At 48.6% G+C, this 120,252-nt stretch overlaps 2 protein-coding genes across 4 annotated transcripts; both read left to right on the top strand.

Annotated features, from left to right (window-relative positions):
- Positions 1–15,704: 15,704 nt before the first annotated feature.
- Positions 15,705–54,603, top strand: LOC110292533 (stimulated by retinoic acid gene 6 protein-like). Of its 3 annotated transcripts, none has more exons than XM_021159876.3 (19): positions 15,705–15,857; positions 24,761–24,836; positions 26,661–26,761; positions 31,532–31,662; positions 32,821–32,941; positions 33,867–33,912; positions 36,216–36,344; positions 36,680–36,750; positions 38,107–38,218; positions 40,988–41,141; positions 46,081–46,156; positions 47,567–47,648; positions 47,868–47,916; positions 48,350–48,467; positions 49,593–49,712; positions 50,843–51,006; positions 52,117–52,263; positions 52,699–52,736; positions 52,825–54,603. In XM_021159876.3, exons 1-19 carry the CDS (start codon positions 15,838–15,840, stop codon positions 52,876–52,878), a joined length of 1,809 nt encoding a protein of 602 aa, XP_021015535.1. In that variant the 5' UTR covers positions 15,705–15,837; the 3' UTR covers positions 52,879–54,603. The 3 variants fall into 3 exon arrangements, with proteins under 3 accessions (XP_021015535.1, XP_021015533.1, XP_021015534.1); XM_021159874.3 differs by having other exon boundaries at positions 52,699–52,740; XM_021159875.3 differs by lacking the exon at positions 52,699–52,736.
- Positions 54,604–57,881: 3,278 nt separating this feature from the next.
- Positions 57,882–118,261, top strand: Ccdc180 (coiled-coil domain containing 180). Its single transcript, XM_021161543.2, has 38 exons — positions 57,882–57,960; positions 58,419–58,516; positions 60,600–60,790; positions 63,593–63,681; positions 65,952–66,055; positions 67,504–67,632; positions 67,709–67,819; positions 67,938–68,033; positions 69,984–70,147; positions 71,402–71,521; positions 72,081–72,160; positions 73,550–73,638; positions 74,385–74,507; positions 76,808–76,981; positions 78,856–78,971; positions 80,261–80,387; positions 82,053–82,092; positions 82,219–82,712; positions 84,025–84,248; positions 85,321–85,496; positions 88,281–88,461; positions 89,336–89,482; positions 90,564–90,708; positions 90,882–90,998; positions 94,652–94,750; positions 96,574–96,693; positions 98,168–98,340; positions 98,583–98,635; positions 98,747–98,822; positions 101,175–101,252; positions 107,791–107,857; positions 108,672–108,813; positions 111,038–111,198; positions 111,641–111,778; positions 113,553–113,664; positions 116,214–116,319; positions 116,931–117,066; positions 118,085–118,261. Exons 2-38 carry the CDS (start codon positions 58,448–58,450, stop codon positions 118,238–118,240), a joined length of 4,923 nt encoding a protein of 1,640 aa, XP_021017202.1. The 5' UTR covers positions 57,882–57,960; positions 58,419–58,447; the 3' UTR covers positions 118,241–118,261.
- Positions 118,262–120,252: the final 1,991 nt, after the last annotated feature.

Raw genomic sequence — 120,252 nt, 5'->3', positions numbered from 1 at the left:
TAATGCTGCATAAATCCATGCATCTTATAGTTGACAGGGCCTTGTGGTGGTTAGATACAGTGATGTATTTTGGACTTTGTGTGGATCAGTCTTGATTGTTAGTGGCACATTATTTAGATACACAAATGGAAATTAATCACTTGTGTTCTGACTTTTAGCTACTAAGAATGTTGAGACAGGGTCCCAGAGCACAAATCTCAGGACACCCATATTGAGGTTTGGTCTTTTGCTATGTATTGTAATGCTAAATACTACACCCCCACCCCCCCCACCCCAAGGCCTGGTTGCATGTATACAAGTGATGCTATGTAACCTTACCCACCAAGTTATCCCTGATTGGCGAATAAAGATGCCTATTGTCTATAACTGGGCAGAAGAAAGATGGGCAGTGAGTGATTGGTTTCCCCAGGCTGGGGTCTGAGGAGAGACCACAAGGAGGAGAGGGGAGGACGTGCAGAAAAGAGAGATAGCATGTGGTAGACAAGTGAGTCATGAAAACATGGCCACGAGGCTGGGCAGTTGGAGTTAAGAGCAGCCCAGATGAAACATAGCAAGTTATAACTCGGGGTTATTGATATGGAAGTAGACATAATAGCATGGTGGGTAGATATCTACTCAGCTCTAGTGCTGATTAAGGTTTATTAAAATATAAAAGCTGCGTGTCTTTTATCTGGAAACGGAATGATCTAAGGTGTGATAGAAACCCCGATTTGAGATTAAATATCTACTACAACACACCTATGGCATAGCTGGTAAAGTGTGTTTAAAGATAAGGTCTGGCTGTGGGGTATCCATACAGGCTACTAGGCAGTCTGCACACCTCATCCCTGACAACGGGGACTGTTGCTGGACGCTGATGTGTGGCTAGGGGCATCTACCCAAGGGAGAGAAGAACTTAACAAACCAGGCTTCCCAGGAGCCGTCCCTACTGCTCCGAGTTTGCTCTTTTGTATATTTTTGGCTTATGTCTGGAGATGGAGAAAGCCTTTCCGCGCCTGGGAAGAGCTGCTGCAGACCTCAAAAGTGACATGCTGTTTCCTTTCTTAACTCAATTCCTGCCGAGTCTGCGAGTCTGCGGTCCTCTGAGGTGGGGAGGTCCTTGTCCCCGAAGGAAGCCCTTGTGGAGGCCACTTTATGTGGCAAGCAGAGCAGAGCCGTTGAATATAGCCACGTGGTCATCCATTCAAGCTCTTACCTTACAATGGCCACATGGAGCAGAACCAGTCAGGGGCCTTGGGGAACGGAGGTAAAGAGTGAGGAATGAAGAGGGGAATGCTGGGAAAGCTCTTCGCGCATGCTCAGTACTGAGATTCCAGTAGCCTCAGACACCTCTGGCTTTACCTAGAGCGGCCTCTCCACCTGTTCACACCTCCTGACCTTCTGATCTCATCTGTGACTCTTTCCAAAGAAAATAATCGCTCTGCGGATGGAGAGATGGCTCAGTGGCTAAGAGGACTGACTGCCCTTTCAGAATCCCGGGAAATCTCCTCACACAGATATGTAGGTAGGCAAAACATCAATACACATAAAATAAAAATAAATAAGACATGGTTAGAAAAGAAGGGAGGGGGGGAGGGAAGGAGGAAGGAAGAGAGGAAAAGAAAAGAAATCGCTCCATTTGAAGATTTCATCTCTGAGTTGGCCACTGTATCAAAAACTTGGAAACATTCTTTTTTTTTTTTTTTTTTTTTTTTTTTGGTTTTTTGAGACAGGGTTTCTCTGTGTAGTCGTGGCTGTCCTGGAACTCACTCCGTAGCCCAGGCTGGCCTCGAACTCAGAAATCCGCCTGCCTCTGCCTCCCGAGTGCTGGGATTAAAGGCGTGCGCCACCACGCCCGGCTACTTGGAAACATTCTAAGGCAGGCAACGATTGAGTAAATTATGGTCCATCTGTCAATAGAGGTCTAGGTAGACATTAAAATGGGCAATGTGTAGGCTCGTGGAAATGCAAAGATGTTTGTAATGTATCGCTTATTGTGATGGTCCTTATGAAATGTATGTCCATGTATGGCATATGCACATGTGAATATAGATGCAGCTCTGTGTGTATGTTTGTGTGTGTGTGTGTGTGCATGCGTGTATGAGAGAGAGAGAGAGAGAGAGAGAGATCATTTAATGATGTGAAGGAAACAATGTTCACACAACAAAGCAGGATTTGGGGACAGAAGTGATAGACTGTGCACTGCCTTTCAGGAACAGTCGTCTGGTAACTCCATGCTTGGCTCCGTCACTGTCCAAGCAGAGGGCAGTCTGCTCCAAAGTGAGTGAGCTCCCTCTCAGTGGAAGAGGTCAAGGGCGAATCTTGGAGTTTATGGAAGGGATCAAAAAGTATTAGAGGTTGGAAGAGGTGATCGAAAAATCCTTCAAACTAAACCATCATTCCTGAGGTCCAAAGTCTGACTGTGAGACCAGGATGAACCAGACATGACAAATGTATACAGCACAGGATTTCTCTGCTTTTTATGCAGACACGGAGGGAGCAGGCGCTGAATGGTGTCACTATGAAATTCATGTGTGCTTAATGCAGGTTGGGATACACAATTCCACAGAGGCGCATTTACATATGATCTACATTCCTTTTAAATGGTAGGAAAAGCATTATGTATGCATAATGGCCCTGAGAATTAAAGCAAAGGGTTCATTTTCCAGCCCTGAGCCTGGGGCATCAAAGTCTGAGTGGGAAAATATACCAGGCTTTGAAGGTGATCAGCTCCGGCTCTTTTAGATTGCCCCAGTCCATAGCCCAGCAGAGTCAGTTATTTCTCTCAGTATGCCTCTCAGGGAGCCAACAAACACCGTGGGCCACAGATGGGGGCCCCATGGAATTATGGGAAAAGATGGGGGAGAACTCTCCTCACAGGGACGGGAACTGGGGCAGGTGGTGAGATGCCAGGCACCTAGGTAGTGATTAAGCAACAAGAATGGATGTGACTTTTCTGCCACACACAAGACCTGGGCATAAACACAAGGAAAGAACCAATTAATTGCCCGAAGTGGATGCATGCACACTCATTCATTCATCCCATGAATAGCAGGTGTTCCTATTTGGAAGGAGCACAAACAAGGGAGGCCTCTCATGAATAGCCCAGCATCAGGCCCTCCTGGAAGGCCTCTCTGTGTTTTTAGACTCCCAGCGGACCACCTCAGAGCAGAGGAAGTGTCTTGTGAATGATGTGCAGGAGCTTTCAAGGGACATGATTGCTTTCAATGATGTATACAGTGAGCACAGCAAGATGCAGACTTCTGCAAAGATGTGCATTCAGATGCCGAGCAGCGGAACAAAAGAACCACACAGGATCCCGCTTCCTGCTGGAAAGCTGGATAAAGCAATGAGACGGGCACTGGATGGGACTGTGTTAGGGCAAGGGGGCGCACAGTTTTCTCTCTGGGCATCTGTTCCAGGCCACGGTGCAGAGAGGTAGGCCAAGCAGATCCAAGAGGTCTGGCTGGACAGGACAGGAAGAGGTCAGCATTTAGAGCTGAGGTGATGGGACATTCAGAGAGCAAGGATATGAGTGAGGGCAGAGGTATAAAGAAGGAACTCCAAAATTCTCCCACCTCTGCCTGACTCTGTACTGTGGTCAATGCAGAGCAAGATCAGGACCTGGCACAGAATGGCTGCTGGGGCAGAGAGCTGAGCAGTGACCCTGTGGCTCTTGTATTGATGGGAGGCTGGAGTCCAGCTCAGGTCACAGTGGACTACCCCAGTTTCAGTGTCCCTTCTGGTGACACTCCTATCAGCTGAGCAGTATGACCCTGCTGAGGTGTGGGGTTGTGCACCAAGGCTCCTCTCCTCTGGGATTCCAAGTTGGAATTATTCCAGCCTCCCTTTGTTCTAGCCCTGAGGGCGGCAGCTGCTTCCTGCCCTTGCCTCCCCTGACTTACCTAGCTAACCATTTCTTCCATCAAATTCTCTTCGTTATCTGATAAAATCCCGAAGGACGCATTAACCGATACCGGAAGTGGTTCCGGGAAACAGCCCTCAAAGACACAATCAAACAGCCAAAGAGCTTCACTAGAAATAAGCTCCAATGATCACTTAAATTATTTATGAAAATAACAAGTGAGGAATGTATTTCTTAGCTGCCGGGCCAGCATTGCTGAAAGTGACGGATGCAGTTTAATTGTGAGGGCTGCATAATCACAACCTAAGCAGGATCCACAGCCTTGCTGACGTCCTGTGTCAAAGTCAGGACCATGGGTTTGGAAACAGTGAGCACCTGAAACTTGATAGGGAGATATCAGTGTGGATTCCAAAGAAGCGGAGCCTCCCTTGCTAGAGGAAGCTTGCTTGGCGCGTCTCTACGGAAGACCCTGCAATAAAGTCTTGTAGGCAGTTGCCCGACAAGGATGCTTTGCTCCTGAGACGTACTTCCTGTGACCCTCCGAGTCTCAACAGGCATTGGACATGCACGAACAGGGAAAATTTGGAATATGAAGTTGCATTTGTTGGCCCACATGCCCTGATCAGAGATTCTGGACTCAGGATCAGACTCATGTAGCAGGAGGTGACACTGCAGTTAATTCTTGGCTAGGACCTAGAGGTCTTATCACCTCCGTGTAGTAATATGGAGGTGCCAGAACTTCCTTAGTGTGTCGCAGAGGGAGCAATGAAAAGGCTTAGAGGGAAGTTGAAAGCAATCTGTTTTAACAACCTGCATGCCTGCCCACGCACTAAGTTTCCCCAGTGGGCTCAGGCGATGTTCCTGTCACCGTGACACTGAGAAAGCCACACGTGTCTGTACCACTCCTGGGAATCAACCCAAAGACATCTAAGGCAGCACATTACAGAGACACCTGCAGGTCTGTCACAGCACAGTCACAACAGTCAAGCTGCGGAATCAGCCTCAGTGCCCAGAACAGATAAATGGCTCAAGAAAATGTGGTATATATACATAATGGGACTCTATTTAGCCATAAAGAGGAATAAAATTATGTCATTTGTAGGAAAACAGATGGAACTGGAGTGCCCACATTAAGGCAAATGAGCCAGACTCAGACAAATAACGTATGCTTTCTCGTATATGTGGATCACATATAGAGATGTGTGTGTGTGTGTGTGTGTGTGTGTGTGTGTGTGTGTACATAAGCTTAAGCTTATGTAGGACATGAAAGTATACACTAGACTCTTTGGGAAAAGGAAGGGAACTCGTAGGAGGTGGTGAGGAGAAAGGGAGATTTGGGAGGGAAAATGTGGTAAAAATGCATGATGTACTTGGATGAAAATATCTTTCTGAACCCCATCACGATGAACAATGACTACACACACCAATAGCAAAATGAATCTTAAGGGACCTGCACACTGATTTCTGTGGTCTGTACTGGTTTCAGACCACAGAATTCCCCCCACGTACGTGTCTGCTCCTCTTCTTCACAGCCACACCAGCATTTGTATGTGGCCATTTTTTTTTTAATTTTCTGACTGGGGTAAGATGAAATCTCAGAAAATCTCAAAGTAGTTCTAATGTGTGTTTTACTGGTGGCTAAGGGTGTTGAAGATTAAAAATATATGTCTCAGCCATTTGTATTTCATCTTTGGAGAACTTTCTCTTTCGTTTCATGCCCCATTGTTAAATTCGGTTGTTTCTTTTCCCCACATTTAGGTTTTGGAGTTCTGTGCATGCTACCAGAGGAGAAAAGTCATTGCCAACCTTGCTCAGCTGTGAATCCTTTATTAACAACCATCCCTGTGAGACATGCCCACTGGTGCAGTAGTGGCCTGAGCATCAGGAATGTAACCAACCACTTCCTGCTTGGTTAAGCTGCACTCAAGATGAAACGGATACCTGGAGCTGTTATTAGGGCTAGAACATGTGGTTAGACGGGGTCATTGTCCCTGGGGAAAAACCTACTGCTATTCCTCTGCTCTGTGGATAGCTTATTAAACCCACTCCTAATGAATTACTAGTATACCCATAGATTAGTGTATCTCTCAACCCTCATCAGAGAAACTTCTTTCTTCAGTAGATGTCAGTTAACCCAGAAATTCACAGCTGGTCAAGTCCCAGAGAGTAAGAGACTTAGGAATACTTAGCCCCAAACCAGCCTTCTATATCACACTTCCTCCTTCCAAGGCTTAGGCATCATTGAGGAAGGCGGGGCAGAAAGGTCGGAAGGCCCAGAGGTGATCGCTGACACAGGCTGGCAGCTGCATACGGAAACCTGCTGCAGAGTTGAGACAGCAGAAGCAAAACCAGTGCAAGCTCAAGGCAGACAAAATCCCAGCGGGAGGTGGGAGGCTGAGGGGAAGTCCCTCCTCCCAGGGAGGAGCTATTGCAAGTGATAGCTTCTGGGAGAGGGAGAGCCAGTTTTCATTTACGTGAGGGGTCCCGGATAGGTTGATCATTCTCCAGTGAGTATACACATCCAAGAGTATATGGGCAGCACAAATGGAAGTTGTTGGGGGTTTTTGTTTTTGTTTTGTTTTGTTTTTAATGAAGTCACGGCACTGGGAGGGTAGGGAAGGAGGGAAGGAGATGGATGTAGATTTGAGGGTGGGGATAGGGGAGGGATGAATATGATCAAAATAAATTCTATGAAATTCCCAAGGAATTTATAAAAAATAAAGAAATAACAATTTAAAAAGACAAAAAAATAATAAAAAGAAAAGAAAAAGAAAAAAATCTCAGGACTGTAGAGATTACTCAGCGGTTAAGAGCGCTGACTGCTCAATCATGAGGCCGTGAGCCCAGATGCCAAGACCCAGACTGTAGCCAGGCTTGACCTTGGGTGTGTTTATAACCCCAGTGCTGATGGAGGGGACAGGAGGACTGTTGTCATTTATAGGCTGCCTGGCTGACAAAGGGAAGCTCTAGGTTTGTCAAGAGAACCTGCCTCAAAGGAGCAATGGAGAGAGACACTCAACATTTTCCTCTGGCCTGCACACATGGACACATATGGATACATATACCTGCACATGCTTACACACATACATTCACACATGTACACACACATACACATGTGCACACACTCACATATGCACATGTACACACATACACGCATGAGCTCACAAACCTACAAACACACACCTGCACACATGTACATGTGCACACACACACAGAGGTAAATATACCTACACATGCTTGCACACACACACATACATGCACACACACACACACAGGAGTATGCACATATGCACATACACACCTGCACACACACACACACACACACACACGTGCTCACAAAGACATGAACACTCATGTGCGCACGCGCACGCACGCGCACGCACGCACACACACACACAGAGAAAGCCTTTTTAAAAAAAAATTGGCTCCCCTTTGTTATCATATATGACAATAGGAGATTCTGCCATGAGGATGACTTCTTAAGTACCAGCCCAGTTGGCCAGGTTCCTAGAATAGCAGAGCCAAGTGAGCCTTTAACAACCAGATACTCCACAAGAGGCAGCAGAATGAGTGGGTCTCTGTGATGACTGCGTAACTGTGTTGTCAACCTGACTACATCCAGAAGGCCTGGGAGACGGGCCTCTGGGCACACTTGTGAGGGGTTATCTCGATTCCATTGGTGGGAAGATCTATTGCAGTTGTGGTGGGACTGTCTCCTGGGTAGGGGAACCAGAGTGTGTGTGTGTGGTGTATAAAGTGGAGAAAGTAGGCATGCACACAGTCATAGTTTTCTGTTTCCTCACCTTGGATGCAAGGTTGCCAGCTGCCTCCTGCAGGTCCTGCTTCCCTGACTTCCCAACAAGGAAGGGATGTCATCTCCAACTGTGGGTCAAAGCAGGCTTCTCTGAGCAACCTTTGCAGGGCTCTTTATCCCAGCAACAGAATGGGATCTCAGAGAATATCTCCATGACCCATGGCAAGTTACAGCGCTGGCTAGTTGTGCTGGTTACAAACGCTGTTTTCTGTCTTATAGAAACATGATGGTTTCGCTATGGAAAACGAAAGCTTTTAATATCTTCATTCTTACTAGTACACAAGCATCAGATTAGTACCTTTTTGGACTGTATTGTATTAGAATTTTTGATTTTAAAAATTGCTATTTGAATTGTTGATTTGAGTTTCATTTAAAAAAAAAGTTAAATACACATGGTTTGGTGGTGTTCTAGACCAGCCTGGTCTACACAGAGAGTTCTAGGCTATTCAACATAGTGAGACCCTGTCCATAAAAAAAAAAAAAAAAAGAAAGAAAGAAAGAAAAAGAAAAAGAAAAGAAAACAAAAGGAAAAAGAAAGAAAAAGAAAATCCAGCAATTTTTGAAATGGCTGAAGTGTATTTCTGCATTTTATATCACACATCTATGCAAAGCAGTGTTCTTAGCACTGATGATTATAAAATCAAAATATCAATGGCTGAAATGCAGATCGATTGTGAAAGATGATGAAGCAGGAGTCGGCACTCTGCAGCACGAGACACACAGACAGGGTAAATTCTGTATGGAAAAAATGAACAAGCATGTCGTGTCTGTGGTATGTAAATCTGCTTTAATCCTTAATAAAAGTTAAAGCCTTATGCCTACCAAAGGATGGCTTTAAAGGAAATTTCTGATTCATTATCAGTAAATGTTCGATTTGTATACCTGTTAACTGATCTAGAAATTTCTTTGGGAAAAGGCATTGTGAGGAGAGAGTTGAAGCCCTACTCTACAAAACGGAAGAAGCTCACATCTGATGTCCCAAAGTGGATTTGAATCAGTGCCGTGAAGAGCCTGGCTCTCCCACCCATTCAGTCTTCAGACTTAACCTAGATATGGCATCTCTGTTTGCAATGATGCGTGCTGCCCTCAGGGGCTCTGAGGAGATGCTTTCTGTGTCTCTCTCTCTCTCTGACCATTCTCCATAGTGAGCCACAGTCTGGAAGGGCTAATAGCACCCATGTTCCCTGGTTCAGATCACAGGGCCTCCACTCTGGAGCGACCTCCGGAGTTCCTGAGTAGACAGACACCCTTGACCCCCGGCAGGTCTCGTCTTGACCCTGGCACACAGAGTTCAGCTGTTATGGGACAGGAGACACAGGGTCAAGCAGAAGCCCCAGAACTTCCCCTCAATGAAGCTTGCCGCTTTCCTCAGTGATCTCTGGAAGAGAAGCCACATTGGCAGCAGGATGCATCTTCTCAGGAGGTAGTCCGCCTCCTGTGAGGAAAGTGTTGCCTCCTTTGAGCAGGATTTGGCCCTTCTTCCAAAGTCAGCGCCATTCGTGTGTGAAGAGCTGGATGCCCTCCTGGCCAGGCCAGTGGAGGAGTTGGGTGCTTTCCTTATTGTGTGAGGGTCTCAGCTCACCTCACTACAGCACACAACACACTGCCATTCATTCGTTTGCTTCTTTCTTTATTCAAGCAAACTTTCTGGGGGCTCCTGCTGCATGCCGAGCCTGTCCTGGACACAGTGTTTTACACACACACACACACACACACACACACACACACACACACACACGTTGTGTGCTCAAGAAGGTGGCCTGGGGCCTTTTTTTTTTTTTTTGGTTTTTCAAGACAGGGTTTCTCTGTGCAGTTTTGGCTGTTCTGGAACTCACTCTGTAGACCAGGCTGGCCTCGAACTCAGAAATTCGCCTGCCTCTGCCTCCCAAGTGCTGGGATTAAAGGTGTGCACCACCACTGCCCAGCCAAAGCATCAGTATTACTTTTATATGTGTCTGTTTGGAGACAGAGTCCCTTTATGTCGTGCTGGCTGGAACACTGTGTAGTTTAGGTGAGCTTTGAACTCACAGAGATTCCCCTGCCTCTATCTTCTGAGTGCTAGGGTTAAGGGTATGCACCACCATGCCTGCCTTTTTTTTTTTTTCAAGAAATTTGTTGTTGTTGTTTCATTTTATTTATTTTAAATTATTTTTATGTACATGAGTATTTTGCCTACATATATGCATGTGTACTGCATATGTGACTGGTGTCCTCAGAGGTCAAAGGAGCTGAAGTTATGGATGGCTGTGACAACATGTATATAGTTGCTGGGACCTGAACTTAGGCCCTCTGCTAGAGCAGCAAACGCTCTTAACTGGTGAGCCAGCTCTGCAGCCCCACCCGTGAGTATTGCAATAGAAAAGTATTGGGGAGAAGAGAAGTTAACTCCTCAAGTGACTCTAAGTGTCAGAAACTGTTTCCTGGGTGGAGGAGGGACCTGGGAGGGGGAGTTAAGCAGGAATCCCAGTAGTGGGAACCCCAATAGTGGGTGTTGAAAGCAGAGTCAGGAGGCCTGAGGACCACAGGGAGCAAGGCACAACCTGGTGTCGGAGAGAGGGTGGAGGAGGAGATGGAGAGCAGACTGGCAGGTCACAGGGGGGGAAGGGGCAGGGCTTTAAGGAAAGCTCTGATCCATACCGAAACAAAAATCTTTATGTCCCATTATTGGAGCAAGAGCCCAATGTAATGTGACATGTTTAATAAACAGTATCCTGTGTGGAAGCTATATATATCATCCTTCCAGGCAGGTCTTGGTTACACTTTGCCTCTTGGGAGAATTGTTAGTCTTATATATGGAAAAGCCTTGAATCAGGCCAGGCTAATCATCTCTGAAAAGGTGGCACATAAGTTTAACTCTGTCTTACTGGCCAGGCGGTAGTGGTGCACACCTTTAATTCCAGCACTTGGGAGGCAGAGGCAGGTGGATTTCTGAGTTCGAGGCCAGCCTGGTCTACAGAGTGAGTTCCAGGACCGCCAGGGCTACACAGAGAAACCCTGTCTTAAAACAAAAACAAAACCAAAACCAAACACAAACAAACAAACAAAAACAACCCTCTGTCTTATAGCATTACAAAGCTTATGCATCGGTATTCCCCAAAATGTTATTGTCTGCACATCAGCATTGGGCAGAAAGAGCGCTGCATCCCTCAGATCCACCCGGTCACCTCTGAGAACACTTTACCACACACTACTACTTGAGAGAGAAAGTGTTCCCAACCACCCATGTGAACTTCTACCTCCGACTGCATGACACTGGACACACCATACACTGCCAATGGAGACACCCAGCAGCTTCCCATGTGCACCTAGCGTTAGAGAAGAGGTCTGTGTGACTGTGGTGGCAGATACTATTATTTTAATGTCTAGGTAACTGAAGACCCATTTTTAAAAATGCCAAATTATTCTCTGTCCTAGACACAGCTTATGGTCATTGGCCAGAAGGGCCTCAGTTGAGGAATTGTCTAGATTGGATTGGCCTGTGGGTATGTCTAGCCGGGTTAACCATCTTGATTACTAACTGATGTAGGAGACTCCAGCCCACTGTGGGCAGCACCATCCCTAGGCAAGTGGTCCTGGGTTATATAAGAAAGCTAACTGAGCGTGAGCCAGTGAGCAAGCCAGCAAGCAGTGTGGCTGCTCGAGTACCTGTCCTCCGTTCCCTCGGTGATGAGCTGTAACAGAGAAGCTGAAATAAGCCGTTTCCTCGCCTCCGTTGCTTTTGGACAGTGTTTCAAAGTGAAACTAGAAGGTGCATATTTACCTTTCCTCCTAAGTTTTGCTGGGTTTCTACAGATTCTGCAGTCAGCACCTTGGAAAGCGCCACCATGTGGACAAAGCCAGAATGACTGACTGTTTCTCATTGGCTAGTTTCCGGTGATGAAGAGCCAGAGTTGAACAGGAGAGATGCTCAGAGCTGTGAGTCTTCCATCAGTAATGAGGCGAGTGTGGAGGCCAGCGACACCTTCAGAACGAGCAGCTGTAGACATAAGAGCGCTCGGATCCAACCGCCGATGCCTCCTTCAGCTACAGCCCAGGGCAGGGAGGGACTTATACCCGGTTGCTTAGTTTTCCCAAGAATAATTTTAATTTATAAACAAGCAGGTAGCTTTGTCTCACAGTTCTGCAGCTGGGGAACGTGGGAGCATTTTGCCAGCTTCTTCTGTACTTCTAGAGAGGGCCCACTGTGTTCCAGCTCACGGCCAAAGGCAGAAGGGCAAGGGGACCTGCCTTTCGGACACACAGGCCCCGGGGGTGGGGTGGAGGAGGAGTAGGGGGGGCGCGGCTTGCTTTGCTTTCTTGTCTCCAGTTGTTGAGTTGGAGTCTCATGGAGCCCAGGCTGTCCTAGATCTTACTATGCAGTCAGAGATGATCTTAAACTCCCAATCCCCTACCACCTCTACCTTCCAGGTGTTAAGGTTATAGACCTGAGGCCAGGTGCATGCTGGGTAAGCTCTCTACCAACTGAGCTACATCCCCCAGCCAGAGAACATTTGTAACAGCCAGCTACTAACCCAGTCCTGCATAGTGAAAACTCATCTGAGAAAGGTATTAATTGGCTCTTCCTCCCATTCCCCTCCACACTCACCCCTACAACAGTGACAGAGTTCACTGAGTTTTGTAAAGACTGAGCAAGACTCCACCCATAGAAGCCACATGGCTCTTAAGGGAGAGCAGGGTTGAAGACCTGGTTTCTGATTATCCCAGCCCAGGTCTCCTATTCTGTCCCTGCATGCCTTTAGTATAAGTGACTCTCATTCTTGATATTATAAAAGTATCCTTCAAATGAATTCTGGTCCTACCATCTCAATGAGTTCTTGAGACCTGAGCCTTCTCAGGACAGCCTGGAAAGATCATCTCCTTCCAGATCAAAGGTCATGGAAGGCCCAGCTGTGAGGTTTGGTTTTATTTATTTATTTGGTTCCCAGGTCTATTTGTGAACACAGAAGGAACGGAAGCCAACTATAGATTCTTTCTTTCTTCCTTTCTTTCTTTTTTAAAAAAGATTTATTTATTTTATATATGTGAGTATACTGTTGATGTTGCTGTCTTTAGACATACCAGGAGAGGGCATCAGATTCCATTATTGATGGTTGTGAACCACCATGTGGTTGCTGGGAATTGAACTCAGGACCTCTGGAAGAGCAATCAGTGCTTTTAACTGCTGAACCATCTCTCCAGCCCTATAAATTCTTTCCCAAAGAGAGAAAAGCATTTCTCAGTTAAGGATCACACCCAACCCCAGAAAGCATTTAGTGTCACACAGGGATAAAACCATACTAGGTGTCCCAGACGGCAGAGTTCTTTGTTCCTTTACTTAATAATTAAGCCATATTTCTACAGAAGGAATGGAGGTAGTCCAGTGACAAATTCCTGACCCTCAGAAAGCAAGTGCAGCCATTGTGACACACTGTTCACAGAAACACAGGGACCAAAGATAGTGACGTCTCTACTAGGTTCTAGTACATTCCACCATTGCTGTCCTTGCTCTGCCCATGTGCAGCCCCCCTCCACAGAGGTCTCTGGTTGAGGGTCATAGGGCTCTTTTCTATACAGGGCTCTGGCTTCTTGTTGCTTGTTTTGTTTTATAAATCAGTGACCTTACAAACTCAGAGAGACCTTTCATGTATCCCAAAGCTGGAAGAAGAGTCAGTGTACGTTGAATAGATGAAATAATATTCACAAAGGTACCCATAGGCTGGCAGCCTGGAGAGACATCAGCTGTGGGAGTATCTTAGACACATATCAACTTCTAGGTTCAGATTCAACATAGAATCTTCAGGGAAGGCAAGAAAATCTAAGGGGGTCATGGACAGAGAGGGGCCACAGGGGGCACATGGCAGCCCCTCAAATATGAAGGGGCTCACACATGAAACTCCCCTGAACTTACTCACCTGGGAACAAGTGCCTGGGGTTTTCTGCATTAGGTGGTTAGGTGGCTGCCTTCCCATCATGCCCTGGGCCAGTGACAATTCAACAATGACCTTTTCTTATGGGTGTGAGGAGAATGGTCACAGTCATCTAAAAGTGGAACACATTCACTTGCAGCCTGGCCAGGAGCCAGGAGGACCTGCAGTGAGCACCTCCAGAAGAGATAGCATCTAAGTGCTTAGCAATGAGCTGGGCACCGGCACTAGAGAGCTGCCAATCCATTGAAGCAACTGCCGTTCCCAGGAGGCGCTTCCCATGCCTCTCTGACTGCAGGTACCCAGGAGAGAGCTGAGTTGCACTGGGCCCCTCCTGTGTTCCTTTCTACCTTCTTTTTAAGTCCATCTTGACACCCAGCATTTGTGGAACCTCATCTGTATCCCAAACACTGTGCTTATTCAGATCTGATCAGGGGTCTGAACCGCTGTGATCCATCAGGAGTGCCGGGACTCAATCGACAGTATCTGTGGTGTGACTAGATGCTCAGCTGGCTGGGATTCACTGTCAGGCAACTCTACTAAACACCTGCAGTGTCCTTGCTCACTTTAGCCTCAAATGTCCATAACCCAGGTGCAGCGCACTCATCTTCAGATGGGATGCAGGAGACTGATGGCTTACCGAGTTACGAGGCTTCTTCTTCTTCTTCTTCTCTTCTCCTCCTCCTCCTCCTCCTCCTCGTCCCCCTCCCCTTCCCTTCCCCCTCCCTCTTCTCCATTTTATTTATATGAGTAGACTGTAGCTGTTTCCAGACACACCAGAAGAGGGCATCAGATCCCTTTACAGATGGTTGTGAGTCACCATGTGGTTGCTGAGAATTGAACTCAGGACCTTTGGAAGAACAGTCAATGCTCTTCATCACTGAGCCAGCTCTCCAGCCCCCTAGGCTTCTTAATGGTGGAGCTGACTCTCAAGATTTCAAACCACAGCACCCATCAGGGTTCCACACATCCAGAAGACTCACCTATGTGACAGGAGATGAATTTGGCCCAAGCCAAGATGGCATTGCAGGAGTGAGTGGGGCTGTTTCGGGCAGTGGTGAAAAGATCAAGTGGGTGAGACCATTGTCTGGGATATCAATGTCGGCATCTGTTTCAAGCCTCCCTCCCACCATAGCTTATTAGACTCTCTGGGTAGGCTCTAAGCTCAGATACCAAAGCATGGACTCCTAGCAATTAGGACATGACCATCTTTGGAGACGGGGCCATTAAGGAAGTCATTAGGCTAACTTGAAACCTTATTCTTAAAATAGGGGACTTGGGACTTCAGGTGCCAACAAGGTCCTCTGTACTCTAGGAAGTATTAGAAAGGGTCAGGTGAGCTCTGTGACAAGCCAGCCTATGTGTCATTGATGGTTTACAAGTAAGTCAACTTTAGTTTTTTGCCTGTGGGCTAGACTGTGAGGGGACAGCATGTAAGGGCCAATGCCCTTAGCATGGTGACTCAAGGTCTTGTGTTCCCCAGCTCTTGTGATTCCCCTCCCGTGGGAAAGAGGAAGTGGCGGGCTCTCTCAGTCCTTAAGCACACTGTGCAGAGGGGGCACCCAGCACTCCTGCACCTGTGCCACAGGAATCCTTGTGGGGCAGTTGCTCTCAGATGCCAGGGTGGCTGGAGTCTGGCCTTGACGAGGAAGAGTTACCAAGTAGTAGCCTTACTCTCCACGCAGAGAATGTGAAGCTCATGGATGAGCCGCTAGCAGGCTCTGTCATGTATCTCTGTCACGATCTCAAACCTGTCTCCCCTCATTTCTCCAAGCAAGAGGCTGGCTGCCAGTGTCCAAGGAGAACCTCTAAGCCAGCCGTCCTGGTTTATGGCTTGGAGACCTAGTTTATTACCTGTAATAATTTTTTTATAGCTAGCCAAAGGCACACAGCTGCCAGGCAAAGCCGGCAGACAGCTGGGGGTGGGTGGTCCTGGGACCACAGCTGGGGCGGGGGTGGGGAGTGGAGGGGGGTTGCTGTGTGAAAGGAATAGCAGCAAGGCCAAGGGGGAGGCAGCAGAAGAGAGGAGCCTCTGCTTGTGGATTGAGAATCAGAGGAGCCAAAAGTGTTGTGAAACCAGGAAGAGGGCTGCTGCCTGATTTCACTCCCAAGTAAATGTTTGACTGGGTATTTGCCTTTTCTCAGAGTCTGAGTCTATAGATCAAACTGGGGAGAATAGGAGCTCATGGGAAGCCGTCATAAACAAGCTTCCGAGGAACGGAGCAGCCCCAGGACCGCAGCATCCACAGTACCGCGCACAGTAGTCCTTCAGCAAGATGCTTGCTGCCAGCACAAGGTGAGCGGCAGAGACTGAGCAGAGATGGGTCACTCCTCCCGGCTCTTTTGATGTTAGAGATTAACAGACTGGGAGAAAGACACGGACTGGCTAATCTGCAGGCAGGCGGATATGAAAAGGCAGAACTACGGTAGATTTCCTCCGTGTCAGTCAGAGCCACGGTGAGTGGGCAGAGCCCAGGTAAAGAGTCAGAGGATCCTGACCGAATCCTGACTGCAGTCTTCTGACATGGTTTCCTCATCTGTTACTCTGGTGTAAAACTCCCCATCCTTCCTCGCCCTTTTTAATTGATATTTTATTTATTTTTTTTAAAGATTTATTTATTGATTATATGTAAGTACACTGTAGCTGTCTTCAGACACTCCAGAAGAGGGATACTCAGATCTCGTTACAGATGGTTGTGAGCCACCATGTGGTTGCTGGGATTTGAACTCCGGACCTTCGGAAGAGCAGTCGGGTGCTCTTACCCACTGAGCCATCTCACCAGCCCCTAGTTGATAATTTATAATTGTCCTCATTTATGGAGTACACTTTGATGTCTTCATATGTGTATGAAACACTGATCTGACCTCAAATATTTGCCATTTCCTTGTGGTAAGACAGCCCTTCCCCTCCCCGGTTTGCTATGTAGCCAATTGTTAATTCTAGTCACCCTGTTGGGCCACAAAACAGCAGCACAGCAGTGGCCCCTTTTCCTCATAGCTGTAACTTTGTATGGTGGCCAGCCTCTCTCGCCAGCCTCCTCCTTCTCCCTCCTAGTTTTTGTCCCACCCTGCGCTTGCATGTGTCAGCCTTTTCTGGTGGCCCTAGATGAGTGATGTCATGCATTGCTTATCTTCCTGTAATGCCCTCTGGGCTTATCTATGTTGACAGGATTTCCTTCTTTATTTGAGCCTAAATAGTATTCCATCCTACAGATGTACCTCATTCTCTTTGCCCCGAAGTTGGACCTGCTGGTAGACGCCATGTTTCAGCTGTTGTGAATATTAAGCACGGATGCATCTACCGCTTTGAAAACACTACTTTCATTTCCTTGGTCTATGTCTCCACTAGTGGAAATGTTGAATCGAGAGGAAGTTGCATTTTTAGTTTTTTGAAGACTCTCCATGCCCTTTCCCATCATGGTCAGGCTGATTTACCCCCAGCGCGCGCAACTCTCCTCTTTTCTCTGCCCTCAGCAGCATCTGCCATCTTGCTGAGAATAGCCTTTCTGACAGGAGAGGGTGAGCCCACAAACTTGAGAGCATCAGAGGAGAACTGGGATGGGAAGGATGGAGGATCAGGGAAGTTCTAGTCCTGCCCAGATGGTAGGAACTGAGACTCGCACTCTGACCTGAGAACTTGGGGAATCAAGAGCAGAAAGCAGGCCCACTGCCTTCTGGAGTCCCAGGATCTGGTCAGAATGCTAAGAGATCCCAAAGTAGACAGGAGAGAAGGGAGCCATGGAGACAAAGAGGGCAGGATGGGAGTTATCTAGAGGATAGGTAGATGGAGAGGGCTGAGCATCTCTGGAGGGTGTGGGAAGGGAATGGTGTGCTGTAGAGTCCAAGAGAGCCTGCCCCTCTCTCTCCAGTGGGCTCTGTGGTTGGGAGAGAACAGGAGAGGCTGAGGTGACAGGGCCTGATGCCATCAGATGTGGGTTTCTAGAAAGGTGGCTCTGGTCCACGTGGTGGTCAGAGATGTGGCAGAAGGATGTTGTATGGTCTAGTGATGATGATCATTACCTGGGCTACGAGCAAGGACAGAGCTGAGCGGATTCCACAGGGATGGAGGAGCCAACCAGAGTCGCTCTGGATCTGTGATGATGTGGCCAGATGGGCATGTGGAGCCACTGCTCCTGCGATGAGGACTTGGGAGGATGAGCTGGGTAGAGGGACAGGCTGGCCTGTGGCTCCATGGGACAGTGAGAAAGTGCTCCTCAGGAGGAAGGCACCTGGTGTGGCTGTGCAGAGGGGACTCAGTCCACCTTTGGGCCAGTTGCGTGCCGAAAATGTGTGTGTGTGTGTATACATATATGTGTGTGTGTATAAAAGTGTATATATATATATATATATATATATATATATATATATATATATGTGCATACACACAAATTATAATATATTTTTAAATTTATTTTCCCCCATTTCCTTTCATCTGTATGGATGTTTTGCCTACAAGTATGTCTGTTCACCACGTCTATGCCTTGTGCCCATGGAGATGATATCAGATCCTCTAGAACTGGAGTTACAAATGGTTGTGAGCTGCCATGTGGATGCTGGGAATCAAACCCAGATCCTCCTCCAAAGCAGCCAGGGCTCTTAGCCATGAGCCATCTCTCTGCTCCTGATCAAATAAACCTTCAGACAAAGAATGGTAGGGAGTAGAAACAAACCTCTTTCTTCTTCAGTCAACCTTTTTTTGTTTTTTCTGAGACAGGGTTTCTCTGTATATCCCTGGCTGTCCTGGAACTCACTTTGTAGACCAGGCTGGCCCCGAACTCAGAAATCCACCTGCCTCTGCCTCCCTCAGTCGACCTTTTTATTTTTTCGTGATGGCTGCTCTGAGCACTTCAGATACACACGACAGCAGCCATGTGTGCTCCCCACGGAAGGGCAGCAACCAGGAGCTGCCCATGCCTGGCCAGGAAATATAACAAGTAGAGAGATGGAGACTGGGAACAGATGTCTGCACACAGGGAAGAGAAGGGGCCAGGGAGAAAACAGAATGGGAGCAGAATGTGCATGTGTGGGCCCCTGGAATCTCTCTCCTGATTCTTAGGGGTTGTTCCCCAGTGGTCAGCTGAGAGCAGAGTGTCTCTGAGTCCCAGGATCCCAGCAACCTGCAATCCTGCAGCAGAACTGGGGTGCCACAGGGTTGTGGTCCTTGTGTGGCTTCTTTGATAGATGAGGCTGGCAGCTCAAGGGAGCAGCTGGGACATCTCATCAGAGGCATCCTGCCCTGACCCACATTGCTGGGCTGGCCGTAAGGCCAGAGAGAGCCAGGGCAGCCACTCTGGCTATTGGTTAACAAAGTGAGGACTGCAACCCATGCAATCCTGAGTATGGCTAGGGGCCCGGGACAGAGCTCTGACACTGTAGCCCTGTGACAGTGACTCACTGAGCAGAGGAGGGGAGGGGCCAGAGGGCTGATCCTGGAAGGAGGGGCACCAGGAGAGTTGGCCAGGTGCTCTGGGGAAGTGGCTCAGCCCCAGGAATCCCTTTCAGCTCGCCAACGAATGACCTAGCTAACTAGCTAACTAACTAACTTGCCTCCTCCCCCTCCTCCTTCTCCTCTTCTTCTTACGCTTCTCCCTCCTCTTCCTTCTTCTCTTCTTCCTGTGTTGTCTTCCATCTTTGAAGATCCTTTCACTCTGGAGCCCCGACTAGCATCAAATGCAAACTCCAGCCTAGGTTGCTCTCAAACTCCCAGCAATCCTTGCTCTGCCCCTCAGTTCTCTTTAGTGCTTTGATTACAGGGGTGTTGGTGCCCAGCTGGAGAAATTCTTTTATACTCAGAGCTGACCTTAGCAGAGGAGGAACTAAGAAACGGGAGCCCAGAACTTGGAGGTGAACCTCAAGTTAGAGGTTAGCACGGGCTGTAGAGTGAAACTCTGCCTCAATGTCACCCCTGCCCCCCCCCCAAAAAAAAACAACCAACCACCACACACCTAAATCTAAAACAAGCCTTATATGGGCTTGGATTCCTGAGTGTTGGGATGGGACGAACAGTCGCAGTAGCGGAGGGTCGAAGAGGGCAGCCGCTATGCTGCAGGTGGGGCACACTCTCCAGGACTGAGACATGTCCAGTCTTTATTACTTTTGCCTTTAATGCAACTTTTAAAATTTTTTTAATGTTTAATTTTTGACAATGACATTTAACATCTGCCATGCAGTGTGCCCCTTAGTGACAGCTGACCTTGCCCAACAGACTCAAGCCAGCCTTGGCAACACCTGTGTCTATCTCAGCTCTCCAAGGCCAGAGTTGGTGGATTTGTGGGAGTTCCCATAAAGCAGATTCCCCAGCACCAGGTGTGCACAGAGTCCTGTGCAGACAAACTGCTTGTGTCTGGTACCTCTCCCATGACCTACCTCTGCACTGGACCGGGGACCATTCTTTCTGCTGCCCACTCGACTAGCAAACTGAACTGGACCTGAAATGCCCTTGAACTGTGTGGCTGCCCTGATCACCACCTCTCTCTGGATGCCTCTAGAAAGAGATTCTGGGAATCAGTGACCATCTCAGGGCCCTCTGTGCCAGGCACCAGCTGGAATCTGCAAGAATCAGAGACAGGAAAGCTGCTGGGCTTCAGCTGGGACAAGAGGGACCCTGTCAACCAGGGACTGACATCCATCCCAGGTCCGGTTCCTTATTTTAAAAAGAGGCTAACGCTACCTAACCTGCAAAAGGTTAAATTATGAATTAGGACATGGTTGGGAGGGGTGAGAAGGGAAGGAGGATGGAGGGAAAGGGAAGGAGGGTGATACAGAGAAGCAGAGACAGACAGAGATAGAGAGACACAGAGTGAGACACAGAGACACAGGAAGAATCTGTACTCTAGTTTGTATCTCTAGGCACTTCTCCACCATTCTTGGCTTGTACAAGTCCTACAAATCCCAGAAGTGGAATTACTGTATCCAGAGAGGCTCTTGGCAGATAAGTAAGTGGTGCTCAGAGTCCTCACGCCGTTTGCAGCGTGATCCCAGTAAAGGAAGGTGAAGAAGATATCATCTCCTCTTGGCCCTCAGCGCCTCCGGCAGCTCCTTCCAGGAGCTCCTGGTCTAAAATGTCAGATGACATCTCCTCTCATTTCAGTGCTAGCTGAGTGTAGGGGTTTATTGTTTTTATTTTTAGCTTTAAAAAAAGACTTCAGGTCTCCTGTAACCCAGGTTGCCCTGTGTTCCAAGGACAGCCTTGAACTTCCGGTCCTCCTGCAGGTGCACCCTACACGGGCTTATTTTGATTTAAACTGTTCAGCTAACATGAACTAGCAGCAGATGATTGTGGGTGTCATATGACACATCCCAGACTCTGTCTCAGCAGTCCTCTCAAACCCTGGTCAGCTCTTTGTATTGGGAGCAGGCTCGATCCTCCCTTCCAGCTATCTGGAAGTATCCAGTACATTACTGCTGAGTGTGGCCGCTCTCTGCGCTTCGTAACACTCACCTTACCCTCCTCTGCAGCTGCATCCCATGCTCCCCATCCTTCCCAGCCCCCAGACATCCGTGGGGCCAGTTTTTTAAATGTATGTGCTGTCTGGCTTATTTCACTCAACCTGATAGCTACAGACTCATTCCTGTTGTTGCAAATGAAAGGATTTCATTATTTTGTTGGGTTGTTTGTTTGTTTTTTTTATATAACTGAGTAATATTTCATCACATACACATGCCACATTTTCTTTACCCATTTTGGGCACCTCAGCTGATTCCATATCTTAGCTACTACCAATAGTTCTGCAGAGAACATGGGAACAAACATATTTTCTTTCCTTTAGATGCACACACCCAGGAATGATGTAGCTGAGTGTGGCAGTTCCTTGCTTAGTCAGCTTATTTATTTTTAGACAGTGTCTTACTATGTAGCCCTGGCTAGTGGAGAACTCACTGTGTAGATCAGGCTAGCCTCTAACTCACAGAGATCCTCCTGAGTAGAGGGTTGTGCCACCACACCCAGCTCTGTGCTTAGCTTTTAGGGCCCTCTATCCTGTTTGTCTCCATGGCTACAGTCTTTATTCCCACCAACACTCAAGCATTACCATCTCTTTGCATCCTCACCGGCTCAGCTACTCCCTAACCTTTGGGTTCCCCAGGGAGACTCCACACTGGTGAACAGACCTGTGGCCCACTTAGGACTTCTTTTGAGAAATGAAAGCCCGAGAGGCTCAAGAGGAGAGATGGCTCAGCAGTTAAAAGCACTCACTGTTCTTTCAGAGGACCCAGGTTCAATTCCCAGCACCCCACATGGTGGCTTGTAACCATCCTTCAACTTCAGTTCTGGGGACCTGACCCTCCTCTGGCTTCTGCTGGCATCAGGCAGGCACACATACAGGCAGGCAAAGCACCCATCTACATTAAATACATACATACATACATACATACATACATACATACATACATACACACACACACACACACACACCAGGTCACTTGCCAATTTTGAATTCTAAGTATTTTGAAATCCCTCTTTTTTCCACTAGCAGCTTAGTTACCAATTTTTAGATGCCACTCACTAGTCCTGTAGCCTCTCTTTTTATATTGACTTCATTTTCTTTCTCTTCCTGGTCATTGTTCAAGTGATTTTTTTTTCTTTCATGTAGCTTTTTACTGTGGTGGCTTGTGTTCAGCCATCCCCTGCTGGTGGTCTGCCACTGGATCGTGACCACGCTCAGCTAGGAGTTCATTTCTACTCCTAAGCTGCAGAGGGAGGAGACAAGAGTCTACATCCCCACACCGCGGGAGACACAGCCACACAGTTTTATTTCTCTCTGTCTTCCGTTTGGATTTTGTTTGAGGCTTAAGTTGTTGCCGGCTCAGACATCCTATTCTATAAAGTTCAGACAACCAATTTCAAGGTACTTACCTGGCGATGGAGCACGATGGCACATTCTTCTGTTACCGTTACTTTTAAACCCTTCTTCATGGGTTCCTTTTTATTACCTGAGAATTTTTATAATGAAAATGTTTATTACCTGAGCGTGTTTGTAATGGAAAATAATTTTCAGTTCTTGTGTTTATACATATGCATTGACTACATTATTAAATGGAATATTACACGCTGGAAGCATTTGGTATTTATATATTTAAAATAAATATTTACATATTCAAATCCCCAGAGCTGAGGGATAGCAGTGTGTTCTGCCAATCCCTTGGCAGTCAGTCCTTTTCCTCTGATTTTTTTTCCTTGGAGAGCTCGCCCCCTAGCGTTCACTCATGAGAGGATTGGTGTTCCCTCCACAGTCTTGGGAGAGAGGTTCATTGAGGTTCCTGGCTTTCTTGGGGCAGTTTTTCCTGCAGTGTCCTGTTTTGAATGGGTGCTCATGTGGAGAGTTCCATGACCCTGTGCCGTGAGCCTGGCTGTAACTGATGCCAAGGGCTGGTTTTCAGTGGGAAGAGGAGGAGGAGAGCGTCCTGCCAGCTGGGGCCCTTCAGTGGCTGACCCCAAGTGCTACTTCTGGTCTGGCCATTGCCCTTCTCTCTGTGACCCATGCATCATAGCGCGCGCGCACGCGCGCGCGCGCACACACACACACACACACACACCATTGTGAACATGTGGAGGTCAGAGGACGACTTGCAGGAGTTCCTTCTCTTCTTTTACCCTGGGGATTGAACTCAAGTTGTTAGGCTTGGTGGCAAGCCCCTTTCCCAGCTGAATATCTCAATGGCCCTGCTCTTGCTCCCTGAGTGGGTGTGAAGCTTCTTCCATGCTGTCTACTCTACGGTCCTGCTGGTCTTTTCTCTTGGTCTTTTCTCTTTGATCTTGTCTCAGCTCTCTGACAATTCCCTTTTGCTTTCAAGTATGGCTTCTTCCCTTCCTTCCTTCCTTCCTTCCTTCCTTCCTTCCTTCCTTCCTTCCTTCCTTTCCTACACGTAAGGTTTTGCATGGGATGGAAAGACTGATGTTTTGTTGTTTTGTTTTAAGATTTATTTATTTATTATATGTAAGTACACTGTAGCTGTTCTCAGGCACACCAGAAGAAGGCATCAGATCCCATTGCAGATGGTTGTGAGCCACCATGTGGCTGCTGCAAATTGAACTCAGGAACTCTGGAAGAGAAGTCAGTGCTCTTAACTGCTGAGCCATCTCTCCAGTCCACTCTTATGTTCTTTTGTTTGTTTGTTTGTTTTGTTTGTTTGTTGTTTTTTGAGACAGGGTTTCTCTGTGTAGCCCTGGCTGTCCTGGAACTCACTCTGTAGACCAGGCTGGCCTCTAACTCAGAAATCTGCCTGCCTCTGCCTCCCAAGTGCTGGGATTAAAGGTGTGCACCACCACTGCTTGGCCCACTCTAACATTCTTAAGAGCCAAATCCTGTCTTACCTTTTCTGGACATTTCAGATCTGTGGTGAGATGCAAGCACAGGCTGCTAGGAGTTTAAAGAGTTCCAGGGGATAGATGTGAGTGTTTCTGTTCTCCCCTGAGACCTCTGAGCGAACAGGGGTCACTGCTGGTGAGGTGATGCTGAGGACATGGAGGGCTGGGTGTGCTGGAGTCAAGGATGCAAGAGCTGGAGTCAGAGAAGTGATGGAGTGGGCCATGGTGGTGCCCTGGAGTTAGTGCAGCAGGAACAAGGTGTGATGGAGCCTAGGAAAGAGGGGGTCCCTTGTTAGGGAAAATGTCCCTGTGTTTCTGACTTGAGATCCCACCAGCTTTGTCCTGAGGACATCTGCAGTGTGTAGTCTAATGGCTCCCCCTCCTGCCCCAGCACTTCATTGGTGTTTCCGACCCAGGTCCACAGCCTAACTTCCTCCCTGGGAACCAGTGATGCTCAGTCTCACTCTCCTCCCTGCAGACCCTTCCGGGGCCCTGGGAAGATGGAAAGGACTCTAGTGAAGGGTTTGCATGGCCATTAGTTTTCCTTAAAACATGAGAAAGTCAGACATTTCTGTAGTGTTCTGTAAAAAGAACTCCACACAAAACCCAAATCTACCCACAACTGTGCTGTCCAGATATGGATGGGGGGGGGGGGGGTGTCTTCGTGCCAACTCCAGGGATGCTGGAGATCATCCGAGCCATGAACAACGAAGATGAACGAGGAACTGCAGGAGAGCAGTTCACTTAGGAAGACAGTGAGCGAGCGGCTGGGTGTTGGGAATGCACGTGAAGAATTCAGATGCTCCAAACTTCTGAGAGAAATACTCCAGGCTGGAGTCAATGCTGTCCTGTGACTGTTGATATGGCTGACTCGACTTGTGGCTATTTTTCAGAACCAGGCAGATAAATATCACCTGTGACAACCCAGTGGACCGGGAGGTCTTCCTCCATTACTCCCTCATCCCATCGGTAAGTAAAGGTAGTGGAGCCCAGGGCAGTGAGGGAGGGAGGGAGGGAGGGAGGGAGGGAGGGAGGGAGGGAGAGTAGGAGAATCAAGGAGGGAGGGAGAGTCAAGGAGGGAGGGAGAGTCAGGGAGGGAGGGAGGGGAAGGGAGGGGGGGAGGGAGGCAGGGAGGGAGAGTCAGGAAGAGAGGGAGGGAGGGGGAGGGAGGGAGAGTCAGGGAGGGAGGGAGGGAGGGAGGGAGAGGGGGGATTTGGGAGGCTCCACCACACAGCTTTTGGGCAGGCCTGCATCACATAAGGGAGAGAGCCATTGGCTCTCCCAGAATCCTTACTCAGTGTCTTACAGTGTACATCCAAGCTCACATACAAAAGAAGCAAAGCATTTTGGGTTCTAGAGCCAGCGATATGGGACTTTTAGCAGAGTGAAAGGGGGATTTTCTTTTCCTTCCTTCCTTCCTTTCTCTGCCCCCCAACTCTTTTTTGTGAATGTGTGTACAGGTATGAGCAAACACATCTGTGCACACTGTGGAGCCCAGAGGCAATCCTGGGTATTGTTTCTCAGCTGCAATTAACCTTTGATTTTGCTTTTCATTTTTAAATTAATGAACATGCTTGTCGATATTTTGTCTGCATGCTTGTCTGTGTAACGCATGCATGTCTGGTAGGTACCCTTGGATGCCCTTGAACTGGGTTTGCGTTCAAGACTCTTCTGAACAACTTAATAAGACATTAGATCCTGTCTTAAAATAAAACGTCAAAAAGGGGACAAGGCAGTTAGCCGCCTGGGCTCAGTGGCAAAGCCCTTACCCAGCATATGAAAGGCCCTAGAGGGTGGGTGCCCGCAGGAAGCAGGAAGGGAGGTTCAGGTTGGGCAATGGGAAGATCATGGTTTCACATAAACCATGCTGAATTTGAGAAGTTGCCAACATTCCACCGAAATGCCAGCTGGGTAGCTTAACAGATCTAGAGCTACTGGGCGAGGAGGGTCAGGGCTGAAGGTAAAAGCTTGTGAATGTTTTGTGTCATTAAAAGTTGTCTCTAGGGAGGAGGACGGGGGGGGGGGGGGCAGGGAAAAGGTGGGGCTTGGATGGAGCCCAAGGAGCTCTCTTTCCAGAAGCCAGGGAGGGAATGACCTAGCCAGGGGCCTGGAGAAGAATGGGGAAAACAAGAATCCACAGTGGACAGAGCCCAGGGAAGAGGGTGTAAGGAGAAGGTAAAGTAGATCAGGCTGGAGTTGGTATAGCCTTGGGTGGTAAGTAAGATGGCTGTTGGTGACATCATAGCCCCTACAATGCAATGGCAGGGTCTGAAGGGCCAGCAGAGATAAATAAGGAAGTGGAGAGAGATACATACAGACAATTCTTAAGACATTTCTAGTAAAACTAGGATAAAGAATTTTCATCTGGAATACGACCAAATCCACAGAAATGAAGGGAAGAAAGATTTGAAATCTGACAGGCATGGCTGCCTTTCAAAAGACAGAGACCAAGGTCCAGGGAGGATGTATATGTGGAAATAAGACTCAAGCCTCTATCTGTGCACGGCCACACAGAGGAAGGGTCAGAAAAGAAACTTCTGGTGGCTCTGAGGGACATGGAGTGCCAGGTGTCACAGATGCAAGCTCTCTGCTTGCCCATACATTCTTTTCTGTGGGGACACTGAGGCCACCCTGAGGGTGACTGGGTCCCAGACACATTGTTCTCTCCTCATAGGAGACACTGAGGCCACCTGAGGGTGGCTGGGTCCCCAGACGCACTGCTCTCTCCTCACAGGGGGACACTGAGGTCACCTAAGAGTGACTGGGTCCCAAACACACTGTTCTCTCTCACAGCTCTGCATCATTTTGGTCTTGTCTTTCCTCCAAAGACGAGAGCATCGAAGACAAAGAGATGACACCTCTTACCTCCTGGGGAACCACTTTGGAATCATCGTGTAAGTTGACTCGAGGTTATTTCCTGAAGCTTGGTGTACCCTGGGGTTGGGCCCAACACAAAGTGCAAGGCCAGGTAGCTTGAGGATCCAATCTTCTCCCACTGTACCGATTCCCTAAACAATGCTCTGAGAGGCCTCTGCCCCCATCAGCACCCAGGGCTGCCCAGAAACTTCTCAAGGAGACCTAGACAGCCATAGAAAAGGGACCTCCATGGAATTTGTCCCCTCGTTGCTGTGACAAGCCACGAGACAAAGGCAACTTAAGGGAGCAGAGGTTTATTTTGGCTCACAGTTGAGGGGAGTACGATCCATCATGATGATGAAGGTGTAGTGGCTGGAAAATCTTGGTTTGTGGCAGCAGCAGTGTGTGGCAGAGCTTCTCACATGGTGGCCAGATCAGGAAGCAGAGGTCAGACAGGAAGCAACACTGGGCTGTAACCTTCAAAGGCTCAATCTTCCTGCCCTGCTTCTGTCATCTAGAACTTTCTCTGAAGGTCCATGACCTTCCAAACCACAGCAATGGCTGGGGACCAACTCTTCAAACACACGAGGCAGTGGGAAACATATTACCTCCAAACCATAATGCCTTCCCACTGAGGGGACTGTGGCTATCTCAGGAAACAAGAGTCAAAAGGCTCCCAGTGACCAAAAGCAGCCACCTTTCTGGTTGGGATGTCACTATAAAGCATGTGTGAGATCCTGCCCACCTTCTGGAGTCTTCCCAGTTAGGCTGTTCTGCATCATGGCACCCTTTAGAACATTCTTCTTGAGTTTTAATTATTCTGTCTCATGACTCCATCATCATCGTCATCATCATCACCACCATCACCACGAAGTTAACATTTATTGCACTGCTATTGTCCCAGGTCCTGGGCCTTTTTCTTTGCTTACATTAGTTCCATCAACCTGTCTCAAAGTATAGTGGAGGATGGTAAAGGAATGAGAAAACTTGAGCTCAGAGAAGCTAAATGATTTGTCTGAGACCACACAGCTAAGGTGACCCAAGATTTTCCTGAGGCTGGCTTGAAACTCTCTGATCCTCCCATGTCCCAGTCTCACCAGATCCACACAGTGAGCATCCTGAGATCTCAGTCTTAGGAAAAATCATGATGCCAGGACAGAGGCTAAGGCTAAGCTGGGATGCAAGAGAAGTCCAACCACAATATCCAAGGATGCTGGAGCTCTGAGGAGCAGCTGGCTTCTTTGCGGATGCCTCCCAGAGTCAGCCCCTCCCACTCCAGCAGCTGTAACTGCTTTGCCAGGCAAAGGGCTGAGAGTGGCTATGTTAGTTCCTTCTTTCTATTGCTGTGACCTGACAGGAGGCAACAGAAGGGAGGGCAGGCTTACCTTAGCCCACAGTTTAAGAAGCAATACAGTTCATCATGGCAGGGGAAGCATGGGCAGGAGCAGGAGAGCCGTGGTCACGTTGCCTCTGCAGTCAGCAAGCAGAGAGAGGTGGAAGCTGGTTCTCCTTTCTGTTCAACCAGGATCCAGCCCATCGGAGATAATACCCACATTCAGGATACCTTCGTGTATATACCCAGAGGCATGTTCCCATGGCATCCCTAATATCATCAAACTGACATTCAGCATTAACTGTCACACTGATTAGATAGAGACCCGTTCACCCCACTGGGCATGTGGCATCGAGGGGATGGGGCAGAACTTGTGAGGTAACCGTGCTCATCCTCCTGGACCTACATTATCAGGACTCATCTGACTGGCTCCTGTCACACCCTCTGGCCTCATTGTCACTGACTAATACTCCCTGCTATGGTTTAAATGAGAAATAGGCTCATGAGTTTGAACATCTGGTCCCCAGTTGGCACTGTTTGGGAATCTTTCAGGGGAAGAACCTTGTAGGAGAAAATATGTCACTAGAGGCGGGCTTTGAAGGTGTATGCCTGGGCTCTGTTTCCTGTTCTCTCTCTCTCTTTCTCTGTCTGCCTCTCTGTCTCTGTCTGTCTGTCTGTCTGCCTCTGTCTCTCTCCTCTCTGTCTCTGTCTCTGTCTGCCTCTGTCTCTGTCTGTCTGTCTGTCTGTCTGCCTCCTCTCTCTCTCTGTCTCTGTCTCTGCCTGCCTCTCTGTCTCTGTCTGTCTGTCTGTCTGTCTCTCTCTGCTTCTTGTACACGGATGAACTGTGATCAGAAACATGTGGCCAGCTTCATGTCCCTGGTGCACCTTCCACACCACAATGGCTTGCATTCCTTCTGGAATTATAAGTCTAAATAAAACTCTCCCTTCCCTGTTTGCCTTTAGTTAGGGTATTTTATTACAGCAACAGAAAACTAACTAACACATCCATCTTTGTGTGTGTGCTGCCCACAATGACTCTGTGATAAGCAAAGCAGGGGGTTTCTATTTCTGTTTTGAGCATGGGGAAACTGAGTCTCACATACACCTTAAGTTCCATGGTTGGGTCTTGATGAGATTCAGTTGGACAAGATGCATGTCTGCAAAACTGTACTGAGCTTGAGTTCTGTCGGAGGTCCTGTAGGGCCTGCCCGGCAGAGTTTATAGTTTCCTAAGCACCTGGTGACATGGCGGGGGGTGGGGGGAGGCAGTGTACTGAAACAAGAACATGAACTTGATGCTGAGTCAAACAGTTGAAGCAGCCTTCTGGGGCAGAGATGAAGATGGCTCCTGAGGCTGAGCCCAGAGGGAGGCAGAAGGGGTCACCAGGACTCTGATTTGTAGTGACAAGCTCTCGTGCCACCAGAGTGCACTGCATTTTTTCTCTCCTTGTGGCAAGGTCTCCAGTTACTCGCACTGGCCTCAAGTTCACTAGGAAGCCAAGGGTGACCTTGAACTCCTGATTTTCCTGCCTCTACCTTCTAAGTGCTAGGATCACAGGTGTGCTTCGGTAGTCCCAGCTCCAAGTTCTGGCTAAGGCCTATTCCAAACACATCTTCTGGTTGGAGAGCCCTCCCCCTAGGTGGGCCTTCTGAACTAGGTGAAACTCTTTTGCTTAGGAGAAACAATATCTACCCACATTGAACCACAGGAAACAAAGAGAAGGAAATTTTAAAGTGAAAGTTACAAAGTGGTCACAGTAACCAGTGGATTTCCCGAGACCCGAGAGCAGCCTCCTGGGGAGACTAAGTTAACCTTTCTGTCCCTCACTCACTGGGGCAATTCTGAGCCATTGTGCCCTGTTCCTTTTGGCCATGTGACTTAGGCTCTTGCTGCCACATGACCCTGGCTTTTCTGCAGCGTCCACTTTGATCCTGACTTGAAGTAACTGTAACAGCTTACTGGCTCACAGCCTCACGATTGCAATGATAAAAAGACAAGAGCAGACATTGGCTTGGTGCATCCAAAGTGCAACAGTCAGCCATGGCCAGGGAAGTGCAGCCATGTTAGGGAGGGAAACTTTCACCCTGCCCTCACAGGTTTTTCAGCTGGGCTTGAGCATTAAATTGAGGGCTGCAGAGATGGCTCAGCTGCTAAAGGTTCGACTCACAACCAAAATGTCAAGAGAATTAAATTGATAGAAGACAAACTGGCAGGAACATAAAAACATAAATTCACTTAATGTGACTTTAACAGGCACAGAGGTCCCATAGGGACATGAAAGTTCAAAGATGCAGTTAAAGTTGAACACACACACACACACACACACACACACACACACACATGCACTACACCCCTACTTTAGTGCAGATGCCCTCAGAGTTCAGAGATGTCAGTTCTCCCTGGTCCTAGAGTTAATAGACAGCTGTGAGCCCCTGACACGGATGCTAGAAATCAAACTCAGGTTTTCCACAAGAGTGGTATACGCTGTCATATAACTGCCAAGTCTGCTCTCTGGCTTCTCATTCTCTCTGGGTGTTTTTTGTTTTCTTTTGTTTTGTTTTCTAAAGTTTTTCTTTTTAACCTTCATTTTCATTTTATATGTATGGATGTTCTTCCCGCATGTATGTCTGCATACCATGTGCATGAAATGCCCACAGAGGGCTTTGCATAATCTAGGACTGCAGTTATAGATAGTTGTAAGCCAATCACATAGGTGTTGGAAATAAATCCAGGGTCTCCTAGAAGAACAACCCATGCTTTTACGCACTGAACCATTTCTCTAGTCCCATATTGTCTTTTTGTCTTTTTTTTTGTTTTGTTTTGTTTTTTTGAGACAGGGTTTCTCTGTGTAGCCCTGGCTGTCCTGGAACTCAGTCTGTAGACCAGGCTGGCCTTGAACTCAGAGATTTGCCTGCCTCTGCCTCCCGAGTGCTGGGATTAAAGGCATGTGCCACCACTGCCCGGACCCATATTGTCTTTTAACTGTCATTTTACCCTATATTTTAATTCAAAATATTCCATATGCCAAAGTGACATATTTTGAGGTGGAGTAGTTTTAAGTCCCACAGTTATATGGTACTTATCACCTTAGCCAATGATAGCCAGACCTTCCTCAGAGAATATATCAGAGAGAAAAGTCTTCATAGGCTATGTCCGGGTCCTTGCCAGTTTCCCTACAACTGGTTGAGATACATTCCTTGTTTGGTCTTCACATCACACTGTATCTCATAAAAGCTTGTTCTGTTTTGCTAGGTGTCATGGCTCCCAGCATCCTTGCTGTATCCCTACTAGATTTGGAAGTCCTCTATGGGAAGGACTACATCTTCCTTTAGCGCACAGAATCTGTGCTTAGCAGTGTGCTTAGACTGTGATTGCAGTGAGCAGCTCACTCTCCCACAATCCTTCACTCTCAACAGGCGGTATGGCTACTTTAGAGATGACCCGGAGACTCACACACCATTTCTGTTGTCTACAGGCCTCTGGACTTCGTGGGGACTTTTAGTAACCGATGGTCGTATGGAGCTGCCTTTGGGGCCACAGCCAATAAGGTCATGTTCTTGTTCTCAGAAGGCTACCAGCCCCTGACGGTTCCACAGTGGGCCCAAGGTACTAGGGCTGTCTCACACATTCTGGGAATGTCTCCTGGACATACTTGCTCTCAGAGGCCGTGGGGTTGTCTGGAGGGCTAAAACAACATGAGCAGCCATACTGTTCTTAACCTGTTACTTGCCCAAGGCCAATGCTTAGTAACCCACAAACACCACAGCCTGCCTGAGAGCTTCCCTGCAGTTAGAACTCAGAGGTGCTTTAGGCAGACATAACACAGGCCCCGGAAGTAGAGTCTTCCTCGTCCTCCTCAGCTGGTCTCCTGAGCCTGCTGTCTTCTAAAGCAGCAATTTCTGGGACTCCTCAAAGAATGACCCTTGCTTCTTTGTCCATTGGCCAGAGGCCTCTCTCCCTTTACATGAAGCTCTGTGCTCATGTAAAGGAGCTATGCTGATTGAAAGGTTTGGCGAGCTCCCGTACAGTGCCAGAACCATCTCTCCACTGTACAAGTTCCTCACAGTGCACTGCTGGGGCAGAGTCAACACCTCCAGGAAGGCTGCTCCATTCTTTGCCTCCCCGAGATGGAGTGTCACTAGCTTCCTTGTCTGTGTCCCTGCGGCAGGATGAATGTGCCTCTGTTGCAGCTCATTTCAGGCCACTCTCCTGTCCGCTGTACTGTCAATATCCAAAGCAAGAACCCTGGCCATTTCTGCCAGGCAGAGCCTAGCACAGAGTAAAGGTCAGCTCAGATGACTAAGCCTTTCTTAGAAGCTGTCAACCCATCTCTGAGCTAGCCAGCAGTAGGACCAATGTGACCATGGCTTCTATAGTGTGCATTGCTGGAGCAATGTGACCATCACCTTCCTTAGATTACTCTCCAGTACACATAACATACCTGTGTGGGCCTCTGTGATACATTTGAGCGCCTTCCTCTCAGCCATTTTGGTTTGCTGGTGGTCTGTCTGTGCCTGACATACTGTGAGCTCCTCAGGTATAAAGTCTTCATCGCCATGGTCAGCTGTCACTTGTCATGGCAAGAGGAGCAGGGATGGTTAACGAAGGACATTGCTGCATTCCTCCGCCATGGCTGAGAACTCTTCCAGTCAGCTCTTTGGGTCCCGAGGCCCTGGTTTGAGCTCAGAACAGACAACAGCTCTCCTGGTCACCTCTGAGTCAAGAGCAGAGGAGCCCACAGCATCTTGGCCTTGTCTCTCGCAGCCTTTGTGCTTTTCATCGGAGGCATGGAGGTCGGCCTCTCCTACTTCCCCTTCTTTGCCTGCCTGTCCTCAGAGTTCCAGCTGGTCAGCTCCATCCTGGGCTTCGGCTACTCCCTGACCTGGTAAGGTGACTCTGCTTGCCTTCTCCTGGCCATACTGGCCGTGGCTCAACTCTAGGCAGGAGGAGAGAGGTGGGTTGAGGTTCTTATGGAGAATAGCAAGGTTCAGAGCGGGCAGAGATGACTTGCTTAATGTCCCGATGTGGTTTCTTCTTGGAGGTAATTCTTCTTGGGGGTAGGAGCCCCATGTCTATGGTTTCTCCTAGAGAAAGTGTCATGCGTGGCACTCAGGGCCATCCTGGCCTGGCCTCTTCCTGCTCCTCTGGTCCCTAAGCCTGCCCAGCACATACTCTCAGTCACGTGGTTTCCAGCATCCCATTGTCCCTCCATTTACTCACTCAACAGCCATTCTTTATGATCTCATGCACTCTGGTCCCTGGGCCTCTGTGTTCCTATTCCTTGTGCAGGGCATCTTCCCTCTACCTGGGAGAGGGCTTGGCTCATGTTGAATGGCTTCAGCACTGCGCACTTATGCGGAGCTGGCACCAGGGATCATCTGCCAACTGAGTGACCCGCCTTGGGACAGTTCCACTCATGAGTCCCTGAGGCCCAGTCCTGGCTCCCTCTCCCCCATCCACCCACCCACTCCTACATTCAGCAAGAGTCTCAGTCTCAGTCAGGAGCCTGAGACTTTGCCCTGGCTCTGTGTGTCTGTAAGTGGCTTGGACAAATCACATGCTAACCCTGGACTTCCGCCTCCTTGAAAATGCTAGAGGGGGAGGGGAGGGGTATCTTGCTTGTTCCTCCCTTGTCCGCAAGGATTCTGAGATGTGTTCCCATCAGAGCAGTACTAGAAAATGTAGTATTCAGCTAGGCACAAGGAAGGACCCAATAAGGAAGGGACAGATACAGTCCTTCTTGGGGGTGGCAGGTGGCATCTGGGCTGTGTTGGAACAGAAGCCAACCCTACCCTGCTTCTGTTCTGCAGGTTTGTGGTTACTGTTCTTCAGATCTCACAGTGTCCCCATGGGCAGGTAAGTCCTCGCTGACCTTGCTCAGGATGTTCGGTCACCACCTCTGGGCCATCAGGCTCTGTGAGCTCAGAGGAGCCTGCCTTCTCTAGTTTTCTGTTTCCCTACCTGTGGGGGAGGGGAGCGGGCATTGCTCACCCCGCTTCTGTTTGTGTAGCATCTTTCCACTCACTGTGCCACTTGGTCATCAAACCTACTTTACAGGGCAGGAAACTATGCCAACTTTGCCAAGTAAGTCCCAGGAGTGAGCAGAACTGGGGGCTGAGGCCGGGCCAGGCCGTTGTCTAGGCTCCTTTCTACCGGCTCCAGTTAGCCCCAGCTCCTCTTGCTGTAAAAGCCGATCATAGACAGACAAAGCCTTTCCAGCAGGACCAGCCATTCATTGCCTCCTCAGAGTTATTGAATGTTGCAGGCTAGGTCTCCAAACCCAGAAAAGGAGCAAAATGAAGAGGATACTGTTAGCCAGGCCCACGCCATTTTGTAAAAGCTCCATTTGGTTGAACTGTGAAAATTTCTGGGGCTGTGGTAAATGAACATATTTCTCTAGATTCTTGCTTCCAGGACCCCAGTAAAGAACTCTCTTAAACAATGGACTCTCTTTAGCTGACCACCCCTAGCAATGGCCAGCTTGGAGCCAAAGCCAGAAGGTTTTCAATCTCCTTCCCCACCCTCGCCTTTCTGCCATGTAACTGCCCCAGCTTGTAGGCAGCAGCAGCGGGTCCTGATGCTTCTGTAGGCCTCCTCTCTGCAGGTTTCCCCACATACAGGCCTGCACTGTCAGCAAGTCAGCTTGTCTCTTGTCTGTCCTTCCTTCTCAGGGTCTTTCAGGTGTCAAGATGCAATTAGAGGGGTTCCCTGGAAGGTTTAGGGGTGTTGGGAGGTTATCTGAGCCCAGAACTCAGACCTTACCAACCCTTCCTGGACATGGGGGAGAAACACCAAAACGCTGGTCATGGTCAAGGTGGGCCAGAAACACGTGAGAGATGAAAGGAAATGGTGGGATCTCCATCTCAGGGCCTCTCTATCATGTCTGTACCCTTATATCATAGCATCAAGCTCCAATTCCCCTGGGGGAACAAGGTCCCCAGAATGTAACATGAAACCAGCCAGCACATTGTGAAAGCTGAGTCCCACTAGCATTGGTTTGAAAGCAGTAAAAATAGGAATTTAAAAAATAAAAATAAAAACAAAGAAAAACTATGAACACTCCCTTGAGAAGGCTGTTAAACTTTTAACCACCCAACTTCTGTTTTTTTTTTTTTCCTGCCCCCTACCACCCAACTACCAACCTTGTGGTATTATAGGTCCTTCCTCCCTCCTCCCTTTTGTTTCCTCCCACCTCCTTTTATCCATTTCTCTCTCCCTCTCTCCTTTCATCCCTCTCTGTCCTTCTATTTCTTCCTTTCCCCACCCCCACCTCCTCCTTCTACCCACCCATTTCCCAGTCTCTCTCACAAGTCCCCAACGGGACATTCACTTTTTTCATTAAAACAAACAAAACAAAACAAAACAAAGCAAAAACAAAACCAAAAAGCTGTTTCATAACATAAAAGGGCTCAAAATTTTCCCAGGGTTTGCCGGACTCCAAATCCATTTTTCCTTCTGACCATGAACGAAGTAGGTGCAGGAATTGGCAGCTCATGTAAGAAGGGGGAACAGAGATTGGCTGACCATTTAGTGGAGGAGAGCAGGATTGGTCAACCATTTATTTAGAGAAGGTGGATCCGCTGGGCAGGCAGAGTCCTGTCCTATCTGGCCTTACTTCACTGCTGACCCGTCCAGCAGGTCCAGTTATTTGAGAGTCTTGAGGGGACCTTTTCCTAAGAACCAAATGGAGGGAGGGAGAGACGAGAACCAAGTGCAATGAACAACACAGGGAAGCAGTCTGATTAGCATCAAGGTCTCCCTGTATTCGGCAAGGCTCAAGGCTTAAATGCACAAGCAAAAGGGGAAGTACTTCTCAGCAGGAGGAATGGGGCAGCAGAAATGCACAAGCAAAGGAGGAAGTACTTCTCAGCAGGAGGGATGGGGCAGTGGAAATTTTTCTTTTGGTGACTACACGGGGAAGCAGGAACTTGGTGGTATCAGGGTACATCTTGTGGTCAGGACGCTGACTTAGGGCTGGAACAATCTGTGGTTGTTCTCGGAGCGGTGTGTCAGTGGCCCGATTTTGACCCCCTTTTCTTCTGGGGGCGGGGAAGAGGCCCAATTCAGAGATCAGGACAATTGTGTTGTCTTAATAGCTCCCAATACACTGCAGCCTACAAATTCCCTGACCACCCCCCTCCCCTCTGTTTCTGTTGCAGTTTCTGGGGAGGTTCGAGACCCTCATTTTCTACTGGCCCTCACTGTTGTGCCTGGGTTTCCTGCTGGGTCGTTTCCTGCACATGTTCTTTAAGGCTCTGCCTGTCCACCTGGGCCTGGAGCCACAGATAGTGAGTGCTGAACGCTGAGGAATGGGGCTCTGTTACTGCTTCTCGCATGCTTTTCGGCACAGTCTCTCTGGTGACAGAGACGAACTTCTTGGAGCAGGGGCTGGCTCAGCCTGGGCTAGGAGGGTGAAGAAGGACCAGCTCTCTAGCTTTTGGGGAACGCAGAAGTCTGACATAATTGAAGCCCGTTCCTAGACATGACCTGTGCCGGGACCGTTGCGATGCCAGACCGGACTGCTAGGCTTGAGCCCAAATCCTGGCCTCCATGTCAATGGCCCCTTAAGGGACCAAACCCTAGCAAGCATCTGTGAACCAGCACACCCTCTCCTTCCTCCCAGGAAGAAAAGTCGATGCTGGAAGCCCACCAGGCAAAGCACGTGAAGCAGCTCTTGAGCAAGCCCCGCCCACAGTAAGCGCTCTTCTGCCCCTTAGCCCCTGCAGGTTGTACCAGGCCTCTCCAACACGTCCCTGGGATAGCGGGGTGGGGAGAGGGAGAGGGGGCTTGTGGGGGAGTGGGGAGCAGGACTCTAGAAAGACTTTGAGAGAGAGTCTGTTTCAGGCTAACTGGACCAGAGACTTAAGAAACAACTTAAGGACTATGTTTTCTTAGTGCTCCCAAACAGTGTTCCTAAGAGCCTGGGCCGCACTCTGGGTGAGCTCTCTCTCCTCTGCAGTCTCCAGACTTTAGGAGGAAAGACGTTACACTTTCCATTTTAAAAACTAAGCCGGGGCTGGAGAGATGGCTCAGTGGTTAAGAGCACTGACTGCTCTTCTGAAGGTCCTGAGTTCAAATCCCAGCAACCACATGGTGGCTCACAACCATCGTAATGAGATCTGACGCCCTCTTCTTGAGTGTCTGAAGACAGCTACAGTGTACTTACATATAATAAAAAATAAAAAAAATAAATCTTAAAAAAAAACAAAAACTAAGCCATTTGAGTACATTCCCTTGGATCAAATGCCAGCTGAAATCAGTTACTACGTCTAGATGATTGGCCAAGCCCATTTCTTAGGCTAGAAGAGAGACAGGGGCAACAACCTCACTTAGGTAGTAAGACCCATAGTGGGGATAATTAGCCTCCCCCCAGAGCTTCTGAGATGGTCCTGTCCAGCTCGCCTCTGCCTCAGCCACGGCTCATACTGGGTGGACCCCAGAGAAGGGATGTATCTTGTCCCAAAGCACAGAGTGGCAAGGTTTCTTCTGAGGTGAGAGTTAGCTTTGGAGAACTAGATTTGAAACAATACTGGCACTAACTAGACCCAGGTGTATTTTGTCATATGTAAGAACTCTGGAGGTAAGCAGCCCATAGTGACCCATAGGATGCTCGTGATATGGGAGCCCAAGCCACCTGTGTTCTCTGTTCCAGCATCTTGGTCTGTGCTGCCCACCCCGCCCCTCCCGCCAATCCCCCTGATGCCTCACAGGCTCCAGCCTGGACCAGCCACTAATCTGCATTTCTGAGGACAGATCAAGGGAAACAGAACAAAAGGAGCTCCTGTCTGTCAGCGCCACCTGGGCAGTCTGCCCCAAGTCCCACATCACACTCAGGCTGACAGAACCCAGTCAGAGGCTCTTAGCTGCTAGAAAAGTTGGAGTTTCTGAGTTTAGTTTGTATTATTTGTTTTTGTAGTTTTTGTTTGTTTTGGTGTTTTTGATAACCTGTTGCCCTATTCCTCAAACTCCAGTCTTTGTCCTTAAGGATGAGGGACGAGGGAAGCTCGGGGAACTTCCAGTGGTCCTTCCTGTGTGTTCATTCATTCACAGAGAAGGCGAAAAGTCTTGGTTTCAAACCAGGGTGTATGAGTGGGACCCCTGCTTCCAGTTTCCCAGCAGGATGGTCGGGACCCTGCTGCTGGCGTTCATCTGCCTCTACCTTGTAAGTAGCTCCAGGGAAATCCTTTCCTGTTTTGTAAACAGAGCAGAGTCCAGTCTGGGGTCTTTGGGACAAGCAGTGTGTGCCTGAAGTTTGAGTCAGACTGGATATGTGATGCGGTAAGGAAATACAGTGATCAACCCTTTGACCTGCAAGGACCCTTCACCCACGTGGTGACATTCACTGGAAAAATAAAACTGGTGGTGGCTCGCACCTTTAATCCCAGCACACAGGAGATAGAGGTGGATTTCTGTTAGCCCAAGGCTAACCTAATCTATATAGTTCCAGGATAAACGGGGCTACATAATGAGACCATGTCTCAAAAAAAAAAATCCATGTGATAAAATTTGGCATAGACTAACAGTTGATAAGGAAGTTGTATCATTTGATATGCTAAACTGACCCAGAAAGATTGATAGAAAGAAAACATATAATTATAGATAGTAAGTTATGCTGTGAAAAATTAAATCTCTCCCCACCCCATTTCTCTCTCCAAGACCAGGTTTCTCTGTGTAGCCCTGGCTGCCCTGGAACTTACTTTGTAGACCAGGCTGTCCTCAAATTCAGAGATCCTCTTGCCTCTGCCTCCTAAGTGCTGGGACTAAAGACGTGCACCACCATTGCCCAGCAGGTAACTGATTCTCACAAAAATAATTTATTTCAGTGACTTAAAGATGACAGTGGGAAGGTAGAATTGATTTATTGTATGGATCAAAGTTAAAATATCTTTAATTTCCTTTTTTCTCAAGAAAATGTTTTAAAATTCTCACTTCCATGTTTTATCAGATATAAAATAAAACCAATGTACATGCTCTAAATCATTGGAGATAAAGTTGGCTGACTGAGTCAAGGGCAGCCGCAGTATGCAGAATACAGGCGGCAAAGCCTCATTATCTTTGTTTCCAAGGCAGGGATGATGTTCTTTTAGAGTCAGATTTTTTTTGTGTGCAGGTTTTAAGGGGATGCATCAATTAGGTTATGAAGTATGGATGCTATTTTAAATGCCACAGTGGTTTGTCACTCTGCCACCCCCCACCCCCCCCACCCCCGCTGAGGGTGTGTGCAGGTCAGGGAGGCAGTTACTCTTTGCAGTCATTCAGTCACCCAGCATCCTCTATCCTGTGCCTTTCTATTCCCAGGACCTCTTGGCCACCTAGTCAATAGCAGGGAGGGAAAATAGCAAAATGCTCGCAGAGGGTTTTCCTAGACTAGATATGTACCATCTTTCCCTTCTGCTTCTCTTCCATTGTCCAAATGGGGTCATGTCACACCTAACATAGGGAGGCTGGGAAATGTAGTCCAGTTCTGTGACTAAAGAAGGGAGAATGTTTTGTTTTTTAGTTAATTTAGTGTTGTATGTGTGGTGTGTGTGTGTGTGTGTATGCATGTGGAGGCCAGAGGGTGACATCAGGTGTCTTCCTCAATTGTCTTCATTTATTTCATTAGGCAGGTCTTTCACTAAACCCAGGTTTTAGCAGTTGGACTCTTCTAGCTGGCCAGCTTGTCGTGGAGATTCTGCTCTCTAGCACTGAGATGTCAGCCATGCCCACCAGGCTTTTATATAGGTGCTCAGGATCTGAACTCTGATTATATTATATTATAAAATAAAATAATAAATGATATTTGTAATATACTATAAATAATTTTTTAAAGATTTATTTATTATTATATGTAAGTACACTGTAGCTGTCTTCAGACACACCAGAAGAGGGCGTCAGGTCTCATTACGGATGGTTGTGAGCCACCATGTGGTTGCTGGGATTTGAACTCTGGACCTTCGGAAGAGCAGTAGGGTGCTCTTACCCACTGAGCCATCTCACCAGCCCCTATAAATAATTACATTACAAGTGCTTTAACCCCTAAGCCCATCTCTCAAGCCCTGACTCCTTGCTTTTTTGAGACTGGGTCTCCCACTGAGACCTGGAGATGCTGAGAGTTAAGCTAGGCTGGGGATGGGGACTGAGCTCCTGGGATCTGACTGCCTCTGCTTCCCCAGCTCTGGGGTTGCAAGCCTGTACCACCACGTGAGCACTGGGGATCAAATTCAGGTGCTTGTGCTTGCTCTGCAAACACTTCATCCTCTTAGACATCTCCCTAGCCCCCAGGTAGGTTTCAAAGGACGACTGAAGCTCTCTGCAGCACTGAATAACTCAGTTGGCGCTATGGTGTGCTTTACAACGTTAATGAACGTCTACCATATATACTAAGCACTGTCTTAAGAGCTAGGAGAGGACGGAAAGATGATCCAGCCTAGTCTTAGCCAGAGAGAAGCTGTGGGTCCAAGAGAAGGAGTGAGACATGGGAGGAGAATTCTGCCATTCTAAGAGAGAAAGGACACGGGGAAGGCGTTCTGAAGTCCAGTGAGTTATTCTGGACTAAACAACTGCCTGATGATGGCAGCATTCACACCCACTCTCAAAAAACAAACAGGATTTGGTTGTTGGAGAAAGAAGGTGATGGGAACCAGAAAAGCAAGAGTGTGGTGGTGCGTAGACAGGACAGTGGGCAAGCATGCTATCATGTGGAATAGCTTCTCCAGTGTAGCTCCTGTTTAGATCAGTGAAGGGGGCCATGGGAGATGTGACTGCTCTTGCTCCTAGGGTCACCCTCTATCTCTGGATTCCATTATCTTCAAGTGGTTTTCGAGTCATTCTGGGTGAAGAACAAGCTTGCATCCTATCATGTTTAAGAGATGTCTGACTGCCTGGAAGAGGCTGGCCTCAAGCTGAGCTGGTCTCAGGAGACCTTGACATCTGTGCTCTGTGTCCACAGTTCATCGTCATTGAGTTTTGTGTGTTTCTACATGTGAGAGACAAGCTGGACATGTTTGAAGACAAGCTGGAGAGCTACCTCATCCACATGAATGAGACAGGGACCTTGACCCCAATCATCCTACAGGTGAAAGAACTGATCAGTGTCACTAAAGGTAAGGCTGCCCACTCCCACCTTCCAAGAAGCATTCACACTGCCCGAGCAGGTGCCTGGATTTCCTTTGTGTGAGAGTTGATCTGTGCCTTCCCGGGTCCTCTAGGACAAAGGGCTGAGGCTGATCTGAGCCTGCCAATAGAAGTTTCTCATTTTAAGTTGCTTTATCCTGTTGCGGTGATAAAGCTCACTTGCCAAAGCAACACAGGGGAGAAAGTTTATTCTGGTTTGAAGTTCTAAGCATAGTCTGTTACACAGGAAAATCAAAGTGGCAGGAGCTTGAATCTGTGGGTGGCAGCACGCCCACAGTCAGGAAACACTCTGAGAGGCAAGTGTGTTTTGGGCTCGGCTTCCTTTCTCCATTTAAACAGTCCAAGCATAGGAACGGTGCTACCCACAGTGGACAGGTCTTCCCATTCCATAGAATGCAATCAAGATGATCTCTCAGACATGCTGTGGTAGTTTTAATTACAGTCCTGCATAGGCTCACAGAGTTGAACATTTAGTCTTCAGTTGGTAGCCCTGTTTCAGAAAGTCTAGGAGGTGTGGCCTCGATGGAGAAGTATGTCACAGGAGGAGGCCCTTGAGAGTTTGAAGATCCACACTAGTTCCAGTTGTTCTCTTTGCTTCCTGCTTGTTACTGAGGATGTGAGGTCTCAGTTGCTGCTACACCCACCATGCTCAAAGTCTGCCACGCCTCTCTCATCATGACTTTAACAGCTGTGAAGTGACTTCTCATTGTGTTTTTAATTTGTATCTTCCGAAGATGAATAATGACCATCTTTTCTATGTATCTGTTGGGCGTTCGTGTGTCTCCTTTGGAGGAATGTCTTTTTGAGCCATTGTCTTTTTTTTTTTTAAAGATTTATTTATTTATTATATGTAAGTACACTGTAGCTGTCTTCAGATACTCCAGAAGAGGGAGTCAGATCTCATTATGGATGGTTGTGAGCCACCATGTGGTTGCTGGGATTTGAAATCCGGACCTTTGGAAGAGCAGTCGGGTGCTCTTACCCACTGAGCCATCTCACCAGCCCGTCTTTTTTTTTTTTAATTGGTAACAGGAAAGGTACTTATGAGAGAAGCTTTCTTAGAAAATGACGTAATCTAATGATATGTACATCATCTGGGGAGGAGGAGATGTCCACTTTCTCCTAGGTGAGAAAGAATCATGTCAGGATAAATGCCTGTGGGAGAGATGACTAAATGATAGTCTTTTTTTTTTTTTTTTAAAACTTTATCTGCATTTATTTTATGCTGAATTTATTCCCGGGCCATGAGTTTTGTTTCTTCAGTTTCTTCTGAGATATCTTTTTCTTCTGTGCAACCTCCTCTTCTGGCTTTGGAACAATCTGTTCCTTCTCAGTGAGGATCATCTCAATGTGGCATGGGGAGCTCATGTATGGGTTAATCCGGCCATGAGCTCTGTAGGTTCCTCAGGGCATCTTAGGTGCCTTGTTCACTTGGATGTGTTCAATGACTAGAGAATCTACGTCTAAACCCTTAAGTTCAGCGTTACTCTCTGCATTTTTAAGCATGTGCAGCAAAAATTCAGCACTCTTTTTTGGCCACCGACCCTGTGTCCAGCCCCAGTGTTTGGCCTGGGTGCACCTACCGACTCCACCATTATACCGCCGGAATGGCACACATTGCTTCTTTAAAGTGACATCCTTCAGATACTTGGTAGCTTTGTGGGTATACATACCCTTGATGGCCTGGGCAGTTTCCTGGGTGTTCTTAAAGTGAACACAAAGGTTTGACCCTCTTTATTTGCATGATTTTGTGGGGTTTTCTGGGTCAAGAGAGTAGCGAACCATCTTGGCAGGTGACCTCTAGCCGCTTACAGGAAGAAGAGCCTAAATGTTAGTCTTAACCAGTGTTCTGTCACTATGAAGAGATACCATAATCACAGCAATTCTTATAAATGAAGGTGTTTAACTGGGGCTGGGTTACAGGTTCAGAGTTTAGTCCATTATTGTCATGGTGGGAAGCATGGCAGAGTATAGGCAGACATGGTGCTGGAGAAGAAACTGAGAGTTCTACATCTAGATCCTCAGGCAGCAGGAAGAGAGAGAGCCACTGGGCCTGGTTTTAGGCTTCTGAAACCTCAAAGCTCGTCCCCGCCCCCTAGTGACACACTTCCTCCAACAAAGCTATACCTACTTTAACAAGGCCACACCTCCTAATCCCTCCAAAGTAGTGCCACTCCCTAATGGCTAAGCATTCAAACCTATGAGCCTCGGTGGGCCATTCTTACTTAACTACCACAATGAGTAGGGTACTTAACCATGCAAGTAGGACAATCCGAGTTCCTACACAAAAATTTAGGTATGATGGACTATGCTGTAATCTCTGGACTATGGCGATAGAGACAGGGAGATCCTTGGGGCTTGCTGGCCCACTAGCTCACATGTTAGGTTCCAGTGTGAGATACTGTCTCAAAATAGCAACAACATCACAAAACCTATGTGCACAGCTCCTAGGGAACAATACCCAAGGTTGACCTCTGGCTGCCCCCACACATACACATGCATGCATGCAAATACATGCACTCGCAAGCACACGCGTGCGCGTGCGCGCACACACACATACAAGCACACACACAGAGTGTCACAGGACAAGTCAGAACCGCCCTCTTGGTCTTAGTTATCTCTTCTATAAAATGAGACTTAGATAAATAGACAGCTTGATGGTTTTGTGGCATTGATGTCTTTGTGCCCCTAACCCACTGAATATCTCTGTCTTATTTCTTTTTCTATTGCTGTAATAACACACCATGACCAAGGGAACCTAGGTCATGGTGTGTTCATGTGGGCTTATGGTCCCAGAAGAATAAAAGTCCATTGTAGCAGGAAGGTATCAAGCAGTGTGGGGGCTGGAGCAAAAGCTGAGAGTTCCCAGTTTGAATTGCAAGCAAGAGCCTTTAAACTCTCAAAACTGGCCTGCAGTGTCACACTTCCTCCAACAAGGCCTCCGCTTTAAACTTCCCAAACAGCACTGCTAAGTGAGCACCAAGTATCCTAACAGCAGAGCCTACGGGGGACATTCTCCTTCAAACTACTACAATCCCTTAATCAGTGGTTCTCAACCTGTGGGTCATGACCCCTTCAGGAGTCCCATATCAGAGATTTACATTACAATTCATAACAATAGCAGGATTACAGTTAAGAAGTGGCAATGAAATTATTTTGTGGTTGGGGGTCACCACAACATGAGGAACTATATTAAAGGGTCACAGCATTAGGAAGGTTGGGAACCACTGGGCAAGTCATAAAGACACCTGTAGCAATGGGATTTTCTTCCCATTACGACTAAGAAGTGGGGAGATCATCAAAGCCAGAAGGGTACATATTTGGTATGAATTACTTTCTTATAGCTCTGTGGTCACAGAAAGAACTGAAGCAACAGCAGCTGGTACTTCTGTATTGCCAGGCCTTGCTGTGGCCTGTGAACATTTTACACACCATTAGTGTGATTTGTGTTAGGTATGACGAGTCCTTGAGCTCCACACCCAAAGAGCAGTTATGCTGCGATTTTGGTAGTGCCCACTCTTTTTCTCTTTATACTTATTTTTACTTTCGGTGTATGTTTACCTGAGTGCCTGGTGCCCTCCGAGGACAGAAGAGGGTCTCAGACCTCCTAGAACTGGAGTTAGGATGGCTTTGAGTCATCTCTCCAGTAACACCATTCTTTTGGGTGTGACCTTAGCCTCCAAAGACCCAGCTCTCTCTCAGCTTCATTCTTAATCTTCTGGCAGTGTCCATTCCTGCCTCTGATCTGGACATGTGTTTTGGTTTTGAGGCAAGGCCTCATGTAGCCTGGGATAGCCTGAGCTAGATAGAATGGAGGACCTTGAATTTCTGTCCTGGCTCTGTCTAGGACATACCTCAGCCGTTGTTTCCCTTTCCTTGTCTGCTTGCCTGGGTCAGAGTATCCTTTATAATTCTGGTAGAACTGGAGAGAGTGGATGCTGCTTTTTCTTGATTTACAGGTTATGGGGAGTGCTGTTCACACTAAAGGGTAATGTCCTGTGAGGCTTTTTAGCAGAAGCCCCTTCACAGGGGGAGGAAATCCCCTACTCTTTCTAGTTTGTTGTGTGTTTGTGAAAAAGGTTCTCTCCACCTAGTGAGAGTTAGCCCCACTGAAGCTCTGAGCTAAGCAGGTTGAGTTAAGCACGCGAACTTCCCCCTGTTTCTGTAGCCCTCTCTCATGAGCACTCAGAGTCTGTCTGAAAACCAATTAGAGCCCATAATGGTATGGACTGATTGTCATCTTGGCAGCATCTAGGATCACCTAGGAAAGGAACTTGTGGGCATGCCTGGGAGGGACGTGCTTTGTCATTTTACCTGAGGCAGGAAGACTAACCCTAAAAATGAATGGGACCATTTTATGAGCCAGGTCCTGGACTAAATAAGATGGAGAAGGGCTGCTTAGCTCTTGTCTCCCTTCGCCTGCTGGCTGTAAATGCCAAGGGAGCAGGTGCCTTATGCTTATGCTGCCATGACTCTCCACCATGACCAACTGAACCAACAGAAAAGGAGCTAAGACTGAGCCTAAACAGTGAAACCTGCTGAAAGACGAACCCTACAGCCTCTTGACAACAAAGGTCATGTGACCAGTGCCCCACCCCCGCTCTATCAGAAGGCAGCTCTCAGGGTATTTTCCATTCCTGGGGCCTACTGATGATGTAGATCATGCACAGCCTTCCCAAAATTAATTGAATGTAGTTGGAACATTTTGCCAGCAAAGGTTTCAGAAGACCATGTAGGAAATTCCCTCTACCAAGGATGTGTGTGGTTAAACTGGGCACCAGCTCACGCACAGAGGAGGTAAAGGAGTAGAAGGGGCTTGCCTAGGACCTTGCTGATGCTGATCTGTGCTCTGCAGTTCCACTTCTGGTGTGTCTTACAAGGCTTCTCATGTCAGCCTTCATATTTCAGGAGTCTGGGTGGTGACCATTTTGCCTGCCGCCCTCACATGTGTCACCTATCTCTTCCACATTTTGGCCTGTTACAGGTAAGAGAGTTCTAGGAGTCATTCGAATGACTTCAACCCGCCCCCCCCAAGAAAAAGCCTGACATTCCTTACTCAGAATCTCTGACCAGTACCTGCATGGCTTAGTGTGGCCATGGGAGTGAATAAATACAAGGGCCAGGTGTGGCCAAACACACCTTTGGCTGAGAAGAATATAAGCGTAACTATCAGGTTGGACATCTATGATGATCTACCATTATGCTTAGAGTTCTCTTGCCAACTTCACCCCACCCTTGGGAGGTGAGTATTTTCCTCTCAATGTTTACACTTGAGACAAATCTGAGACTCAACAAGAATAAAGTGACATGCTCAAGCTCTGAGCAGAGGGGCAAGTGCTCTGGAGACCTTGGTCTGTCTTGTGGATTCTGCTTCATTGTTGGGTATCAGATCTCTTTCATTCAGGCTCCTAGCAGGTAAGTCTAGCTCATGGGAACTTCTGTAGAGGTGAGGTCAAGAGGTGTGGGAGCATGTACCTCAAGAACAGTAGTGCAGGAAGAGGATGCACGCTTGCGTTTTCTCTCTGTGTGTATCTCTGTGTCTCTGGATATATTGTGTACCTTGCTAGGCGCTTCCTTCTTTTAGTTAGGGAATTTTTCTTCTATGATTTCTGTTGAAAATACTCTCTGTGCTTTTGATCTGGATTTCTTCTTTCTCTATTCCTATTATTTTTAGGTTTGGTATTTCCATAGTGTCCCAGATTTCCTGGATGCTTTGTGCTTGGGTGGGTTTTACATTTGCCCTTTTCTTTGATCAAGGTATCAAACTCTTGTAGTTTTTCTTTAGTGCCAGAGATTCTCTTCCATCTCTTGTATTCTGTTGCCGAGGCTTGCCTCAGAGGTTCCCATTGGAGGTGCTAAATTTTTCATTTCCTGTTTCCCCTCCGTTTGGGTTTTCTTTATTCTGTTTTCCCTTTTGTGTCTTAAACAGTTTTCTCCATTTCCTTCCACTGTTTGTGTTTCCATGGCTTTCATTAATGGATCTACTCATATCTTCTTTAAGATCCTTGATCATAGTCCTAAAAGCCATTTTGAAGACCTTCTCTATTTCTTCAACCATATGCCATCTCTCATGGTCTACTGTAGTAGGGTTGCTGGACTCTAGTGGAGACATACTGCCCTGGTTGTTATTGGTTGTGTGTTTATGCTGGCATCTGGGTTCGGAATGATTGCATTTCTAGGTGTTGACATCTAGTCTTGTCTTTGTCCGGTAGGTTTTTCCTTCCTTGCTTTCTATTGCCCTCTCTGGATCTTAGGAGCATGTGGTATCTATGGGCTGCCTGCTAGGGAGTGCTTCTGCATTCCAACCAGGTGTGGCCACTAGAGATTTCATTGAGCTCAGACCCCACAGAAAGCACCACAGTTATGAATGTCAGCGACTTTCCCTCTTCCCCAGAAAGCATATGAAGAGGCTATGGGCTGGAGACAAACACTTCCTCCCTCAGAAGTTCCACAGTCCCTCTTCAGCAGCAAGTGTGGTGAGTCTGTAGGGGAGCTGAGCCACACCTGACAGGGCAGCGGGTGAGCAAGAACACAGAGAAGTCAAGCCAGGCCTCCATCCTGAGACACAGCCATGAGAAGAACCTGCTTCGGTTAATGGGTTACCTTCAGATCAGGTGGGGTCCTAGGTATAATGCTTGAGGGGAAAGAATCTCCCATTCTACTCTAAGACCGCCTCTTTTCCTTTTAACTCTCAGGTGGCCATTGCAAGGTACTCTGGCTGGCAGATAGCCTACATCCTCTGGGGTAAGTGCCACCCTATGTGACACAGTGCATGTTTCCTGGGCACTTGCAGAGCCACAGCTGTGAGGAGAGACACAGAAGGGCTAGAGAATCAAGTATAGCTTTGGGAGTTTGGAGAACAGTGGAGAAAAAGCATTTGTCATCTCCCCTCCGTGCTCACCTCACTGGCTGCCTTTGTTAAGGGCATCAGGGAGCAGAGGGGGAAAAAGGTCCTCCATGCCAGCTCAGGACTCAAGGGCTTTCTAGGGGAATTGACATTTGAACTGCATCCCGGACAAGTAGGAAGATGGGAAAATCATGCTAGGCAGAAGAAACAGCACCAGCAGTTGTGCTGAGTGCCTCTGGTGGAAGAGGGCATAGGTCAGGTCTGCCTGCAGGGAAGAGTATGGGAGTCGGCCAAGAGGGACCCTAGTGATGCCTTCTACTTCGTCTCCAGGCTACCTCATCATCCATGTGGTTCAGAGCCTCTGTGGGGTGATGCTCATGTATGGCCTGGTGCTGCCCATCATCCACCACCGAGGCCTGGAGATGCTGCAAGGATTTGGCCTTGGGGTGTAAGTGCTAAGTAGACATCTTCCTTTTACTGATGCTGGGGACCAAGCCCTGGGTGACGGTCTTATTCTGATGCCCAAGCAATGATGGGTCATCACAGCTCAGGGAGGGAATCTTATCATTTTCAACAGGTTTCCTCTCCCATCATTTTGTGGGTCCTTCACAGTACTGTGCATGATACTTAAACTCCCACTTTCCAGCAAGGAAACAAGTTGTGTGTGGGAGGGACGGAGAGGTGGAATAGGAAGGAAGGGCAGGGATCACGGACAAGTCATCTGATGTGCTGAGCTACCCGGTGTAAAACCCCTACCCTTCTTAGAGCCTCACTCAGCTCTCTGGAGACAGTGAATAGCTTACTGCGGAGTGCTTGCCGTAATCCTTCTCCATAGAGCTCTAGGAGTTTGGTGCAGCCAAGGAGACACATTCTAGAAGACCTGACAGAGAGGAGCAGGCTGGGACCCATTAGTCACCACCAACACTGCCACTCATGCCAACTCAGCATGTGTCACCCTCCAGGAACCTTATTGCTCTGAACACCTTGATGCTATATTTGTCTAGAGCCACCTGTGTGTCTGCAGTGCATTGCCTGTCTGCGCTCTGACAGCTTCTCAAACTCATTCTTTGCTTTCATTCTCAACACGAAAGGATTGCATGGCTATAGGCTATGCTTATTCTTAGGGTATGATCTGGAGCTAGAGAGTCATCATGTGGCCTTGGGGAGCCACCTCCCATTAGTGACTCGTTTTTTGCCCATGTGCACCATGGGCTTGGGAGTGGGTGGGGATCACAGCTCAGAGCTTGTTCTACTGAAGGTTGGGGGTTCTTTCTCTCTCTCTCTCTCTCTCTGTCTCTATCTGTCAGTCTGTTTGTCTATCTGTCTCCCTCTGTGCGTCTGTCTGTCTCTGTCTGTATGTCTGTCTCTGTCTGTGTCTCTCTCTGTTTCTGTCTGTCCCTGTCTGTCTATCTGTCTCTCTGTCCCTGTCTCTCTGTCTCTTTGTGTGTGTGTATGTGTGTGTGTGTGTCTGTCCCTCTGTCTCTCTGTCTCTCTCTCTCTCCACTCAATGTGTATCAGAAGGTCCTGGAACAGTAGAACAGATATCTCGGATTGGCCGTATCCTGTGTTTCAGCCTCACCCTATCCATAGTCGTGGGCCTTATAATCCTACAAGTGTGGATTGCTGGCACGTTCTTCCTGCAGCCAAAGCTGGGCACATCCGACAAGCAGAAGCCCCTGGCTCTCAACAACAGGTGAGGGTGGAGGAGGGAGATGGGATATGTAGAGCTCCTGCACCTTCTACCTATTGGTGGGCAGTCTCTGGAGTGCTCTGAATTCTGTGAGTGGCTACAGATCTGTGCACAGGGGTGAGATCTGGGGCCACACAAATCGCCTTTTCCAGTAGTAGGAGAGCCACGTGAGGTTGTACAATCTCAGTAACGGTGTGAACCTCAGCTTCCCACTTATATGTTATTGTGCATTCCTTTAAGAGGTGTTTCAAAGAGGAAACACATAAAATATGGACTGCACAGCTAAGTACCTGCAATCCTTTGTCATTCATTCATTCATTCGTTTGTTCATTGAGGAAACCTTAGCACTGACAAAAGAGAGATAGATATCCCTATCTACCACCTCTGAGAGCTTTATAGCTTGTTATAGAGGACTGGCACATGGGTAAAGGCCGAAAACTCCTGAGTGATCTAAAGACTGTGAGGAGGGACTGAGGGGGAGGAGGAGGAGGAGGAGGAGGAACAGAGGCAGGGAGGAGGGGGAGCAGAGGCAGGGAGGAGGGGAGCAGAGCAGTGGAGGAGGAACTAGCATGGTTAACAACTACCACAGCATGGATGGAAGGACAAACTACATGTGTTGGGAGATCAGTGAGAGTCCCTAATGTTGACCAGACACAGAGTGACAAGGCCAGACCTCTGTCAGAGGGTTCTGTGACATTCAGTTTGGTCCTGAGGCAACAGGACCATGTCATCAGGTGGTTCTTTGGGACTTTTCCTCTGGAGGACCAGGGCCAGCTCTGGCTGAGGTAGGTCCCTCTGGCAATGACAACGGTGAACCACCGCGTCGTTCCAATCCAGCTGTAGCCCCATAGTTTTTCTTGACCTTTAAGAAGCCTCATGCAAGAATCCAAGGGCCACACAAAGCAAGAAAAACACTCACCCTGTGATATGCTCAGTGCTCCCCCTGCATCAGGGACCACACATCCCTCAGCATTGTGGGCAAACACTCAGCTCCACCTGCCACCAAGTGTGAAGTCGTAAACTTAGGAGACAGAATTGCAGAGTTTAACGCCCAGTCTGGATGAAGCCAGAGCTGGCTGTGTTGCCATTTTTGCCTGACAGAAGGGCTATCTCTTGCCTGCTTCTGTCTGCAGGAGAGCCTTCCACAACTTCAACTACTTCCTGTTTTTCTACAACGTGCTGCTGGGCCTGGGGGCCTGCCTCTCCAGGCTGCTCATCAGCTGCCTCCTGGGCACTTGGCTGATCGCACGCATCGACAGGACCATCATGCAGAGTGGCTATGAGGGTGCAGACATGGGTACGTAGCAGTTCTGCCGGCCATCTCCTTGGGTCACAGCCGGCTGCATCCCTTTGTGGAAACGCCTGGAAAAGATGGCTATGAGTTCACACCTTCACTTGGGCTTACAGTTGGTTTCTGTCAGAGGTCATAAAGCCAGGCACTTGGGTCTGGGCTGGGGAGATGACTCGGCCATGAAAGGACTTGCTATGTGAGCCTGAGGACCCGAGATTGATCCCCAAAAGCTATGTAAAACAGCCATGTGAGGTATGCTCTGATTGTAATCCCAGTACTGGGGCTGTGGAGACAGGAGGTTCCTTAGGGCTGACTAGACAGCCAGCTTAGCTTAGTCCGTGCGCCCCTATGAACACACACAGGAAATGTGTATTCTGTTGTAGTCAAAGGTTCAAGGTTGTAGAACTCTTTCCCTTCCACAGGCCATTGAGGATAGGTAACAGTTCAGACTTTCCAAATAGATTGGAGGCTAGAACACAGCTCCGCAGTGCCAGTACTGTGGCTTCAACATTTAGTGAAGAAAGTCTCTTAATGTAACATATTCTGAAACCAACGCTGTCTGTTCCTGAGGAAGTGAATTCGTGCTTCTAGCCTCAAGCCTGGTCACACCTTCCCACAGCTGTTTTAAAATCTGCACCGACGCATGCTCTCTCTTCTCGTGGCTGCACTGACATGTGCTCTGTCTTCTTCTGGCTGCACCGATGCCTTTTCTCTCTTCTTGTGGCTGCTTTCAGTCCCTTCAAGCTTTGAGTTCTCCATTGAATGGACAGAATAGAATGTTCTCGCCAAGAATCCTTCCAGATCTTGACACTCCCTCTGTAGATTCTCTGTGAAAACTTGAACCACTAGGGCCAGGGAGTGGGGTGGGGTGGGGAGTGGGGTTGGGGAGAAGACTAGCGGTTAGCCAGCATAGGAGAGGCAGAGGCAGGCAGATCTATCTCTGTGAGTTCAGTGCCAGCCTGTTGTACACAGTGAGTTCCAGGCCAGTCGGGGCTGCACAGGGAGACTGTCTCAAAAACAAAAATTAAAAAAAAAACAGCAATTATATTGTATAAAGTACTAATTGGGCGGTAATGGGAGGTGCGGCCTGGCTGACTGGCTTTTCCTGGGTTTCAGGCTTTGGTGCATGGATTGGTATGCTCTTTGTGGATCACTACCACACCAACCCTGTGTTGGTCAGCTTTTGCCACATTCTGATCACAAGCCACAAGGACAGGGAGCTGCAGAAGACTGTGAAATACTGGTGCCTGAACCAGTCAGCAGGTAATGCCTCCTGTTTGGACCTGTGCTGGGTTCAGAGTGGAAAATGGTACCCATGGACTCCCTGGGATCCTCAAGCGGCACCAGATACCCCCTCTGCTCCCCTTGCTCTGCATCTCTTTAAGCTAAGCCGCTCGGGAGGCATAGTTCCCATCATTCAAGCTGCGTGGCTTGTCCTGCAGACTGGCTTACCTACCGATTCTGGAACTGAACCCCAGTTCTGTAGGCACAGTTGTTTGTATCCCATTGACTTGGGATGCCATTACACACCTCAGGCTACCCAGCAGATGCGATTTCCAAAATGGAGATCGGTTGTAGGTTTTTCCCCTACTACTGCTTACAGGAAGTGCTCCTGCCCCTGAAAGGCTCAGATACACCGACTAATATTCCCTACAGGTCTGTGGTATAGCTCACATCCTTCTACCTCTCATTCCCCAGGAATCCTGATCCAGTGCCTCTTGCCACAACTTCGTATTGTTGGTAGCTGCTCCAAAAGTCTTTGAGAATAGCAGAGGTAACACCCCACCCCCAGCCCCTGATCTCTCTATTCCAATTCTGTCCTAGGTCCCCGCTTCTCGGCCAGAGCCAGAACGAGGTGGTTCCTGCTGCAGACGCTGATCAACAATCCCAGGCTTGTCATGCTCAGAAAATCAAAATCAGGTCATAGTTCGGGTGACTTCACACAGATTCTGCTGACCTGCTCAGACTGCTGATTGGGCCACCAACTTCTGCTCCAAGGCCAGGCCATCCCCTCTCACAAGGACCTCAGCTTACCTAGCAGCCATTCCCTACAATGGCACAGGACGACATGGGCACTGTTCCTGCACATGATAGACAGCACTGACCACTTGTTGGGTGGCCATATAGACCAATGGTTTAAGCCTAGAATGATCTCAATCCCTTGGCACAAAAGAAAAACAATATAAAAAGCAATGTCTGTGGAGCAAATTTTGCCCATCAGTGACCTCCACTATTTGTGGGAAGGCCTTCATGGGGTCACCTATTAAGAAACATGAAATAGAGGCTGGATAAATGAGACGGCTCAGCGGCTGAATGCATTAGATTTCACTTGCAGAGGACTCAAGTTTGGTTCCCAGCCTCTACACTGGGCAGCTCACAAGTGTCTGTAACTCTAGGGATCTGACCTGTTTCCGGCCTATTCAGGCACCTGCACAAATGTGGCAGACACATATACACATAAGTAAAAATAATTTTTAAAAAATGAATCTTTAAAGTAATTTTTACAAAGAAGTATGAAGTGAACTTTCTGCCCTATGACCTACTGGGAATGGAATCAGAGATGATCTAGGACTTCCTCCTAAAGATAGTCTGAGTCTATCTGTGGCATCACCTACAAAAGCCAAGCAGAGGTGGAATGGGCCTGCATTCCAGGTGGAGTGCAGCAACACTGATACTGGGTGAGCAGGAGACCCCAGGCATGTTGATGATGGTGTTCATGCAGCATGTTGGATACAATGCTGAAAGAAGATGAAGCTTGCTCAAGAGAAACAAGTGTCAAGCTGGGAGGTGTGGACATTGTCCTTATGTAAAGCCCAGTACTACCCGAATTTTCATACTCAAAATGGCCAAGACAGATACAGTCTGACCGTTGAAAGCTTCTCCTGAGCCTGAGCAAGTGCCGTGAGGACCCAAAGTCTCCGCGTGCTGGCACCTGGTTGCTGTGTACACTTGGTCCTGTTGGCGCATGCGTCAGGGTTGTCTCTTTTAGCTGAATCTTTACAACAGCCCTTTGACAATTTGTTTTGAGAAGCTGAGAAAATGAAGAGCCACCTCCCCCTCCCCCCCACAACACACATCACTGTGTGTTGTGTGTTTCCAGCTCTGTGGTCAAATAACTTTTTCTTTCTCTATTCACAGATATTTATATCTGCAAAAGGGGGCCAACATCCCAACTCCATGTATCATCTTGAGAATAAAATTATTAAAAGCACACAGACACTTTTAAGCTTGTGCCTGACACTCTAAACACTCAAAAGCAGACTCAGTTTTGATTGTCTCTATGGTTTGAGTGTAAACAATGTCTCCCACACATTCAGGTACCTGTTAAGACCTTGGTCCCTAGGATGGCACCATGCAGAGGGGTGGCACCTTTGGGGGTGGTGCCTAGTAGGAGGTCCTTAAGTCACTGGAGGCATGTCCTTGAAGGAGATCATGGGACTCTGGTCTTTCTGTTTCTTGGCTGATAGGATGACTATTTTTGCTTACTAGACATCCCTACCCCACTTGACATGATGCCTCATTAGAAGCCAAAATCAATGGGACATTCATTCTTAGACTGTGGCCTCCAAAACCATGAACTCAAATAAATTTTTGCTCTCCATACATTCACTATGTCAGGTATTTTGTTTCAGTAGCAGGGAACTAATACAGATCTCATGTCAGAGAAAGATCCAAGTGTGTGTGTGTGTGTGGGGGGCACGTGCGCGCCTTGTTGTGGGTATCAGTGTGTGTGTATGTACATGCCTGTGTCTGTCTGTCTGTCTGTCTATGCCATATTATTCATCAGGAAAATGCAAAATAAAACCATGATACTACACCACCACATAATGTCTAGGATAAAGTCAGGTGACACTACTAAGTGTTGGTGAGGACACAGAACACTAGGGTATGCTGTGGTGTGTGTGTGAGCTGTTACCACTTTCCAAACCTTTGGTAGTATCTTCTAAGATGTATACACTCATACTCTCTGACACGGCACGCTCATCATGCAGAGGAATGGTTAGAGCAGGACTGTGGATACATTCCCAGGTTGTAGAGAATGCTGGAAGCCCTGAGTGGGTGAAGTCCCAAGTAAACGTGTGTTATTGACATAGGACCCCACAGCCTCAGGCTCAGAGGGATTATGAAACCTTCCTTGGGGGTGCTGAGTGTCAGACTTGACAGTCAACATAGAAAGTGTCCACCAGAGCGGTCTCCATCCAGATGTTTATGGCCTAAAGATGACTATCCCTACAGAGGCTGCTCCTACCCAGATTAGCTAAGCCTGACTCCTTGTTTCAGATGCACACCAAGAACTGTGCATACCTGCTCATCTGCATGCAACCCTTCTGCCTCTTTGCTCAACTCTATATAACACACAAGCCAAGTGTCTGGGGTGCTGCGTTTTCTCCATCTGAGAGCCCAGTCCACCGCGTGGCTGGCTGGCTGTGTGTGTGTGTTGGGCTGGCTATCTTTTTTTTTTCCCTTCATTTCCTCATATCCCAGACAGGTCGAGTCCCTGGCTTATTGGCTTGCTCCCTCTGCCTCTCGCTCATCCTGCTTTTGTAAACCAGCCAGGATCACCTGCCTAGGGGTGGCCCTGCCCACAGTGTGCGCATCAATGTGTGCCCATAGTCACAGGTCAGGCTGATTTGAGCATCCCTCAATGGAGGTTTTCTCTCCTCAGGAGACTCCAAATTGTGTCCAGTGGGCAATAAAAACTAACCAGCACAATGTCTTTTATTTTATTTTAGAAAATATAATTCCATGAATCCAGTTAGTGCTGGTTCCATAGGCAGGGGTATGGGTCCATCCACTGGACCATGGTCAGCCTGTCAGATTCTACCGGAAACTCTCAGAAGTGATAGATGCTTTCAGCAGAGTGTCAGGATACAAAGTTAACATTATCATCAGTCGTGATGCTGAAGAACAATGGCAAACATATTCAGAAGTAAGGTGGGTGGGATTCCATTCACAGAAGTCTTTAGAGAAGGTACCTTGGAATGTGAAAGAGCCAAAAACTTAAAAAACAAAAGACAAAACAAACCCTCTAAGGAAAACATTAAAATCACCAAAGAAAGAGATTGAGGAAGACGCTTAGAAACCATGGAAGGATGCTGGATTTTTGCCAAAAGCATTTTCTACAATTAAGATGAACATGTGACTTTTGCCCTTTAATCCCTTTATACACTTTGTAACATTTATTGATCTACTTAGGGTGAGCCATCTTTGTGTCTTGATTGTGGTGAATGATCTTTTTGATGTATTCTTGAATTCTGTTTGCAAGTATTTTCTTGAGGACATTTGGACCTATGTTTGTTCATTGGGGAGACTGGTCTGCAATTCTCTTACCTTGTTACTTCTTTACCTGGTTTTGCAATCAAGGTAATACCAGCTTCATAAAAAGGGGTTAATGAAGTTCTTTACTTTTTTGTTTGATGGACTACTGGGATGAGGCCTGAAGCCAGGTCTTTTTTCTTTTCTTTTTCTTTCTTTCTTTTAATTTTTATTTATTTATTTATTTATTTATTTATTTATTTATTTATTTATTTATTATTTTTGGTTTTTCAAGATAGGGTTTCTCTGTATAGCTCTGACTGTCCTGGAACTCACTTTGTAGACCAGGCTGGCCTCAAACTCAGAAATCCACCTACCTCTGCCTCCCAAGTGCTGGGATTAAAGGTGTACACCATCACGCCCCGCTAGCCAGTTCTTCTTTGAAGGGAAAATCCACCAGGGCTCCAGTCCTCCTGGACTTTAGTTGGGAAATTTGATTAAATTACTGCTTGTTATAGGTCACGTGCTACTATGGCCAGCTCCCAGGTAGCTGTAACTGCTGGAGCTGAAGGTTAGGGACAAGTTTCTGATGTTAGAAGCTCAAGCCAGCAGCCTTTCCTGGGGTGAGAAAGGGCAGAGACTGAAAACCTCAAAAACAGAACAGAAAAAAACAAACAAACAAGAGTAAAAAAAAAGATTCCTGTTTTGAAAAACAAAACAAAACATATTTTTCATCCCCTCTATAGTTCACCTTCATGCTTTCTTTTCTTTTCAGCTAAAATGAATCCTGTCTTTATTTTACTTCACCCTGGACCAAACAATGAGTCTAAAAGGGTTTTGTATTCATCTCTTTATCATTCGCCTCTGTCAAAGAATGAGAGTAGCGTTTCACTCTCCGATGTCAGTGTGGGAAGGGCTTGCCAGCAGGTCTGTTCCTGGACTGCTTGCCACCGCAGGCCTTCTCTGGAAAGGAGCAGGGTGGCCCACCATACACGAGAAACTAGGCCAGTGGTTTTCAGCCTTCCTAATGCTGCGATCCTTTAATGCAGTTCCTCACATTGTGGTGACTCGCAACCATCAAATTATTTTTGTTACTACTTCCTAACTGTAATTTTGCTACTGTTGTGAATCAGAACGAAAACATTTTTGAGTACAGAGGTTTGTCAAAGGGTTACGATCCATGGGCTGAAAACCATTGCTCTTAGTGGTCTAGTGCACGCGGTTCTCATTAAGGCCAGGCAGGTCTTAAGCCTTGAATTCTGAGCCTTCCAACCTACTTTAAAGTGGGAAAGATCTGATTTCTTTCAGTGTCTTTCAGATTCTTACAGGCAAGGGCCACCTTGTGCTACCTGCCTGCACAGGTTGATTTCAGCCAGCGCAACAATGAGAGACTGGATTCCTTGTCCACAACAGTCAAGATCTGCACAGGCTCTCTGACCTCCTACTAGCTTTTGGGAACATTTTAAGGGCGCTCCAAGGACCCAACATTAAAAAGAAGTAGTGAGTTTCACTACTCCACGTGGGCCTCTGCTGTTGCAGAGTGACCTGGCTCCCTGAGAAGGAAGTGTGCTCAGGGACGGCCACGCCCCCTCGCGTTGCCCCGCCCCTCGCGTTGCCTAGGAAACCACAGCGTCTTGCTGCAGTTGCTGCTGGCTTCAGGGTGAATCTGAACTTCAGATGCAGGAGCCGAGCCGCCAGGCTTAGGTCAGTACCTCAAAATCGCTGGGCTTGGGGGACAGCGGGCTGATTGAGCAGATAGGAAGATGGGCGTGTCGCAAACAGTAGGCATAGGCCAGAATCAAACTGCTCCTTCCCTTTGCACCACTCCCCTATGTCTCCCAGAGTATGTGACTAGGGTTCCAGTTCCATCTGATTTTAGGCAGATTGAGGGTCCCTAGAAGAGCTCTAGTGGAGCGCAGACAATAATCCTGCCCTTTCCACAAAGTGCCTGTGGGATTTACACCCTGGGCGCTGGCGAAAACCCACTCTCTGTCTCTCCCCCTCCCGCTCCCCCCTCTCCAACCTAATTTTGTTTGAAATCTAAGTTTCCCCTTAAACAAGGTGTCCTGTGGGATCTAGTGCTGTCTTTAGGCTGGAGGTCCTAGCAAGAGGGTCCCAGCCTCTGACTAAAAACTAAGACCAAGTCCCAAGTGTATTTCCAGAACGAAGGGGAATTGGGCCAGCAGTCAAGATGTCGCCAGTGGGAAAGGTGTCCCAAGTCCAGAATGGCAAAGTCTACCAGCAGATCTTCCAGGCCCAGGTAGGTGTCCTGCTGGCCTCTGCTCCCTTTCCCTCCCCTGGTCTCCCCACAAACTTTCCTGGTCCTTTCTAATTTTCTTTGTTCTGAGAGTTTCCCTGTCTAAGATCCATTTTATTTTATCTTCTATTGAGAATAGACTTTTTCATACAGTAATATTCTGATTTCAATCCCCACCCCATCTTCTCCTAGATTTTCCCCCAATAAGCCGATTTTTAAAAAACAGTTCTCTTTGACAATTACTTTGATTTAAAAAAAATAATTGCTATTGGGTATATTATAGTGTACATATAGAAAAACATTGGGGCATTTGGTCTCAAAATTAAAAACTTAATTTTGGTGAAAAAATATTTTTAATCGAAATTATTCAGAATTAGTCTGAATTAACCATTTGGTGCCTGATTCTTTTGTAGAGCATAAAAGCAGTTCTTATTTTTCTGTTTAAAAAGTGAGTCTTGGCCAGGCATGGTAGCTCATGCCTTCAGTCCCAGCACTTGGGAGGCAGGGGCAGGTGTATCTCTGTGTGTCTATATAGCAAGCCAGATAGACCCTGTTTCAAAAAACCTATGGTGGTGGTGGTGGTGGTGTTGATGGTGGTGGTAGTGGTGGTGGTGGTGATGGTGGTAGTGATGGTGGTGGTGGTGTTGGTGGTGGTGGTGGAGGAGGTGGTGATGGTGGTGGTATTGGTGGTGGTGGTAGTGGTGGTGGTGGTGGTGGTGGTGGTGATGGTGGTGGTGGAGGTGGTGATGGTGGTAGTGATGGTGGTAGTGGTGGTGGTGGAAGTGGTGATGGTGGTGGTGGTAGAGGTGGAGGTGGTGGAGGTGATGGTGGTAGTGATGGTGGTGGAGGTGGTGATGGTGGTGGTGGTGGTTCTTTTTCTGTACTAGGGTTTTGAATCTCCCTTTTCTCCTTGGCAATCTCTCAGAACTCACGTCCATAGCCAGGGGTATTCACACACCTCCCTGGTACCCAGTGTCAGCCTCCATAGAGGACTTGCTTGGTACCCAGAGTTAAAGGCTTTAGTGGCCATGGCTATTGTAAAGATTGTTATCCCTTCTTGAATGTACCTTGCAGACCAAAGAGGCCTACAAGCTTCAAATCTAGTGTACTGTTATTGAAGTGGCATTCTTATTCATTTGAGCCATAAATCATCCTGCCTGTGTAACCTTCAAAAATAATAAAGGAATAGAGAAACCAGAGAACTCAAATTACTCATACCATTCAGCTCCTTATATATAGCAAGATATTATTCTCAACCTTCCATTGTTCTCCCATGTATTTTAAATTTTGAAACCACACTGTAATTTGGGTTCTTTTTTTTTTTTTTTCAAAAAAAAGGGGGTGACTTTGTTAAATGTACTGGAAGGGACAGAAGGTCTAGCAGTATCCAAAGTGCCACCTGCCTATAATTTTTAATTTATGTTTTAAAATGAGATTTATATTTATTTTGCGTGTTTGAGTGTTGAGCCTGTGTGTGTGTCTGTGTGTGTGTGTCTGTGTGTGTGTGTGCATGGCTGGTGCTCTGGAAGGCAAGCAGGGAATTGTGAGCCACGCCGCGGATGCAGAAAATGGAGCTCTGGTCCTCTGTAAGAACAGCAGGTGCTCCTAGTTCTGGAGCCGGCTCTTGAGCCCTGCAATTTGTGTTTTAATTGCTATGTTTGATGATACACCATTGGGTGATGGTTTCCTTGCCATAAGACATTTGTGGTCATTTCTGTCTCTAGTAAGCAACTACCCATCCATCAAAGGGTTTTTACTTAGCCCGTCTCCTATTACTGAATGGTTCTGGGTTATTTTGTTCTGTTTTTGTTGTTTTGTTTTCCATTTATTATCAGTTTCTTATGATTCCAAAAATAATTGTATACACTAAATGATCTTCATTCAAAATTCTCTACATATACCTTTCTTGAAACACCCTGTGCCAGTTAAGAGATCTTCTGCACTGGGTGGGCATGGAGTCTGAGTCCAGGGAGCCAGGTGCCTCCATGTCCTCCTCCGACGTCCTCCCACATGTCACAGTCGTCATGAAAGGCTTGGGCACCTGAAACTTTCACATTACCTTGTGTCTCATCTTTCCCGCACTCAGGTGCAGCTGGTTCAGTCTCTGGCAGCCACCAGGAAGCAGGCTGCAGAGCGTTCTGAGATTCCAAAGAATATCAAGACACCCATGATGAAGAAGGTGCCATTACCTGAGGGGGAAACTATGACCCCTCGCCAGAGGAAGTGGGTGCGTAGCCTCCCCAACGACTGGGTCACGGAAAACCCAGTTCTCTATAGGTAAGCCTTGCTACCAAGCCACACTGTAGGTCCCCAGTCTACAAAGACTCAGAAAGATGTATGCCCAGGGGGAACAGAGCCTCAAGTACCTTCTCCAAAACAGGGAGCTCGTCACATCTGCTTGGAAAGATGTTTCTCTCCTCCCTCAGTAGTTTCAATGGGGCTGCCTAAGGCCTCTGTCTGGGTAGAGAAGCCCACTGTCACAGAACTTGACTTCTCAACAATAGTGACTAGCCACATTCCCTCAACGGTGGGAAGATCACACAGAGGACAGGGCTGGGGAAGCTCCCTAGGGAGGGGCCACCACTGAGGGAGGATGCTGAGGGAGGAGGGTGGGAATGCAGCTTTTACTTGGTTTTTAACTCACTGGGGAAGCCTGAGGTCAATGGGTCTAGAGCAGTGGTTCTGAACTGCCCTGATGCTGTGACCCTTTAATGCAGTTCCTCATGTCTTGATAACCCCCAACCATAAAATTATTCTTGTCGCTACTTCACAACTCTAATTTTGCTACTGTAATGAGTCACAGTGTAAATATCTGTGTTTTCTGATGGTCTTAGGTAACCCCTGTGAGAGGGTCATTTGACCCCGAAAGGGGTAGTGATCCACAGGTTGAGAACCTAGAGGGAGAAAGGGCTGGAGCAGAGACTGGAAGAGGCTTTGCAAGCCAGTCATAACTTTGAACTTTGAATTGATTTGAATATCTGAAGTCCCCTTAGCAAGACTATGCAGAATTCTGTACTGAATGCATCTTGCCATCCCCCCCCCCCTTTTAATTTTGGTTGGGAGATTTTTAATTACTGCTTCTATTTCACTAGGAGTTACAGGTCTACTTAAATTGTTTATTTCATCTTGATTTAACTTTGGTAGGTTGTCTGCATCAAGAAATACTTCTACTCCAAAACTTTTAGGTTTCTCCGTTTGGTGGTATGCAGATTTTAAAAGCATCCCCATGATTCTCTGACTTCCCTTGGTGACGTTCATAATGTCCCCCTTCCTCTCTGATTTTCTTAACTTCCCCTGCAAGCCCTCAACCATCAACCCCAGGGTCTCTCGCTTTATTGGAAAGGGAACCTCCCCCAGTCCCTGTTCCCCTCCTGCCTTCAACCTGTGTCCCCCTGAAAGAGCCGCTTCCTTAGCAGTAGCCCCAATGCATTGTTCACCCCAGCTGCTTTTGGAGGGAGTTAGAGCTTCATTATACAAGCCAGCTCCTCAAACCCTGGGGGACAAGTGGCTGAGAAACCTGAGCAGATCTCATTGTCCCGTGGGCTCCTATGAAGCCACTTTGGGTCTGGGACATTTGAAATATCAAGGTCTGAAAGAGCCTCCCCATTTTGCATGGCTGTCTGGCCCCATCAGCTGCAGTCCAGATCTGTTGTCTTCTCCCACCTGTGGAACAGCGTGACGACTCATAAGAGAACAGATGACAGATACTGCTTGCCTAGGGCCTCTGGGAACTGTAGGGTGCTCTGGGCTTCTCTGATGGGGCATTTGTAGACTTTATCCCAGCGTTGATGCCACAGTCTTTCCTTCCAGGTCTCTCCGTGAGTTAGCTTACTGAGAGATCTCAGTCCACTCCAACTAGATCCAAACCCGATGGGTCTTGGCGTTCTGAGCATCCAGCTCTGCTTGAGACAATGGCTCCTTTATATCCCCTTTGCAGAAAAAGGGCTTACTCCAGCTGCCTCATATGATAATGTCTTGATTACAGTTTTAGAGGGTTCGAGCCCATGGTAGAGAGCAAGGCAACAGGCAGGCATGGAGCAGAATCTGAGGGTTTACATCAGAACCATATACATAAGACAGAGGGAGGGAGAGGGAGGTGAAGGGGAGGGGGAGGCAGAGGGGGAGAGAAGAGCTAGTTAGGAATGGCATGGGCTTTTGAAACCTCAGGACTTAGCCCTCAGTGATAAACTTCTTCCAATAAGGTCACACACACCTCTTAATACTCTGTCTTAGTTAGGGTTTTATTTCTGGAAAGAGACACCATGATCAAGGCAACTCTTAGAAAAGAAAGTATTTAACTGGAAACAGTTTCGCTTACAGTTTCAGAGTGTTAGTCCATTTATCATCATGGCAGGAAGCATGGCAGTGTGCAGGCAGACATGGTACAGAAGGAGCTGAGAGTTCTACATCTTGAGTGGCAGGCAGCAGGAAGTGATAGAGACACACTGGCCAGACTTGAGCATCTGAGACCTCAAAACCCACCCCCTAGTGACACACTTCCTCCAACAAGGCCATACCTACTCCAACAAGGCCACACCTACTTCAACAAGGCCACACCTACTCCAACAAGGCCACACCTATTCCAACAAGGCCACACCTCCTAGTGGTGCCACTCCCTATGGACCAAGAATTCAAACACATGAGTCTATTGAGGGCCATACCCATTCTAACATCCACACCTTCCCAATAAGTGAACCAAACATTTAAATATACGAGCCTTATTCAAACTACCACAGAGGGTCTGCTGAAGGACCAAATAAGGGTGCATGCGGAGAACTTCATTCTTTGTTGGGCTGTTCACCCATCATGGTCCTTACTTTCCATTTGGAAACAGTTCCAGTCCCAGACCCATGTTGGCCAATCAAGGAATTTCCAGCTTGTGTCTGGGGGAGGCACCCAACACTGTGTCCAGGTACCCTCAGAGACTAAGCTTGGAGACATCGCATCTTTGGTTGGGAGCCTGGGACATTGCCTACAAGGCTGTCTGGAGTAGGAGGAGGGTCTGGGCAGCGGTCAATGCCTGTGCTGGCCTGGGCAGGTGTGGGGGCAGGTCTTACTCTTCTCTACTTGCTTCCTCAGGGAAAAAGAAGAAGCCAGGAAGGAGAAGGAGCGCCTGACGGAGGACATGATTGCTTCCCAAGAGGTGCAGGGCCTCATGGACAACATAGGTGAACCTCTTGCCCTTCAGTTCCAAGGGCAGGCCTGCCCCAGGCAGGAAAGTCTCCAGATGGCAGTGTGTGTTCCACCTCAGGGACTCTTGCCACCCTCAGTGGGGTCCTCTGCTCAGTTTCCCAGAGGATGCCTTTTGAGTGTAACCCCAGGAGGGACAGCCAGTGGCTACTACACGGTGGGCAACTCCTAGGAAGGAAGGACGGACTAAGCTTACTATCTTGTGTGATTTGGCCCTTGTACTTTTCAAACCCCTTCTCCTCCCCACTGCAAGTCCCAGTTTCACATTATCCCCTCGTGGGCGCTCTTGCCTTTGTCCTTAGGGCTAAAAAGTGACTCCGTATAGAAAAACAGAAGATTACTGACCTCCTGTCAGCAGGAGCGCCTTTCTCTTGCTGAGAGCCCCCGGGTGGTAGCCAGCTTCCAGCCTCCTAGATAGACGCAGGGCAAAGCGCTCTACAACCCCCCTCCCCACCCCCACCCGAGTGCTTGGGCCCGGCTCTGCTTCTGCCCTTGAGGTATTCTGGCACCGGTTGAGCTGGGCTGGAAGGAAAGGAAGTTTGAACAGGTGGGTTGGGTTAGCAGGATCTCAGGCCTGGCGGTGAGTAAGGAGAGGGTGAGGGACTGGGGGCAGAGGGTGTTCTTTGAGATGTGTAACAGCTATCCTGGACAGTATTCCGTGAAACAGCTCTCTTTTATTCGGGGTGAACAGGGCTATATGAACTTTGGGAAGTGGGTGGGGGAATTGGGAGTGAGTGTACCTCATTGACTGGGGCTGAGGTGCCAGAAATGCTTCATTTACATGGAAAAGAATTCCAGGTGCTTAACTCTGGAATTTGGCCAAGAGGCTCAGGTAACTACCACAAGGTTGGTGGAGGTGGGTGGGTGAGAGGGCTAGGAACCCTGGGACCTAGAACAGGGAGGGATCTATCCTTACTCCAGTCTCAGGATGAGATTTTCAGGGATTGGACAGTCTTGACCTCACTTTTGCTCCAGGCTGGTCCATCTGTCTGTCTCCCAACCCACCCCCTCCTGCCATTGCACTCGCTCCAGATCAGAGCGTGTACCTTACAGAAGGCTGTTAACAGCACCAGCCTCCTGAGTTGATCCTTGGATGCAATACAGTTAGGATGCTGCCGCCGTGTGCTAAGCGAGCTCTAGTGTTGACTGATATTTCTGCAGATGATCTTTTCTGGTTCAAATGTATTTCTTGCTTCCTTTTTTTTTCCATTTTTCTTTTCTCTCTTTTTTTCTTTTCTTTTTCTTTCTTTTCTTTTCTTTTTCTTTTTTTCATTCTCTCTCTGTCTCTGTCTGTCTGTCTCTTGAGATAGGGTCTCTTTGTTATGTAGCCCTGACTGTCCTGGAACGCCCTATGTAGACCAAGCTGCCCTCACAGAGATCACTTGCCTCTGCCTCCCCAACACTGAGATTCAAAGTGCTCATCACTAGTGCTGGCTTTTATATGGTAATATAATGGCTTTTAAATATGGTTCTATTACAACTTCACAGTGGCACAAGAGTACACTCATAAACTATTACTGCCCTTTTCAAGCTCAGTACCGATTCCTGCTAAGATAGCCAACTTTGTGACACAAAGCAGGCCTGGTGTTATATGATTTTTGCTCAGTTGTAGACAAATGTAAATACGCTGGGCACATTTAAGACGGGCTGGGCGAAGCTTTGACCCTCAGGAGAGTAGGTGTGATTAAAAATATTTTCAGCTTATAGTACTTTCTATTTATGATTTCATCGGATCAGGACTCCTTTGAATTAAAAAGAATAAAGCACCTGTATGTGTATTTATTCTATAAACATTTCTTTTTATGAATTTTTACTAAGTAGCCTAGGCTGGCCTCAAGCTCCAGCTGTTTTTGCATTAGCCTTCTTAGTGCCATGATGAAATTGTTTTGAAGGACACCATAAACACTGTCATTTTACATACACCCGTTTGGGAATTTTGCCCCAGTAGTTGTCTGTGTAATCAGCTGTGGTGCAGGGGGTTGAACCCAGGGCTGTGAGTTTGTAGGCAAGAGCTAAGCTATCCCTGCCTCAGTCTCTTGCCTGAGAGTCTGAACCTTGGTCCCTACTGCACTCAAACAGGTTCATTTGCATCTTTTGTCATAATTCTCAAGTTTCTGCCCCTGCTGGCCTGGCTTTGGGGTCTGCCTCTGAGCTCAGGCCTGAGTGAAGATGCTCTCTGCCCTGCCGAGCTCTCTGGGAGCACTCTGCCTTCCCTACAGGCTCATGAGCTCTGTTATTTGCCCCACAGTCCCCGAGAGGGTGAGCGACCTCCAGGAACAAGAGGAATTCAAGAAGAGGAAGTACCTGAGCGCACTGGCGAGCTTTCAGGAGGAGTTGGAGCAGATTGGGGTGGTGAGGCCCTGCTCCTCTCTCTTCCGTTCTGGAAGCATCCCCTGGGTGGGGAGGTGTGCTTTCACCGCTCCCAGCCTCCCTCCCTTCTCCCAGTGTCCACCGTGTCTCACCATGACAGACAGATGGGATCGTGTTCAAGGGCTTGTTAGAGGAAAGGCATAAGCGTGGGCTCCCATAATTCTCAGAAAAAGTTAAAGGCTGCTGCCTCAGCATGCAGAGAGGCCCAGGGTCTTGCCAGGATAAGTTTGAAAGGGGTCCAGTCAGAACCTCACTTGACTCTGGCTCCAAAGCCCTGCCTTTGACTCATGGCCAGTCCTGCTGATGGAGGGGCCTTAGAGGTATCTAAGGACCATGTGTTCCATTGACTGAGACCATGGGGGGGGGGGTGGATTTCTCATTCAAGCCACCACAGACTCTTCCAGGTTCCTGAAGGAGACCAAGTTAAGCACAACTGAAAAGAGGGCATGAGTGCTCCTCTGTATGGTTGGGGAGAAGGTTTTTACTGTAGGTATGAGGAAGAGCACAGCCAGGGGCATCTGGAGGGATCCACACTGAACAGGGCTATGAGAGGAGAGGTGGCGGGGGGGGGGGGGGGGAGGGGAAACAAGGAGGAGAGAGGATCAAGAGCCAAGAGAATCAAGAAAAGAGGACCAAGAGGGCACATGGCTGAAATTGCAGGGTTATATAAGAAAGAGAAGCTGAGGGGCGGAGGAGAGTGGAGAGGAGAGGAGAAGGAATAAGAGGAGAGGAGAGGGACAGAGAGAGGAGGGGAGGGGAAGGAGAGAGGAGGGAAAGGGAGAGGAGGAGAGAGGAGGGGAAAGGAAGGAAGGGGAGAGGAGGGGAGGGAAAGAGAAGGGAGGGGAGGAGAGGGGAAGGGAGAGAAGGAGAAGGAAGAAGAGGGGAGGAGAAGGAAGGAGAGAGGAGGGGAGGGGAAGGAGAGAGGAGGGGAGGGGAAGGAGAGAGGAGGGAAAGGAAGGGGAGAAGACAGGAAGGGAGAAGAGAGAGGAGAAGAGGGGAGGAGAGGGAAAGAGAGAGGAGGGGAAGGAAGAGGAGTGGAAGGGAGGGGAGGGGAGGGGAGTTTAGGATAGGGGGTGTGGCAAGAAGTGTTGTGAAGTACTGAATGAGTCTTGAAGCCAAGCAGACACTTTGGTATGTAGATAGGCACCTCAGCCATTTGTCCTGAGTTTCTTTGGGACCTGTCAGGCTAGACTCAGTGGCAGCTCCTCCTTCAGCTTTAGAGGAGAGACTCAGTGCCCGCCCGGTGTGCTGCAAGGTGTCCTGGTCCTCTTTGCCTCTGAGTTCATCATCAATGCTCAGCCCCCCCCCCCCCGGGTTTAGATAATGATCTTTCTTGAGACAGGGTGGGGCCAGCACCTACCCCACTAGGGAGGGCTGCCTCCTATGTGGGGTGTAGCTGCCCTCACCCTCCACCTCCCGGCCTGCCACAGGAGATGGAACCTCTCATCCTGGAGAAAGGGGATCTTCTTTTGAGAAAGATCTCGAAGTCCGATGAGGACGTTGACATGCTCTTCAAGAAAGTCGAAGGGGAGCCGGACCTCGAAAGCCACACTATTGAAGTAGGGGCTCCCTGGCGACAATACCTGCTCCCCACCTCTCCGGGAACTCCTGGTCTGATCCTGTTCTCCTTTGCAGACCCTTTTGGAGCTGTGGGAAAAAGTGGCTGAAAGATTCATGCAGCAGAAGCAGGAGATTAAGGAGCTGGACGAGGAGCTGTTGGCCCTGGAGGTCTCTCGAGCCGACAAGGCATGCTGGCTGCAAATGAGCTCCTTCGTGGCTTTGTCCTGAAGGGTTGGTGGGCAGCCTTCTTTGTCCTGCTAGTGGTCTGGAAACTGAGAGTGACTCACAGCCTTCTCCTCTCCAGCTAAAGGAAGTGCTGAAGAGATATGTCGGCATCATAGAGAAAACCTCCTATATCCTGCAGCCCGATGTATATAGGCTGATAGATAAAGAAGCTATGGTGAGTGGTGTTCTGTGGTAGAGAGAGCATGACCCAGGGCATACCTAAGCCCCAGTGCGTCAGGAATGCAGGGCGTCACATCTGCGACATACCTTAGTAACTCAGGCAGGTTCTTTGATTGGGAACTAAACCTTTGTAACTGCATTTTCGGTAGCAATCATTGTGGACTGTGTTCGCGGTCTCCTGCTGTCTACAGCTGCGTGCCCAGTAGCTTAATCACACAGAGTAACCATGTCCCAGCTACTGTGTGGGTGGTACTATGGGTGCTGCACTCTCAGGTTGTCACCTTAGGGCTTTCCACTGTCCCTCCTATGCTTGCTCAGCAGTCCCAGCCTACTCTGGCTTTCTCTTGCTTCCTGACTCTCCTGATGGCCAGGGGCATCTGTGGCTGCACCACACCCACCTGCTGGATCTCTACTTCCAGTCTCCCCTCACCCCTGTCTGTGGGGGGAAGTAAGAAATTCAAGGTTGCTCATGATGTCTCCAGAAGAAAGCCCCACCCTCCTGCCATGTGAGATGAGAGGGCTCTTGGCTTGGGCTGCTCACAGGTGCGTTGTGGTATTTGTGCGGAGCTGAGCATGCCCTGGGTCTTGAACTGGGGATGGCCGTGCTCCCTGCCAGGGTGTGCTTAGTGGCTGACAGCAGAGGCCTTGACAGTAACAAACCAGGGCATTGGGTCCCCCAAAGCTGAAGTGACAGGTGGTTGTGAGCCACCCAGTATGGGTGCTGGGAGCCAAACGGAGTCCTATGGAGGAGCCGTGGGCACTCTTAACCACCAAGCCATCTCTCCAGTCTCTAAATTTTAATTTTTAAATTAGCATAACAAAATATGTTTCGTCATGGCATTTTCCAAACACGGTCTGTTTTGTGGGTCTCCTCTCCACCCCCTACCTGCTCAGCAGCCCCCTCTCTGTTTTTCTCGTCACATGTTCTGTCACCCCGCCCCTTCCCTGACACTCCTTTCCCTCTTCTCGTGGTCCCCTCTGTAGTTTAATATTTCATACCCAAACTCACACTCACTGACACGTGTGCATTGACCACATATAAACGTTAGCAGGGCCACATATGACAAGGAATATGAACTATTTGTCCTTCCGAAGTTTAAGCTCTGTGTGACTCTGGAGGCCCTCCAAGTCTGGACTGTGACCCAGTGCTGTGCCTGGTCTCCTCACTGTGGCCACCCGGCACGTGCTATGCACACTGTGTGCACTAATCTTGTTCAACTTCAAAACTGCTTTTCTGGGGCCATATACTCAAAGCACGGCTGTGGATCTGCAGGGCCAAGAAATACTTGCGTAGGCCCCAGCAGTACAGGGCTTGCTGGGAAGCCTCAGGCTCTTACTGCACAGCCATGCTGGGATTCCTTACCCATGAATCTGGCTGTGTCTTCAACTCCCTAGAGGACTCGGGAAGTGGGCGGCATAGAGGGTTTTTCGAGTGGTGTGGCATGGCATGAGCGATGAGGGGGAAGCTGTTCTCATATTAGCAGCAGGGCTAACAAAGGGCAGAAGCATGGTGTGTGATGGGGGTCGTTCCTGTCCTGTGGCGGGTCATGCAGTTGACCAGGTTTGGATCTGGATCGGACACATCCCTGGGTCTGGATCCCAAAGCAAGCCCAAGTGACAGGGGCACTGAAGGCAGGGCTCTCAGCTTTTAGAATAAGTTTATGTAAGGGTGGCAAACAGTCACTAGCCTGCTACCCACTCCCGTTTTCTAAGCAGTGACCCAGGGCATCTGCAGATCTGGGTTGGAGTTCCTGCTATCAGGAACACGATTAAGCCTTCCAGGAAGACCCCTGGCGAAGTGGTCCTCTGCACTCCTCACAGCCAACCACAGCCTCACTTAGCCCTGGCCTACCCTTCTCCTGACTTCTCCCCCGGTCCCGCTTATTGAGCCTTACTCTGGCCGGAGAGCCGCCCAGTCTAAAGCCCTACCCACCCCTGACCACAGGCCATGAACCAGGCTCTCCTGGGCAACCGGAGGGCCATCGCCCAGCTGTTAGTCAACCTGACTGAGTCAACCCTACAGCAGGAGCTTGACAACCGCCACCGCTGGCAGGGGCTGGTGGATACCTGGAAGGGTCTCAAGAAGGAGGCCCTGATACAGAGCTTCAGGTCAGTGGTGACCTCCCTCCCAGCCCTCATTCCCACACCCCAGTCCCCTCCCCCCACTCCCACCTACAGCTCTCTCCTAGCCAGGCTGTTTTTTTCCTGCCCTTTTCTTCATGGTTTAAAATTGCTACTATTAGCAGGGCAGTGGTGGTGCATGCCTTTAATTCCAGCACTTGGGAGGCAGAGGCAGGCAGATTTCTGAGTTCAAGGCCAGCCTGGTCTACAGAGTGAGTTCCAGGACAGCCAGGGCTACACAGAGAAACCCTGTCTCGGGGAAAAAAACCAAAACCAAAACAAAACAAAAAAAACCCACACCAAAACAAAAAAAATTGCTACTGTTTTCTATGCCCCTATATTTAAAGTTAGAAATAGATGAAAAAGCATCAAAAAGAAACTGAGTCACCACTGACTCTTCCTGGAAAGAGTTTAGCTAGGACTGAAACACTTCAGACCCACAGAGTCCATGACATTTTAGATAGGTTTCCCCCCCCCCCAACATTATTTCACAACTATTCTCCAAAGTGTTCATACCATTATCTGTATAATTCCCATGCTTTTCCATAACCCTTGGCCTGCAAGGACAGATGTCTCTCAGGTGGATACCTCCCACCTTTCTGGACCTCATCTCCTCTGCAGGGGAGATGGGGAGGAGAGGACCCATCTCTGCACTGTGTGCTGAGGCTCAGCCTTGCCCTTCCGTGTGACGTTGATGAAGTCCCCAAGTGTTCCAAGCCTGCCTCCTCCACATGACAGGACAGGCGCCCTACCAGCCCTGGGTTCTCAGTGATGACTCAGTGGGACACTGTAAACAGAGCCTGTCTGAGCCCAGGATTGGGACTGTTACAAAGGTCAACAGTGAATGGCCACAGCTGACTCTTCCTGGACGCTCCCCGTGATGCGGGGCACGGGCTCAGGGCTTTATCTGTCATCTTTCCGAGTCCTTACAACTTACCAATGAGGACAGTGCTGCCATTAGCTCTACGTTGTAGTCTAAGGCTTGGAGCAGAAATGGGACTTGTTCTGGGTCACAGAGTAGGATGTCAGGACACCATGGCATCTGAGGCTTCTGTGCTGAGAGATAGTTTGCAGTTCTTCCTGCCCTTCTTGTTCCCTTTACCTCCCTTCTATCCTCAGTGACCTGGATGGAGGCTCAGATGGGACCATTACGGCCTGGGGTGGTAGGTCATGGTTATGGGGTTCTGAGCATTCTTGTCTGAGTCTCCTGCCCACTTCTCCCCTCTGTGTCTGGCTGTCCAGTGAGTTCATGGCTAGCGAGGAGATCCAGGAGCCCCCAGAAGTGAAGAAGAAGCTTGAAGAAATGCAGAAAAACCAGGAGATGCTTCAGAATGTGAGGCTCGATCACCTCTGCACCCTCTGGTATGGTGTACAGGAAGGAGCGCCCCTGGGGCCAGCACCTTTGGGAGTCTAGTAGGAAGGCCATGTGGCTTAGATCTTCCCCCTGAAACCCTTCGGCACCAGGCTATCTCCTGGTGCTAGAGGGCTGGGCTGACCACCCCAGCCCCATGGCAAGGGAGGTCATAGGTCACTTGCTGTGGAGAAAAAAAGCTTAGGTTGGTCCTGCCAAAGAGCTCACTAGAACACAGTGGCCAGGGCAGAGGTTGTAAAGAGGAGGGAAGAGGGATGAGAGGTCTGATAAAACATGGTCCCAACAGAGCTTTGGCCCTCATGCTGAGGCACTTTAGAGGCAGATAGAAGACAACACTGGGATGCTGCTGTCACAGGGGAGGCTCCATTCAGAGTCTTTCTGACATTGTGAATAATGAAAGGCCTTTTGGTGAGGCTTGTTTGGGGCAGCCAGAGACCCCAACAGGTTCTTTAGCTTCTTCAGGATATTATTGACAGTATGCTAAATACGCTAACCATTTTGATGCATTTCAGGCATGCAAGGCTTACCTGTCATCTCTTCTTTCCCCAGTGACCTCCTCCCCCCTAACTATAACAAAACCCAGCTGACTGAGTGGTATGACTCTCTCACTTCCCTCAACAAGCAGCTTGGTGAGCAATGTCCATGGCACTTTCAGAACTTTCCAGACCAAGTAGTAACTTGTTATAGTCAGCCGTGTGTCTGAGGAGCTGAGGCCCCTCTACCCTGGGACTTTAGGATACATGAGCTCCAAAGACCTCCTCTGCTCACTACCCAGTTCACAGTCATGCTAGCCTCAAATTCTGACCCCTCACATCTGACCCCTAGCCCCTGACCCAAGCCTGGGGGGCGGGGGAGAAAGACACAGAGTCTCTGCTCAACTCTCAAGATGGCACATTGGCCATGTCCTGAGAGTCTTGCAGTTGGAGGTATGAGATTAAAGCCCAGCCCTGCTTTGTCCTGATTGCATAACCTTGGGAAAGCCATGTCATCTCATGGCCTCAGTGTAGAGCAGAGATGTGAACAGGACTAACCATGGCCCCTACCTTGTGGATTAACGGCTATTCATAGTTGAGTTCCTAGCTCACAGCCAGAAGGCTCAATCATAAGTGGTAACTATTTAGACTATCCCACATTAAGAGTGTCAGGTCACAGTCATACCCCAGCTACCTGGCTTGGAAATGGTCACACTTGTGTGCTTTCTTGTACTCTCAGGCTGCTTGCTCCTTGCAGCAGAGACCGTGTGACCACATAGATAGAAACAGTGAGCCTATCACTTTGTGGACAAAGTATGCCAAGCCGTACTTTTGAGGATGCGATCATTTTTCCATCTTTGAGGCTCACTACAACCCAGAGAGGTCAGTCAGCGGCTGTGTGAAAGTCACTCACATTGCTGTGACACAATATTTGATGAGCAACTGAGGAGAGAGAGAGAGCAAAGGTCTGTTCTGGCTCATGGCTGTAGAGGATGTCCAAGGTCTGACTGTAAGCAAGATGGTGGGAGCCTGTGGTAGAGTCTCCACATGTCACAGTGGACCAGGGAGGGAGCAGAGAGGGTACTTGAACCACAGGCAGAGCTGTGACCTTTAAAGGTTCACCCCTAATGAACTACTTCTGTCAGCCAGGCTTCAGCTCCTAAAGGCTTCCAAGCCTCTCAGATAGCGCCCCCTAGCCATAGCTGGCAAATGCGTGCTCAAAACTGGAGCCCATGGTGTTCATTTCAGATTAAAGACGCTCACAGGCACCATTGTCTTTGTGTCCCAGAAGACCCCTACTGGTAGAGACGAACTCCTCATATGAGGTCATCCTCTTGGGGGGCTAGGAATTCTCTGAGGAGGGAGATACCAGCCCCTGACCTGAATAGAGGCTCTGACCAATCTGAGCTGCGCAACCTTCGCTGCGGAGGTTCTTTGCTGAGTAGAGCTGATTCCCTCTGCAACAGGAACCCCTCTCCTAATTTTTCTCTACCTCTTGGGAGAAAGCCTGACTCATTTGACCCATTTTATGTTCTGTCCCTGGAGACACCTACCACATGGACTGCATGTCGCTGGTCCACTTCCTGTATGAGAAGATTTGGCAGCAGTGCCTGTCCCGAGTGCAGGAATGCAAGGTAGGCGTCCTTCTCTGGAGGCCCAGGGAGAGGAGGAGCTGTGTGCTGGGACCTTCTCTGCCTCTTCCACCCCCTTCAGTCTTGATCTAGGCTTTTCTTCCTCCCTGTCAGTCACCAGGTGCTCGCTGGCCATTGGGCATTCTGGTTCCCTCTACCTGGAGGATCCTGCACTCTACAGAGCTTAGCCCAGCATCAAAGCCTCCTAGGAAATGGAGCTGTGTATTCATAAACCATCTCTGTTGTTAACTCTTGGCCTTATTCTTCACAGCACTGGGCTTTGCCAAAGATGGAGGCCATATTCTAAGGGGACACCACAAGGTCCCTTTCATAGATAGTGCTGATCCTAGCTCCAGTCCCACCGTTGTCTCTTGGCCTGCCTGCCTCTGGGCAGGGTAAAGCAGCGAGCTTACTCCCAACCTATCCAGGACAGTGATATTGGGGAAATAGTTTGCTAAAATAACCCCTCCCTGCCTCCTTGGTAAAAGTGTCTAGATGAAAAGTCTACAAAAGCCTGGGCATTTTGAAAAGTTCTGAGCTCTGAGGGTTCACTTGCTACCCACAGGGAGTGTCCCCTATTCTCCGGGTACCTCTGGCAGGCTCTGCTCTGCACCTCACCCGTCTAGGAACAGACCCAAGGGGATCCACGTGGCAGTTGTAGCTGTCTTGGGGCCCTGAAACAGTTCATTGATAACTGCGTGTTTCTCTGCCCTGTTCTCTCCCGCCCCCCCTCCCCCACCTCACTGCAGCAGCAGCTGCTGAACTGGAAAGCTTTCTCTGAAGCAGAGGCAGAGAGCCTAGTAAATCCAACCTTCTTCCTGATGGTGGGGGAGTTCCAGAGCAAGGTGGAGAAGCAGCTGGAGCTCCTGGATGTATGTACAGGGGTGCTGGGGACCCTGGAAGTGGGGTGCATCTCTGGAGTACTACACTGAAAATCCTAGGGTGCCCCTGGTGTAGCCACTCCCTGACCCTTACCAGTTCCTTCCTGCATAGGCCTCCTGGGCTAACCACACCCAGGCTCATTCCCTCTGTCCCAGAAACCACCCTGACATATGGGTTACTTAGGTTTGGGAAAGCCACTTAGGCTATGGGTGTATCAGAACCACTTTGTTGAAGACTGGGGAGGGCAAGAGTGTCCAGTCCCAAAAGTATGTAGTCTTAACCCAGAGTCAGCATGCTCTTTCTGTGAAGGGCCAAGTATTGAGTGAGGCCTTGCAGGCCACAGGTGTCTGTCCCAGCCTGTCACTTCTATCAGCCTAAGCAGCGTGGAAGCAAAGGCCGTGGCTGTGCTCCAATGCCTGTATTAGAGGCCAGGGTCTGTGCTCCATTTAAGTTTCATGGTATCTTTTTCACTACTTTTGAATTAAAAAAAAAAACATTTAAAAATTGGAGAATCTGTGACTAGCTCATGAGTCCACACAAAAACAGGCAGAAGGCCAAATTTATCCCTCAGTCTAATCCACCAGTCTCTTTCCCAGACAGATGCATGTAACCTGTGTGGTTTTGTTTTTCATATGTGCAGTGCTAGCCATTCACTCAGCTCCTCACACATGCTAAGAAAGCCCTCTGACAGCCAACTATCTCTAGTCCTAACATGTAGAATGCTTTTCAAAAATTTTTATTTTATTTTATTTTATGTATATGAGTGTTTTTGCCTGCCTGCATGTATATGCACCATAAGTGTGCCCAGTGCCTGATGTGCTTACGCCATGCTGGCGCGGAGTGGGTGTCGGGTTAGGAGAAGCCACGGGATCCCACTCCGGGGGTGCGGGGTGCAGTCCGAGGTCCCCGGGGACTGCTGGAGCCAGCTTGGGAGTCCCCGGGCCTGCAGAGAGGCTGGGAATGTCTGGTTCTCAGACTCTTGGGTACCCCAGAGGCCGCTGGATTCCTCGGAAAAGCTGAGAACGGAATGGGGGCCCGAGGACTGGATCTGGCCTGGGGCCAAAGGGGAAAATAGGAGAGAGCTCTGACTGGGTCCTGTGGAGAGGAGAGAGCCATTGGCTTGCTCTGTGGGCTGCTTGGCTTGGCTTGGTGGAGGCTGTGACTGGGAGCACTGAGAGGCCTCTTGTGGGAGATTACACAGGGCTCTTTAGACAAGGACCTGATCCATTGCTCCTCTCGCCAAATCCTGATGAAAAGAGGCAGTCCATGGTTTTAAGGCATTGTCAGGGTGGAGAATGGCAATGAGCAAAACCGTACCCCACTTTCTTAGGGCCTGGGGTTAAATACCTTTTGCAGGGAGGAGTGTCTGGGAAGGGGAGTTTATTGGCTAAACCCTTCAGACCTTTAGGTACCTCATTAAATGGAGCTCTGTCCTGAGGCTATGTGACCTGTGGTCGAGTTTTCTACCTGTGGAGGGGCTTGGGGCCTTGCCCTTACGTGACTGATGGCCATAGACCTATGGAGAGCTGGGGTCTCGTGTCAGGGGCCTAGTGTTCAGGAGCGTGGCAAAGCGCCTACGGTCCCTTGCAGGGGACCTGTGGGATCCCCGGCAGGCTCACCGGGGTTTCAAACCTAGCTCAACCAGAAAGCAGGCTGCCTTTCATGGCTCCACAGGAATGTTCTAGAGAAAGATGCCCAGGTCCTACTACCCCATGCAGGGAAGGCCAGGAGCCCAGATGGAGCCTGTATTAGTTAGGGTTTCTATTTCTAAAACATCACAATCAAATCAACTCGGGGAACAGTGGGTCTATTTTTTTTACACTTCCACATTGCAGTCCATCACTGAAAAAGTCAGGACTGAAACTGAAGGCAGGAACGTAGAGGCTGGGGCTGAAGCAGAAGTAATGGAGGAACACTGCTTACTAGCTTGCTCCTGATGGTCTGCTCAGTCGGCTTTCTTATATAATGCAGGACCACCTGCCCAGGGGTAGATAGCAGCATCCACGGTGGGTTGGGTCTGCCCACATCAATCACCAATCAGGAAAATGCTCAACCTACTTACCTACGGACCAGTCTTATGGAGGCAATCATATTAGTTAAGAGTCTCATTTCCCAGCTTCCACCACGGCGACACAAAACTAACCAACAGAGAGCCTAAAGCGGACATTGAGGGATGGTGCCCAGGCTGTAGCTTGGAGACACAGGCCTCTGTGGCCAGGCGATCCTTGGGGCTTGGGTTAGTCTGCCAAGGTTAGGCTTGGGTAACTTTCCTTGCTTTCTACCATGGCAGAACTCCTTTGAGGATTTGGCCAGGGAGACAGAATGGCAGAGCTCGGACCTCTTCAGGTACTTCCAGGAGGCTGTGAGGCTGTGGGAGGGGCACCAAAGTGTTCTGATGACACAAGAGCTGGAGCTGGAGAAGAGGATAGAACAGCATCGGCAGAAACACAACCAGGAGAACCAGGTGCCAGAAGCCTGAGCTGTGTGCGCATGCGTGTGAGGAGATGTGGGTGGACCCGGACTCCAGCTGCCTGAGCTCAGCCTTCTTTTAGACAGGAATGTCGGGGGTCGGGAGAAGCCAACTGAACAAAAGCACCATAAACAAAAATGAACTGAAAATAGATCCTAGACTCAAATGTAAAAACATACAATATGGTAGGTAGAGACCCCGCGGCTTGTCTGGATCCTGGGGATGGAAGTAACAGGAAGAAGGCTCAACAATGCCGGAGTCCTGGGATAGCTCTTGGGAATCAAGCTTGTCTCTAAGAGTGTGCACAAGAAAGAGAGGAAGGACAGACAGACTGACTGACTGACTAACTGAATGGAGAGTAGTCTGCGTGGTTAAAATAACATGATCTTGGACTGGCGGGTGGTTTAGCAGGTCAGGACCCTTACAGGCAAACCAAATAACCTGAGTTCAATCACTGGGTACCATAAAGTGCCAGGAGAGGCTCCCAATAGTTGTCCTCTGACCTTCACACTCATGTGCCTACACACACACACACACACACACACACACACACACACATATACAGGGAGAGGAAAAACAAAGGAATTATATAAATAAAGAAAATAAACAAGATGCCCGGATATAATTGTATGAGCCATGGCTTACTGATCAGCAAAGAGAATGCATTCTTCTTGTCCCCACCCCCTAGTGTTGAAAGAAGATAGCAACGTGATACATCTCACAGTAACTGCACTGTCCCCATAGTGAACACCAGAATTATTCATATACAGTTGTTCTAGGGGCAGGGGAGGGGACACAGACCCTTGTAGGAAGTAAAGTCTAATTAAAGACATGATAAACCTTTTTTCTTTTTTCTTTTTCTTTTTTTTTTTTTTTTTTTTTTGGTTTTTCGAGTCAGGGTTTCTCTGTGTAGCCCTGGCTGTCCTGGAACTCACTCTGTAGACCAGGTTGGCCTTGAACTCAGAAATCCATCTGGCTCTGCCTCCCAAGTGCTGGAATTAAAGGCATGTGCCACCACTGCCCTGCTCATGGTAAACCTTTTTATGAGAAGTTTCTCAGGAGAAACTGGCCAGACCCCAATTCCCAACATAACAAGCAAGGTTGCTTCATCATGAGGAAGTGCCAACATTGATGGGTGGCTTCCCAGCTCCCAAGCTTGTGTCTCTCTACAGGGGACTAGCTGACAGCCATGCCTACTGAATCCTGAGCTCCCAAAGTAGCTAACTCTTGAGTCCATATGCCTTTTGAAGTCCGGTTCTGGAATGTGATCTGATCAGGCAGTATAGGCATAGGTAGAATTTCAGGGGACTGGCTCCAAGCTGTCACCTAAGGAATCTTGTAAGATATCAGTCGCCTTCTCTAGGGATGGTGAATACACCTCGAGTTCACAGTGCAGCATCACAAGTATCAGTCAGGTAGCGAGCTGTGTGTCCAGGATCATTCACAGCTATGTAATAGGGACATTGGAGCACACATCAGCCGTTCACCTGCCCGTGCAGCCAGCCCCAGCCCTGCCTGCCTTCATACGTGGGCATTCTAGGTGTGACTTGGAGCATGACCGAAGTGCAGATGCCTCAGAAAAGTGTAGTTCAGGCTTGGCTATAGGGACAAAGCACATGAGAAATGCTTGAAGTGCCTCATCTGAGCTGGGTCCTTGAGGAGGTAGATAGGGGAGAAAGAAAATTCCAGAAACGCAGAGGAGCCCGAAAGCGTGTGCTGGGGAGAGTGAGTATAGTCTGAGCCATGGCGGCCCTCACAGACTTCCTGCCTACCCCCAGCTCCAGAGGCAGTGGGGTCTGTAGGTCACTACCATTCTGTCAACTCTGGACACTCACCTGTGCTCCTCTTGCTTTGGGAATGGCTGCCAGAACCAGGAGACCCTCCTGGATAAGCTTCTCGACCAACTGAGACAGCAAAGCCAAGAGGAGTCGCTGAAAGCCCACATGGAAAAGGCCAGGACTTTTCTGAAGAACATGAAGTCCAGGTAGGCTGGCCAGACCTCAGAAGAGAGGCGGGGATGGTTGGGAGTCATTGTTCAAGGTCCCCAGCTAGCACAGGAGTCCAGGGGTGTGATCAGAAAACTCAGATAAAAGCCTCAGCTCCGATACCAGAGAACATTAACAACCCTTTGCCCCTCACCCAGGATCCCACAGAATTTCCCAGGGGGAATTGTGTCAAGTTTGCAGTGGGAAATGTCAAGGCAACTGAAATTCAAGGCCAACAACTTGGGCTTCTCTTTTTTTTTTTAAAAAAAAGTGTAAACATGGATACTCTTTGTATGGAAGTCAGCTTCTGCCAATAGGGATGTCCCTGTCATCCTTGCCCAGCTGCTCCTCTGTGTGAGCACACACACTTATGTATATAGATACATGCCAATACAGTGCTTTTACAATAATGCATGGGCTATATAATGCATACTATTCGGTATCTATAGATCTATTTCAGTTTTTAAGTGACCACATAGAATCTCTTACTATAATTACACACACACACACACACACACACACACACACACACACGATACTTTATCACAGGCTAGACATCTCGTGACAAGCTTTTTCCGCACTGGCTCCAGGTTCACCATACACAATTACAAACAGTGCTCTGTGAACTGCCTTACATTTGCCTGCCTCTGTACAGCGGATCCTATAAAGACCATTCACAGAATTAGACCCACCTTCTATCTGATTGCTTCACATAGATCCTGGGAGTTTATCTCTGGGCAATTAAGTAAACTCTGAGCCTTGTTCACTTTGCCCAAGAAACAGATAAAACTTCTGAGACGGATGATGTCTGAGGGGTTGATGGAATAATGTCGATCAGGTCCAAGGACAGAGGTGAGACCGCCAGCAAGAAAAGTAATCCCGCAAAGTAGGAAACCCCTGTCAGGATGTCAAGGATGAAGAGACTAAGCAAAGACCTCCACTTCAGAGTTTAAAAAGATGAGGGGCTAAGTAGATGGCTCGGCAGACAACATGCTTGCTTTGTAAGTGTGAAGGCCCGAGTGCAAATCCTAAGAAATTGCCTGACAAACAAAAAGCTCACGTGCTTGACAGAGTCCCCAAAAAGCAGGAAAATAGAGCAGTGGCCCAAGGTCTGCTTCTATGAAAACGACTAGCCACCCAGCAGCTCTCCACAATGCCAGTTGCCAGACGGAGGCAGGGGCATGTCTCCAGGAGACTCTCCCACACTCAGCAGAGTTCCTTCACACAGTGGTCTCATCTCCCTCCCTCTCTCCCTCCCTCCCTCCCTCCCTCCCTCCCTCCCTTCCAGGTACGAATGTTTTCACCTCCTGCTGACCAAAGAAGTGATGGAGTACCCAGGGTTGGTGCTGAAAGAACTCAACTGCTATAGCTTCACCCTCAGCCGACACTTCTTCATTCGTGAAATCTTTGAGCAGGTATGAGGGACAGATAGTGTACAGATACCGCTGCGCCTCTGGCCACTTGCCAAGTAGCAAGTAGGAGAAGGGGGAGGGGGGATGGCTTCCTATCTGATTGGCTGGACATCCGGAAGCCATCCTTAAGTCTGCAAAGTAGAATTCCATGTCAGGATGTCAAGGTTGAAGAGACTGAGCAAAGGCCTTCTCTTCAAAGTTTAAAAAGATTAGGGACTAGGTAGATGGCTCCGCAGATAATGTGCTTGCTTTGCAAGTGTGAAGACCTAAGTTCAAATCCCAAGAACCCACATAATGCAGGCATAGTAACTGTCTTCATTAGGGCTTTATTGCTGTGAACAGACACCATGACCAAGGCAAGTCTTATAAAGGACAACACTTAACTGGGGCTGACTTACAAGTTCAGAGAGAGGTTCAGTCCATTATCATCAAGATGGGAATATGGCAGCATCCAGGCAGGCATGGTGCAGGAAGAGCTGAGAGTTCTACAGCTTCCTCTGAAGGCTGCTAGCAGAAGACTGACTTCCAGGCAGCTAGGATGAGAGTATTAAAGCCCAAGCCCACAGGGACACACCCACTCCAACAAGGTCACACATACTCCATCAGGGCCACACCCTCTAATAGTGCCACTCTGTGGGCTGAGCATATACAAACCGTCACAATAATAGATAACTGAAGTCCCTGTGTGTTGCGTCCAACTTGGCCAGCAAGGAAAATGCAACCACCGGTTCTTCTTAAAGCAGTTTACTCAGGCAGCTTCTCTCTTCAAATCCCCCGCGCCTCGAGGTACAAGCGGTTTTTTATCCACTTGAGCCACAACCATGCCTCAACCAATCACCACAGGTCACATCACCTCACCAGGCAGGCTTGCTCAGTCAATCAGGGATTAAGGGCGAGCCATCCACCAAATATGGGCTTGTTTACTGCCTGGCATAGATTTCTGTCGGGCTGGCCAGGGAGTCCTGAATGGCTTCCCACACCTGTGTTTCTGTGGGGAGATGGAAGTGAGAGACAGGAGGGTCCCCAGAAGCTCAGAACGCAGCCAGGCTGATAGATACTGCAGTGAACAGTAACAACAACGTGCCTCAAGGTGGACAGTAAGGTTTGACACCCACAGCCATTCTCTGAAATACACACATGTGCATCCCCACACACATAAAGATCCCCAAACATACATACGATCAGTAGGTTTCAACCTTAAGATGAAAGGTCTAACTAAAATCTATACTGCTTCGAGTTTTACTCATAATATCTATTACCGCCATGTGATTCTGCTAAAATTAAGCCCATCCCCATTGGCCCTTTCCTGAGATTCTCCTTGCCCGCTCTAATCACTCAGGATCATGTCAATCAGGCTCATTCTATCCCCCATCCCCAGACATGGGTGCAGCATGTTCTCAGCATTCTACTCACCCTTATCTCTCGTTCACTTCTGAGACTGTCAGGAGCCCTGATTCCATCATTCAGTGCTTACCAAGCAGGTGTGGTAGCCTGCGGGGAACTAAGTGGGAAAAAAAAATGTTTACATGGACTCAGGACACACTGATTGGCCCAGTGAATGAAGTTGGTCATGGCCTGCATCTTTTAACCTAAAGAGACACGAAGCTTTAGAAGTAGCACTCCGGAGAAAGTCCTCTGGTGACTTGTAATCTTCTTTTTTCCTTGTAGAACTTGGCTGGGGAAGTGATTTTTAAATTCAGGCAACCAGGTAACACTCAGGACCTGAGTCCGGACCTTCCTACCACCTGCCCTGTGCATCTGTGGGTGGGGTCCCCAATCTGGGCAACACTGGTCACTGTCCCCGTCCTTACACTTTAATATTGGTCACCAACAGAAACCCATGAGAAACTCTTCATACGGAAAATAAGGAAAATGAAGAAAAAACAAAGGAAGATCAAAGGTTCCGAGAAGCCCACAGAAAGCATGAAAGAAGAGGGAAGTGGGGAATCAGAACCCAGCACTGCTGGAGAGGCACTGAACCAGGAGAGCAAGTCCCCGCAGAGTGACAGGATGGATGAGCCCAAAGAGGGGTCTTCTTCCCAAGAGGCTGAAGAAAAGCTGGGCATGAGGGAGACCTCCTCAGAGGCATCTCAGGACCAAGAAAATCTCAAGGTTCAAGGAGAGAAGGAAGAGATAGAAGAAGAGGAGGAAGAGGAGGAGGAAGAGGAGGAAGAGGAGGAAATAAAAGAGGAGAGAGTAGAGGAGGAAGAGAGGGAAGAAGAAGAAGAAGAGGAGGAGGAGGAAATAAAGGAGGATGAGGAGGAAGAAGACGAATATGAGAATGAAGACGTGCTAGAGTACTATCAAGAGACCTATTTTATGGGTCAGGTAAGCCAGCCACTGGCTCATTGTTGCGTGTGAAGAAAGTTTACTGTTTGTCTTATATATTCTCTTCAGATAAGCTAGGGCTCCCAGTGGCTCAGTCTCTACAGGGGTCCAGATAAAGTCCCACAAGAGTATTTATTCCTTCCTACTTTTGTTAACAAAACGTCAATTCTTCCCTCACAGCAAAGATTTTAAAAATTTGCCATCCTTTCTTCATACCCTGTTGTCTACTCTGGAGTCATCCTTCCCAAGGCTTTCTTCACATCCCCCTCCACCCGCCCCCATCTCTTTTTTACCTCTTGTTTATTGCACAGATTGCCTCATGTCTCTTCTACTTCAACCCTTCTCTCTTCCTGTTTACTGGATATGTAACAAAACCTTCACGCACAGGTCCCCTTGGTGGGCAGTTTTAAGTTGTCTACTTGTTACCACCCGGAATCATCTGGGAGGAGTCTCAGAGAGAGACTGTCTACATCAGAGTTGCCTGTGGGCATGCCTGTGGGGAAGTTGTCTTGAGTTAATTGATGTGGCAAGACTCAGCTCACAGTGGGCAGCACCATTCCCTAGGCAGGGCATCTTAACTTGTATGAGAGCAGAGAGATCATGCTGAGCCCAAGTCAGCAAATGAGCATATAAACATTCATTTCTCTCTCTTTTCCAATGTGGATGTGACGGGACTAGCTCAAACTCCTACTACCGTGACTTCCCACTAAAATAAGTCCTTTCTCAATTGCTTTTTGTCAGGATGTTATATTATAGCATAGGAAAGGCAACTAGGATGCTCTCATTTGAGGGTTAGTGATGATCTCATTTTAATAAACCTTGTCTTCAAACTGCATCCAAACACACAAGGCCATAGCTTGAACTCTATGGTCGTAGAATGGCAAATATATATATTTTGAATCCTCCTCCTCGTTTTCTGCATGAATTCCAAACTCAAATGTTGACATGTACTGAGAAAAGGGTTGGAAGCTGTAGGTCAAAATGGCAAGTGGTAAAAAAGCGTGCTGTCACTACTCAGTCTCAGCAGTGAGAAATAGCGTGTTTGGTGTTGTTCCAAAGGAAACGGAGAGCTGAGATCTATATACGAAACTTCTCACTTTAAAATCACTGAGGATGTAATTCAGGAATCTAGGGCTTGCCTGCAAAACACCCTGGGGTCAGCTCTGTGAGCAAATAAGCGTAACTAAAACGCACGCTCTGTGTGGGGAAGGAGGTTAGGGAAAACTCTTATTGGCAGCCTGGTACAAAACCTTTCCACCTGGTGTCACCTGCAGCAGCTGACATTGATTTTCAAGTCTCACTCTCTGTACAGGCTGAAGGCAGGGAAGAGTCCGAGGAGATACCGTACGAAGAGATGGAGTTCTTCACAACTGCAAGTGGGAACACTTACTTTGCCTTCCTGTCTGTGGAAGACGAGCAACAGATACACAGTCGGCCCCATTCCCACCACAATGTGCTCTTCCACGACTCTTTCTGCACCAAGTACATAGAGCAAGTGTCTATTCCTCAGAAACTAATCCTGAAGGTTAAGAAAGGGTGAGTGGACAAAGCACTGTGCTCACATCCTCTTACCCTGAACTTTCTCCGTGAGGTGCGAGAACTAAAGACTCCCAGTAGCCGGAAAGACTAAAAGCTCAGGTAACTGAGGAAGGGTAGGGGTGAGAAACATCATAGGAAAGATAAAATGTTCCAGACTGCCCCAAAGACATAGGTAGCCTTGGTGACTGTGACCCCAGCAACCTTCCCAGGGTGCTCTGTAGGTCTGGACTTTGTCATAGAAATGCGTCCCCTGCCACCTACTCTGACAGGTAATTCCCAGCTCATCCATAATGTTAAGGTTTATTTCTGAAAGATTTGTCTATTTTTATTTTATGTGTTTGAGTGCTTGCCTGTAAGTCTGTATTATATCGTATGTGTATGGTGCCAGAAGAGGGGACCAGAACCTTAAGAACTGGAGTCCCACAGGGTTGTTACCTGTCTTCTAGGTGCTGGGAATTGAACCAAGGTCCTCTCCAAGAGCAGAAAGTACTCTGAACTGCTAACCATCTCTCCAGCCCCCAACATTTCCTTTATTTAAAAATTCTAAAAAAAAAAAAAAAATTCTATGGATCTAGGCCAAAGGTCTGCTACATCTTGTGTGGCATTTTGTACTGACCAAGGCAGAAAAGAAAAAACAAACAAACAAAAACCAAAAAACTATAGACGATGAAGGAATGACCTGTGGTCTTAAAAAGGAAAAGGAAAAAGAAAAAAGAAGAAAAGAAAAGAGATTATTCAGCCCTTTGTATCCCAGTGCCCTGAGTCACTAACCTTGAGGAGATGAGAAAAAACTGTAGAAGCCCATGTCCTTTAACCTTTGAGCGCCTCTGTTCCTGACATAGGCACGGAGGTACTTATAGCAGCCTTCTCTGTGAGAATAAAAGACTGGAAACTACGCGGCCATGGTCTGAGTGGATGGATGGTGTCCATCCATTCAGTGAGATAAACGGTACAGTGAGAACAATAGTGAGGCACAGCAGCAGAAAGTGCGTTTGGTCTCAGTGTGAAAGATCTCTTACTGTTCTTGCTTTCTGGCAGAGATGACTGACCCTTGCTCGTCTCTCCGCAGGCTTCGAGCTGGCTTCTTTGAACATCTTGAGAAATGGTTTGATCAATGTGTCCTCAATGCTCGTATCATTGTGGCTTCCAAGGTTGATGAACTGGATTCCGAACTGGAGCTACGGCTGCACCTGCACAAGCCAAGACTCGAGCAAGTGGAGAAGGATATTCACAATGTCAGAGCAGGTTCGAGTCATCATGGGAATGTCCACCTGGTCCTCAGAGATCCCCTGCAGGGTCTGCTGGCCAATGGGCTGATCTTTTTTTTTTTTTCTTTAAACTGCCCCAGTTTACCCCAGGCAGTGCTGAATAGATTATCATAACACTCCGGAGGTGTGTTGGGAATCAGTAGATGAGATTTTAAAATCTTCCTTCTCCCTCCCTCCCTTTTCCCATCCCTTTCTTCTTGAGACAAGATCTCCACTTGGTTGCCTAGGTTGGCCTCAACTTCATAAAGTAGCCCAAGTTAGCTTCAGACTTGCGGGAATTTCCTTTCCTCACCCTCATGGGTGAGTCTGGGGTACCCAGGTTCATTGTATGTATGTAGGTCCCCAGTTCTGCTTCTCTTTGCCACTGCCAATACACCAGCAGGGCAAAGTCCGGGACCTGCCTTTCCCTTCACCAGGTCAGAGTGTGGCTGCTCACCAGACCTGAAGGGGGAAGCGGGATCTGGGACAAATGTGGTTCCTGGTCTCCTGCTAACGTACCACTTTGGAGAAGAAGTCAGGAAGGGGACAGGGGACAGGGGTACATCTCCCTTTGGGGCACGAGAGCACAGCTGCACAACAGACCTAGAGATGCAGGAGCAGGTCCAGCTGGGAGCAAGTGCCAGAGCAGTGGGAGAAGAGAAAAAGCCTTTGGGAATCTTAGTATCATTTGGTTAAGCAGAGGCTAACCGATCCTTAATGAAGCAGCCCCCTGAGACAATCTTAGCTTGTTCGTATTTCTTTATAGGGTGTGGATGTGAATCTATATCCTTTATTCTGGGTGAACCAGGGATTGTATATTTTCGGGGTGGAAGAGTGTGAGAATATCCAGGAAGGGAAGGTCATTGCCGGAAGGCTAAGGCTAAGATATCTCATTAGCATGGAGAGGTGTTTGAGGTGCTGCATTACAGGGCTGACTGCCTGCGGTCCTCTCAGTTGGAGGTTGAGGTTACCTGTTCCAGAGCAGGCACTAGAGGCAGGGCGGGGGTGGCTCCCCTCCTACATCTCAGATCCCTCAGATTCCCCACCTCACCAGTTCTTATGTCTGTCTGGTAGCACGGCCCACACACCCTACATGAGTCTTCCTCTCTTCCTCCCTCCCTTCCTCAGTAGTGTCAGGGGCGAAAGGAAGGGGGTCCTCCCGTTGTAGCTCTTGGATGTCTGATCTTCTCACATATCTGTCAGAGACACACCTGTATGATGGATGATCTAGCGGCAAGCCTGTAGCTTAGAAACCAGAGCTTTCCTCTACAGGAGAAGGTGTTGAAGTGGTGTGGGGGAGATGGTCTGCGGCACAGTGCCTCAGAGGGGAAGCCATGCTTTTCACACTGGTTTTACTTAGAATGCCACACCCTCTCTCTTTTGGCTGGGAAGCACCATTAATGGGGCAGGGCACACAATTTTAGTAAGATTCTTAGGTAGTCCCCACTGAAATTCCATAGGCATTTAATGCTCTCATGGAGCCTCCCACATGATCCCACCCAAACTCCAAGACCCGGAGTGGTGACGATGGCAGGCCCTCAGACCTGCAGGCTTGAGTTCTGGGAAATGTGTGAAGCAAGTGTGCTGATGAGGGATGAAAAGGCCACTCTGAAGGCTGACTCCTTTCACCCCTTTGGCTCCCCAGACCAATGCTCAGCTTGGAAACCCACACCACAAAAATTGAAGTCCCAGCTCCACACTGTGTTGTTTAAATTTTAAAAATTAATTATCATACGGAATGATGGGTTTCATAATGGCACATTTCTCATTTGTGTATATATTCATATCACTGTACTTTGCTTGTAACTATCCCCCATTACTGTCTCTTGTCCCCCACTCCTGCTCCTGTTGGTCTACTTCCTTCCTCCTTTCGTGTTTCATGTCACTCATAGATGATAGACAGACAGATAGACATAGACAGACAGACAGACAGATATCCGTTCATATAACAGCTAGATTCCACAAATGAGAGAAAACGTGTACTATTTAACTTTCAGAGACTGACTTGTTCAGCTTAACATAATCTCCAGTTGTGCCATTTCCTTGAAAAATTACACAATTTCATCCTCCTTCCTGGTTGAGTAATATTCCATTAGGACTATGTACCGTCATTTAGTTAGCCACTTGTTGTTGATGGCCATCTTAGCTATTGGAATGGTGGTGAGCTAAGCATGGGTATGCGGGCGTCTCTGTTGTTTGCTGATACTATTTTTTTTATTAAAACCACACCCATAGCCCTTCTACCAATTACTTTAGGTAGAAGCACACTCAGATGGGAGGTCTGTGGCTCTCTGCCTGCCACGAAGGTCTCTGGGGGCTCTGGAAACCTGATCCTTTCTCATTCCTCCTCACCGTGGAGCCATTTGGAATTTGGGCTGCTAGACATAGTGTTTACTGGTGCAAATCAACAGATTAAGACTTCCCAACTTTGTGCTTGTTGAGGTGCTCCCACCAATGTCACAGTGCTCCCCAAACACCCCCACCCACCTCTTTGCTCCCTGAGATTCTCTGTATTCCCAGTTTTGCCCTCTTGGCAGCTGGAAGGTTCCTCCGAGCGGGAAGTCCAGGCTCTCAGTCTCTCTCCAGTATGGGACCTTGAGGGGGATGCTCATTGGCCTTCCCGGGATCTCAACGCAGTTCAGTCCCACCCTGGAGAGGGCACTTGGGGCATAGCGAGAGACCTTCATTGACATGAGTGGGTTTTGCCCTGGGCTGGTCTAGAAGAGGCAGCAGGTGGAGGGGATGGCTGCAGACGGTAGCAGATGTCCTCACTGTCTTGCAGCTGAGCTCCTGCTTCACCAAGAGAGACTGGACAGCCACTGTGCCGGTGTGATCGAGACCCTGAAGAAGGAGAGGCTCATGTTCTGTCAGTTCCAAGAAGAGCAAGCCGTGCGGAGCAGGAACTTCCGCCGCAAGATCTACGACATGGAGCACATTTTCCTGAATGCCACCAGAAGCCAAAAGTAAGAAGGGGCCGCTCGGAGCATCTTCTTCCCAGTCCTGCTTCGAGATACCCAGCTCCTTCCGGCAAAGGAGCAGAAGGCTCCTTTTTACCAGAGCCAAAGAGCCAGAGTCCGTGGGCAACACGTGCTGTGCGTGAGGCAGGGTGGAGGGGACGTAGCCTGGGAGGGAAGAGGACCGCACAGTCCATAGGCGAGGGTGCAGATGCTGTGCCCCAAAATGTCCACAAGGAGAAAAACAACTTCCCCTGGGTGCATCTAGAAGGGCTTCCCGCAGGAGGGCATTGCTGGTGAACTCAGAGACTCCTATCAAAACGGGCTATCTGCAGGGCAGATAGAGCAAGGGGCTCCAGCAAGGAGAGATAGGTCAGGGGCCTGCCTCATTCGAGTGATAGAAGGACAATGCCAGATCTGCAGCAGCCAATCCCAGGGGCAGCTGACTCGGGTGGCCTTTGTTATAGAGAAGTAGCTTTCAGGGCATTATTTCAGGGGCGCGCAGGCTAAGTGCCGCACCGCACCGCCGGGGAGTCAGATGCTCCGATGACTCGGTGGAGCCTGGGGCTCATTTAGTAATTTGCTGGCGATGCCTTTTTACGTTTTATTTTGAGGAAGGGTCCTCACTAAATTGTCCAGGTAGGCCTCACACTCCCTGTCATCTAGGCTGGCCTCGAACTTGTGATCCTTCTAGCACAGCCCCATGAGTGCCGGGGTTATAGGCTTGTACCACCACACCCGACTTTTAATTTCTCCATCTTTCCTGGCCAGAGGAGTTGAGCAGTGTATCTGGCAGGGCCCAGGATTCCCACCAGGCTCAGGTCACACCCAGCCCTTCCTAGCTTCCCAGGCTGGTCTACATACCGCTCCCCTGTCCCCACAGGCTGGTTAGTCTCACCAAGACACTACACCGAGAGCTGCTCAGCTACGTGGATGTCATCCAGGTGTCCCTGCGAAGCTTCCGGCAGTACCTGGAAGAGAGTCTGGGCAAGCTGCGCTATACCAACATTGACTTTGTCAAGCATTGCAGGTGGGAACCGGTGTCTATTTTATGCCTCTGTGAGCCACCACTGTTTACTCATGGGGGTGGGGGGCAGCCATGTTTCCCTCTTAACTTACTTTTTGAATGATTTGTAGATATGCTGTGACATCAGGAATGTGTAGTGGCTGGTCCCATTGCTCCCCTCACCAGGGAGCAGAGGCCTCTTACTGCTTCAAAGGTCTCACATTTGGTTATTTTGTAACTTAAGTCAGATAATCTAGCAAGTCCTTCCTTCTACTCCCTCTTATCCCTTGGTTCTTATTTATGGTGCCTTACTTCCTTGTGTGTGTGTGTGTGTGTGTTTTCCAACTAGAAGTCATTCCCCCTCCCCCCTCAGATTTTATCAGCAGCATCCTCTTTGAGGCCTGATCTCATGTGGCAGCCCCTCCAAGAATCCACATTTGTTTTTCCTGGACCACTGGGGGCAGCACCTACTCAGGACCACTTAAAAGTTTTGTTTTGTTGTGTCATTTCAGAGAACACATATTCAGAGCGTTCTTTCCTCCTTGCCCTGGGATCTCAGTATCTGGTGGGGTTCTGTGTCTCTCAGTCTCATACTGAAAGTGCTACGTTCAGGCTCCAGCTCCATGCTGGCTCTCCGAGATGTGCAGTCATAGAGGCTCAGAGTCGAAGTCTCCAGGTCAAAGTCAGCTTTGGCACCAACCACACCCCAAGGAATCCTCTAGTTTCACTTCATCTGGGGAGGGCAGACATCGCATTCTTATGTAGATTTTTTTCATTCATTCATTCATTCATTCATCCTCTTGTTCATTCAGTGGTGTTAGGAATTGAACTCAGGGCCTCCTGCATGTTACACAGGCACGCTACCACTGAGCTGCATGCCAAGCCTCCCTATCTGGAGTCTGTGCAGCGTTTCATTTGTTTTAGCTGGTCTATCAGAGCACCCAACCTGATACACTAGCAAATCGGCAGTCCCACTGGCCCTGCATAGGTGTGGCTGCGTTTGTCTTTCCATCACCCACACTGGGATGTAAAGCCATGGGCCTCGGGATGTGTGGGGATGTTCAGTCTGACTGGTGGTCTTTGCTTCTCCTCAATCTTTCTCCAGATTGTTCTCAGAGGGTGGCAACTTTTCCCCTGAAGAAGTTGAGACGCTGTGCCACCGACTGGAGAAGGAGGCTACCCGGATTGAGTTCGTTGAAAGTTTAATTATGATCCACATGGAAAAGATGGAGACGGAGTACCTGGACCAGGTGGGAGCTCCCCGCCCTCCCTCCAAACAGCCTCCCGGATGGCCAGTCAGAGGCTGTCACTTCTGAAGAAAGGGCACACCTGGGTCCCAGCGATAATTAACCTCCCCCATTCTTCCAAGTTCTAACACTCCAGGTCGAGGTCCCCCCAGTGTGCTCCTTTCTTTTCCTTACAGGCCAACGATGTCATCAACAAATTCGAGAGTAAATTCCATAACCTATCTTCAGACCTTATTTTCGTAGAGAAGATCCAGCGGCTGATGACAAATCTTCAAGTGAATATCAAGTGTCAGGTAAAACAAGTCTGTTCTCTGTCTAGTGAACATCCGGCACACACACCTGCACACCAGGACTGTCCAGCAGGGTGATGGCTGTACCATGGTACATATACCTCAGCCAGGAAGACAAACTAACTCTTAGTAGTGCCGCCCATCCACTGAGTTATTACACACTACAGTCGCCCACTTATTTAAATAAGCACTGTTTGTCCATGTAAGACCTGAATGGATGGCCTTTTAGCTTCATTTTAGAGATGAAAGAAACCGAGGCAGTGGCTGGGGCGAAAGCTCAGTTCTTAAAGTGTTTGGCGCATAGCGGGACCTGAGATCAGTCCCTAGAATCCATGCCTAAAAAGCTGGATTTGGTATACAGTGCAGGGGAGGGGAGGCAGAGACAGGCAGATCCTTGGGGCTAGCTGACCTGTTAGGCTAGCCTACCTGGCAAGTTCCAGGTCAATGAGAGACTCTGTGTGGACAGCACAAACCGAAGCCGATGGGTTATTAAATAATAATAATAATACAGAGTATGAAGTTGGGGTTGGGAAGGAGGTGGAGAAAATCTGAGAGAAGTTAAAGGGTTGGGGGTGAGTATGGTGAGAATATATCATTGTATAAAATTCCCAAAGAGTCAATAAAAATATTTAAAACAAAAAAAAAGTGCATCCCTCCTGACAATAACATATAATGTTGACCTCTGGCCACTATCTACACACCCTTGCACACACAGAGAGAGAATGAGAGAGAGAGAGAGAGAGAGAGAGAGAGAGAGAGAGAGAGAGAGAGAGAGAAAGAGAGGAGAGGAGAGGAGAGAAGAGAGGGGAGAGAGAGAGGAGAGGGGAGAGAGGGGAGAGAGGGGAGAGAGGGGACAGAGGGGACAGAGGGGACAGAGGGGAGAGAGGAAGGAGAGGGGAGAGAGGGGAGAGGGGAGAGTGGGGAGAGAGGGGAGAGAGGGGAGAGAGGGGAGAGAGCGGAGAGGGGAGAGGGGAGAGGGGAGAGGGGAGAGGGGAGAGGGGAGAGAGGAGAGAGAACTGAGGCTAATAGTAATTCCATGACTTAGGAATGCATAACTTTTTAAAAAGATTTATTATATATACATATATATACATGTGTATATGTATATGTATATATATATAAGTATGTTGTTGCTGTCTTCAGACACACCAAAAGAGGGCATCAGATTCCATTGGTTGTGAGCCACCATGTGGTTGCTGGGTATCAGGACCTCTGAAAGAGCAGTCAGTGCTCTTAACCGCTGAGCCATCTCTCCAGCCCCCAGGAATGCATAACTTGTAAGTGGCAGAGCCAGAATATGAATCCAGGCCTGTGTGGAACAAGAGATGCTGGCCCAAACCATGGCCAGAACACCTGTGTCCAAAAGGAAGGTGTGTGTGACACTCTAGGACTAGAGGGGAAGAGAGACATGAGCCAAGAAAGCAAAAGTGTCCCAAATCTTGAAACAGAATTCAGCCGGAGACGAGGGAATAGCGTGTCCTAGAGAGGTGGCAGAAAGGATCCAGGTGCTGTGTGACAATGTGTGTGACAAGAGACAGTGAGAAGCTGAGGTTAAACAAGCTGCAGTCAGCCTACAGATGGCAAGGGTCACTGAGGGTTCCCACAGGACCGAGAGCTCAGGGACATCTATGAGGAGAGTGGCTGGCTGCTGGCTGCTGGCTGCTGGCTGCTGGCTGCTGGCTGGCTGCTGGGCTGCACAAAACTGGTGGTGAATGTGAGTCAGGCTAAGGTCAAGGCTGACAGAATGGTCCTGCATGGGGTGTCTGCAGGGACATGTCCTGATCCCAGAACCGAGAGGCCATGGGACAGGTGGGACTTGGGATACACTAGACATGAGGAGCCTAGGCTGACACCTAGTGACCTACGGGTTTAAGTGCAAAATTTTACCAGCCCAGTTGTACATAACTAAAGAAGTTAAGATGCTGGACACTCAAGGGCATCGAAGATGGAGCAGCAACAGAGGCTCCAAGTCCATCATCTCACACCAACGATGGCTAACAGCTCAGACACCCACAGGAGTATGCAATGTGGAAGCAGTCCTGGATAATAACTAGTTACTACGGAAAAGTAAGACATGAAGAAAAAGTAAGAAATTAAATAAAAATAAGAGGAACTCCTGGAAGTAGGGGGGGTGGAGTTTCTAAGAGATGGAAAGATACTGCATTTCTGATGTCTAGGAGGATTTTGTAGGGCGATGTCAGGAACCGGGAAGAGGCTGGGGTAATCTGTTGAAATTGGTTAATCACCTGGCTATCACAAGCCAAGCAAATGGAGCTCACACCCTGCTCTCTGTGCACATCTCCTGGGCCCAAACAGAATGATAATCACACACTATTTGTGGGCTGTTAGGGATGGTGGAAGCCCTCCTCTTACAAAGCCTCTGGCTGGCTTTGTTCATTAATGATTTTGTCAGCTAGCTGCTGGTCATTAACTGGCATTGCTACCTGAGACCTTGAAGGTTCCTTGTTGTCTATTGTACCAAGCTCTCTCTGTTCTCACACTCACACCACCAGCATCCCACTCTATAGTGGCAGAGCTAACTCTACCATAGCCACCAAGATGTAGCTGCATCTTTCTGAGTTCTCTCACAGGAGCCCCTTGTCTATAGGGGGAAGTGAGCAATCTCCCAATGGAGGGTTCCCATTAGAAGCCATCCTTACTTGTGCTTTCATCTATTATAATGAGCTACGTGAAGCGGGATGATTGAAGGACCATAGTGACTTATTAGTTCCCTGAGGACATCACAGGGGCCAGGCAGCACTCAGTGGCTCAGAGCCTGGCCCTCTTCTTATCTGCCCCCGTGGTTGTCGTGCATTCACAACCATAAGCCTTCTTGCCCATCTTCCTCAGTGCTACAGATCCAGCCATTTAAGCCCTTCATCTTTTAACTCCAGCCTCTCCCTGTCATGGCTGGGCTATCAATGTTCTTTTGGGAATCCTTTTTCATCATGTTCTATTTAGGATTGTGAGAAATACCCCTGTCCAGGATACTACCTATGACCTCAAGGGATCTTAAAACCTGGAACTGTGTTAGAGTGTGGGTGTCCCCAAAGCTCTATATGCCTTTTGACGGGCTTTACAGACTTAATCACACTCTGTATCTTAGTTAAGATTTTACTGCTGTGAACAGACACCATGACCAAGGCAACTCTTATAAAAACATTTAGTTGGGGCTGGCTTATAAGTTCAGAGGTTCAGTCCCTTATCATCAAGGCGGGAGCATGGCAACATCCAAGCAGGCATGGTGCTGGGGGAGCTGAGAGTTCTACATTTTCATCTGAAGACTGCTAGCCAAATACTGACTTCCAGGAAGCAAAGTTGAAGGCCTTAAAGCCCACATCCACAGTGACACACTACTCCGACAAGGCCATACCTACTCCAACAAGGCCACACATTTTAATAGTGCCTCTCCCTGGGCTGATCATATACAAACCATAGCACTGTGTGACGCCTATTTCATTTAAACCATACTATTTGATACAGAAACAAATCTTTTAAACTGGTGTTGGTCTACTTTCTGACAAGACTGCATACTCCTCTCTCATTTGGTCCCCCCTCCCCAAGTGTTTAATCAATTTCTCGTGTATCCTGAAGAATGTTTTCCTATTTTTAACACATATTCTAAAATCAGAATCTCAGAACCCCTGTTTTTCTAGGTGGCAAAGTCCAATTCCCAGGCGGAAGGATTAAATTCTTCTCTGGAACAGCTTCAGCAGAAAATACAAACGTGCCAAGACCACCGGGGAGATAAGGATGTGAGTGGATCACAGATTCTGAATGTTGCACAGTCAAGAGTGGCAAAGGTGGCGTTAGACTTGCATCTGGGTACCAGATTTCCCCAGAACCGAGATGGTGGGATGTCTCTGAGCCTCTCTGGTTAACTCCTGTGCTACTCAATGGAAGGCAGAAATTAAAACAAAACCAACCAAACAAAAACAAACAACAAAACCAGCTAATTTCCCCTCCCCCGCTAGCCTTAGGCAAGTATGCAGAAGTCAGTGAAGATGGGAGCCTGTGCCTGGATTTGGGGACCCTACTTACCTCTGCGGTGCCATCAGGCCTTCCTCTCAGCCCCAAGTGAATGAGAAAAGCAGGGATGCTGGGCTCCCTTTTTATCACAGCCCATACATGGATTTCTCATGTCTAATCTGTGAAGTGTCAGAACTGCTTCAGAGTTCCACACGACCATGTTTCCAAGTGTCTCTGACGCCCCAGTCAGCAGAACAGGTCTCTGGGTGTGTGCAGTCTTGTTTTTCGGCCACAAGTGCCTGTCTCTGCCTCAATCCACACATGCCCTAGTCTCAAGGTATCGCCCCCTGGGCAGCTCACCCAGATGACTCCAGAACCGGTACCTGACCTGCAAGACCGTGTCAGGTGCTTCCTGCTCTCTTTTTCTGCAGGTCAGCAGCTCAGGGCTCTGTCTCCATTGATGTGAGCACCAAGGGGATGTCTTTCTTTCTTTCTTTCTTTCTTTCTTTCTTTCTTTCTTTCTTTCTTTCTTTCTTTCTTTCTTTCTTTCTTTCTTTCTTCCTTCCTTCCTTCCTTCCTTCCTTCCTTCCTTCCTTCCATCCTTCCTCTCTCTCTCTCTTTCTCTCTTTCTTTCTTTCTTTCTTTCTTTCTTTCTTTCCTTCTTTCTTTCTATTTTTAGTCATCATTTGCAAATTTTTGTACAATATGACACACATTTTTTGAAGAAAGTTTCCACAGAGCATCATGTGCAGAATAAATGTCCCTCTGGAGACAGAGACACTCTAGGTCGCATTGTGTGCTCTCACATAGTTTCCTACAGACCATTGGGTCATCACTCTGAAGAGCAGATGTGCAGACAAAGGGTTCCTATGTCTTCTCTGTCATTTCCCTAGTCTCCCTTTCCCGGGTTCAAGGGGCAAACTAACTGTCCTGCTAGGACCATCAGTAGGCTAGTTAGGCAAGCCCTAACTGTCTGAGTAGCAACATTTTAGACTCATATCTTGTCCTTCCAAGCTCCACCAGTTCTTTTGTGTTGAGGGGATGTCAGGAGACTCACTCAGAAAACCTCATTTCTAGTCTGCAGAACAATGATTAGGAGACAATGGTAATAATGTCTTAGATACTCAGTGAGGATAAAGATGGTTGAGGGCGCATGCCTGAATCTGTAGAGTGCTGCTAAGGGGAATGCCTGTGAGATATTGCCATAGAGACAGACAGTCAGCCCTCCTGCACAGCTCTCCGCTCCCTTGCCAACTGGACCAAATACATCCTTCTGGACATAGAATTTTAATGCTCGTGGAAATACAGGGTGTTCCATATCCCCATCTTATAGATGAGGATGCTGGGCCAAGCAGGTTTGAGTCACTTGCCTATAACTGAACCTATAAGACCAAGAAAAGAACTCCCCATCCATGAAGGATCTGCCACCTCAGGACATCTGCCCAAAAGAAACAGCCGGTGCCAGCCCCTCCCCTCCTCCAGGACCGTTTTCTGTAAGAGAGAGAGCTTGAAAGAACCAAGAGTTGTCCTTCCTGAGTAAGCCCCTGTCCCTGTACTTGTGGTGATTTTGCATGGTTCCTGAGGCTTCCTCCCTCTGTGCTCTCACTAGATGGTGACCACAGACGATCTCCTTGCCTTTGTCCGATCCTGGAAAGAAAAACTGAGCCAGAGGATTAAGTACCTCAACTGCAGCCTGGATATGGTGTCTATCACTCAGGAGGTCTTTACGGTAAGGAACACAAAGAGATGGGGGTTGGGGGTGGGGAAGGGTAGACAAGCTGTATGCTCCCAGGAGACCACACGAGATCTAGTACAGCATAAAGGGAGAAAAGGCTCCCAGGCTTCATCAAACCCCCACTTCGGGGGTGACATGGAAGGACCCTAGGGGCCAGCTCCATGCACTTGTCTCTTAGGAAAGTCCTCACATCCTTGACGCCACTCCCCTCTACCAAGGCTCTCAAGTTAGCCTGTGCACGTGGTCTCAGTCAAGCCCGCCCACCTCAGCCTCTGGCTTCCTATGCACCATGAGCAGTCCCATCCACCATCGCCACAAGACCCCAATGTCTTTCCATCTACCTACCAAGTCTTCCTCCCATGCTTGACACCCATTTCCCAAACTACAGCAAAGGCCCAAATTACTTTGTCATTCTCCTGAACTTCAGTGTCAGATCCAAACCCTTCAGCCAGCCACATAAGCAGCCTGGGGTCTGTCATCAATCCCCCTTCATTCCTTTCCGACCTTGGAGTGTCTCCTACTTCCCCATGAGTCCATAGACCATGAGGTAAGGTCTCTGGTTAATGGGCTATCGCCTGGGGCAGAGGCTGCATGGCCTGCTTCTTTCTCCACGTCCACATCAGGCTTCACTCTCAGGGAATTCAAGAGCCAATTGTTTTATGAGTAGGCTGGCCTTGGCCTCAGCTCCCACTGTCACATTTTGGCTGCTCTTCCTTCCATGGGTAGGCTTTCCTGCCTGGGTAGCTGGGTTAGCTCCCAGCTACCCCTCCACTGCCTATGGCAATAGAGAGACCCCAGGGGTCCCAAGCCCATGCCCTTTCCAAGGCCTGACTGGAGATGAGGCTCAGAATAAATAATGGCACAGTCAGATTAATTACTGTGTGGACATCGTCACTACCCTTTCTCACAGGCAGTTGGTCACTCGAACCCTTGTCTTCACTTGTCCCCTCATCCCATGTAGTCAAGACGCCAACCAGTTGGACATCTCTGTGGCTGACTCTTGTCAGTCTCACTTCATGCTCACAGGAGATGGGAACTTTGCCTTCATAGGACTAATCCTATTTCTGACCATACATCATGAGTGTGTATGTGTGTGTGTGTGTGTGTGTGTGTGTGTGTGTGTGTGTGTGTGTACACATTGAATGTCTGTCTTTCTAACCTAGACTGCAAGCTTCGAGAGATCAGGGACCCTAGGCAGCCTCTCCACCCATGTCCCCAGGCCTCAGGCAGAGCCTTGTGGAGAGCAGGCACTCGGGAAAGCCCTTTCTAAAGGCAAGAGTGCGTGACTTGAATGATCAGTTGATTTCCCGAGTGAAGTCGGAGCATAATCACTTTATAGAGAAAATGAGCTTTACCATGAAGTCAGGCAGCTGGCCTCCAGCCATAACTGGACAAGATGGTGGTGGGCAGTACCTGCCGCCTCCCTTGTACATGGCTCCTGCGCTCAGCTTTCCTCTCTGGGCTGCAGGACACCATCCTGGCTGACACTGAGGTGGAGAGTGACATGCATATGAGTGTGGAGGCCCTTGAGGATGACGTCAAGGTGGGCCTTGTCACCCCCGAGTCCTTTGCCCAACCAACCCGCATGGGGAGGCCCATGATTGAAGACCCTGCTGTGGACGTGGTCAGAAGGATCCTTCAGTGAGTGCCAACACAGTGGCCCTGAACAAGCGGGGGCTATCTCTGGGGCTTTATTCACTGAGGTACCAAGAGACTGTTATCTCAGTCCAGGGGCTTCCCTCAGTTGCTCACCCAAACTCTGGAGCTCATGGTGAGACTTACACATGTGGTACTGAGAACCAAGTTTGTTCTCCGGGGCTTGGCCTGGGCTCTTGTTGGCATGGTCGCCATGGAAAATTTCAAGTCCTGTCCTCTGGTTTCAGAATTTCTCAGGCAAAATCAACATGCCCGTGTGACAAGGATCGCTCCCAAACAGGTAAACACAGGCCAGTGGGTCTCGGGGAAAGTAGCAGCAGGGAAGTTGGTGGCAGCTGTAGCCCGTCATCATCTCGTCTCTGTTCTTGACCCGGATACTTGTCACCCAAAGCCTTGAAGAGAAGGTACCGGGCAGAGAAGGCCTTAAAGAAGGCCTTGGCCAGCGCCAGTGTCACCTCAGCAGGGAGGTAAGGATTCAAGGCCACTCTAAATTTCCCTTCCTAGACCCACCCTGGGCCCACTTGTCCCCAGACAGAAGCTAGGTGGCCTGTCTTTCGCTCTGACTCCTGAACTTGCACTCATGACTCAGAAGCTGTGTGGGATGGAGGTGGGATGGGCACTACTGACAGCGGTTTTATTCAGGCTTGAGTTCACCCTCCGGGGTGGATCACAGCTCCCACAGTTCACAGACTTCTCCACAGTTGATACCTGGAGAAGTCTCTGGGTGGCTGTCATTGGGATGGCAGGTAGATCCCCACCCTTCAATCTCCCGGCAGGCTGAACAGCATTAGAAAGAGAGACAGACTGAGTATAGGAGCAGGTGGGTTTCCTGGAGCAACTTCACAGACACAGGAGGTCCAGGACAGGGGGTCCCAGCCTGTGGTCACCTGCTAAGCTTTGAAGAGGTCATCAAACCTGAGCGTCTCTGGCCACGAGCTCTAACCAGCATATTGTAGGGAGAGCAAACAGCACATGCCTGAGCAACTCTGGCCCTTTGCTAAGCTCTAGATAACATGGGAGAATTCCTGGCTGGGAGAAATGAAAGGAGACCGCATTTTGCTTTAACCAGGACGAGGTCTCTTGAACCCCGAAGGGAAAGGAAGAACAGCCAAATGAAAGGAGCAAAGGCCATTGGTTCACAGCTGTAGATGGCAGCGAGTGGCAAGCTCAAAGGCGGGGAGGGGAGTAGGAAGGCTCTGGCAGAACTCAGGGAAGGCCCTGAATGTTCTCGGTCAGAGGTATGGCACCTCAAGCTATAAGCTGGTCCGTGGAAGCCGGGCATTGTTCACGGTCCTAAGTTGGAAATGTCAACATAAATTTGGCAAGCTGTCTGGCATTCATTAACCAAACCCAGGCCATTTGGAGCCCATCTTTTCATTCCTGGACCATCAGGAGACTGCAGTCCGACACTGACTGCCTGCATGTCCAGCTGGCAGCAGGTTGGCTTCAGGCTGTTTGTCCTAGGCAGGTGGCAGGTACTCTGGGCACAGCACTCCAGGTTGCTAATCAAGAGTTCTGTTTTGTGACAGGTGATCCAGTCAGCTCTTCTTTCTACGTCTGCTCTCTCAGAGGTTCAACCATAGAGCAATAGCTATATCACTATGACAATCTAGTGCTGTCAGATAAAAGAAGGGCCCAGGCTCAATCTAATTGAAGGTCAATGCTTAACTATTTAGACTAACCAAAAAGGTATAAATATGGATAAATAAATAAGGTCTAAATAACTTTAAACATCCCACAGTCTTTACATATTCTTAAAATTTCAATCTCTTTAAAATATCTATCTCTTTTAAAATCCAAAGTCTTTTTACAATTAAAAGTCTCTTAACTGTGGGCTCCACCAAAATAGTTTCTTCCTTCAAGAGGGAAAATATCAGGGCACAGTCACAATCAAAAGCAAAAATCAATCTCCAACCATCCAATGTCTGGGATCCAACTCATGATCTTCTGGGCTCCTCCAAGGGCTTGGGTCACTTCTCCAGCCATGCCCTTTGTAGCACATGCATCGTCCACTAGGCTCCAGATGCCTGCACTCCACTGCTGCTGCGGCTCTTGGTAGTCATCTCATGGTACTGGCATCTCCAAAACACTGCATGACCCCTTCAGTCCTGGGCTATCAATTGCAACTGAGGCTGCACCTTCACCAATGGCCTCCCATGGCCTCTCACAGTGCCGAGCTTCAGCTGCTCTGCGTGACTCCTTCATGCCTTCAAAACCAGTACCACCTGGGTGACCCTTACACATTACCAAGTCCTGCTGCAGCAGGAGTACAACCTTGGCTATCTCTGGAACACAGCCTCTTTGTGCTTTCAGAAAACACTTCCCAGAAGATGTCACCTCAACGATGCTGGTCTCTTCTTAATCACCACTAATTTCTTAGCTCCAGCTAACCAGCATCAGTAGTCCCAGTAATGCAATATTATATATATATATATATATATATATATATATATATATATATATATATATATATATTAGTGTATATGAGTTCACATTTAACTAGAAGTGTCCTATACTTGTCTATTGACCATGATGGCTTTGCTTTAGTCTTCAGATGGAGACAGGAGGCTGCAAACTTCTGGGGCTGACCACCCCTACCTCTTGCTTTCCACCTAACCTTGACTGTGACTTAGTAATAAACCCGAAGTCACTGTAATTTTCAGAGGAGTTGAGAGTGAGAAAGCATCCTGAAGGGCTGTTGTAAAATCCAGTCATCCTACCCGACAGGCAGCTCAGCGTCCCAGGCATCCCAGGCAGGGTTCAGGGGGTACAGAACCCCAACACCTTGTACAAATTACTGACCTCCTTCTGTCCCACAGCATGACACGACATCCCAAGTACATCAGAGTCGACAAAAAGTACCAGGTGCTTGGGGAAAAGCCTACTTCCCAGGCTGAGTAAGTAGGGGCACAGTTTCCCCCTGTGGAACCTTTCCCCCTGTGGAACCTTTTCCCCTGTGGCACCCTTTCCCCCTGTGGAACCTTTCCCCCTGTGGCACCCTTTCCCCCTGTCTTGTAGTGGTGAGTTTTTAGCTATACTACTTTATGCTCCTGGCAGGTTGTACTTCCAGCCTCCCTCCCAGCGAACCTTTGGATCCATGAATGAAAGTCACACACACACACACACACACACACACACACACACACACACAAGCTTATTTTTAATATGCTGCCTAGCTCAATGACTGGGCACTTCTAATCCTCCACCTGCTACCCTAGGCCCAATTGGGGAAGTGGCCAGTGGTCACCTACCCGAAATCTCTCACATGGCTGGTTGGACTTATCTCCTGCAGCTCCTATGTCCATCCGCATCCGCATCCCACCACTTCGTGGCGATTTCTCTTTCTCCTCCCCTTCTGTGTCCTAGCCCGCATCACTGTAGGCATCCTGTCCTGGCTCTCTTTGCTCAGCCATTGGCCAGCCAATTAGCCATCAATTCCTTATTGATCAATCATAAAACAATTAAGGACAAGGACCTTTAGTGCTTGGACACGAAGATTCCCAATGGACTCAAAGCATTAGAACCAATCCCCAACGCTGTGGAACCCTCCCCCCCCCCCAGGCATCCTTTTCTTCTAGGGGAAGCCTTTCCCTTTGTAGGAGTCCTTTCTCTCTGTGAGAAGTCTTTCCTTCTGTGAGGACAGTGGAGAAGCAGGAAAGATAAGCTTGCACATCAGGGTCAGTTTGTCTCAGCCTAACCCATGTGTTTGTTGAGAGACATTTTCACCTAGAGGTTTACATTTTCCAAGCTCAGAACGTCTCGGTGCCGAGATCCTTTTGAAGGTTTGAAGGTGTTGCTTGTTTATCTTGTTTCTGGTTTTGTTTTACACCTTTCTGCCTCTACTACCTTCCTCTTTTACTGCATCAGCACTTTAGTGATCAAAACAAAAGCCAGTTTTCTTAGCAGAGCTTCTTTTCAAGCAAACCAGGAGAATCTCAAGTTGAAGAAATCAGAAGCCCTCAGAGGACACCAAGTTCTAGAGTGGAGCCCCATTCTCTCGCTGAGGGACCCTTAGAAACAGCTTCTCGTTGACCTTTGACCCCAGGAAAGTCTTACCTCTAGAGCTGGGGAACTGTGTGAGGAAGGATGTTTATCTAACCTACCAGGTAACTCAGGAGAGACCTTGGCTTGGCAGCTCGATGTGCCCTCATCGTGTGCATGTGATGTACCGTCACTGCACTCCTGACTCTTCACTCTAGTTCCATGTCATTTTAATCCCATACGGAGGTGGACTCCCACCACGGTCAAGATACAGAACCATTCCACACCCCACAGCCCCTGAGCAAACAACTCCCTCTTACCATTCCCTTCCTTCAGCACCCGACACAGAGCAATTAAGAATTTGCTTGATTTTTTTCCCCTTGTAACTCTGTCAGTTGGAGAATATCATACAAACGGACTTGCAGCATTTGACTTTCTTGGTGACCACACACTGCCCCTGACTCTGTCTTAATCTTATTTTGCTACTATAACGGAATGTCTAAGGCTGCACAATAGGAACATCAGAGATTTGTTTCTTACAGTTGTGAAGGCTGTGAAGTTCAGGGCAGAATTACCAGCATCAAACCAGGGGTAGAGTAGTTCTTGCCTATAATCCTAGAGCCCAGGAGTCAACACATGAAAACCACAGCCTAGACTGCATAGCATGACCCTGTCTCTAAAAAAGAGAAGGATACATTATCCCATTTGGGAATGAGAGGAACAGGAGAATATAGGAGGGCAGAGAAAGAGGGAGAAGGAGGAAGGAACTGAACATGTCTTTTCATCAGGACCCATACTCCCTGAGGGTGGAGCCTCTGGGACCTCAGTGCTTCTCAGCTGCGTGGCCTTGGGGACTGGGTTTCCAACACATGCACTACGTTTGTTTTTATTTTATGTGTGTGTTTGCCTGGATGTATGTCTGCACTATGTGCATGCAGGTGCCTGTTGAGGCCAGAAGAGGGTGTCAGATCCCTGCAACAGGTGGTTGTAAGCCACCATGAGGGTACTGTGAATCAAACAGTTCCAGGTCCTCTGGAAGAGCAAATGCTCTTAACCACTAACGCCCATCTCGTACCCCACAGCCAGACAGTTCTATGCCTGACTTAATGGGGTGATTTTTTTTCATCTCTTGGTGGCTGCCAGGATTTTCACCTATGTTTCCTTTTAAATTCTAATAAAATTGCCCTTGAGTTTAAAAAAATAATTACAGCAAAAAGAAGAAACAGTGTTAGACATAAACACACAAGGTAGATGTTCAGCTTCACTGGGGCACCTAGAAATGGCAGGAGACAAGCTTCACTTGAAACTGACCAACTAACCCAAGGGCTGCAGGGAAGCAGCCAGCCTAGAAAGGGAAAGCAGAAGTCCCGTGCTGAGGGTGGGGGTCATCAACCATCACCCTTCTAGAGATCCCAGAAAGCCATCAGCAGAGGCTAATGGGAGCCATCAAAGCAAGCCACACTGCACATCTGCACAGCTTTCTCCCAAAGAGCTCATCCTCCACCACAAAGGAAAAACTCTGAACAGATGAGATTCCATGCAGCTCGCATTGTGTAACCAGTGGCTTGGAACTACTGTTCTGAAGCAAGAGGAGCCCTACAGGAGACAGAAATGCACACTCTAAGCAAGAAAGCACGGTGGACTGACTGAACCTGGGTACTTTAATGCCCGGCTGATGTTCTAAGCAGAAGAGGGCCTGGGAGAGTGCGTATTAGGCCACAAGGACAAATACCTTACATGCGTTGAAGCAAAGAGCCACACCCTCCTTCAGCTGGAGAGACAGTTCACAGCCTCAGACCAGATTCAGTCACTGTCGTGGGGACAGGGTAAAGCAGAGGTGGATGGACATGATCTAAAAAGTGGGGAAGTCAGACCATGGACCATCAGGGCACGTACCATCAGGTCCAAGACCATGTGATGCTACAAGGGACCCAGAGCCAGCTCCTGACAGAGTGTGGCCTTGATGCCACCCTTTTTACGGTTCATCCACAAACCTAGAACCAGTCTCTGCTGACCAGGATGGGTGGAATCATCTCTCTGAACGTTACTCGGGGTCATCCTTGCCAGTTGTTTGGTTGTTTGGGGTTCTGAGAGAGATCTCTCTATCCATCTCTGGCAGACCTCCCTTGGGAGCTGCCCTGGGAAACTAGAATGTTGGGAGGCCTTCCTCAGCCTTTGAGAAGTATGTAAAAGTTCCTGAGGGAAGTTGATTGGTGGACCATTCTGTCATTCTCAAGCAGGGATGTCTCCTAAGGGTAAGATTCTGTTAGACTGGCAAAATGAGTTGCCTAATGGGCAAAAAGGGGGAAAAAAACCAACCAACCAACCAACCAACCAACCAACCAACCAAACAAACAAACAAACAAAAAAACCAAACCAAACCAAAACCCCCCAAACAACAACAACAACAACAACAAAACAAGCAATACTTGATTACTGATTTTGTAGAAATTTGATGGCCTGAGGACCTCACATGTGCTAAACAAACTCTCTGCCACTCCGTTATACCCCTGCTCAGCTATCCAATGCTTTTTGTGCCGATTAAAAGCAGAAATAGAAACCCCTGAAATTCCAAAAACCAAAGGATTGTAAACCGTGGTGCATCTATATTTAATTATGTTCCACAACCATTTAAGTCCATAGCCCAGTCCAGGGGGCAGTAAGAGTTTGATAAGCAAACAGACTACATGCAATCCACACGAAGCTAATTGTGTCTGACTTTCCCCTCATTTCAATATAGTTGCATCTTTTAAAAGTATAATGACCAACTTTTGGAATGAAAGACCACTGACCCAGGTACATGGATGCTCGGATCTGGTGATCAGTGCTGCGTATGGGTAGCACTCTCTGAGACTTGTCAGAATCAGCATGAAATGTTAAGTGTCCCACGACCCCTTGCAACCCGAAGACATTGTTTCCTCATCTCATCTGTGAGTTGACCTCATGGAGTGGGAATCTTCACAGTCAGTAGAAATTTGCTTTTAAGTCCCTGATGTGTGAGCCATGGGCCTGGTGGCCACTTAAGAGTGATCAAGGGAGGCGCCTGTCTTTGTGTTACTACTACTGTGTTAAAATACCATGACTAAAATCAGCTTGGGGAGGAAAGAGTTAACTCACTCACAGTTTCATCATCAAAAGCGGTAAGGGCAGAAACTTAAACAGGGCAGGAACCTGAAGGCAGGAGCTGATGCAGAGGCCATGAAGGGTGCTGTTTACTGGCTTGTTCCCCATGGCTTGCTCAACCTGCCTTCTTATAGAACCCAGGACCGCCAGCCCAGGGATGGCACCACCCACAATGGGCTAGGCCCTCCCCCATCAATCACTAATTAAGAAAATGCCCCGCCCCCCCAACAACTCTCTGAAATGCTAGCCTTGGGAGATCTCATCCCCTCTTCTGGACTCAGAAGGCACTGCACAAATTGCACGAACCTATCCGTAGGCCTACATATAGACATGTAAAATGTAAATACTAGACATAAAAACAAGTCTTTTAAAAATCTAATCAGATGTGGTAGGGAAACATGCTTCTCCAACATCTCTGGAAACTTGCAGCTCTGTTGTCTTTCTGCCCATTCTTCTCTGTCATTGAGGGAAGCTCTAAATCCGTGGGTAAGAGCCCACCAGGCCTAGCACACCGCAGGGTGAAAGCTGAGCGAGATAAAGTGTCTGAGGGGCTGGGGAGCCGGCACAGCCATGCCTGCAGCCATGCCACAGGGAAGGAGGCATTTTCTTCGTTGAGGTTCCGTCCTCTCAGATGACTTTAGCTGGAGTCAAATCAATGTAAAGCTATCCAGTACAGTTCCCCCACAGGATGTCTTCCTCGTTGGCTTCCTATTGGTAAACTTTTCGTTTACTTTTATTAGTAGTACTAGAGAGTGGATGTGAATGTGGGCCCGTGTATGCCACCGCGTGTGCCACTGAGTGTGTGTGTGTGTGTGTGTGTGTGTGTAAGTCAGAGAACAACTTTCAGGAGTTGGTTCTTTCCTGCCTTCTTAGGCAGGGTCTCTCTTCTTGTTTCTGCTGTGTCCCATCACAACTTTAGGGTGCTTCTCCAGCTTCTGCCTCCCATCTTATGATAGGAATGCTGGGGTTATAGCCTGGCATTTCATCTGGCTTTTTGTTTCCCACATGGGATCGTAGGATCATGGGATCAGGTCTCAGGCTTGCTCTGCGATCACTTTTATCTGGGAGCCCTCTCTCTAGCTTTGGCTTACTGTTCACAATCAATCTCTCTCTCTCTCTCTCTCTCTCTCTCTCTCTCTCTCTCTCTCTCAATTGTTATTGTTTTTAGACAAGATTTCAGTAGTTCAAGCTGGCCTGGAACCCAAAGGTAGCCACAGCTGACCTTGACCTTGTAGTCTCATACTCCTGTCTTTGCCTCCTGCTGGAGTTATAGGTATGGTCTATCATAACCAGTTTGTTCTTTTCTCAATGAGTACAGGGGACCAACCAGTGCAGGGGCCACCAGGGCCTCTGATGAATATCACTCCTGTCTTAGTGTTTTACTTCTGTGAACAGACACCATGACCAAGGCAACTCTTATAAGGACAACATTTAATTGGGGCTGGCTTACAGGTTCAGAGGTTCAGTCCATTATCATCAAGGCAGGAACATGGCAGCATCCAGGCAGGCATGATGCAGGAGGAGCTGAGAGTTCTACATCTTCATCTGAAGGCAAACAGAAGAAGACTGGCTCCCAGGCAGCCAGGAGGAATGTCCCTCAAAGCCAGCCCTCCACCCCCAGTGACACACTTCCTCCAACAAGGCCACACCTCCTAATAGTGCTGCTCCTGGGCCAAGCATATTCAACGACACTCTATATCCAGGGTTAGAACTTGGGCACACTAAGATGCTCCCACCAAGTTGATTGGTGCAGATAGGCACTCATAAGTGGGGACTGTGGACTGTGTGTGGTCGAGAGCTCCATGGAGCAGGCACATAGGGGAAACGTGTTCATCTTTACAGAAGCAAGAAGGAAATGTTTGATTAGCTATTGTGCAAAATCCCTAGTTAGAGGTCCACTAGCTATTTCTGATTAGTTAAGGTTAAGTTTCATTTTTGTAGTCATCCACACATTCTGACCTCATGCAGGAAACTCCGGGACCAGACATATGTCTGTCTTATAGTCTCCCAATCAGTGTCTTAAGTCCTTGGTAGATTTTACAGTCTGCTAGAAGAGACAGAGAGATTAATCAGCCAGTCAAACCAATCAATCCCCAAACCGCTGATCAGGGTGCGTCAGAGGAGCTGAGTATCAGAATCAGTCAGAGTTAGGATGAGGAAGAAAAGGAACAAACGATAAATGAGGATTGTGCTGTTCAAAGGGCAGTATTCCATAGTTATGATGAGTGACTGGGTTAGAACTGAACACTTCACATACTCTGTTGCTTGGTTTTGTCTACCTCCGTGCATCCGGAAGAGGTGACTCACAGATCTGCCTTGTTGGTGTTGCAGGGATTTTAAAGGCATCATCCTGAATCTCCTGTGGGAGAGCAACGAGCACCTGATGGTCGTGGTGGAGGTGAGAGCCACTGCCCTCAGGCCCTGGCCTACCCTGGAAGCCCCCTCCAGCCCTCTCCACCCCCACCCCCATGCAGTCTGTTGAGCAGGCCACTCTACGATTCCAGTTCAGGACCTTGAACCTGTTGTCTGTTTGATTTGTTATTTTTGTTTTGTTTTTAACTTTTTATCCTCTTGGTTTGTTTGTTTGTTTGTCTATTTATTTATTTATCTATTTATTTATTTATTTTGGTTTTTGAAGACAGGGTTTCTCTGCGTAGCCCTGGCTGTCCTGGAACTCACTTTGTAGACCAGGCTGGCCTTGAACTCAGAAATCCGCCTGCCTCTGCCTCCCAAGTGCTGGGATCAAAGGCGTGCGCCACCACTGCCCAGCTTAACTTTCCCTCTTGCACAGTAAACATCGTTCATCAGTGTGGCATTTATTCATTTACTCAAGCCGCCAGCAAACATTCTTGGACAGAGTTTGTGTGTCAGTTAAAGAATATGCCAAGAGGAACAAACCCAACCGTGCCCCCACGGGCCCCCACAGGCTGGGTTCTGCCAGGCAGGGCTCATCTGTCTTTGTGGTCACATCCTGTTACTTTCTAGTGAACACACAGCTTTGTTCCAGTTTGAAACGCTATGGACTCGGGTCTCTAGAGTTAGGTAGGGGTTTGCCATCCACTCATTCAGGAATCCAACGTGATCAGTTTGTAGCCACGGTAGGTGGGCCTGGCATGCAGAGGTCACTCCAGCAGAGGGCGAGTACATAAAGGTTCAGAGGTGTGGATCAGGATAGACCAATGGGGCCACACATGATCACCTCTCTCTGGCAGGATTTTTACCGTAAAGAGAAACGCCCAGTCACCAGGCCTGAATGCATGTATGAGAGCTTTGACCAGTGCGCCGACCACATCAGCAGGAAGATCCTAGAATATCACCGTCAGGCAGACGAGTACCACAACTCCTGCCTTCTGGGTAAGTGCAGTTATGCTGGGAGGCCAGCAGAGGGAGCATTGGAGCAGTTATGGCGGGGAACCCAGGGTGGGCCTCAGCCCACCTTCCCCTCTCTGACTCAGAGGAGTCAGAGGAACAGCCCTGTAAAAAGCCAACCTCTTGGAGTTAAGAGAACGGGACTGTTAACTTTAATTGAGTTAAAAGAAAGAGAGAGAGAGAGAGAGAGAGAGAGAGAGAGAGAGAGAGAGAGAGAGAGAGAGAGAGAGAAAGGAAAGAAAGAAAGAAAGAAAGAAAGAAAGAAAGAAAGAAAGAAAGAAAGAAAGAAAGAAAGAAAGAAAAGGGCTAGAGTTTCATTGTTTTTTCAGAAACATTGTTGGTTTTCCACTTTGTTTCTGTTCACCCATGAAGTGTACGTTCAAAGGCTTTCAGTTCATTTCTAGAGTTGGAGAACTGTCATTGCAGTCAATGTTAACCCCCATCAACCTATCCCCTCCCAGACCCAAGCAGCTGTCTGTAATTCCATGAGAATGGATTCATATGGCCCTTTCTGACTGTCTTCTTTAGTTTTATGGGATGTTTTGAGGCATGCTCTGGATTGTTTGATACCTCTGGGCATATCGATCTCACTTCCTTGATCTCTACAGTGTGATTTCAGAGGTAGCAGGGGGAGGTATGTCGAAGATGGGGGGATCAGGAGGCACCCAGACCTGAGGTCAAAACTCAGGCCTGTTATCTGCCAGCTGTGCAACTTTGGCAAGGTGATTCTACCTCTCTGAGCCTCCGTTTTCTTGTTTGTAAGCCAAGGAAGGCTTCTTTTGTGATTAACCCCTCACAGAGAATGACTGGACATAGTCTGTGACTGTAGAATGGGTGAAATCCAAGCCATAGACTACATCTCCCAGCAAGCTCTGAGGGATCCCAATCTCTATGGTTATCCCCAAAGTAAAGGTACTGAGGCCAGGTGTTCTTGGGAAGTACCATGAACTGTGTTCCTCTTGTAGATGTCTAATCTGCTGGTAGAGACTTCCGTCCCCTTTGTTGCAGCAGCCCAGCACCCTCCCTGTATCCTATTGAGGACATAGAAAACATCAGATTTTTGGTATAAAGTATGGTATTTGGGGCATACAATCTTTTAAAGTGTTGTAAAGTATGAGACACACACAAAAGCCAAAAATCAAATGGGAATAGGAACTATGATAAACAGAGCAGAGACCCCGACTGCTGCCTGACACCCATGGGACCCGGAGCCTCCTCTTCCATAGTCAGGGCATTGGGAATAGGAGACACATGCCAAGACCATCCAGTGTGGGATGTTCTGAGAGAAGCTGAGACCACACAGGGCTCTGCCTGCCTTTGCCTCCGCCCTCAAGCTCCCACAGATGAAGTTCCCAAAGTTCTCCCTGTGATTGCAAAGCACTCGGAGCCAGAGGCACAGAACAAGAACAGCCAAGATCTCAGACCCCGAAGGAACACCAGAGACAGCTAGTTGTGCGTGGTAGCACACAGTTTTGATTCCAGCACTGGGAAGGCAGGGTTTCAAAGTCAAGGCTAGCCTGGACTACACAGTAAGACTGGAGAAAGAATTTTAAAAGAGGTAGAAGGGGATGGAGGGGGAAGAGCAGGAGAGAGGAAGTGGGAGGTGTCAGGAGTGAAACACCAGGCACAGAATACAAGATGATGCGCTTGTATCTAGAGGAAAGAGGACATTGGAAAGGCAAGGAGGAAGATCCTACAAAAATGACAGATTTGATACCAAAGAGAACAAAGTAGAACTTCTAAAAAGGAAACATTAAGAGCTGACAACTTAAAATGATGAATGGGTGTTCGCTCAGGTGATGCGTAGCTGAATGTGGAGTTAGTGAGCTGGAGGGCAGATAGAGAGGGGAACTATCCAGCAAGACAGGGAGATGAAGACCTGAGAAATAAAGAGTCAGGCATGAAAGAGTAGGTCTCAGCACGTATCATCCGGAGGTGCAGGAGAGGGAGACAAGGTCAAGGCAGTGCCTGAAGAGGTCATAGATGGGAACTTGCCCATGACGACACACACACCACATTTTAAGCACACAGAGAATCCCTCTGAATTTGTTTAACTATCATTTCCTATCTCGGCCTGCCTGTGGAGCTCCTTTGGTTGGAATAGGTCTTATCCCATCAGAGACCCATGTTCTCCCTTTGTTAGAGACATGGCCACAGCAACTTCCATCTCCTCTGTCCATTCCTGATACCCTCCCCTCGATTCCTGCAGAATTACGTGCCCAGGTGAGGAGGTTTGAGGAGCTGCTGCCCCAGGTGTGCTGGCTGGTGACGGAGAACTACAAGGAACAGCACTGGGGCAAGTTTTGCACATCTCTGAAGGAGGTCCAGGAGCAGTTTGAGCAGCAGAAGAAGAAGCTAGAGATGGAGAAGGTGAAGGTCACAGGGCCAGGGGTGCAGGGAGTTGAGACTGGAGACAGGTCACGAGCAAGGCTGCTGGGGACAGGGATGCTAGCAAATTGGTAGCTAAGCCAACACCCATCGGCAGAAGGCACTCCCCAAACTCTGGGCCGTATGTGACATCTTTGATAAGGCCTCAGTCGTTGATATCAACAACAGTTGGACCGTTTTCCTTGGTGCAGTGGGATATGATTGGTGCTGTTTATTGTCTAAAGGTCCAGATGGTGCTGGAGCAGGTACTCAGCTCACCTGCTTTCCAACCCTCTGAGTACCAACCACTCTCCTTCCTCCGTACACTCAGATCACACTCATAGGACATACCTGTCTGCATGTGGCCCTAGCTGACAGACGACATTGGTCCTGATTTCAAGTCTGGGTCGAAATCTCTGCTCATTTCTGCCTTGTTTGATTGAAGGATGAAAATGCTCGGAAGCTCCATCCAAATCTTGGCCACCCCACATACATCAGTCAAATGGAGTCACTACAAATGGCGGAAGAGCTGAGGCAGCAGGAGCTGAACCAGATGATCCACGAGAACCAGGAGAAGATGGAGGTGAGGGTTGCCACTCGGTCTCCGCACCAGGTGCTCAGGGCCATGCCGCCCTTCAGAGGCCTGGGCCTGATGGTTAGTACCCGATCGTGTGCTTGTTTGAGACAGGGACTCTCTATATAAGTCCTGGTCGTCCTAGAACTTGCCAAGTAGACTAGGCTGGCCTAGAACTCACAGAGTGCCTCCCAAGTGCTAGGATTAAAGGCGAGGGAAACCACACCTGGCCGTACTTTGATTTTAAATTATTTACAAAAACTAGTAATGACTATTTTCTTCAAGATCCATACCTACTTTTATTTTCTGTTTGGTGAGTTCTCTGTGTTTGTACCTTGGCCATTTCTGAAGTGTGTGGGTATGTGTTCGTGTGTGTTCATGTGTGTGTGTGTGTGTGTGGTGTGTGTGTGTTTGTATGTGTGTTCATGTGTGTGTGTGTTTGTGTGTATGTTCATGTGTGTGTATGTGTGGTGTGTGTGTTTGTATGTGTGTTCATGTATGTGTGTTTGTGTGTGTGTTCATGTGTGTGTGTGTGGTGTGTGTGTGTTTGTATGTGTGTTCATGTGTGTGTGTTTGTGTGTGTTCATGTGTGTGTGTGGTGTGTGTGTGTTTATATGTGTGTTTATGTGTGTGTATTTGTGTGTGTGTTCATGTGTGTGTGTTCATGTGTGTGTGTGTGTGGTGTGTGTGTGTTTGTATGTGTGTTCATGTGTGTGTATTTGTGTGTGTGTTCATGTGTGTGTTCATGTGTGTGTGTTTGTGTGTGTGTTCATGTGTGTGTGTGGTGTGTTTGTACGTGTGTTCATGTATGTGTGTGTTTGTGTGTATGTTCATGTGTGTGTGTGTGGTGTGTGTGTGTTTGTATGTGTATTCATGTATGTGTGTTTGTGTGTGTGTTCACATGTGTGTGTGGTGTGTGTGTGTTTGTATGTGTGTTCATGTGTGTGTGTTTGTGTGTGTTCATGTGTGTGTGTGGTGTGTGTGTGTTTATATGTGTGTTTATGTGTGTGTATTTGTGTGTGTGTTCATGTGTGTGTGTGTTCATGTGTGTGTGTGTTCATGTGTGTGTGTGTGGTGTGTGTGTGTTTTTATGTGTGTTCATGTGTGTGTATTTGTGTGTGTGTGTTCATGTGTGTGTTCATATGTGTGTGTGGTGTGTTTGTATGTGTGTTCATGTGTGTGTATTTGTGTGTGTGTTCATGTGTGTGTGTGTGTTCATGTGTGTGTTCACATGTGTGTGTGTGTGGTGTGTGTGTGTGTTTGTATGTGTGTTCGTGTGTGTGTGTGTGTGTGGTAGGGGGACATCCATGTGAACACATGCATGTCCATATGGAAGGCTGATGTCAGTGGAGAGTGGTGTTGCTCAGGAGCAGTCACCCTGTTTTATGAGACAAGGTCTCTCACTAAACCTGGAACTCACCAAGTAGGCTAGGTCAGAGAGCCTCAGGAACCCTGTCTCTGCTTCCCCAGTGCTGGGATTTGTGGGGGCACATACCATCATACCCAGCTCTTTTTGTGAGTGTGGGAATTGAACTCGGGTCTTCATGCTTTGATGGCGAGTACTTAACCCACTGGGATATTTCTCTAACTCCTCCGAATCCTTTCTTAGTTTCAAACCAGATCAGATGTTGGGAGAGATCTCTGAGCTCCAAGGACCGGTGCAGCTGTTCACACGACGCTGGGGTTACCTCACCTGTTGGGTCTCCCTGGAGCCGTTCTACCCACCTCCTGCTAGCCTGGTAGTGGCTTGTTTCTGAAGTCCATTTCACTCTGTTTCTTCCAGGAATTTGCCAAGAAGTATGCCCGCTTCTTCATATCAAATCTGGCCTCCTTCACAGAGAGGTTTCTGATGCAGCTGGATGAAGTGACTACCATAGATGACATCCAGGTCCCACGTACGCGGCACATCGGCCTCAGGCTGTGGCCCTGGGGGGTCACAAGGCGTGGGGGGGTTGGGGCTTAGGGGTGTCTGCTGTCCCTCAGTCAGGGCGAAAGCATTTTCTTCAGTGAGTGGTGTTCTGGCCCCAGAATGATGGGCAATAGCCACACTCACAGCTTTGAGTATATACCAAGCCACAGTAGCAAGGTAAATAGCAGCTTGCAGATAGTTCAATAGACAGATAGCAAAACATCATCACACAGAGCTCAAAACATCCAGCTGGGAAGCCCCACTGAGGCGCTCATCTGGAGCTTCTGATGGGTGACCCTGAACAGGGCAGGGCATCTCCTCAGCTGAGGCTTCTGTTACCACACTTGGGGGTTACAACCTGTTCCCCCGAGTCAGACCTTGCCTCCTGTCCTCAGTCAGCCTCTAAACTAAGTGAAAAGCAGAAAAAGGAGATTGGCTCAGAAAAGGGACAAAGAGATCCCGCAAAGCCCCAAATCCATCTTCGGGGTCCTGAGATGGGGTCGGAGTTTAAATAAGAGGCCAAGTGTGTGCACCTCTCCGCACGCCAGGTAAAAGTGGTCCCCAGCCCACCACTGACGGTCACTGTCTGCTTCAGTCTCGTCCGGTGAGGCGGACTAAGTTCTCAGGACTGTGCAATATCTCTGTCCAGGAGACGTGCTCCCCGCTGGAGGAGGCCTTTTCCTTCTCCCAGAATGAGATTTCTAAGATTTTCCCAGTACTTGGGGTCCACTGTTTCAACAGGTTGAGAGACAGGCTGACAGGCACAGTGTCGCTCTAGAAGCTCTCTGCTTCTACCAGGCCAGGTACCACGCCAGGTACAAAAGCAGAGCAACAGATAGAGGCATCAGATGCTGATAGCATCCAACGGACAGAGGCATCAGATGCTGACAGCATCCAGCCAGGCCATCGAGGGAATCTGAAGCCAAGGGCTGGGGTTCCCCACTCAGGCCTTTCCCATGGATGGGGTCCCTCTGGCTCCTCTTTCTCACTACGGGTGCTCACCTCTGTTGGAAGTAGGAGGGCTTCTAGTTGTTCTCAGGACATTGTTCTTGTGCAGTTTGGACGTTCTCTTCCCTCCAGTGTCACAGAGTTTGGGGCCTTGGAGAATGACTTGAGACAAACATGCTTGGGTCTGAAATGGGGGAGGGGTAAGCGGGCTGCTTCCAGGGCCGGCTTCTTAGTGAACTCAAAAGGACATGTAACAATTTACTAATTTAATGTATATCACAAAGGGACTGACTGATTTTTTTTTTACTTATTTTCATCAAAAACAGTGTTTCAGCTGAACAAGCAAATGCTAGCTGAATCAAAGAGTAACGATGAAAATAGAGCCCAGGCAAGGAATCTCTTCCTACTCTCAGGGTTAGGGGACTGTTCCTAAATATAGTATAAGAATCAGAAGACATAAAGGAGATGGTGGCATTTCTGTGGGCCAAAATTAAAACGGAGGGGAAAAAAGTTCAATATGGAAACAAAACATCTGAAGTGTTCCTCCTCACAACTCGTGAGTCAGAGAAAGGCCAACTATCCCTGAGAGGTGCAAAGAACTCTCACAGGTCAGTCGTAAAAACAGACAAAACCCAGACGCATGTGTTTCCCAATCCTAGCCTACAAGGAATAACAGGGCATAGTGTTAGTTTAGTGTAGGCTCCGCCTCACAGTTACCTGGCAACAGCCAGGTGTGCCTGACTCACTATAAAAGGGGCTGCTCGCCCCCTCTGCTCTCCCTGGCTTTCTTGCTCTCCCTCTGACCCCTTGCTCCTGCTTCCCCTCTACCCCCATTCTCCTCTCTCTTCACATACTCATGGCCGGCCTCTACTCCTCCTCTGCTCTCTCTCTCTCTCTCTCTCTCTCTCTCTCTCTCTCTGACTTTCTCTGTCTCTACTACCCTCTCAACTCCCCTCCCCATGCCCTGAATAAACTCTGTTCTATACTATACCATCATGTGGCTGGTCCCTCAGGGGTAAGGGCTGCCTCTGCAGGGGCCTGTGGAGGCACCCCCTCCCCCAACACCTGACGACACATCCACCAAGCATATTCCTTCTCCTCTTTATGTTTATAAAACACAGCACCCAGCATGGCTGAGATAGGGCTGCACGTTAAGAGCCCATCAGCGTCTCCCTGTGCTTGAAGACACTCTTGAAATACATTAGTACAGGAGATCAGCCTGCCTCCACTTCCTGGTGGCTCCCATCATAGGCTCCCAGCTAGCTTCTTGGTTTTAGTTTAGTGACTACTGGGGCCTCGTGAAGATGTCAGGGAGCAGAGGCCCCACAGTGGAAAGACAGATGGACGAACGGCCAGATGGACGGTCGGACAGTGTGGGGGGGTGTACATTGCCAGCTGCTCTCTGCACTCAGCCCACTCTCCTCACCAGGAAAGCATGCCAGAGTTGGGTCTCCAGGCTAGACATCGGGTGAGCAGCCTTGACTGTTCTTTCCAGAGTGAGGTCTCTCATCTCTAAATATGACCACCACGTCAGGTCCCTGCTTCTCAAGTGAGATCACAGTTAATAACGCACCTCTTTCCTGTCAGGGTCTGAGCCCCCAAAGCAGAAAGTCTCAATCCTCATACGGAGGAAGCTGGCCATGCTCTCTCTGGAGGAAGAGAGCGAGAAGCCCCTGATTGAACGTGGGAGCAGGTGAGAATCTAGGGACGGTGCGAATGGTTGTGTCCGCTGAGTCCCGGACAGGGGTGTGGGGAGGGACTCAGGCTCTGAACTCAGACAGACTTAGTAGCCCTGGAAAGTCTCTGATGTCCGTCCGGCCCTCAGCTTCTGTCTCTGAAATGAGTGAGGCTGTTTGAAGAGAAAGGTGGGGTCACCCAGAATATACTGAGAGTTCCAGGGCCACAAGGAATACAAAGAAAAGGAGGCCTGTCAGAAGGGAGGTGCATTCTCAGGCTGCTGCCAGTCCTGTGAACCACTCCAGCTGTCTGTGCCCTGGGTCTGTGGGCAGTGACTCTCCCAACTGTACTCTCCACAGAGGTTCCTACAGCATACTAGGAAAAATGGGCCAGGAGTTCATGGCTGCTGCCTGCATGGCAGCTTGGTGAGGAAACCAAGACCCAGAAAAAGGGAAGAGGCTTGGGTGTGGCATTTCCCTTTCTCATACAGCAGGCTCCCACCACTACACACACACACACACACACACAGACACACACACAGAGAGAATTAGGTCATCACGGAAATAGGAAACAGAATATAAAGAACCCAACAGACAGAAGATAAAGCCAAGCACTGTTTGTCTGTAGGAAGTGGCCAGGCATCAAGCCCAACGAAATCACCATTCAGAACAAGATACTGACTCGGAGGACGCCATCAGTAACTACCAATAAGACCACCCTGGGCCACTTGGCCGCCGTAGAAGCCCGAGATGCTGTTTACCTGGTGAGTCAGCACATGCCAGCATCCCCCAGGGCTGCAGGTCTCAACTCTCCTGTAGGCTCAAGGGCACATGTTAAGGGCTGTGTCCATCCCCAGGACCAGTATGATGACTAAGCTGTGAACCTTGTGCTATATCCAGCTGAGAGATTACTCACTTAATCATGGAGAAGGGCTGTTGGAGGAAGGGACAGTAGAGTTGGGCACAAGGCAGATAGATATAGCAATGCCCATAGCTGTACCCACTGGGGTACAATGGCAGGAACACCCACAGCCTCCAGGTGCTAACCGGTACCTCCTGTTCTCAACATGAGGTGTCTTGGGACATCCTCTCTGCCACTGCTGAGGGATGGAGAATCTCTCCCATTTCCCTAGCAAGGGCAACAACACCTGAAGACACCTGCCTTTTTACACCACTCCCAAACAGCAGAGCCAGGGGTTGATACCCACTGACAGACTGTAGGACTGACCTGATGAGCCTTCACCAAAATGCCACCTGAACTATCTTCCAGCTCAGAAGATGTACAGATCCTTGCTCCTGGTGCCCACAGAGAAACTTAGCCATATCCACTGGTCCCAGGGGAAAGCCTGAAGTTCCTAGTGCTGGTGTGTCCTTAGCTGCTACTGCAGGTCCCAGGCAGAGGGAAAGACTCTATATGCTGTATTCAGTGAGGGGTGGAGACCAAGGGCTCAGCCTTCTGAAGAGGCCAGGAACCCCTATGAGTGCTCCACTGCAGGACAATGGTCAGGAATGCTCAGGTCCCAGAACCAGAGACACACAGGTCTCTGCCCCTGCTCAGTTTCTCTTGAGCTGGGTGACCATAGATCCCAACCTTCCCAGTGTAAGGTAAGAGAATAACCTCACCTATGTGAGAGCTTGTAGGATGACTTCCTGAGGAACAGCTTGTAGGACCAGGGCTGTTCCTGAGGGCCAGGGGTCAGTGTTTGCTGTGGACCCCAGAGCTCAGAGCCCCCAAGTCTGTGAAGGCAGGAGTTCCCAAGTCTTCCTCTTGCCTCCCTTCAGAAATACTTGGCACTGTTTGACAAAGAACTGAAGGGTATCCAGGATCACTTCAGGACGCTGCTGCTGGAGTCTCAGCGCTGGAAGGAAAGCTGGAAACGCTCCCTCAGCACCATCCAGACCCTATACTTGACCTGTTCTCCTCTGCAACTCAAATAAAGTTTTTATTTCTCTCCTCTGCCCACCTGTCTACAACTTTTCATCCCATACACCAGAGTTTTGTCAGAAATGAGGGCACTTTGGTAAAGAAGACAGATAGGAAAGGGACCCGTGGTTAGCAGGATCAGTTGGTGGGGTACCAGGACCGAACCACTTAAAATAGATACCAGCACTTCCAAGAAAATAGCACCCAGAAGCATGCTGGATGCTTCCCTTTTACTCACTCTCTTGTTAGAGGGCAGCTAAGATAGTGTCTGGCAGCCATGCCAGGAGGTGTCAGGGGTTGGGGTGTGGTGGGGTGGCCTGGCCCTCACTGTGAGAGTACACCACCATAAGAAAGCCTGCCCTTGGAACTGGAGAGATGGCTCAGTGGTTAAGAGCAGCTGCTGCTCTTCCAGAGGTCCCAAGTTGGTTCTCAGCACTAAGCAGCTTCCAGACACCTGTAACTTCAGCTTCAGAGGCTCCAGTGCCCGCTCTGGCATCTGTGGGCACCTGCACACACCACACGTGTACACACACACACACACACACACACACACGAAGGAAGGAAGAATGAGAGCATGAGAGTTCCTATACTCAGATTATGCTCAAAGGGGCCTCTGCATGAAATTCTCAGCAGAGGAGAAAGAATGAACGTTCAAAGGCTCAGGGCTAAGGGAGGTATGTTCCTCTCAGCACTCACCTGCCCACCTGCCAACCAAGACCAGGGACAGTCTTTGCTCAGGATGGGTCTGCCGTTGTTTCCTGCCCCCCACCCACGAGACCGTGCTAATAGGGAAAGTTGTGAGGTTACTTACCAACTGTTGCTTTGGGAGGGAGGTACCTTCTCCAAATGGCCACAGCCTTCAATGGTGAGGGCTGAGCCGGTGTCTGCAGAAAAGGCCTCCCATTCAAGATCCTTCCAATGCCCGAGCCTTGGGAACATGGGGTGAGGCCAGTAAGATGACCCAGTAGGTACAAGTGCTTGCCTTATGACCCGAGTTTGATTCCTGGAATCCATATGGTGGAAGGAGAGAACTGACTCCCACAGTAGTCCTCTGACATTCACATATACAATAAATTCATACACATACATGCATGCATATCACATAAATACATGCATACACACATGCACACATACATACAGCGTGTGTTCAAACAACAGAAGAAACCAATTGTGTAGCAATTGTTAAGTATCTCGCTCCTCTGAAGCTCTCAGGTCAAGTGAGAGGCATGGGGTGGGCGCTGTCTATAGAATATGCTTGTCTGTTTTCCAAGGTTCTGAGAGGCATGGGGTGGGCGCTGTCTATAGAATATGCTTGTCTGTTTTCCAAGGTTCTGAGATCTCGTGGGTTAAAATGGTGTCCTGTGTCTGGCCATAGGCAAGGCGGGACTCGGGAAGTTTTGACTGTGTGCACCCCATGCCACTGCCAGGTGAGTGTTGGGCTGTGATAAGCTGCAGGACCCTGCTCTGGGGACAAGGGTGTGTGTGTGTGTGTGTGTGTGTGTGTGAGAGAGAGAGAGAGAGAGAGAGAGAGAGAGAGAGAGAGAGAGAGAGAGAGTCTGTGGTCCCCGAGGAACTGCTAGAGTTGGGCTTGTGGGTCCTTGGGCTGCATGGAGGCCAGGGATGGCAGGTTCTAGCTCTTGTACTCTGCAGACACCACTTGATGTTGCAGAAGAACTGAGAACGGAGTAGGGGCCCACAGGGGCTGGCCCTGGCCCAGGCCCAAAGGGAAAAGGACAGGAGGAGAGCTCTGACTGGTTCCGTGGGGAGCAGAGTCTTTGGCTTGCTAGGTCAGCAGCTTGTTGGAAACCATGTCTGGGAATGCAGAGAGGTCTCCTACATGAGATTAGGGGCAACTCTTTAGAGGAAGACCTGCTCCATTGCTCTAGCACAGCAGATCCTGATAAGGAGAGGCAGTCCGTGGTTTTAAGGCATTTATTGTCATGGCAGAGAGTTGTGATGAGTGAAACTGTACCCCACTTTCTCAGGGAGGCCTGAGGTTAAATACCTTCTGCAGGGAGGAGTGTCT

The sequence above is a fragment of the Mus caroli genome, unplaced genomic scaffold (assembly GCF_978045245.1).
Source record: "Mus caroli unplaced genomic scaffold, Mus_caroli_1 scaffold_6, whole genome shotgun sequence".
NCBI lineage: Eukaryota > Metazoa > Chordata > Mammalia > Rodentia > Muridae > Mus > Mus caroli.
Note: the sequence above shows the minus strand (reverse complement) of the source record. Positions and strands in the feature narration are given on the sequence as shown.

Coding starts and splice junctions, on each gene's coding strand:
- Ccdc180 (XM_021161543.2), top strand. CDS start 58,448: ATGTCGCCAGTGGGAAAGGTGTCCCAAGTCCAGAATGGCAAAGTCTAC. Junction 72,161..73,549: donor TTCCCTCAACAAGCAGCTTG/GTGAGCAATGTC, acceptor CTGTCCCTGGAG/ACACCTACCACATGGACTGC. Junction 73,639..74,384: donor CCCGAGTGCAGGAATGCAAG/GTAGGCGTCCTT, acceptor ACCTCACTGCAG/CAGCAGCTGCTGAACTGGAA.
- LOC110292533 (XM_021159874.3), top strand. CDS start 15,838: ATGCTTGCTGCCAGCACAAG. Junction 24,837..26,660: donor ATTACTCCCTCATCCCATCG/GTAAGTAAAGGT, acceptor TCTCTCTCACAG/CTCTGCATCATTTTGGTCTT. Junction 36,751..38,106: donor TTGAGCAAGCCCCGCCCACA/GTAAGCGCTCTT, acceptor ATTCATTCACAG/AGAAGGCGAAAAGTCTTGGT.